The following is a 144179-nucleotide window of genomic DNA, read 5'->3' on the forward strand; positions in this document are numbered from 1 at the left end:
GAGGAAGGAGGGAAAGAGAAGGCTAGAGTGACATTAGTTCCCCTGGCTCTCTCTCCAGTGTGACTTGGCTGTGTGTGGTGTGGTTGTCAGTGTTCAGCTGTCCTGCTCTCCTCCCATGTGAGATGTCTTTCTCCCGAGGGAGCGGCAGACAACAGAACAGCTGACCAGTGTGCTCTCCTTCCGCCCATCTCTCTCTCTACGTATGTCTCACTCACTTCCTAGCATTTGTTCTCCTTGATCTTTTTGGCCTGTCCGTCTTTCCTCTTATTGCCGTCTCTGTTGATCTCCCTCCCTCTCTCTTTTTGTCCGCCATGAAAGTGTCTAAGAGTCTTATGTGTTTTTCCATTTTACTCGCCACATGCACCTGCGTATTGACAGGCCAAAGGGCTTGGCAGCAAACTCATTATTCTCTTTATAGCAAGAAGGTATTAGCAGAGACGGAACGCATTACATGACAGTTATTTATATCAGCTGATGCTAACTCGCTATCAATGTCATTGAAGGCAGTGCAAAATGCTATCTCATTGAGAAGCTGTCCAAACCACAGCAAGGCAAAAGGATGATGTGGGTAAGGCCTCTCACAGGTGGAAGGCAAACCACCACGTAACAAAACACTAGCAATGTATTAGAACACAGCTGCGTGACATTTCTACATTTCGTTCCCTAACAAGACTTTTCCATTTGTGTTTTGTTTTCCATCTTCAAACGGGAAACAATGTCAGTTCCTCCTTCGAACACAAATGATTGGTTGAGTTGTATCCAGGGTGAATTCAATTATTTCATGGCTCCCCACGACAGACTGTGTGTGGGAGACCCAAATGTGCTGCTGGTGATCCGTCCAGGGAAAGACAGAGCTCTAGTCAGACCCAGACCACAGATTGTGCATGTATTTCCATTCATTAGAGAGTGAAAGGGGAATATGTCGTGTTGACGAGGGTGGCGTGTTCGGAGGCGAATGTAGTGGTGGAATGTCCCACACTTTCCCCCTTTCTGGTTGTCTGTCTGCCTGTCTGCCTGTCTGCTTCCTTCTCTGCCTGCCGATCTCCATCTGCCTGCCTGTCTCTCTCCCTGTTGTTACACTTACTACCTGTCTCTCTGCCTTCCTGAATGTCTGCCCTTTCTCCCTATCTTGCCGTCTCTTTGGCTGTCTCTCCTCCTGCCTGCCTCTCTTCCTGCCTGCCTTTCTCTCTCCCTGACTGCCCGTCTGCCCTCAGCAATGTGTCCTCTCCCTCATCTGTGTGTGTGTGGGTGGTGGTGACCAGCCTGCAACCTGTTAGTGCATTCTGTCCCTCTTAGCTAAAGCCCTCAGGCATGTGAGGCTCTGGTGAGAGGTAGATCAGCAACGACCTCCTCCTAGAGTGTGACATCATCAGAGGGTATGCGGACGCTGTCATCCATTAGTCAACAAATGGTCTTAAACCCACACACTGACTTGTTGAAACTTTTGTGTTCAATTTTTGAAGATTTCGTATTGGAAACAAACTACACTTCTGGGTCTCTCGCTTTAGGACACGAAATTGCTTACTGTTACATACTAATATATTGCTTACTTATTGTAACACACCATCAAGAGTAAATCCAATAAGCATTTCTCCATGTCAAAATAAGTGGATGATTTACTAGGATAATTTCTTCTCTGTAGTGTTAGCTTGTGAGAGGAGCTAGCTATGTGCAGGACCTATCTTTAGATTAGAGCTAGAAGAGTGAGTTGGAGACGGTTCAGCTGGTTGCCATGGATACATTTTATATCTGCCTGAGGCTCCCAGAGCTGTAGTTAGTGTGAACGATGTGTGGATGTGGTGTTGAGTATTGCACTCTGTGAACAAGAGTTTATATGTAAAATTGCTCAACTGGTATAACAAGATTATTGGTGAAGGCAGATCAGTTAGCAGTGAACAGTTTGTGTTAACACTGACTGTAGGTGTAGTTGTGGGTAGCGTGTCCAACATTTACTGGTCGATTCAAAAACATTTTACCCTTACAGAAAACCCACATCATTTCACGTGTGAAATTACCAGAAGTTTTGCACATGTAAAATTGTATTTCACATGCAAAATTTCACGTGAAATCATGTGAAACCATGTGGTTTTCAAACACTTACATTTACATTTACATTTAAGTCATTTAGCAGACGCTCTTATTCACATGATGATATTTTATATGAAGTTTCACATGTGGATTTTCACTTGTGATCACATAACCTTTCACATCAGCCCCACCTACATATACAGATTGCCTCAACTAGCCTGTACACTGACTCGGTACCGATTTAATTTGATTTGACATGTGAAATCATGTGAAACCATGTGGCTTTGGAACACTTCAAATGTGATGATATCAAGAGTATATTTTTCACATGAGATTTCACAGGTGATGCCCTGCAAACAAAAAGCAGTCATCAGGATGTCCTTGAAACATAACACAGTTTTCAACTTACATATTTGGTTACATTGAGTATGTTCATTTTTACAGCATTTATTATTCAATATGTGAAGAGGTTAAAATGGGATGTGAACTCTCAACCTCTTGGTTGACAGCATTCCAATCTTCCTGCTACACCACCATTTCTGTGTCAATAACTGATTTCACATGCATTCCTACACTTTGGACTTCAAAGTCATTCTCGGATAAAACATGAATATATTCTCCACCATTTGACAATTATACAGAAAACGCTCAAATTGCTGAAATAAGTCAATTAAATCAATGACGAGAGAATAGTCAGATTAGTCAGATTAACTGATAACTAAAATAGCAGTGCAGATGTCACTCTTTTGCTAAGTGCAGAGATGTATTATAGGTAATGAATGTGGAGAGAACTTCTGAGAATGCTATTGACTTTGTGATGCAGCAGGAAGATCAGCTTGTCCCAAATCCAGAGGTTGTGAGGTGAAATCCCACGGGGAGTTATATTGTACATGTTCAGCACTAAGGTATCATGTCAAATTGGTTAAAGATTTGTACACTTTTTAGAAAAGCTAAACAGCATATCACTTACCTTAAAATATTGTGGGGAATATTGTATAATGGTGCCGGAGGGGATGGCTGCCGTTTTATGTGTGCCTGTGTTATTGTGCTATTTTGTTTGTTTTTTCGCGTTGTCTGTAACTTATTTTGAACTTATTTTGAACATAATGTTAATGCTACCGTCTCTTAATACCGAAATTAACTTCTGGACATCAGAACAGCGATTACTCACCTCAAACTGGACTAAGATTTTTTTCTTTAATGAGTCCACCGCAAAGGATATACTGCTTTCTCAAGGAACCGACCCAAACCCCGTAATTTGCGTGAAGAAAAGATGGAGAAAGACGAGGGGCGTGGGTGTGTGTCTAATAATATACTCATCTACGTATATTATTCATAGCCGTCTATTTACCACCACAAACCAATGCTGGCAGTAAGTTCGCACTCAACTAGCTGTAGAAGACCATAAGCAAACAAGAAAATGCTCATCCAGAAGTGGCGCTCCTAGTGGCCGGGGACTTTCATGCAGGCAAACTTAAATCTGTTTTACCTAATTTCTAGATGCAACCAAAGGAAAAAACAACTCTAGACCATATTTACTCCACACACAGAGACACATATAAAGCTCTCCCTCACCCTCCATTTGGCAAATCTGGCCATAATTATATCCTCATGATTCCTGCTGACAAGCAAAAACTAAAGCAGGAAGTAGTGTGACTCGCTCAATATTGAAGTGTTCAGATGACGCGCATACTACGATACAGGACTGTTTTGCTAGCACAGACTGGAATATGGTTCCCGGGATTCATCCAATGGCATTGAGGAGTATACCACCTCAGTCATTGGCTTCATCAATAAGTGTGTCGACGACGTCGTCCCTACTGTGACAATACGTACATATACGTACAATACGTACATATCCCAACCAGAAGCCATGGATTACAGGCAACATCCGCAAACTAAAGAATAGAGCTGCCGCTTTCAAGAAGCAGGACACTAATCTGGAAGCTGACAAGAAATCCTGCGACACCCCCTCAGACGAACCATCAAACAGGCAAAGTGTCAAAACAGGATTAAGACTGAATCGTACTACACCGGCTCTGACACTCGTCAAATGTAGCAGGGCTTGAAAACTATTACGGACTACAAAGGGAAACCCAGCTGCAAGCTACCCAGTGACGCGAGCATACCAGATGAACTAAATGCCTTTTATGCACACTTTGAGGAAGCAACACTGAAGCATGCATGAGAGCACCAGCTGTTCCGGATGACTGTGTGATAATGGTCTCGGTAGCCGATGTGAGCAAGACCTTTAAACAGGTCAACATTCACAAGGCCGCGGGGCCAGACGGCTTGCCAGGACGTGTGCTCCAAGCATGCACGGGCCAACTGGCAAGTGTCTTCACTGACATTTTCAAACTCTCCCTGACCGAGTCTGTAATACCCACATGTTTCAAGCAGACCACCATAGTCCCTGTGTCCAAGGAAGAGAAGGTAACTTGGCTAAATGATTACCTCCCCATAGCACTCACGTCGGTAGCCAGGAAGTGCTTTGAAAGGCTGGTCATGTCTCACATCAACAGCATCATCCCGGATACCGTAGACCCACTCCAATTTGCATACCGCCCCAACAGATCCACTGCCCTTTTCCACCTGGTCAAAAGGAACACCTATGTGAGAATGCTGTTAATTGACTACATCTCAGCGTTCAACACAATAGTGCCCACAAAGCTAATCACTATGCTAAGGACCCTGTGACTAAACACCTCCATCTGAAACTGGATCCTGGACTTCTTGACGGGCCGCCCCCAGGTGGTAAGGGGAGTCAACAACACGTCTGCCACGCTGATCCTCAACACTGCGGCCTCTCAGGGGTGTGTGCTTAGTCCCCTCCTGTACACCCTGTTCACCTTACGACTGCATGGCCCAACATAACTCCAATACCATCATTAAGTTTGCTGACGACACAACAGTGTTAGGCCTGATCACCCACAACAATGAGACAGCCTATAGGGAGGACGTCAGAGACCTGGCAGTGTGGTGCCAGGACAACAACCTCTCCCTCAATGTGAGCAAGACAAAGTAGCTGATCATGGACTACCGGAAAAGGTGGGCCGAACAGGCCCACATTAACATCGACGGGGCTGTAGTGGAGCGGGTCGAGAGTTTCAAGTTCCTTTGTGTCCACATCACCAACGAACTATCATGGTCCAAACACACCAAGTCAGTTGTGAAGAGGGCACGAAAACACATTTTCCCCCTCAGGAGACTGAAAAGATTTGGCATGGGTCCCCAGATCCTCAAAAGGTTCTACAGTGGTACCATCGAGAGCATCCTGACCGGTTACATCACCGCCTGGTATGGCAACTGCTCGGCATCTGACCGTAAGGCGCGACAGAGGGTAGTATGTACGGCCCCCCTCCATTCGTTTTTTACACTGCTGCTACTCGCTGTTTATTATCTATGCATAGTCACTTCACCTCCACCTCTATGTACAAATGAACTTGAATAACCTGTACCCCTGCACATTGACTCGGTACCGGTACCCCCTGTATGTAGCCTCTTCATTGTAATTTTATTGTGTTACTTTTTTATTATGTTTTACTTTTGTTTATTTGGTAAATAGTTTCTTAACTCTCTTGAACTGCACTGTTGGTTAAGGGCTTGTAAGCATTTCACGGTAAGGTCCTACACCTGTTGTATTCGGCGCATGTGACAAATAAAGTTTGATATGAAAACCCCATACCATTTCATTACTCCCCTTCCAAAAAACTTGTGAATGTTTTCACATGTTGAGCTGACATGTTTACATGTGAAAACAAAAGAGAAACATGTGAGGTTAATTGTTCACATGTGAAACCATTAAACACCACATTTTCACATGTGAGGAGAATAACATGTTTTCATTGTAGTTTCACATGTAGAAAACTTCACATGTGAAAATAAAATTTTCACTTTCACATGTGAAAAACTTTTACGTGTAAATGTACCTCTCACATATGAAATTGCATTTTCACAACTGAAGAACATTCACATTTGATAATAGAATTTTCAGTTTTCAAATGTTGTCACGTGTCATCTCATGGTATCCCATGTTGAAATGTTGCATCCCCATCTTGTCACATTTATTTCACATGAGATCATGTTTTCACATATAGCTTCATGTTAACACGTTGCATTCACATGTCACATGTTATCACATTAACTTCACATAAGATCATGTGATCACGTGATATTTATTTGTTTTTCCTTAAGGAGAATTTTTTATTTTTTAAATATTTTGCTGTCATTGCTGTAACTGAGTTGAGCTGGTTACACTGACCCCTCTCTCAATTTTATTACAGTTTGTATGTTCTGTTACACTACCATGAGTCTGGTATTTATGTCATTGTAGGAGTGTTACTGATGGAACACCATGTTGTATTGGTCCCCTACTACACTAATGGTAGTCTGGTCAGTGGCCACACTCAGACAGGACTCCTAACAACACAGCAGAGCAGAGTCTTTTGTAGCTCATTTTGGAGTGGAGTAATTTACTAATTGTGTGTCAGCACTGATGTCTGTGGATGTCCATCAGGGGCAGGAACAGCTGATCACACTAACATAGGGACAGAGGGGTGAGGGACAGACTCACACTGACAGAGGGAAGAGGATTAACATGTACCATTTATCATTGTGTTGCAGTAGTGTTTTTGAGATTGTATACAGTGTCTGTCTGTCTGTCTGTCCTGTCTGTCTGTGTGTGTGTGCGCGTGCATGCGTGTACATGTGTGTATGGAATTGAGCCATTGTTTTGGCATTGGTATGCTGGCAGGCGCATGGTTGAGCAGCTCCACTGTGGCAGGCTCATATGCAGCTGAGGGGGCTGAGAGAGAGAGAGAGAGAGAGAGAGAGAGAGAGAGAGAGAGAGAGAGAGAGAGACAGAGAGCTAGCGCTAGCAGCGGCATTCCACTAGTCAGAGCTAACCCTATCTCAACCCCCAGCCTACCTGCTATCTTCTCACAGACACAGTGATGCAGGATTCCAACACGCTGTGCTGAGAGTGAGCTCCTTCTGCTTCTGACACACCACACAACACATCACACAACTCTCTTCTCAGCCAAACACAACCGGTGAGTTTCTACCTTTTCTGTGTTTGTTTTTCTGTGCTTATTGGGCTGTTCATTTCTGGCTTTTTGCTTGTTTCTAGTAGAAGTAGTAGCAGCATGTTTGCTGTGAGTGGACTTTTGGGATGGCTCATACTGTTAGCATCATAGGATTGTAACTGGTTGTATCCTGATTCTGTTCTTCAGTTTGGTTGAAATATAAAGACAACACAGCCTAACTGTTTCTCTGGTTCGTGAGGTGGCTAGCTAACTGCACTGTTGTTGTTCCTGGTATAAAAAGATCATGCCAAGGGGTCTTTTGATTGAGTAATCTTTTAATCTGTGTAATCCTGGACATTTGTGCTCCGCTGTCCGATTCTCCCCATGGGGGGTCTGTCAGTCTAATTTAAGGGGTCTGGCCATTATTAAGCAAAAACACTTTCCTTTCTAGACACAATCTGAAAGCCCGAAGAGTCACCCTCTAACTAACTAACTGGACCAGATGTAACTAACATAGTTCCTCTCCACTTTAGTAGTTTAGTAGTTTCTCTATCCATTTACTACTGGATGGGAGTGTCTTTACGTTTTAGTTAATGCTTTGTGGATATTGTCCTTGACATGTACACAGACACAAATACACTAACACCCACACACACGCAAATGTGGCAACCAAACACAAATCACCTCCTTACTCTGTACACCCACATACTGAATCTCATCACCTTAGAGAGATTCTGTAGTTGAGTGAAGAAAATTACTTCATAGAAACACTATTACATGGATTTTGGTACTGTTCTCATAGCCCAAAGAGCTATGAGGCTGTCATTGTATATAAGAATGTGTTCTTAACTGACTTGCCTAGTCTGCAGCCAGTGGTAAATGTGGTAAATGTATCTTCATACTAGTTAACACAACATGTTGAAGCTGTAATATGCAACTTTTTGGGCAACCTGACCAAATTCACATAGAAATGTGAGTTATAGATATGTCATTCTCGTTGAACGCAAGTCTAAGAAGCGGTAGATCTGTTCTATGTGTGCTATTTTTATGTTCCCCATTCTTGAGTTCAGTTTTTGAGTCTTTTACTTTCGGTTTGGTACACCAGCTTCAAACAGCTGAAAATACAATATATTTGGCTTATGGAAAATATATTTCACAGCAGTTTAGATGGCACAGTGATTCTCTACACAATGCCTGCTGATTTGGTCACATCAACTGAAACTATTCTAATTTTAGCAAGCAGAAAATGGCAGAGCGATTTCTGCATATTGCACCTTTAAGTACAGTACATTCTTAGAAAAAATGGTTCCAAAAGGGTTCTTCAGCTGTCCCTATAGGATCATATTTTTTGGTTCCAGGTAAAACCCTTTTGGGTTCCATGTAGAACCATCTATGGAAAGGCTTCTACATGGAACCCAAAGGGGTTCTACCTGGAACCAAAAACAGTTCCTCAAAGGGTTATCCTATGGTGACAACCGAAAAATCCTTTAAGATTCTAGATAACACCGTTTTTCTAAGAGTGTACAGTACGCTACTGTATATGGGTCAGTGGATCGCCAGTGGATCATGTAAATATATCTACTGTATGTCCAGTTTCCATGCTAGAGGCAGATGCTAGAGGAGCTAGATTGGGAACCCTAACCCTTAATCCAGTGATCAGATTAGGGATGAGAGATTACAAGGTGTGTCTCTCTGGACTGTGACAGTGGCCAGTTTGAGATAGCTGGGGCTCAGGTTATTGTGGCTAGAACACATCATTAAATAGAACACGCCTATGTCTCTTCTAACATTTATTCCAATTGAATGTATTATTGACCAACATGGTTGACATGATCTGCACATTCTAGAGCTTTGCAGGTCTATGACATCAACCTCTCTAGTGGATTATAGGACCTCTATGAGTCAACTGGCCTCTCACCATGCAGACCCATCTCATTCGAGAATGTCAGTATGTAACTATGGTTATACATCATTATAGAGGCATATAACTATGATTATAGATTATTATAGCGGCAGATAACTTGACATATTCGAATGATCCCATGCTACACTGGACAAACAGTATGCTCACAATTGGGGTAAAACTCTAATTTAAAGGAACTTATTGTTTAACATTTGACTAGCTGTCTGCTTTGGTTACAGGTTTTCAATGTGATCATATACTGCATAGCTATTGTACAAACAATTAACCATTGTGATATGATTTATAACAATATTTGGAAACTGAGTGGTACCACATTGCCAATATTACTGTATATTAGCCAATTGTATTACATCAGATGTCTCCCTCCCTGTGGTTTCAGTATCTGATTGGCTGAGTAGTGGCCAAGGGGTTAGAGGTTAAAGATCAGTGTGTACATGAGTGACATGTCGCTGGTGCTTTGTCTAGATCCTCTGTGCTCTTAGCAGCTACGTGACCTGCTGGAAACCTTCACCTCAAACAAGCCGCAACATACATATGCTGACATACACACACTCACACACACTGCGACTTGCTGGTAACAGTACAGCTGTGAGAGAGGTCTCTATTTTGAGCCTGGCTGGATCAGGGTAGAGAGGAGCACGCTATAGTGCCAACAGGTGGGGCGACGCTAACCGCCTCGACCTTCTGTAGCCTCCCTCTCTGTCCACGCTAGCTGTCTTGTCTCAGCTCCTGTAGGCTGCGGCTTCAGGTTATGAGGACAATAATGAAGCATGTGTGTGTTTGTGTGTGTCTCCCCAATTGGTAATGTGCGTGTGCACGTGTGTGTGTAGGTGGGTTGGATGAGTGTGTAGGTGGGAGATGGAGGGATGGGCCAGTGTGTGTATTTGCCAAAGGATGTCCATCTCCAGGTTGTGTGTGTGTATGCTGGAGACATGTCTCTATTTCAGCATACTGTATGTACAGTGCAGTGTATGTGAGGTTACAGCTGTGACTAACACTTGCACTCCTCTTCAGTCCCATATCGCCACCCACTCCTGCCTTCTCTCCATTTCCCAGTGTGTCTAATTCGCTGATTATATAAATAAGATCCATAGACATTGTGTATGGCAGGTTTTACATAAATATCCTATAATTCAATAGAATTATTCAACATAATTGTGATTCTAGTTCATTCTATAGGCTTGCATTTCAACTGCTCCCATTACAGGCCTGAGTAGCATCGTCACATACAGATATAGCATTCTATAGAGCACATCTCTGACAGGTCACATGGTCAGGAAGAATTCAATGGCCTAATACCTATATGTGTCAACGCCTGATACCCACTTACACTGTGGGATATGTTTAGTCTGGACTGGTTTTCAGGACATCGATCTGAAAGCTAGTTAGGCTGTTACCGATCTGGTAGCCTAATGGTAACCTAATTACCAATCTAATATCCTACCCAGGCTAGGGCTGCAGATTAGCGGAAAGAACCGTCACTGGATACTGGGGCCCAGAGTTGATCCTGGTCCGGTCACGTGGTCAGGGAAAACAAGTCATGATGGACTCAATCGAACACTGGTCCAGATATGAGTTGTATACTATAGAACAGGCAAATAGACCTGGGACACCAGGTGGGTGCAATTAATGATCAGGCAGAACACCATACTCCAGACCTCCAAGCATGGATGAAATACCTGCTATAGAGAAGAAACTGTTCCTGATATATGTTGGAAGTTATTAGGCTACAGAGGGGTCGGCGTCAGAACGTCTGTGTCTGATGTTGCTGCAATTAAGTGTGGAGCATGGCAATAATTACGTTGAGAATACACACACTTTCACACACGTGCATGTGCGCGGACCAAACACTCTCACACACACACACACTCGCACATACATGTAGGCACACTGGGCAGTACGTGCTGCATTGTTCATGTGTGTATAGAATGCATATGAAGTCTGCAGCCTTGTGGTATCATGGTGTATTATATTTCATAGACATAGTGACAAGGCCCAGATAAAGGTGGACACGGTGACATTTGAGTAATCCAGGTGCTAACTGAAATGTTAACTTCGCTGCCACACAAATACATTTCCTTGGTCATTTGACATGAGACTCCTTACTTCACCTCATATTTTGGGGATTTCAATCCATATCTGGCATATGTAGATAAAATTCCCTATAATTGTAGATGCTGACATTCACAAAATGCTTCAAAATAGTGAATTTAACTCCTAGAGAAAATACATTTAAGCAATAGTGCATCGAAAAAAGGGTCAGCTTAATAGCAATCTGTAATGAACACAAGGGGAGACAGAGAGCTGGTTTCAATCGCAGGGCGCAGCAGGTGTTTATTGCAAAGGAGGAGGCATGTAGCTGGGTCCAGGGGCAGGCAGAAGGTCATACACAGGGGGTCCAAAAAGGCAACAGTACTGGCAGGGAAAAGGCTAGTAAAGTAGTCTGCGAGATCAGGTAGACCATTCACAGGAAAACCCAGCACTCTGAAAGACGTGTGTGTGATAATGACATACAGGTGTGTGAACAAGTGATTGGAATTCAGGTGATTGGGATCTGGAGAGTGAGCTGCGTTCAGGGGATCTAGGTGTTTGAGGGTGTGAGTTGGAAGCAGACATTACAGTACCCCCCCCCCTCCTCCACTCTTAACAGCCTAGGAAGCTGAGCAAGTGGGCCTCCCCCAGGGGCGTGGAGCTGGGAGGTCAGGACAGTTACTTTGGAAAGCCAGGATCATGGCTGGGTCGAGGATGTCCTGGACGGGGACCCAGGACCGTTCTTTGGGTCCGTACCTCTTCCAATCCACCAGGTAGTGGATGTCACCCAGGCACTTGGAGTCAAGGAGGGCTCGGAAGGAATAAGCCGATGCACTGCCGGCGTCAAACGGAGGGGGTGCGCCACAGGAGGATGGAGAGCGTTGTACCTCACAAGCTTGAGAAGGGACACATAGGATAAGGAGATCCGATAATGGCGGGGCAACTGGAGACGGTAAGTGGCAGGATTGATGCGGTGTGATATTTTGAAGGGACCAATGAACTGGGGACTGAACTTTTTGCAGGGGTCACCAAGCCGGATGTCCCGGGTAGAGAGCCACACCCGTTGCCCAGGGTGGAAGAGTGGAGTAGGTCAGCGACACCGGTCAGTGAACCGCTTCGGGGAAAGGGAAGTGTGATGGAGGTGCCGATTTGCAGTCTCCCAAACCTGCTCACTCTGTCGAAACCACTCATCGATGGCAGGCACAGTTCTGGGCTCTGTCTCCCATGGGAACACGGGGGGTTGGTATCCGAGGACACTGAAAAGAAGTGAGATGGAGTGAGGAATGCACAAGGGAGTTCTGTGCGTATTCAGCCCAGGTTAGATAGCAACTCCGCTAGTGTGGTTGGTGGGTGCAGTGTTGGCGAAGGTACTTCTCTATTTCCTGATTCAGGCTTTCAGTCTGCCCATTGGTTTGGGGATGGTATCCCGAGGATAGGCTGATGGGGACCCCCAGTCGGTCGCAGAAGGCTTGCCACACCCTGGAGACGAACTGGGGTCCCAGATCCGAAGCGATGTCTTCCGGGATCCCTTACAGACGAAACACCTGTTGGAACATGGACTCAGCCATTTCCATGGGATTAGGTAGATGTGGAAGGGGGATGAGTCGGCACATCTTCCATTACAACTAAAATAGTCATGAAGCCTGAAGAGTCCGGCAGATCTGTGAGGAAATCCATGGCAATGTGGGACCATGGTCGGTGTGGTGTAGGTAAAGGCTCTAGCTTACCGCTAGGTAGTTGGCGAGGGCTCTTTGCCCAAGCACAGACAGGACAGGAAAGAATGTCATCTCAGACGTCGGCTGTTAGGGACTCCGTGGTTCGGGTGATTCCCGGGATGGCCAGAGCGAGTTATGGCACCACTGCATTAGTTGGGGTCTGACGGACGCAGGTCTTGCCTGCAGGGGTGTCGGGAGGTGCTGGGTCATGGTGTAGGGCCTCTTGGACAGCTGCTTGGATTTCCCACTGTATGGGTCCCACGACACAAGCAGGATGGGCTCGGGAGCTGGGTTGAGGAAGGGGCGTCAAATAGACGGGATAAGGAATCAGCCTTCACATTTTTCTCGCAGGGCAGGTAGATGCTGGTGAAGTTGAATCGGGTGAAGAGTACCCAGCGAGCCTGTCTGGGGTAGAGCTCTTAACATTTCTTAACCTCTAGCGACGAGCAGTCCAGTATCCGGGAGCGTAATCATAGCCTCAAGCTCATTACCATAACGCAACGTTTCCTATTCATGAAAATCGCAAATGAAATGAAATAAATATATTCAAACACAAGCTTAGCCTTTTGTTAACAACACTGTCATCTCAGATTTTCAAAATATGCTTTTCAACCAAAGCTACACAAGCATTTGTGTAAGAGTATTGATAGCCTAGCATAGCATTAAGCCTAGCATTCAGCGGGCAACATTTTCACAAAAACAAGAAAAGCATTCAAATAAAATCATTTACCTTTGAAGAACTTCGGATGTTTTCAATGACGTGACTTAGTTAGATAGCAAATGTTCATTTTTTCCAAAAATATTATTTGTGTAGACGAAATAGCTCCGTTTTGTTCATCACGTTTGGCTAAGAAAAAGACCGGAAAATGCAGTCACTTACAACGGCAAACTTTTAGCTCCATAATATCGACAGAAACATGGCAAACGTTGTTTAGAATCAATCCTCAATGTGTTTTTCACATATCTATTCGATAATCTATCAGTGGTGGCAGTTGGCTTCTCATCAGAAGCAAATGGAAAAATACTGCATCTGGAGATTACGCAATAATTGCGACGGAGGACACCAAGCGACGACCTGGTAGATGTAGTCTCTTATGGTCAATCTTTCAATGATATGCCTACAAATACGTCACAATGCTGTCGACACCTTGGGGAAGCGACAGAAAGCCTAAGCTCATTCGTGGCCCATTCACAGCCATATAAGGAGTCATTGGCATGAGGCGGTTTCAAAAAATGCGGCACTTCCTGATTGGATTTTTATCTGGGTTTTTTCTGTAACATCAGTTTTGTGGCACTCACAGACAATATCTTTGCAGTTTTGGAAACGTCAGAGTGTTTTCTTTCCAAAGCTGTCAATTATATGCATAGTCGAGCATCTTTTCGTGACAAAATATCTTGTTTAAAACGGGAACGTTTTTCATCCAAAACATAAAATAGCACCCCCTATATCAAAGAAGTTAAGTACTCCAAATTGCGGTAGACGGTAAGAACAAGGAATGGGTGACGAGCTCCCTCTAACCAGTGACGCCACTCTTCAATAGCCAGCTTAATGGCGAGGAGCTCTCAGTTCCCAACATCATAGTTCCTCTCATCGGGTGACAGTTTCTTGGAAAAGAAGCCACGTGGGTGTAATTTGGGAGGTGTCCCGACCCGCTGAGAGAGAACCGCTCCCACGCCGACCTTGGATGCATTCACCTCCAGAACAAAAGGAAGGGTAGGATTTGGCTGCCTAAGTGTGGGTGCAGAGGTGAAGAGGCATTTCACGGTCTCAAATGCATTAAGGGTGGTATCAGTCCATTGGAGAGTATGGGTTTTTTGACTGGTGAGAGCTGAGAGGAGCGGTTGTGCTGCTGCAGTTTCGGATGAACTGGCGGTAGAAGTTGGAGAATCCTAGCAAACATTGTAGTTCCTTTACGGTGGTAGGTTTGGGCCAGTTAAGCACGGCCGTGACTTTGCCTTTGTCCATGTTGACCCCTCCTGGTGTCAGCACAAACCCTAGGAAGGTTACCGTAGTAACATGAAAGGCGCTCTTCTCAGCCTTGACATAAAGATGGTGGTCCTGTAGCCGTTGGAGGACCTGTTGCACATGGACATGTCTTCGCAAGGGAGTGAGTGAGATCAAGATATCAATGTACATGATGAAGAACTGGTTGATCATGTCCTGGAAAACTTCATTCATGAAGACTGGAAGACTACGGGAGCATTGCTGAGACTGTAGGGTATAACCAGGTATTCACGGTGACCCCTAGCAGTGATGAACGCAGTCTTCCACTCATACCCACTTTGGATACGGAGCAGGTTGTAAGTACTACGTAGGTCCAGTTTGGAGTAGATGGTAGCCTGTCCTACTTGTTAGTGCAGCCGGAATCAGAGGAAGAGGGAAGTGATTCTTGATGTTAAGGCAATTGAGGGGTTGGCAATATAAGCAGGGATGGAGACTACCATGCTTTTTTTTTAACAAAAAAATAAACTGGATGCAGCTGGAGACGTGGATGGACGGATGAATTTTCTGGCGAGAGCCTCTCCTATATAGGTGTCTATAGCCTCATTCTCTGGGATGGACAAGGGGTAGGTCCGACCCTTAGGGGGCGATGCCCCAGGAAGGAGGTCGATCGCGCTGTCCCCCGGGTGATGGACGCCTTTTTCTTGCTGAAGACACTCAGGAACTGGGCATATACAGGTGGGATGTGGGATGGAATGGCAGACCCCGATCCTTCTATAGAGGTGACTTGACAGGGTAGACTGAAGCAGTTCTTAAAACAAGCGGGAACCATGACAGGAGTTCCCCTTGCCACCAGGAGATGGCAGGGTCGTGAAGGCTAAGCCAGGGGTGACCAAGGATGAGGGGTTCTTTAGGTGAAGACAACACCATTAACTTAATGACCTCTGAGTGAAGGAGGCCAATCTGAAGGGTGGTACTTTCGGTCATGCGATTCACAAGATCAGTTTCCGAGAGGTTGTCCATCCAGCGCATTAATCCTAAAGGGAGGATTAACAGGGATTAGCTTGACCCTTAACTGTTGTGCCAATTGTTCATCAATTCAATTTCCTGCAGCCCCAGAGTCCACTAATCCCTCCACAAACTGAGTGACCCCATTAGCAGAAAGAAGAGCCGGGATCCCAAACTGCCTTCAGGTAATGTTCAAAAACGTAGAGATGCTTACCCGGGCAGAAGTGGAGCAGTCGTGGTCACCCCTTCGTGGAGGACAAATTGGACAGCCATTGAGTAGGTGGTTACTCTTGCCACAATAGAGGCACAGGTTTTTACGTAACCTCCGGCGTCTCTAGGCAGGCGTGAGAGGGGCACGGCCGAGTTGCATGGGTTCGGGGCTATTGGACCGTGGTGGATGAGAGAAAGGCATGGAAGACTCAGGCCATGGGCAACTGTATAGGTCTGCGGTCCACCAGTAGGTTTGCCAATGGATGTGGACATCCGGATGTATTGGTTTAGATCCATTAAATCTCACCTGCAGGCCAGTTCAGTCTATAACTCCCAATTAAGACCCCTCTGGTAGACTGTAAAGAGAGTTGTTTCACTATATCCACTGCGGGCAGCCATGGTATGGAGGGCATACTCAGTGGTGGAGCGGCAGCCCTGTCGCAGCTCACTTAACATGCCTCCGGTGTGATGACCTGAAACTGAATGGTCGAACACCTCCTTGAAGAGGGCGTGGAAACGTGATTCAGAGGACAGATCAGAACTTTGAGCGGCCCACAGGGCTGTGACCCAATCCAGAGCTTTGCCTGTACGTAGGAAGATGACGAAGTCCACCCTGTCTTTGTCAGAGGTGAAGTCAGCAGGGTGACGGTCTATGTACAGGTTTTTCTGCATGAGAAATCCTTGATATTTCCCTGGGGAGGTGTTGTATTTATTAGGCATGGATATGGGGGAGATGAACGAGAGGAAGCTGTGGCACCTGATATGGGTGAAACAGGAATGGACTGGCGAAGGATGTTGCAGAGTTCATCGATTCCTTCCTCCTGTCGGGCCAGACGCAGCTGCAGCGCCGCTGAATCCATCTGTCGTATTTGGTGAGGTATTCTGTAATGAACACGAGGAGAGACAGAGAGCTGGTTTCAAACACAGGGTGTAGAAGGTTATACACAAGGGGTCCAAAAGGGCAACAGTACCGGCAGGGAAAAGGCTAGTAACGTAGTCCGGAAGATCAGGCAATAGGTAGATCATTCACAGGAAAACCGGCGCTCTGAAAGACATGTGTCACAAATCAAACAATAGCTCACAGTGATGGGGTGCAAAGAACTGAACTAAATAGTGTGTGATAATGACATACAGGTGTGTGAACAGGTGATTAGAATTCAGGTGGATGGGATCCGGAGCATGAGCTGCGTTCAGGGAATCTAGGTGTTTGAGAGTGTGAGCTGGAAAGTGAGCTGCATTCAGTGGATCTATGTGTTTGAGAGTGTGAGCTGGAAAGTGAGCTGCATTCAGTGGATCTATGTGTTTGAGGGTGTGAATTGGAAGCAGACGTTACACAATCAGACACTTTTGGAAAGCTGGATACTGTAGATAGATGATAGACGGACGGACGGACGGACGGACAGACAGACAGATAGAGTGCCTTCAGAAAGTATTCAGACCCCTTGACTTTTTCCACATATTGTTAAATTACAGCCTTATTCTAAATAAATAAATAAAAATGATCCCTCAGCAATCTACACACAATACCCCATAATGACAAAGTGAAAACAGGTTTTTCTAAATTTTGGCAAATGTATTAAAAATACAAAACAGAAATACCTTATTTACATAAGTATTGAGACCCTTGCTATGAGTCTCAAAATTGAGCTCAGGTGCATCCTGTTTAAATTGATAATCCTTGAGTTGGCAGTGCATGTTAGAGCAAAAGCCAAGCCGTGGGGTTGTCCGTAGAGCTCCGAGACAGGATTGTGTCAAGGAACAGATCAGAAGAAGTGTACCAAAACATTTCTGCAGAATTAAAGGTCTCCAAGGACACAGTGGCCTCCATCATTCTTAAATAGAAGAAGTTTGGAACCACCAAGACTTCCTAGAGCTGGCTGCCCGGCCAAACTGAGCAATCAGGGGAGAAGGGCCTTGTTCAGAGAGGTGACCAATAACCCGATGGTCACTCTGACAGAGCTCCAGAGTTCCTCTGTGGAGATGGGAGAACCTTCCAGAAGGACAACCATCTCTGCAGCACTCCACCAATCAGGCCTTTATGGTAGAGTGGCCAGACGGAAGCCTCTGTTAAAAGACCATTACATCCAAAAGGCACCTAAAGACTCTCAGACCATCAGAACCAAGATTCTCTGGTCTGATGAAACCAAGATTGAACACTTTGTTCTGATTGCCAAGCGTCACATCTGAAGAAAACCTGGCACCATCCCTACGGTGAAGCATGGTGGTGGCAGCATCATGCTGTGGGGATGTTTTTCAGCGGCAGGGACTGGGAGACTAGTCAGGATCGAAGCAAAGATGAACGGAGCAAAGTACAGAGAGATCCATGATGAAAACCTGCTCCAGAGCACTCAGGACCTCTGACTGGGGCGAAGGTTCATCTTCCAACAGAACAAAGACAATATGCACACAGCAAAGACAATGCAGGAGTGGCTTTGGGACAAGTCTCTGAATGTCCTTGAGTGGCCCAGCCAGAGCCCAGATTTGAACCCGATCGAACATCTCTAGAGAGACCTGAAAATAACTGTGCAGCAACGCTCCCAATCTAACCTGTCAGAGCTTGAAAGGATCTGCAGAGAAGAATGGGAGAAACTCCCCAAATACAGGTGTGCCAAGCTTGTAGCGTCATACTCAAGAAGACTCGAGGCTGTAATCGCTGCCAAAGGTGCTTCAGCAAAGTACTGAGTAAAGGGTCTGAATACTTATGTAAATGTGATATTTTAGTTTTTACTTTCTGTAAATTAGCCACATTTTTTTAAAAGTGGTTTTGTCAGTATGGGATATTGTGTGTAGACTGAAGAGGATTTTTTTTCTTATCCATTTAGGATAAGGCTGTAACGTTAAAAAATAATTACAAAATGCGCTGTAGATAGATAGGATAGATAGAATAGAATAGAATAGAATAGATAGATAGATAGATAGATAGATAGATAGATAGATAGATAGATAGATAGATAGATAGATAGATAGATAGATAGATAGATAGATGGTTTTAAATGAATGGAGCCCTGCCATAGACATGTGGGAGAGGAAATCTGTCCTTCGGCCTGTGAGAATATCTGGCCAGATACTTGGCCATCTAGCCATCTGTCTTCAGACAGAGATAGAAATTAAGCCAAGGCCTCCACACACCTTATAAATCACACATCATATTTTCCCGGTTTCAACACGACTCTCAGCACCCGTCATTCCTATCTTAAGTTTCTGTGGTTTCAGAGGGAGCTTGCTACTAATGTGCCTTTTGAATACTGGGACACTATTTGCAGTTCCTCTGTATACATGAGACTAAACCAGTCCAGTTCAGCTCTAATTTCTGCACAGTTTATTATGACAGTCATATTGAACATTGTCTATTGTTACCAAATGATGCAACAGTAGGTATAATACAACAATAACTATATGTGCTCTCCTTTTCTTATACAGTAGTAATGGCTGGAAATAAAATAGCTATGTTTGGCCTGTGAGAAAGTCACTCAGTGTTGATTCTATTTAAATCTCTTCAAGGACACTAAACGATTGTTTTAACATCCCTTCCCTTTGGGGGATGTCAATTAATGTATTTCTAGTATATTTTATTATTCTGTCCTTGTTTGTTTGGAACTCAATGTCATTGGAGGCTGCTGCCCTGCCTTTCCATGGGGCATATTGTCAGGCAGCCATGCTATCTGATCCTGGCTGGGTCCATCGCTCAGGGATGTTATTTGAATGCCCCCTAACCTTGGAGTCCTGCCCTGACCTGCTTGCGGAAAGATATATCCTCCCTCCTGATGTGTTTATTTGAAGAGGGGACAGAGTGAGCTGACTCCGCACAATTAGTAACAGATCAACCTTAAATCACATGTGATGAACCCAGAGCTGAGCTGACTCACGATAGACAGCATGCAGGTAGAGCTCACAGCTCACTTTATCTTGAGGGGGATACTTTAGCAATAAGGTAGGAGGGGCTGTAGTACATGACGCAAAGAGATGTGCCTGGAAACAGCTGCTCAATATGACACTTTAGCAGTTTATCTCTTTAAACACCCTATGGGCCGGTTTCCCAGACACAGATTAAGCCTAGTCCTTAGGACTAAACCCAGAGGTGCCGTATTGCTTTTATAAAACGGTTATCAAATATGACTCAAGTTTTTCCTGGTCAGGTGACATGGTGAAGAAAAACTCTGGGATCTTGCTATAGTTGATCATACAATGATGTCACGTCTCGGCACAACATACTTACATTACAAGTTATTATCATCAATCGAACTTCAATTCAGATTGAAGTGTCACATGGACTAAAGCTATATTTTCCCCCTTTCGTTTACTAGATAACAGCACATCAGCCTTGGGGTCAAGTTAAAATCCTCATAGGTCATAGTACAACCTGTCAGTTCCTCTCTCTGTTTGCATGGTGGGTGCCATGTCCTCTTAATCTGCAGTTATTTACCGTGATCACATCACGGTGCATGTAATAAATCTAGTAACGCTATGTCAGATTCCATACACAGCCCAGAGAGGCAAGTGTGTCTGCCTAACTGCCTGCCCCATCCCTTTATAAACCAACCCCTCGCCTGGATAACTCTGCCATGTGACGTGTCACAGAGACATGCCTGTTATCCCAGTTGGCCTTGGTTTGGGCTTAGCCCTCGAACCCTTCCTGGTGACACACACCCTCCTTCACAGGCTGCCTCACACATACTCCCTCCCTTCCTCCCCAGACCCAGGCCCAAGCAGATACACTCCTGTCACATGCTTCCAGGCCAACTCTGTCCTGTTCTCTCCAGCCTGCTGTCACCATCACATCACTGCCTCCTGTCTCTGTCACAGACCCTGCCAGGCCAAGCCTACTAGCTCTCTCTGTCTTTCTCTTTGTTTATGCCCCCCCCTCTCTCTTTATGCCCCCCATCCCCCTCTCTCTCAACAATACATACACACAGACACATGCACACACATGCGCTCTCACAAATTATATTTCTCTCACACTCTCATATACACTTCCGGGTAACGCTCTCGCTCCTCTCTGTGTTTCAGGGTCAGTATGGAGGAGGCCGACCTGTTGAAGGAGCGGCTCCAGGCCATAACGGTAAAGCTACAAAACAATACATCTTTATTGTTCCATTACACAGAGACAACAGACATTTGATCCTTTTTTTTGCTATTCACGTGAAAGAAAGCGTGGTGTTTCTGAAAGCTACACATTTAAATAGGCCAGAGGCATTTATGAAGCTATTTGTGTTGTGATGATTCTGCAAATGAGAATGGACGGCAACGGTATCCAGTAGCTGTGAAAGAGAGCTAGGAAATCATCAGGATATCTTGTTTTAGAAATGAAGGTCAAACACTTTAGTGTCAGGAAGTGAGAGTGAGCTCATCACTTCAGTTCAGTATGTAGTCTAAGAGATCTATAGACCTGATCTCTTTCCTCGTCTGATTTTCCTGTCTGGCTGTCTTCACGCTTCCCTGATTTCAGTAAACTTGCTTCGCTCTAGCTGTGCATCCACAGAGCTAGCTGTCAATGGACTAGACTTCATCTGGGATATCCATTCTCCCTGGGGCTTAGTAATACAAGGATCAAACATGGGACTATTAATAGACAACAATATGTCTGACCACCACACTTTACATGACAGATATGTCTATGCAGTTATAACTTTTCCACAAAAATGAAGACAGACAGGCATTATTTCTCTTTGGTAATGCTAACAACCATTAGAAAATAAGCATTACATCTTCTGATCTAATGTATCAAGTATTGTGTGGTTCTACACACAAAAAAAATGGTGGGTTAAAAACAACCCAATTTGGGTTCTTTGGTAACACAGCGTTGGATGAATATTGGACAGAACACAAGGTGGGTTATTTTGACCGAGCTAGTTGGAGTTCCTGAATAACCCAATATGTTGGGTTTTGGGGATGAACTAAACATTGGTTAATTTAACCATCAGTTGGGTATTTTTTTGTTTCATGCTTGGTTTACATAGCAGCTGGGTCTATTTTAATGTAATCAGGTTATTTTCAGGAGACCTGGCTTATTAGGGGTGTTGTTATGGCTGTGTAAGGGAGGCGAAGTCAGGTGCAGGAGAGCAGAGTAGAGTAAACAGGCGCACTTTTACTCCGTTCAACAATAGGCACAAAACATTACGCAAGTGCCCAAAAACACGGAACATAAACTATAAAAGTATTGCGCGTGAACATACACCATTAACAATGAACAATTACACACAAAGACATGATGGGGAACAGAGGACTAAATACATGTAGATTGATTGGGGAATGAAAACCAGGTGTGTATGGAACAAGACAAAACAAATGGACACATGAAAAATGGAGCGGCGATGGCTAGAAAGCCGGTGACGTCGATCGCCGAACGCCGCCCGAACAAGGAGAGCAGCCGACTTCGGTGGAAGTCGTGACAGGTGTGGAGTTCAGATAGATCTTATTGGTCACCCGTGAGAGTAAATTCCATTCCTGTTTGTCATGTTAAGTTTACATACTGCAAATTACATGTGTTTTTGGGGGTATTTTGCACAATCTCCTAGAATATGAATATTATTGTGATAAGGTGGTATCCATCCCAACAATGGGATTTGCATAGGCTTTTAGGGAACTAATACACTTCTGTAAGCTTCATTGAAGCTACAAAAATGTCAATGTTCACCCTTAACATGTGAAAACTATACAACAGAACAGATGAACAGGAATGACATTTCACGGGTGGCTAAGCATAACTCTCTGAAAGCCACGCTCCTACTAAGCTACACCGCCAGTCTTCTGATCTCAATAAACCAGCGCCAATAACCCAGCATCAACAACCCAACCCTGCTCTTTTTAAAGAATAGATCGCAACGAAGTGACCCAAAGCCTGTACCCAGCAGTTGGGTCAACCTAATAATCCAACCATACAGGGTAGGCCTATACGCATAGGGCCAATTTCCTGGACAGAGCAATTGAAATAGTGTTTAAGTGCAGGACTAGGCTTAATCTGTGTCTTGGAAACCAACCCAAAGTGTATTTATAGAGAGAAACTGCTAAACTGTTATATTGAGCAGATGAACACTGTGGACAGGTTGTATCTGACTTGCTATGATGTCACAGGCACCTCCCTGCTTGATTGGACACAGTGGGGAGCTGGGGCATTCCTATTGGTTGGAATAGCCATGACTAGCTGTAGATTAATTTCAATCTATGAAACGACAAAAACATGTGGAATCTCTCCATTGACAAAGCCATGCTTGAATGTCTTCAAAGGAGAAAAGAAGAGTCCAGGACGACATCGCAAAAAAAAGGAGACAAATTGAGGAGGAAAAATTAAAACTCCAATGTTTGAAGGTACGTTTTAGTACAAACTATAATTTACAGTGCACTCGGAAAGTATTCAGACCCCTTGACTTTTTCCACATTTTGTTAAGTTACAGCCTTATTCTAAATTTTCCACATCAATATACACACAATACCCCATAATGACAAAGTGAAAACAGGTTTTTAGAAATTTTGGCAAATGTATTAAAAACAATAAACATAAATACCTTATTTACATAAGTATTCAGGCCCTTTGCTATGAGACTCACAATTGAGTTCAGGTGCATCCTGTTTCCATTGATAATCATTGAGATGTTTCTAGAAACTGGATTGGAGTCCACCTGTGGTAAATTCAATTGATTGGACATGATTTGGAAAGGCACACACCTGTCTATATAAGGTTCCACAGTTGACAGTGCATGTCAGAGCAAAAACCAAGCCATGAGGTCAAAGGAATTGTCTGTAGAGCTCCAAGACAGGATTGTGTCGAGGCACAGATCTGAAGAATGGTCCCAAAAATGTTTTGCAGCATTGAAGGTCCCCAAGAACGTAATGGCCTCCATCATTCTTAAATGGAAAAAGTTTGGAACCACCAAGACTCTTCCTAGAGGTAGCTGCCCAGCCAAACTGAACAATCAGGGGAGGAGGGCCTTTTCAGGGAGGTGACCAAGAACCCGATGGTCACTCTGACAGAGCTCCAGAGTTCCTCTGTGGAGATGGGAGAACCTTCCAGAAGGACAACCAACCACTCCACCAATCAGTCCTTTATGGTAGAGTAGCCAGACAGAAGCCACACCTCAGTAAAAGGCATATGACAGCCCGCTTAGAGTTTGCCAACAGACACCCAAATGACTCTCAGACCATGAAGATTCTCTGGCCTGAATGAACTCTTTGGCCTGAAGGCCAAGTGCCACGTCTGGAGGAATCCTGGCACCATCCCTACGGTGAAGCATGGTGGTGGCAGCATCATGCTGTGGGGATGTTTTTCAGCGGCCTGGACTGGCCGACTAGTCAGGATCGATGGAAAGATGAAAGGAGCAAAGTACAGAGAGATACTTGATGAAAACCTGCTCCAGAGCACTCAGGACCTCAGACTGGGGTGAAGGTTCATCTTCCAACAGGACAATGACCCTAAGCACACAGGCATTTCTGGAGAGACCTGAAAGACCTGTGGAGCAACATTCCCCATCCAACCTGACAGAGCTTGAGAGTATTTGCAGAGAAGAATGGGAGAAACTCCCCAATACAAGTGTGCCAAACTTGTAGCGTCATACCCAAGAGGACTTGAGGCTGCAATCACTGCCAAAGGCGCTTCAACAAAGTACTCAGTAAAGGGTCTGAATACTTACGTAAAAATGATATTTAATAAAAATTTTATACATTTGCAAAAATGTCTAAAAACCTGTTTTTGCATTGTCGTTATGGTGTATTTTGTTTAGATTGATGAGATCTTTAAAAAAAATCCATTTTAGAACAAGGCTGTAATGTAATGTGGAAAAGGACAAGGGTTCTGAACACTTTCCGAATGCACTGTACATTGTTAAAAACCTAGTGCATGTGCATTTTATCTGAAGTCAAAAAGGATGGAATGGAATTTAAATACCTACGAAGTCATTGGGGACACACACAACAGTTGTTGAGTTACAACACTATAGTTCATGGTGTAACATAGTCTATTGATGGTTTCCCCAAATAGAAAAAAGCCCTTCGAGAGCAATGGCTGATGGATGGGCTAAGCCCTCAGAGTGAGGAGGACCAGGAGGCCACCAAACTACAGGCCCAGGGCGACCAGGAGCAAACCCTATTACTGCAGAGTAACATTGACAGGTACATCTTAGAATGGGATGAATGGTGAGGTGTGTGTGTGTGTGTGTGTGTGTGTGTGTGTGTGTGTGTGTGTGTGTGTGTGTGTGTGTGTGTGTGTGTGTGTGTGTGTGTGTGTGTGTGTGTGTGTGTGTGTGTGTGTGTGTGTGTGTGTGTGTGTTAGTGCTGTGATTAACCAAAATGTCTTACTTTTTTTCAGTAATTAAATAACTAATTGACTGACATCGGTTTAATTACTTGAGAGAAATTCCATAGAGAGAAATCATGTCAAGCACGTGAAACATTGCATCAAGAATGATCTGTGGCACGCTGTAAGGGTGTTTTTAATAGGGAAATATTCAACCTATTAATACGTGATAAAACCTCTTAGCGAGTTTTAACCAATAAGTTAGGTAACAATCTGATTCCTTAAAGTAGTGGAAGACTATAGCACACTCTAGGAAAAAAGGGTTCTTCGGCTGTCACCATAGGAAACCCTTTTCGGTTCCAGGTAGAACCCTTTTCGGTTCCAGGTAGAACCCTTTTTGGTTCCAGGTAGAACATTTTTTGGTTCCAGGTAGAAGTCTTTTGGGTTCCATGTAAAACCGTCTGCAATCAAAAGGGGTTATTCAAAGGGTTCTTCTATGGGGACAGCCAAAGAACCTTTATAGGTTATAGATAGCACCTTTTTTTCTAAGAGTGTACAGGAGCCACGTGTACCATTTGTGTGCCTTCCAAAATGTTCTTTAGGTGATTGAATGTGGTATAAGTGAGACGTTGTATGATGTCTTTATATTCAAAAGCATGTCATCTAGATGTTGAGTTGATCAACCTATATACCATGACATCTCATGATTTTCTCTGTTTAACCATAAACTGGTCATGCTTCTGGCAATCCCCAATAGCACATTGTGCATATAATCTGGGATAGGTCCCACTATTATGTCAAAATGTTCAAGCTGAGAAAAAATACTGGGGCCTTAAATTTCTTTCCCAGACTATGTTGCTAAATCTATAAATAAATTACTCTAAGACTGATTTCTGAGTTGACAGTTTTCCTCAAAAGGATATGCCCTCTTCCCTTTGCTATTACAGTACCTTTATGGAGACAGAAAGAGCAGCCAAATTCCCCATTAAACTGTTTAAAGTTTTGAAGAAGAGGTCTGGCAGCTGTGTAACTGACTAAAATTAAAGGAAAGATTTTGTTAGTCACAATTTCACCTTCAGGATTTTTCCATTTGACACCTTGATCTTGCAAAGTAATACATTCAGCTACAAAATCTTTCAAGCACGTGTTCATGTGTGGCTTTTGGGGCCCAAACCATAAACCGCAGAGAAGGACGTGTTTGTTCTCAGATGTACAGGAAGCTCATTAACAGTACGAAGATGTGGTCAAATGCTAAAAAAGACGAGGATTTAAAAATTGGAACTCACAACTGAAGGAACAGATTATCGGGAGAATTTAGAGGCGACAGTTCCTTGTACATCATCCCATCATATATATATACACATATATATTATCTATAGAAGATTGGTTCTCTTTAACTATCAAATCTATGCTTTAGATCGTTTACAATCTCAGGTTCCTGCAACATATTCTTTATTTGCTCTTCCAAAGGCAAATATATTTTCTTTAGATACCGTCTTTGTCTTTCCGGTTTTTTGATTGCCGTCTCACAGCTCCTGCAATGCACCTTCACATCAGAGTGTTCCACCAAGACAACAATTCTCACACGTAGTGAATTTCCATGTACTGTTTCATGTCATCAAAACACTTGTAAAATAAATTTGAGACACTAACAGAATTACTCCCACCCACAAGATGATGATGACCTCTTGGCAATCATTGGTCAAACTATACTTAAATTTTACAGACAGAAGCAGAAGTTCATTTAGTTCTTAAGTCTGTTTGGGCTCCGTGTCTGTCTCAGCCATCTGGGACTAGATCATCTTCTGAGTTGTATTGAAGACCATCTGCCTCAGAACAAAGATCGGGATGAGGACGAAGGCCATCCACATGGGTCGGTCCAGCACAGCCCGATTGATGTCCAACCAAATTGTTTTGTCCAGCGCTGAGAAGCAGTACTTGAATTTAAATAACATAAAACATGTTTTGCATTGAAATGTCTTGAACTGTCCACACGAACACTTTTGACCAGCCAGAGGATAAAACCTATCATGTGCTACAATATATTTAGTACCCTCTCTCTGATCATATAGTAACAGTGTTTAGAAAGTTCATGTTGGTTCTCTTGTGGATTCCTATAGCAACAGTGTTCGGGAAGATGTTGTTTCAGGTACCTGTGCATTTCTACAGTAACAGTGTTAGTGCTGTTGAAAACATACGGTGGTGTGCCAGTCCAAATAAAACACACGCCCCTGTCCTAAATGACTACTGGTCTGTCGAATTGATTTCACATTATGAAAAATAACTCACTAGCTAACCTAAACTCAGTTGGTAGATTCTCTGTTCTCTCTTCCCTAACCCTGTCTCTCCTAAGTATGTAGATGATGTATTTCTGTCATCATAACTATGTTACTGTTCATCCATTATGACATCCATGTAACACAGGGAGGGGCATAACAATTATGTTCTCTGAAAAATGTTGTTTCATCTCCCATTCATACCATTGCATATTTTGTTTACTTGATGTGACTGATTTAAACGTACTTCTTTCATTGTGGCCATCTTCCTTCATTGTGATGTCAGAATAGTGTCCCCTAAGAGAGAGTCATTTAATATAATATTGAACTGAGCCATTATAATATCAGATATAGCTAACGTTACTTACAACCATAATTGTCACCAACAATAATTACTAATTCCACAAAATTTGTAGGCCACCATAACTTATCTGCCAAGCTGTAGCCTTAAATATAAGCCTAATTGCAATGAGCTATTTACCACTTAAAATATAGATCGCTAAATATCTTGGTATTAAATCCTACCAGCATCTATAAGGGGACAAGGCGAGACTCAGATGCAGACACGGGAGGCAGCTGGTTTGAGTCTTGATATTTATTAAACAAGCCTAAAGGGATAGGCAAGAGAATGGTCGTAGACAGGCAAAATTGTCAAAACCAGTTCAGAGTCCAGGAGGTACAAAGTGGCAGGCAGGCTCAAGGTCAGGCAGGCAAGCCCAAGGTCAGGCAGGCAGGTACAGAGTCCAGAAAACAAGCAAGGGTCAAAAACCGGGAGGACTAGGAGTACGGGAAACCGGGAGGACTAGGAGTACAGGAAAAGCACTGAAAAGCATACATGACAAACTGGCACAGAGAGACAGGAAACACAGGGATATATACACCGGGGATAATAAGTGACACCTGGAGGGTGTGGAGACAATCAGAAGACAGGTGAAACAGATCAGGGTGTGACAAGAATCAACAGTTTAGTGTGGTTGAACAGCTTCCCGCACACAAAATGTACGCCATGGGAGAGGAATGTACACAACACAGCGACAAGAGGGATAGAGACAGTTTGTGAGGTAGCTTTTGATAGTTGTAGCAGTCTATAAAATGCCTTATCTACTTTGAAGAACTACTAAAATAGTGATTTTGTCAGAAAGCTCTGCAGCATGGGCAGCTGCAACCCAATGATCATGGGCTAACCTTTTCGCTAGCCAAGAGGAACTTGGCTCGTTGGGGAGCACAGAGAAAGCTAGATGGTTGTCTTGCTGCTACTGCCTCAGAAGAGATGAGATGCGAAGAAATGAAATAATAAAGTACTTATATGAAAAATAAGTAATATACACAACAAAACTATTTTATTTAAGTAATGTGAATAAATGATGGGAAGTAAGTGCTAAGGAGTGATGGTAGTCACAACATCATGGGTCCTTTTAATTTCTTTGTTCTGTGTTGGTAAGCGACAATGGAGTGTTTTCAATGTTTTGGCAATCGAATGTTCTAAATATTTGGCTTTGGAATTTCAATTAAAAAGCTACAAAAATAATTCCAAGGTTATATTTCAGAATGCATTTAATGTAAAAAAATAAATAATAATAATCGAAAACAGTGATTTTTTTTTTTTAAACCGAACCGAAACTGAACTGACCTCAAAAAGCACAAATCACTCGGCGCTTGTGCGTTCGTCCATGTTTGCTTGTGTGTGGCTGAGTGCAGTGCACACATTCACGCGTTAGTGAGTCAAGAGCATACGTTTTTAAGTCAAAGGGCAACACATGAGATTTTCAAACGCTTTCACTTTCTAGCCTGAGCTACTATGAGTGGGAAACGATTGGAAGGATTATACAGAGATGGCGCTCCTTAACCCACTGCTTAACCCCTGTGAGAGGCTTTGTGTGTCAGCCAACGGTCGTACAGACAGTCTTCCCACCCCAACCATTGTTACGTAACAACCTGTCTACTGTTCTTATAGCCCTGCCTGCTTAAACCAACCCCCTTAGAGAGGATTACTCCCTCAGAGTCAATGCAGATATATTTAAGCAATAAGGCCCGAGGGGGTGTTGTATATGGCCAATATACCACGGCTAAGGGCTGTTCTTAATCACAATGCAATGTGGAGTGCCTGCAACACAGCCCTTATCTGTGGTACATTGGCCATATTTCACAAAGCCCCGAGGTGCCTTATTGCTATTAGAAACGTGTTACCAATGTAATTAGAGCATTAAAAATACATGTTTGGTCATACCCATGGTATACTGTCTGATATACCATGGCTTTCAGCCAATCAGCACTCAAACCACCCAGTCTATAATAAGTACTTTAAGAGAGTAATAGTACCATTATGCAATAACAATACTAACTTCTTGAGAGTATAGAGTGTTACTCTCTAGTGTTATAGTGTTAGTGTATATAGCTTTTAGTATAGCTCTCAGAGTATAGCTGTAAGTGATAATATGTTCTATCAGAGAGAGGCACTGTTATATTTTCTGATGGTAGAACATTAATAGAGAGACAAGTGAACTGGAGGGACCCGTCTGTTGTCTGTCCTGCCATCCTGCCTGCCAGCAGTGATGTGATGAGATGGGCTCTGTTCACTGACAGTATCAGAGTTGTGTGATAAAGCTATGTCCTAAATGGCACTCTATTCCCACCCTTTGTGTCCCGGTCAAGAGTAATGCACTATTCAAAAGTAGTGCACTATATAGGGAATAGGGTGGCATTTGGGATGCAGGCAAAAGCACCAAACCAATCTAGAGAGAAATCCTCCTCATCACCTGGACAAAACAACCTATCAAGGATCCGGATGAGGGTTCAGAAATAGACTTTGACCCCTGACCAAAACAACCACATTTAGAAAAACACATAAACAGCCTATCAATTTTCCCCTTAATGAGAGTATGATTGAATGTAAAATATTTAAATATTGGATGCAAGTAAAATAGTCATGTTTTTCTATTTGATATGAGCCAAATACAGTACATATTCAGGGGTGTTTTGATTGACATCCAAGCCGCATACTGATAAACACAAATTCAATCAAGCAATCTATCTCCATCAAAGAACAAGCATAGTCATTGCATATGCTAATTTACATGCTAAACTATAAGTGACCGACTACCAATGATTATGGTTGCAATGGATAAGGTCATTTCCATGCAAATGTCCATTTGTTTTTCCGATTTCCATATGAATACCACTGCTTGCTGAGTGATTACTGTCTGTTCGGACTGATTGCGGCTGCTAAGCTGCTCTATGTTTTGCAACCACTTTACAGAATGGAGACGGAAATAGAGGCTCTGGAAACACAGGAGCTGCAGATTTCAGCCAACGAGGAAGTGATTCTGAAGAGACTGAAGGAGGTGGAAAGGACTGCAGAGGACATCATCAAGGTATTGCTCGTCTAATACTAACATTAGACCATTACTTTGTGCTTATAATGTGGGACTTGTATTTATATCCATTATTCTGGTTCTTTGGGAGAACAACAAGGGTTCCTGGGTATTAAGCCTAATGCTTGAACCTTGAGTTTGCAGTGTATTTGGATGATCATTCTCACCGGCAGCCTTACACTAACAGCAATGGGGTGATGGATAATGTCTAATAATCTGTGTCTATGTTCTTTATATCTATGGGGCATGGCTTCATTCCAATGAAATGGAGGATCTTAATTGAATATGCAGGTAGTGATTTGTGTTAAAGTGGTTGTTTTCTTCCACCAAGAGGTTACTGTGAAATGACTGTGTGGGTGTGCGGCGGTTAGCAAAGGTCTGCTTTCAGAGGAAAAGGTGATGCGAAATGGAAGGCAATTATATTGATGGAGGGCAGAAGGTGCCACTGTTCTAGTTGCATGTTTTCTGATTCCTTGGATATGGTGTCTAATCACTAAGCGGAAACAAACCTCGAGACGTTTGGAAATCATCACTAATTACTAACATCCTTCCTTTTTCACCTGGCTTGTTGTGATTTTCACATCATCATTTCAGTCGGTTTTGATTGTGAACACCTGTATCTCCACACAGGAGTTAAATGCCGAGTACCAGGCAGGTAAATACGTCTTCCTAATATTATATTCCTATATTTATTCCATGTTAACATCTTCTGGTGGACCTGTTGGCATATGTGAACTGACTGGGATGTTATCTTTACAGACCCGATACAATACATTTACGCACCGATTCCAAATATGCCAGATTTCCAGATGCAAAGGTCCATCACACCTACCAGTAGACCACTGAGGAAAATACCAAATCCACAGGAAGGACTTGATGGCGAAGAACCAAAGCAGGGTATATAAACAATATACAGTATTCTGTATGCGATATCTGGCCCATGTTATTTAGAGTGAATATTTGTGTACACACAATGAGTGGCCATCTGCACTCTTTTATAGTGCTTAACACAACATTGCGTCATGTCCAAGGCCCGTAGGTCTCAGCAAGCAGGATAATGGAATGAATAGAGACCTGCGCATTGTCGAAAACAGAAAAAGCTAGGATGATATCTGGAATTATTAAGCACTTCACCTGTACATCACAGAGTATTTTTATGTGATATGGGCCTTTATATGATCGTTCTCTGTCGGTGACTCATTTGGATTCCTAGAACATGGACTCAGCTTGAATCAGGCCTTGACACCTGCTGTTCCAATTAGGCCATTTCAAAGCCTGTAATTTAATGTTTTTAGCATGGCGGAAATTGGATAAAAAGCTTTTTTCATTTGATTATTGATTGAACACATAACTACATGAAAACAGTTTACAGACAGGAGTTATAACCTACTGTACATATTTGTGGTACATTCAAAATACATTCAGGATGTTATATGAATCATAAACATTGTGTTCTAGTTGTTGTCCATCCCATGTCCTCTCTCTCTCTCCGTAGCTATGTTCGCCATGGAGATCAGTGTAGAGAAGGACATAAGAACAGGAGAGAGCCAAGTCGTGTCCATGACCACCCTAACCCCTGAAGAGTTCCAACAGAAGGGTGTGAAGGTCTACGATGATGGGAAGAAGTCTGTCTATGCCCTACGCTCGGAGGGACAGGTGACCCAGAATGGGGTGGGGGTGGGCGAACTGAGTAACGTTGAGGTGGAGGCGCTCCTGCGCCAGGCTGGGGATGCAAAGGTCCCCACCGAGGTCCAGTACCACAGGCCCGTCTACGCTGCTCCTTACACCAGCAGGCCTTCAACCCCTGCATGGAAGCCTGAGCAGGGACACGTCAGCCCCAGTCCTGGTGAGCCCAATGGCCATCGGACGTCCATTACAACCCGCCATCCTCAAGCCAGCCCTTTCCAGATGCTTCCAGAAGCTCTGCCCAGAGATGGAGCCCAGAGCAGGGAAGAAGTAGCCAGCTCTGCCCCCTCTCACATTCCAAACATCCACGCCGACAAGCATCTAGTGCAGCCTCAATCACCCCCCCATCAAGGTTTCAAAACTGGCCAGAGCCTCACCAATGGTAGCAGTGGAAAAGGCCCACACCCAGATAAAAACAGACCAGCTATCATCGCAGTCCTGAGTTCAGGAGAAAGCCGCACTCCCATACCGCTGATAGAGAATACTGTGACAGATTGGGACAGGCAGTCACCAATCTACCCCAACTGTCATCAGTCTCCATTCTACCCCAGCAGTCGACAGTCACCATTTTACACCAGTGACAGTGGTGAGTCCTCCTTCAACATTATGAACACCTTGCCACCTGATCTGGACTCTGAACCAGTGACAATGATCTTCATGGGCTACCAGAACGCAGCAGAGGAGGAAGATGAGGAGAATATCCAGGCCGAGCTGGTCGTCATCGGAAACGGCGATGATGATGAAGAAGATGACAACAACATACCCTCATACCACCCCGAGGGATACCGAAGCAAGATCTTCCAACCCACAGCTATATGCAACAACACAGACTATTCTGCAGATTTCACAAACTCTGAGAGTCTGCTACACCGACCCACGTTCACCCACAAACCTGGCAAGCGCAGTTCTGACCCAGACCAACAGCCCCTGGCCATGGAAGTGCCCATGAGCGCAGGTATCAAGACGGGCAAAAATAATTGCTGCTGCTTAGGGGGCTGGGGCTCTTCAATCCCTCTCATCAAATGCTAACCTAGCCTCTCATCTACTCTAACAGCCTAACACTCTCTCTATGATCTTGTGAGTCGTTGAGATCACACGCGAACCCTGTGGCATCTGCGCCAACCTACCCACAGCCCAAGCATGTACAGCATTCTCTAACCCGTGGTCCCTACGTTCACCCTCTTTTGTCTTCCTTTAACAAGATAATAAGGCACAGTTTTAGAGCGGTTACCACACCTGGCATTACTTTATGTGGCCTTATTTGAACTATAGTCAGCTTTGACAACTGAATGAAAGCTTTTAACTGTTTTGAATGGAAACAATATCGGAGAGATGTTGTCATGTAAATCAGTGTATTACTAACTTGTTTTTTTGAGACTTTAGCTCCATCCAGTGGCCGTACTGCTGAACACATCAACATTTGCTTGGTCATGTTCTGGGTACAGGTGTACTGAATGCCAAAGATGATGCTGCTGCTTGTAAAGAAAGGCATTACATTTCTCGAATGAGATGTTTATTTTATTTTATATAAGATTAAGTGCTTGGTCATTTCTAATGTATGTGTGTGCTATCTAACTTAACTGTTCAGCATGATGTCTACTTTTGAATCTAAAGGAATTAAAACTAAATTTGTCATACTATCCACTGGTTGCAGTTCTCTCTTTGTCAATTCAGACTACAATTTCACAGCATGGCTAAACTGCTGACTAACTGACTTATACCGCCAATCCTACAATACTCTTTCAATATAATGATTTACCTGACATCAAAGGGCGATCATTTATACATCACCATTTCGTAATGTTTAGTGTTTTTCCTCCTCCCTGAAACTCACTGTCCATTGTTGTGTTGCTTTGGTACAGATGTTGAACTGTGTTCCATGTTCAAGGTAATGCTCTGTCTACGCTGTTTTCTTTTGGGTCTCTATTGGCAAGCATGTCGTTGGGTATTTCTTCCTAATCCATCTGAAAAGCCCAGACTTACGCTGAGGAACATGAAGTGGCATTTGCTTGAGAAATACTTACATAAGCGTTTTCTTACCATTATATAAGCTATAATTTCGATGGGAAAAATCCCTTCCACCCTAAAAAAATTTTTTTCCTAAAGAAGAAATCTTAGAGACAGCAAGACAATGCACAAGTATTACATATGGATTTTCACACAGGTTGTTCTTCTTATACCATGGAAACCTTCAGGAGAACATTTTATATTACTGGGTTTGTGGGATGATTGACTTTAATTTAGGTGAAAATCAAGATTCAGTCAAAAAATATTGAACTTAAACATTTTCCATTTTTCTTATCCACAGCTTTGAAAATGAGAATGGCAAAGCTAGGGGGGGAAAGTGTAACCGGCAAAGCATTGATACCCGTCCCTGACGCTACTATTCTGTGAAGAATAAGGAACAGAAAAGAGTGGTCCTATGAAACAGACCTTTTCTACACACTATTTTGCTCATCAGATACAGGACGTCTTCTAAGAGACAGACCACTGACAAGACAGATGATCAGAATTGTTTTTATATTATCATGGAAGTGCCAAGATGGTCTATGAATGTGTGATATTGAAAATGTCTGTATGTCAATCATGCATTTATGGTATGCCTGTGTTAAATGAATTAGGTGTAGTATTCAATCAGCAACAATATTTATTCAAAGACATTTGCTGATCATTTCTAAAATGGCTGTGAAGGTGTTTTAACGCCAAAGTGACCGACCTTTTTCTGCTGTCAGTGCTTTTACAAAATCTACAATGAGGAATTCATTCCTGAATTATTAACGTCATTGGTAATATTGCATACTAAATTGGAAAATAAAAATGTGTTATCTGAATAACCAAAGAAAATGAATAAGAAAGACTTTTATCAACATGTTATTTCTATGGTTGAGAGTTTGTACATTGATTGACCATACATTCAGTGAAGGGATTGTTATCAATTGAAATAGTCAAAAAAGCATATCTGAACTCGAAATACACGCAATCATCAGTTCAAGTTACAGCACACTGGGCAAACCTCAGGAAAGAAAACCCGAGAAGGTTAGAAAGATTAGAACTTGAACAGTAAGTTCCTGGTTTTGACTAAATGCGTCACAGGGTTAATCATCGTACAAAACATCAGCATTCTCAACGTTACTCACAGCAGAGAAGTCTTGGGTACGCTCTTTATGAATATGCGACAGTGTGTGTGTGTGTGTGTGCAAGGGAAAAGGAGAGAGAGAGACCATCTCTTTGCACCATCCACACTGCTCTGCTATTGGTTGCTTCCTCTCTACACACATTCATAATCAGAGTTCTAGTCTCTGAGGCTACAGAGAGACAGAGCGCCAGCTTAACACTGCTAGCCAAAACCAGTCTACAATCACCTGCTGGACTGGCATAAGGTAGGACCGCAGCAACAATAACACAGACCCGAAGAGTTTTTCCTTTGTACGGAGTACTGACAGGGACTAGAAATACCAGCTGGTTTTATAGACCAGAACTGTTATTGCATGATGTAACTTGTATCGGTTTGCTGCAATTGTCTCTTGTAAAAGTCTAAAAGGATTATGATGGTGAAAGGGCATCATATAGATAGTGGATTAGAAGTGGGTGTTGAATTGGAGTGTGCTACAGTGTGTGAATGTGTGATGGTGCGTTAGATTAGGTATAGATCCGCTGAGGTTGGTCAAAGACGGTATATTTGTTGTAATACAGAAAAACAACACAGCCACAGGTACAACGGAAATATATTATTACATTCTGAACTAAATCAAGGTGTTCTGACAATACATTTGGATTATATTCAAATGCTCATATTTTATATTTATATTTCACTTTGGACTGTATTAGCCAAAAACTAAATCCTTGCTGAATGTATTGATGTATTCAGGTCATTTGAGAGGTTTTGGGGGTTAAATTTAAGTGTGTAGAAAGAGATTGCAAATGTTTTCATTTGATCTTTTACTAAAACTTCTTCGATCATAAAAACTCTGAATGGAAAGATCCTCCTTTCTATTAATTTATTTTCTGTATTTGCAAATAATTATTTGGTGGATGCTTATAATTGTCCTATTTCACACATGTACAAGTGTTTATTAATACTTGTGTAAATTGGAAATGTGATTTTTGCATATACCAACTCTCCCTGTGTCACGGCCAGGGTCTGCAATTATCAACGGCGACCCTGGAGCAATTAGGGTTAAGTGCCTTACTTAAGGGCACATCGACAGATTATTCATTTTATCAGCTCAGGAATAAAAACAACCAACCTTTCGGTTACTGGCCCAAAGCTCTAACTGCTACAGGTACATCAACAATATCAAAATGAAGGAATTTGTTTGTCAATTTCATAAAAGTCACATGCACACAAGTGCACTGCAAATGACAAAGGTAAAAGAATAAGAACTCATCTCTCTGTGTTTTACTGAAAGCAGCAGCAGGTGTCCTTGCGTGTACGGCATGCATTTCATTACACATGCATTACATTGTGCTGTCTGGGAGTCAGGTAGAGATAAGAGTTTTAGGTACTTGACTATGCAGATAGCGAGTTGCTGAAGAGGCCTCCATCATCACCACTCCATCTAGTCGTTCCAGCCCGGGGAGATAGCCAGGTGCGCACACGCACACACACGCACACACACACACACACACACACACACACACACACACACACACACACACACACACACACACACACACACACACACACACACACACACACACACACACACACACACACACACACACACCCTCTCTAACCTCCTACTATAGAGTCTGTGACTCTTACAGCTCTATCAAGTCCCGTTGATAAATTAAAATGATAATGACATCACCCTCACTAGCTAGCAGTGCATAGCAACAAAAGCTCCAAATGTAGTTCCATCCAATTAGAACGTCACTACTATTGACATTTGTAATGGTGAACAAGCTAGCAGTGTAGAGTGTTTTCAAAAGTGCAGGAACACACCACATGTATTAGTTACACAATCTCCGGCAAAAAATCACTATACCACATTTTTCCGTCAAATTAAAATGTCACTACTATTGACGTTTGTAATCATGAGAATTTGACCTATCAACACCAGAGGACAGACTTCCTGTTCTTATTGTCAATGTTGGGTGTTTCAATATGTTAACCTCGGACGAGATTAACATGTAAACCTTGCAGGGCTCAAGGTTTCTTAGAAATATTCTATCACACTAGTTTCCTTCAAGTCATCCTCAATGATTTCCATACACTAGATGACTCATAGGGGGGCACTGTGTTGAAGCCCCGTCATTGTACAACTATTTTGGAAGCTAAATGCATTTATTAATGTCTACATTCGTTTTTGCCACATCTATTCTATTACACACATTAATGCATACTTTTAAATTATATTATATGAGTTCAACCTGAAAACTAAATGTTACTGTCCCCACTAAAACAACAAAATACCTAAATACACTTACAATTTTGACTTTAAACATTTAATCAAAATACTGTAGAATTCCAGTGACAATATATCCGACCGGTCAGTTCAAAGCCTCTTAATGGCCAATACATAGCATGAGCAATTCAGGGTTTATATACATCATTGGTCATACTCCATGTTTCCAACCCACCCACGTACACCATGTCTCTTTTCACCGAGCCTGTTCTGTTCCTGAACTTCACAGCTACTGTTCCTTTTGTATAGAGAACAGCCTTGAAACTAATAAGCAGAGTGTACAACAGCTTTCTTGCCAAGCATCCTGCCTCCTGCAGGCACTTACGAATGACGCACATGCAAGCGACTTCAGAATTCAACGTGGCATTTAGTTGATGTGTAATTTGGATGATGCTTCGCAAGCTGGGGACACACAACAACAACAACAACAACAAAAACACATCACAAATGTCACATGCAGCTTTCAATCTCATTCCCTGCAGAAAATATCTCCATGATGCCACCATTCAGTCTAAAATCAATCCCATCATGACCTTGGTCACCTATTGAGTGGCTTGCTAAAAGTCCATGGATTTACACAGGGGCACTCAATGGCCACTCAGTGACTGGGAGTGCACTAGGACACCACCATAACATGTAGCCACATCCGTGATTAGGAAGTAGCCTGAGGAACAACCATCTCCAGCATCAACTTCATCACAATGGCATTTCTGCCAATAGAGTGCCCCTCTAGTTCTTTCAACATGGGTACCATTCACTGATCAACACCTCTGATCCGTTATCAATAAGGCTGGGCATTTCTCCCACCGCACCACACACAGTCACTCAGAGTCCATGTTGGGTGTTTGTTGTGAAGAGTGTATTTTGATTTGTCTGGACCAGTAAGAACAAGATGATCTCCTTCTGGCTCATCTGTTGGAAGCTTCTGGTAGGTACCATGTGCATTTGATTATATTTCTACGGCTATGATGTTCTGTTCCGTTCTAACACATCAGTTCTGTCTCTCATTCTGTGTGCTTGATGCTAATCTCACGTTGACGCTGCATTTTTTATTGCATACAGATACTTAGGACAAGACAGCTCATGCCTGAGCGCCTGTGAGACTGTGGTGGAAGTTTGTGCACTCAAACTGTGTGCTAAGTGGTATGACTACTGGGGGTTGCCATGGTGCTCAGCACTTCTGTCTTATTTTTGATTGGACTTAATGGCTTGTTGTGTTTGGCTTGATGATGTGTCTATTTCCGACCTTGGATAGAAGGAAACTTTGTTTTATCCATCTTTGTCCCGTTGTATTGTCGCAGAGGAATGTTTGTGTGGCATTTGTGTGGGATTAGATGGTTCGAAATGATGACGGTGACAGGAAGAAAAGAGAGGAAGGTTAGTGGTGCTGTCAACCAGCGGAAATACCTTAAGCCCTGTATCACCTCTGTTGTTTGTAGCTACACAATACGGACTGCATTGAACTAGCTATCTGGTTCTGATGAAGCAGGGATAGAGAAATATCTGGGAGATGTTGCCGAGCTGACAATGGAGGTAGGATATCATATTGTTGTGCCTTGCCAAATTATTCCACCTAAGAAATATTTTGAATGACTAAACTATTATCTCAACACATTCACAGGGAGAAGAAATATAAAGTTATAAATATGTTATGCTATTTCACAAAATATGATTTGATTTGTCTGACACATTGTCAAAACATCCAAACAAAACAATCCTGACAATAACAGCTAATAACAGTCACAATTAAAATCTTGTTTCACAGAGTTTTTTTGTAGCAACAGCTCGATAACAACACAAAGGAATTTGCCTACAGTGACAGTTGTAAAGAAAGTCATAGGATAGATGAGGATTATGGTCTCATTATGAATGACTGTTGGCAGTCCTTGCTGTTTGGAGCTGTTAAATACTCCGAGCTTTGGTGTGAAAGAAGCCACAGCTCAGTGCTTGATGTGAGCCTTTCTCTGGAGTTGGGCTTGGCAAAGACCCAGGTTGAACATTTAGGTGGCAGTTTCCCGGATAATCTCCATTGAATGTGCTTTTCAGTCCAGGATTACGCTTAATCTTTGTCTGGGAAACAGCCTCACGATGTACAACACATTTTACACAATGGATAGGATACAAGAGATGCTTTTGATTAGCTTGTCCGGTCATAGATGCAGAACCGTGGGTGGAATGATGGAGTTAAGATGAGAAGGAAAACACTGTTTCCCTGATCAAATCAAAGCAAGACACCTGACTTGCGTGGCGTCATGGAGACGCTGTATATTCCACTGAAACAGTCAGTTTTGGTGTTGGCATCTAATCAATCCCTGTGTGGTGTGTGAAGAGTAGGTGATAATGAATCACCATCCGTAGAAAAAAAAAGTCTAAACGATACACAGTAAAGTGTGGATAGCATAAATCACAAATGTGACATGTAAATAGTGTTTGAGAAAATAGTTTTATTTTCACAGTAATTTCAGAGCACAGAACAAATGTCAAATTCACCACGAACAGTTCCAACTATGACATTTTTAAGAATCATTACATTTCTAAAAGCAAATGAATTCATTTCCTCAGGTTAATTGACTGGAAATGCATGTGTTGTGTGTTCTGCTCAGCCTGTCACGGTTTTTCTATCTAAGTTTTTCCCTCGTTATGACACCAATCAGCAGTCAGTTTCCTGTCTCTCCCATGGTGGTGGTGCTGAGCGGCGACATGGGGACACCACTACCCCTGGGCATGCTGGGGGTCTGCGGGCGTAACACACACAGAACAGAAGTAGTGTATAATAACACACACACACACACACACACACACACACACACACACACACACACACACACACACACACACACACACACACACACACAGCGTGGGTGATAGTCAATTCTGCAGTCTTATGTAAGCCGGAGCCAGAGCCATCTAATTCAGCTGGTACGACTGGTGTTCTTGTTCAGCCTCACTGTGGATTAACCCAATTTGTCAATTCACTGCAATAGTAAACAAACAACTTTGATGAGTCCACCCCTCTGCAATTACATGTGATCCTCTCTGTTTTGTTTTCAATGTGTTTGGTACAAATTGTAATAGATGGGAAAAGACAAAGATAGGATTTGCTTGGATTGGTTTCTTATGTGTTCCACAGGATTCAGATAGACTCTGTATAATGTTTTTTTGCCATTTTATTAACATATTTCTGAGTGAATACCAAACCCTTTTTACCTAGATCTAGAATCAAGCAAAACCTCTTCACAAATGATCTGCTGTCTGTTCTGTGTAATATACAGGTCACTGTAATAAGGTCTATTGTTTGGCTGAGCTGTGTAGAAAAGGCTTTACCTATCACTTGGGAAATAAGGGGACAATATAACAGAGACATTTCAACTAAGTAAGAAGGGGGAAAGAAGGAGAGGAAGAACAAACCAATCTAAAGCCTAGAGAAAGGCTAGAGAGGGAAAAGAGAAAATGATTTTCATATACAAAGTGCCAAACTCAGCGATACTGCACTCAGTGAGGGAATAACATGTAACACTGTAACAATTCCCAATCTCCCTTACTGACGGGTGAATACCTTTTAATTTCTTTCAGAGAGCTACCGCTGTGGCAAGTGTGACGGATGGTAAAGAACTGAACGAAGGTTGCAGTAACCCTCAGAATCACAATCCAAACGAACCCAGATCCTTCTCGAAGGCGGTAACCATGGAGACCAGTGAACAAACGGAGATGACCAGCGTAATTGCCTATGAAAAGGAACTCTCGCTCACTGACTCAACTGAAAACAAAAAGGGCTTAGGAGGAACAGAAGAGGAACAAGTCTGTTTAGAGGCTGACTCACTAGAATCCATAGGGAAGAAAGCGTTGCTAGAAATTCTAGCAGATTTACCGGGTAGTATGATCGATGAGCTTGACGGCTTAGGAAACGGGCTCTGCACAGGTAACCCATTTCGAAAGGAGGCTTTGTCTAGCCATGAAGAACTCAACCGAAACGAATCCATCACTTCGTCTGTCTCTGACACACCGTCAAGTGTTGACAGTGTGTATGAGAACGAAGCTCATCGTAAGAGACAGGACACCCAAGAACTAGAACAGCCTGAAGATACTGTGTCCACCCCAGAGGATGATGAAGATGGTGAGGATAAAGACACAAAAGAGATTGAATATGGCCCATTAGAAAACTACATCAGTGATGTCCCAGAGGAGTCTTTACTAGAACAGTACATCAGAGAGGAGGTTCTGTCGGATGTCTCCAACGAGTCCTGTCATGGTCTGGACCCAGACGAGGTGGATGAATGCCTGCGTGTTGAGATAGCAGAGGCCTCTTCAGACGATGAGAGTGAAGATGGAGCAAATAAATGGAGGGCGATATTTTCCTCCTCGATCAACCATGAGGACGATGATGACTATCTGGATAGCCTCCAACTGAGTGCACAGGATCTCTTCGTCCAAAAGGTTGAAGTGGAAAACGTTGACAACCATGACGATAACGAGGAGGAAGTTCAAGTGAAGATACCAAAGGAAGAGGAACTGGAAGTGTTGGAGCAACCAGATTACCTCACTGGTATTGCACAGGAAGTGACATATAACCCTGCAGCACTGCTCCAAAGCCTGTCCAAAATCTCTGAAGACGAAGAGGGAAATGGCAATGGTTCAAGGCACAATACATCTTGCAAGGCAGATCCCAACAAGAAGCTTCCAAAGGACTTCTGCGTTATCCAGGAGACCAAGAGTGAGAACGTCAGCACAGAGCATGTGGACTTCCAGCTGGCCCGAAAACAGTGGAGGGAAATGGAAGAGCAGACCAAGAACTTGGTGCTGTCACCCACCACAAAGCAGTGTGGGCCCCTCATGGGCAGCCACAGCTTCATGTACACTCCAGTCAGGAACATTGACAGGCCCAAGACGAGAGATACGAGCCTAGAGAATTTGGCTATGGGTGGAGCTGAGTATCCCCACACCCAGTTTAGCCCCTGCTCAGAGGACTCAGGCCTGGGCGATTCCAGCTACAGGTCCCCTTATGAAGAATTCCCAGAGACCTCCATTGAGAGGGAGATCCGCCTGGCCATGGAGAGAGAAGACAGCTTTAAGCGGGACAGGGGTTTCTCCAATGGGACGAAACCTACAGAATGTGCTCAGACAAATGCCAAGCCAGTCATCTTGCTCCCAGCGAAGCTATGTCAGGAGGTTGACGAAAAGAGGAAGACGTTTGAGAGTATGGAGGACGGCAGCTGCAACATACCCAGATCCAAAACTACTCCATCATTCATTATTACGTCTTCGCCGGCAAAGGGGCCACTTAAACACGATCTGCCTGCCAACAGCATCATTATACTAGAACCGGAAGGAAGTCCAAGACATGGCGCCAGAGACACCTCCAGAGTTAACGAGTGGCACTCGGATGAAACCTCCAATGCCAACTTCATCATCCTAGAGACATCCAACCTGATCATCAGGAGCGCCTCAGAGTTCTGCCTGAACACGGCCTGTGAGCAGCAAGGCCAGGAATACTCCTCAACGTTCCTCAACAACCCCTTCTTCAAGCTGCGCTCCAGGAGCCAGCTGTCATTGGTGGACGAGGAGATCAAGATGGTGAAACAGCGCGAAGAGGAGCTGAAGAAAGAAAGAGCAAACATCTATCCGAAAGGGATGTACAACAACACAGGCCTAGTGGCCGAGAATCTCATGGACAGCTTGTCGTTTGAAGGTAAGTTTATACAAAGTTTGTCTCATATATTTGGTCAGGAAGAACTTCTGACCCTACTCTTAAACTAAGCCGGAACATATTGTGCTTTTGTCTATGAATATCAACCAATTGAAAACATTGTGTCTTGACCATATTTCAGCTGATGCGCCACTGAAATGTAAGTCTTCGCCATCATCACCAATGAAAACTGCATACAAGATGGATCGCTCAGCCCTATCCTGTGATCACAGAGTAAGTGAACCAAAATGCTGTTGTGTTATCATACAATTACCGTAGTCGAGTGTCAATATCGCATTTGATGTAAAGCATAAATATAATTGAAAGAAAGCCACAGGAGCTCAAATCAGGTGATTGTCTCAGTTTCCTGAGGTGTATGGAGCCGGAGGAAGGCGTAAGAGCGCCTTGGCGCTGCGCTGGGAGGCTGGGGAGTTTGCCGAGTGAAGAACAGAGTACAACCCGCAGTCACTGGTGAAAATATTGCCTGTCCACTTTCAGCTGAGTTAATAGACTTAATGCAGTGCTGCAAACATGTTTGTTTCATGTTGCGACATTTAACCACACTTGCTGCTTCTGTAATGTTATCGATTCTCTGGTCCAAGTGCCAGGAAATAGTATTGTGTGTTCGCCCGCCAAGATGCCTGAATGTAAATGAATGTAATGTTTAGTCCACAGAAGCTAACATTTTATGAAATTTTAATGTGAGCAAATCTGAAAACATATTTTGGTGTATGGTCTTGCTAAAAGGAAAGAAGCTTATATTTATTGTACTTTCGTACTGTGTTTTCCAGAAATATTGGTGTGGGCATATAACATACTGTATGATACAATACTATAACATGTAACTTGTATCAAAAAATACATTCAATCAGTTGCTGAAATCTGAGATATGTTGAACGGACATTATACATCATGTGAAATCATGTTTGATTGAAATACATGTTTAACATTCCCTTAAAAGCTGGAATCCTTAATGGTGAAACCACCACATCCTTTTGCGATACTTTAAAAACAATAACGGCGATGGGCCGCCAGTGGCGCCGTTTCCCTTATTACGGATTCCATGTTTAAAATAAAATACTCTTTCCAGAATCAAAAAGGAAAAAAAAGAAAGCTTATTAAAAAAAAAAAAAAAAATTTTTTTCTATATTGTGCATTTCCCTACAAATGTCACATGTTTACAATTTTCAAAGGAGGAAAATGTTTCTGCTTTTAAATAATTATTGAGGCAGAGTATTAAACAAGCTCCATTTTTTGAGAATTGCCATTTAACGCTGATAATAGAGTTCATGAAACAAAAAATAATTGACATTGTTTCATTAAGTATGTTGATATGCTTACTTGTTACTGTTTTGCTTATACAAAAATTACCAGTATTGCTTGCTAGCATTTTAAATTGTGTATGGAAATTACCTAAAATAAGAGAGAGGCCACTTTATTACATTATTTTTCAGGTGATTTTCCTTGTATTCTTACTGCAAGTGTTCAATAAATTAGTGCAACAATAAATACCACGTATGAATACATTTGTTCAAAAGTCTTTATTTTAATGACAGGGGGGAATGATTTATAGAGTATCTTAAGATGATGTAACATATTTATTCAAATAAGCAGACAGATTTAGTTCTTAAATACAAATGTTGTTCATCCATTTACCATTTTTTAAGGACACGTTTTAATATGTTCAGTGGAATCTTAAAAAGGAAATGGCAGTAGTGTGTAAAAAAGAGCAACATGGCTTAATTAAGTAATACATAATCTATACTATTATTGTCTACAATGACCCCTAACAAGGAGTATGTGATTCCCAGTCACACATTTCTTATTGTGTTTAGGAGAACAGACAAAAATCCAACATTTCCCACGAGGAACACAGCCAAAACAATCTTTTTGAATCGAGATACCTGAAAGAAATTGGAGTAAAAATAAAATCAGTGTGGACAAACTTATTATAAAAGAACACTTCTCAAAAATATATCCAAAACATACATAGTTCATACATTTATTTCAAGCTTACCTTTCTCTGTCTCTCACTATCCGAGTGAGTACCCAGAATCTTTTCTTCGTCCTCAGCAAGAGTCCTCCCTGTACAGAGGTTAGAGATTTACCACAAAGTTCCAGTATTCAGAATACAGAGATATTTGGCTTTCTGTGTGACTACTACATCCCTGAAAATAACAATTTAATATATATTTAAACCTTATATACACATTACTGTAAGAGAAATACATATTACTGTAATCAAGGAAGACATCTCAACAAGTGAAAAATGATTTTACATACTCATATCTGTCGTTATGAAGACTAGTGGTTTTTTTTGGTTGACATTTAAACCTGCTTAGCATTCCTGCCCACGCACCAAACAATTTGTTTTCAATTCTCTTCTATGCTTAATGGAATCAGACTGTGTAATTGATTTGTTCCCTCCAAGCAAAACAACATTGATTATTAAACAGTCAAATAATTACATTGTTATAAGGTCTAATTCAGCGGTTCCAGAACCAGGGACATATTAAAAGTTAACAATTGTTGGAAAGAATAGGAAGTGGGAAAGGAAAGAACAGCATGGAGAAGGTTGTCATTGTCAATAATAATTCATTCTTAAAAAGATTTACCTGAATAAATCAAAACAAACCAACCTGTTACGATGACTACTTTACTGTGGAACTCAAGTAGCAGGTCTACCAGGACTCCCCAGACAACGCAACCTGCCAGGACACCAGTGGACCAGGGGCCAGGGAGAAGCAAGGCCTGCTGCTGAATACCCAGGAAGATGGCCACAACTACAACAGGAGAAATACTGGGGTTAGGATTGACAGGGTAGAGGTTGTTGCAATCACTAGGTTTGGATACACCATTGTTGCTGTTGCAGTCATTGTACTAAACATTGCTTTTATTGTTGGCATCATTATCCGTATATCAAGATAATAATCGTCTTCATCATCATGTCAACATTGTTAAGATTAAGATGAATCTCTAACCTGCAAGTACCCGTGCAATAGTGCCTGTTCCCAAATGCATCCAGTTGAATATGTACCTTCTGTGGAAAGACCGTAAAATACAGCACAGTTGATTCCTGGATCCTGCTACACAATATAGATAGCTAACATGTTTGACGGATCTCAGAAACGGATCACTGTAGGGGGATTTAGGTTGTACCGTGAGGAGTCTGTGGCGGGTCTGAGGAGGGCCATGATAGGCTGGATAAAAGATAGAGCCATGACAGTACAGCCCAGGTAAGGGTGGGAGCCGGCATGCTGATGGAGACAGCGCAGAGCAACAGTATTACAGTACAGAATTAGACACAGTAGAGGTGAACAACACTATAGGTATCTGAGCAAACACTAGAACAACACTACAGGAACCTCTGAACAACAGTGGAAGATAAGAGAGGATCAACTCGATGGATCCAGGGTACAGAAGTCCCTGTAAATAACAGGAATTGACTTGGCACACAAGATACAGTCAACCTCAAAATAAAGTAAATATCTTGGAATTTTTGGCGGTTATACTAAATTGGTCTTCCCAGCTGACTCTGTAGCACTTAAAGGGAAGGGTGACCTCTAAATGGTCACTGGGGGGAATAGCACCAAAATGAAAATATATATTTTGGCAGGACGCAAAGTGGACAACTGTTTGAAAAAGCCTTCCTTAAAAAGATAAACAGGTGCAGATAATTTCAACCATCGATCAATGTCACTCCAACAAATTATTGTTCTCCCATACATGCTTACGCTGAAGTAATGCTAGTTATTCAGCTTTGGAAGCCAGTGATAATTGGTTACTTGGCTAAACTACAGCACTCAACATTCTCGCTCTTGTCCTTCTCTGTCCAGCAGGGCCAGAATGACTAAGGCAGACAGACAGCTTGGTGGAGGAGGCAGCATGAGAGAAAAGGGAGAACATGACACACAGTTGAGTGGTGATGATTCAGTTCTAAGACAGACATTCAAATAAATTTGATTCTAAGACACACACACACACACAGGCACTCAAGCAGCTAAATTATAATGACACAATATATGGCCAGCCAGCCAGAAGTACAGACAGACAGATGGAGTGACTGACTGTCAGATGTGTAGCATGTGGTGATGACCGGGGGAGGTATTCCAGTCTTACCCTGCTCCAACCGCCTCGGTAGATGAAGGGTAGTGAGAATCCCACACAGGTAAGGAGCACGGTCAGGGTCATCAAGGCTCGGTGCACCTATAGAGACATTCACAAAATCCTACATCATCACCATGGTGAAAATAGGGTTGAAATAACACTCGTTTTCAGGAGGAAATTCAGAAAGATGGTGGTTTGAGGATTATCCATCACTAACTCATCTCTGATAACAAGCCTTAGAATTAACCAAATATATTAATCAAGACAAAACACTTTAAACAAACCGTCTTTACCTGAAACCATAGACTGCGTCCAAATAGTCTTGTTTCTGGCCAGTCGTGTTTGAAGTAGCGTGCAATGATGACCCCTGTGGTCACTGTCGTCATCCAGGCCACAAGCATAAACACACCTGGGGATACACACTTAGTTCTCTGTGTTTGTATGAGCCAGACATATACTAAAACAAGTGTATGGAACTTGTGTGTTATATGAAGTAATGAAATGTGTGTCTTTGTTGCAACACTTCCTATTCAAACAAGGCAGGTCATAAAAGGCTCATCTTTCTGTAAACTACAGGCTTACCATGGAACTTAATGAGCAGGGGAGACCTGGAGCCAGCTAGATTCTCAGGGGGACCTGTGATGACTGTCTGATGAGTGGATATCAGAGGCTGCCGGTCATGTCTATAGATCACACCTTAAGATGGATGGATGAAGATAATGTCTATGTCTGGGACCAACACCAGTTAAGCACTGTGGTAAATAGATGTTGGAACTATTTACCAATGTTTTATTATTGGCACGTGAGTCACACATATGGCAGGTATGACTACTGTACTAGATAATCACAGCTTAAACCAGAAATCTCACGTACAAAACAGCAGTGGGCTCGTTCAAAACACTTGGCACAGCCTAGCCCACACCTGAGTCAACAATGAGAGGTTGAGGTCAGGAATGTTTAATCTAGCCACAAGTTCAGTACCAGCATCTACAATATATCTGGCACAATAGGAATAATCAATAATATGTATGAGACTATAGTATAACACCAAAGGTTGGTAAACTAATAGGAAAAGCATTACATAAAGACACATGGTCATACCATCTTCAGCCCTCCCGTGGGCTATGAACAAGAAGTAGCTCTGGTCCAGGCTGAACCTGCTCTCAATCTGACGGGGGAGGAGTATGTCTCTACGGAAACGACACTGAATGACCCCATCTGCCAGCTGCCAAGCTGTGTCTGAAAGAACATTCTGGAGAGAACAAAAAAGGTCATAGGTCAAAGATCAGTGAGGTACTATAGAGGTCAATCTATGAAACAACCATCTAAAACAAACATTCAACACACAAATAACACAAAGAAAAATTATTATTATTTCATATTTTTATCAGAACTTTGCAAAACATAAATTGTGTATACCTCAGAGGCCAATTCAGGGTGAGCTCGGCCAGAGACATATGCAGCATTGATGTCCACACTGTCCCCATCTCTCACACACAGGTATACATCATCATTCCCCTACACATAAATACAAAACTCAAATGAGTTACAATTATATTGTAAGGCTTCATAAAACAAATCTCACTGTGCATATGCCATATTGAAATGCCACAGATAGTAGCCCAACATTTGGCATATCATTTAAGTCCACACAAGCTCCAAGTGGTTATAGAATACTTCTTTGGTAGTCTTTCTGGGGTCATACCAACCATCCATTTGTCCAGCGACAAGGCGAAGGACAGGTATCCATCAGCTGGTCCACTGAGCTCAAACAGCACAGTCCGCTCCTCTGGAGTGAAGGAGAGGAAAAAGCACAGGGGGTCTCTGCCTGGGTCGCATCCCACAGGGTCACGCAGACAGGACTTACTCCTACCACAACCCTCTGAGCTGAACTGAGGAAGAGAGGGAGAGGGTTAAATTCTCCATCACCACCACCACACATAATCATCATCCACAGCCTGTCGGTCAGCGTACACATTATGCTGATTCATCCTCAGTCTCTTCTCTCTATACTTAGAGACAATCCTGGTGGTGAGTGACTCACAGGTCTGGTCAGCGCAGACAGAGTTGTGGTCACAGCAGCAGTAGTGGTGGTGGGGGTAGGGTTTGGTGGTGGAACCCCAGTCGCCCCATTCAGAGACACCACCGGCCCTGGGATCTGCACCCAGTAGACTTTATACTTCTGCACCACTGTGGCCCTGAAAGAACAATAGAATGATATTATTAAGTCATTTAGCAGAAGATTGTTTTTATCCACAGCAACTTACATAGCTGTCAGCATTGACTCAGTACAGCATCAACAACACCTTAGCAATAGAATGGAAGAATATCACATTTAGTGATTGGCATAATGAGAATAAAGGAGATAATTACGCACATAAATTGGACACCGGATGGGGGGTTTTTTGGAGCCTCCCACACGGCCTGTATCTCTGTCTTCTTGGATTTGCTGGTGTGGCTTACTGCAGATCCCTTCAAAATGACAGGGTTGCTTATCATACAATACACTTCTCTTACACAGTACTAACTCCATTGGAGGTGTGTGGCTGAGACAAGTAGCATCTTGTCTGTTTTACTAATGATATGGCTGGTGAAGGTTGTTGAGGACGGCATGATATTCAAACGCAACCGAATAGTAATTCCAGACAGCCAGAGCTTTACAATACTTAGCTTGTGTTTCCAGCAATCATGTAGTATATAATTGAGGTCGGGTAACATCATCTCTACCTGTGTGTGGCCACAATGTAGGAGCTGTGACTCAGAAGGGTTGAGGAGGCTGAATGATCCAACAGCCGGACCGTCCGGGTTCCCAGCATCCCTCGCTTCAATCAGGAAACCTTTGAAGGAGATGCTCCCAGATGTGGGAACAACCCGTAAGGTCACTGTTAATAGAAAGTAAAAAACTCAAGCCATTTTCATTTTTCCATTGTCCCAACCCCCCCGAGACACACAAATACACACACCCACAAAGAGGTTGGAGGAATGGGTAAGACACAGTGCAGCACCCCCGGGGGCAGTTTTGGGGTTCATTTACTTGCTCAACGGCACACTGGCAGGAGATTGTTTCTAAAATACTAAACTTTTTCAGTTAAATATGCTCTTTGAAATATTCCAGGGATTATGGATGAGAATGAGCTATTTTGCTAACTCGGACACATTTACACCGATGTGAACACCAATGTTGATATTGAACAGCAATATCCCTATATAAAACCAGAAACAAATATATAGTAGGCTACCTGTGATATGGTCACCAGGACTGAATGTGGGTTTGTCCAGGGTGATGTTATAAGGGGCAGGTTTAGAGCTGGAGTCATGGCCATGCTGTGGTGTCATATCTCCGCACGCAGGAGACACTTTTCCATTGGCGAAGCCAGAGGCAGTCTTTATTAAACACACAGCCACCACCACTAACAGGAGATGTGGACCCGGCATCTGGAAAGACAAGACAATACAGAGGTTATAATGAAGGTTATGAAGATGGAGTTTGTATGAGAGTTCAGGGTTATACAACATACTGTAACTGACTAATGGCATTTTTGGTCATGGGTAGACCTATGCTTATTCTGGTTCTCAGCTAGCTTGCAATTTTAAAAACATTTAAAAAAAAAAAAAAAAATTCTCCAAAAGACAAAATTATTCTTAGGCTACTCAATAGCTTACACATAGGCCTACAGTATGGCGCCAGAGCGGATGGAAAACCATATTAACTTTATTTGAAGGCACTTCATAAAGAAAGAGTGGGAAGAGGAAAATGTTAGTTGACTTCCGATTTACAGTTGTGTGAGGATGTGGCCTATCGCCATCCTTGCACAGTGTGGGCATTCCGTTAGGCCTAATTGGGCTAATGTCTCATTTACATTTACATTTAAGTCATTTAGCAGACGCTCTTATCCAGAGCGACTTACAAATTGGTGCATTCACCTTATGACCTCCAGTGGAACAGTAGTGCATCTAAATCTTTTCAGGGGGAGGGGGGGTGAGAGGGATTACTTTATCCTATCCTAGGTATTCCTTAAAGAGGTGGGGTTTCAGGTGTCTCCGGAAGGTGGTGATTGACTCCGCTGTCCTGGCGTCGTGAGGGAGTTTGTTCCACCATTGGGGGGCCAGAGCAGCGAACAGTTTTGACTGGGCTGAGCGGGAACTGTACTTCCTCAGTGGTAGGGAGGCGAGCAGGCCAGAGGTGGATGAACGCAGTGCCCTTGTTTGGGTGTAGGGCCTGATCAGAGCCTGGAGGTACTGAGGTGCCGTTCCCCTCACAGCTCCGTAGGCAAGCACCATGGTCTTGTAGCGGATGCGAGCTTCAACTGGAAGCCAGTGGAGGGAGCGGAGGAGCGGGGTGACGTGAGAGAACTTGGGAAGGTTGAACACCAGACGGGCTGCGGCGTTCTGGATGAGTTGTAGGGGTTTAATGGCACAGGCAGGGAGCCCAGCCAACAGCGAGTTGCAGTAATCCAGACGGGAGATGACAAGTGCCTGGATTAGGACCTGCGCCGCTTCCTGTGTGAGGCAGGGTCGTACTCTGCGGATGTTGTAGAGCATGAACCTACAGGAACGGGCCACCGCCTTGATGTTAGTCGAGAACGACAGGGTGTTGTCCAGGATCACGTCTCCCCTTATACTCATGCTATTGCACCGATTTGATTGTCTACATGTTACTTAATCTAAGCCCAAATGTTACCTATTATGCTGGAGGATTACCCCAGTATTTATAACATCACAATAGCCATTGTGGTTGGAGATATGCAAGGAGTCTTTCACCTTCACCTTCCTTTGTTTGGTCCACGCTCACAGTCATATCAATAATTACACTAGCATTTGATTTAAGGTCAGCCAATTATGCCTTTTGCAGTCATTAAAAGCCAAGGAATTTCTAACTGTATAAATTCAAATCGATTGCTCATTGTGAAAAATGTTTGGTGTGTCCAATAGAGAGCAATAGTAATGGCGTCTTTTTGCAGGCACTAGCTCTGCCATGGTTCGTTTTAGTGATGCACTAATGACATTTTTTGGCCGATACCGATATTTTCCTTTCCAAAAAAAAAACAATACCGATATTTAACATTTTAATGGCCTTTTAAGCATTCTAGTACAGTTAAATAGTTACACACACACGGACGCAGCGGTCTAAGGCACTGCATCTCAGTGCAAGAGGCGTCACTACAGTCCCTGGTTCGAATCCAGGCTGTATCACATCCGGCCGTGATCGGGAGTCCCATAGGACGGCCCACAATTGGCCCAGCGTCATCTGGGGTAGACCGGCATTGTAAATAGGAATTTGTTCTTAACTGACTTGCCTAGTTAAATAAAAAATATCACACACACACAGAGACCAAAAATATATTTTCTTGGCATTTACGTATATCCCCATTACCAGTAAAATATCATCAAAACCTATATTTCTTTCATTTACTTGCTGTGCTGTTTCATTGTTCATTTGTTCAGTCATTTCATTCTCACCCAGGATTTCTCATTCTATGGAACGCCGTTTGTGTCTTTGCGTGTCAAATAACATTTCACGTGTCAATTAAGCTTGTTGACCAATCAGGACCTGAATATGACTGCATGTCACATTTTAACATTTTAATTTAACGCGTTCATACTTTTAGGTAGTTGTTACACATTGATTACACTGCATATGTCATAACGATTCATCGATACGTATGCTATGATGCTGGTAAAGTTGTCTCGCGCACCCATAGTGCTGGTCAATAAAAAAAACCTTGCTAGTGCATGGATGCAAACAATGTTCTTCCCCAAAAACATAGCAAAACAACAAATCTGTTTTAGTAGCTATAGTTTGCTAACTATATAGCTAGGTGTAATCATCTAAAATAACCAGAATTTATAAGACAGTTCTTATTTGATTAATGGTGGTCGGACCGATCTATGTGAAGCTAGCCACAATAAGGATTAGCCACAATAGTGGACTTTGCGGTTAGCCTTCAAAATAAAAGTATGTCATCAACGGTAATGCAAATTAATACAAATAATAATCGAATAGATCATGCTAAACAAGGTCGGAATGTTGTTAGATAAAATCAACAAAAGACAATTTGTTAATTTGACAAAAATCTGTTGAAATCACACTGGATGTATTATACTTTAGAATTGCATTGGGGGCATACTTATTTCACTGTACAGCCTTACCTATGGATTGTGTATCAATGACATGGGGTATCAGTCTACTCAGTGACACCCAGAGAACATTAGTGTCGTAGCTCTTATTGCGGGACTCTGAAACAACTGAATTAAGCCACATTTTTTGTCAACCTGTGTATTGTCAACCTATGTGTACAGATGATGGTGCCGGAGGGTAGGGTTGCGGTCTTATTGGCTCTCAACCAATCCTGCTATTTTGTTAGTTTTTTCACGTTGTTCGTAACTTGTTTTGTACATAATGTTGCTACTACCGTCTCTTATGACTGAAAAGAGCTTCTGGACATCAGAACTGGGATTATTCACCTCAAAATTGGACGAGGAGTTCTTCTTCAAGGAGTCGGACACGAGGGATACACTGCAGACACCCGACCAGGCTCAAACCCCGTGATTCGCTGGAGAAGGAAACTGAGATTGAGGCAAAAGATCAGGGTGCCTTGTGAGGATCAGGCGACGAGTGACTTAATCTGCCCTTGCCTTCCGTTCTGCTAGTGAATGTTCAATCGCTGGAAAATAAATATGGCGAACTGAAAGCACGTATATCCTTCAAAATGGGACATTAAAAAATTGTAATATCTTGTGTTTCACCGAGTCGTGGCTGAAAGACGACATTAGCATACAACTGGCAAATTATACACTCTATCTGCTAGACAGAACAGCAGCCTCTGGTAAGACATGGGGCAGGGGCCTATGCATTTGCGTAAACAACTGCTGGTGCACGATATCTAAGGAAGTCTCAAGGTTTTGCTTGCCTGAGGTAGAGTATCTCATGATAAGCTGTAGACCACACTAACTACCTAGAGACTTTATCTGTATTTTTCGTAGCTGTCTACATTCCACCACAGAGCGAGATTGGAACTAAAAACTGCACTAAATGAGGTATATTCCGCCATAAGCAAACAGGAAAACGCTCATCCAGGGGCGGCGCTCCTAGTGGCCGGTGACTTTAATGCAGGGAAACTTAAATCAGTTTAACCAAATTACTATCAGCATGTTAAATGTGCAACCTGAATGAAAATATTCTAGACCAACTTTACTCCACACACAGACGCGTACAAAGCTCTCCCTCGCCCTCCATTTGGCACATCTGACCATAACTCTGTCCTCCTGATTCCTGCTTACAAGCAAAAATGTAAGCAGAAAGCACCAGTGACTCAGTCTATAAAAACAGTGGTCAGATGAAGCAGATGCTAAACTACAGGACTGTTTTGCTAGCACAGACTGAAATATGTTCTGGGATTCTTCCGATGGCATTGAGGAGTACACCACATCAGTCACTGGCTTTATCAATAAGTGCATTGAGGACGTCGTCCCCACAGTGACCGTACGTACAGACCCCAACCAGAAGCCATGGATTACAGGCAAAATTCACACAAAGCGAAATGGTAGAGCTGCCGCTTTCAAGGACCTTATAAGAAATCCCGCTATGCCCTCCGACGAACCATCAAAACAGGCAAAGCATCAATACAGGACTAAGATCGAATCCTACTACACAGGCTCCGATGCTCGTCAGATGTGTCAGGGCTGGCAAACTATTACACACTACAAAAGTGAAGCACAGCCGAGAGTTGCCCAGTGACACAAGCCTACCAGATGAGCTAAATAACTTCTATGCTCGGTTTGAGGCAAGTTACACTGAAGCATGCATAAGAGCATCAGCTTTTCCGGATGACTATGTGATCACGCTCTCCGCAGCCAATATGAGTAAGACCTTTAAACAGGCCAATATTCAAAGCCACTGGCCCAGACGGATTACCAGAACATTTAATCCGAGTATACGCTGACCAACTGTCAAGTGTCTTCACTGACATTTTCAATCTCTCCCTGTCGGAGTCTGTAATACCAACATGTTTCAAGCAGACCACCATAGTCCCTGTCCCCAAGAATACTAAGGTAACCTGCGCAAATGACTACCGACCCGTAAGCACTCACGTCTGTAGCCATGAAATGCTTTGAAAGGCTGGTCATGGCTCACAACACCATTATCCCAGAAACCCTACTAGAACCACTCCAATTTGCAAAATGCACCAACACATCCACAGATAATGCAATCTCTATTGCACTCCACACTGCCCTTTCCCACCTGAACAAAAGGAACACCTATGTGAGAATGCTATTCATTGACTACAGCTCAGCGTTCAACACCATATCGTCCTCAAAGCGCATCACTAAGCTTAGGACCCTGGGACTAAACTCCTCCCTCTGCAACTGGATCCTAGACTTCCTGACCTGCCACCCCCAGGTTGTAAGGGTAGGTAAAAACACATCCGCCACACTGATCCTCAACATGAGGGCCCCTCAGGGGTGCTTACTCAGTCCCCTCCTGTACACCCTGTTCACTCATGACTGCATGGCCAGGCTCAACTCCAACACCATCATTAAGTTTGCTGATGACAACAGTGGAATAAAGAGATGATTGTGGAATACAGGAAAAGGAGGACCGAGCACACACCCATTCTCATCGATGGGGATGTAGTGGAGCAGGTTGAGAGCTGCTCCACCAAGTTCCTTGGTGTCCACATCACCAACAAACTCTTCCCACTATCATCCAAGCACACCAAGACAGTCGTGAAGTGGGAACGACAAAACCTATTCCCCCTCAGGAGACTGAAAAGATTTGGCAATGGTTCTCAGATCCCCAAAAATGTTTTACAGCTGCACCATCGAGAGCATCCTGACGGGTTGCATCACTGGTATGGCAAATGCTCGGCCTCTGACCGCAAGGCACCACAGAGGGTAGTGCGTATTGACGAAAATCCCCAAATCCAAATGTGAAAGTTGATACAGTCATCCCCAAGATGACTCAAAGCTGTAATCACCGCCAAAAGGTCCTTCTACAAAGTACCGACTCAGCGGTGCGAATACTTATTTAAATGACATATTTCTGCATTTCATTTTCTATATATGTGCAAAAAATTCAATACTTTTCCCAACATTTCTAAAAACATGTTTTCACTTTATCATTATTGCGTAGATGGGTAAAAAAATAAAATAAAATTGAATTCAGGCTGTAACAAAGTACAAAATAAAGAAAAACAATTACGGGTCAACATCTAAATATTGCTCCCAGCGTTGATCAAAGCTCAGAATGCTCATATTTTTGATCTGACTGAGTTCTAATCGCACCTGCCTCTTTGCAAAAGAGTGGAATCATGAACAGTGGTTTGTTTGTTATGTTCGCCTGCGTCCCCTGATTTGCCTTTTTAGCAGCACATTCACCACTCTTTTAAACGACTAACTACGCACTCTCGCGGCACAGGTCGAGGGAAACGCGGAACGAACTACCCAAGATCACAGTCGGCTCAATAGGCAAATAGTCTAGAAGCGACTATGTTTTGCAAGATGCCAGACAAAAGGCAATTTTAAAACCGTCCCACGACTCCTAATGTGTCTACAGACATCCCAAACAAACAAAAAATGACTCTCGGAGAATGAGTGCACAAGTAGTAAATAGTCACTTATAGATATTTCAGTCAGGTGGGTATCTGACGAGAGACCTCTATTACAGTAATGTTGAAGGGCTCTGGCTAGTATTACTTAGCCAGCTAGAAGGATGAATTAAGAAGCAAACTTTACAGAGAGTATGCTACTGAGACAGACGGTGATGTGGAGCTCAGTGGAGAGGCTGAGGCAGGCTGCGATGCATGCAGGAGGAAGCAGATATAGCCCTTGGTTCACCCCAGACTTGACTGCCCTTGACCAGCACAAAAACATCCTGTGGCGTTCTGCATTAGCATCGAATAGCCCCCGCGATATGCAACTTTTCAGGGAAGTCAGGAACCAATATACTCAGTCTGTTAGGAAAGCTAAGGCTAGCTTTTTCAAACCGAAATGTGCATCCTGTACTACCCTCTGGAGAGCCTTACGGTTATGGGCGGAGCAGTTGTCATACCAGGAGGTGATAAGCCCGACTGGATGCTCTCGATTGTGCATCTGTAAAAGTTTGTTTTAGGTGACAAGCCAAATTTCTTCAGACTCCTGAGGTTGAAGAGGCGTTGTTGCGCCTTCTTCACCATGCTGTCTGAGTGGGTGGACCATTTCAGTTTGTCCGTGATGTGTACGCCGAGGAACTACTGTCCCGTCGATGTGGATAGGGTGGTGCTCCCTCTGCTGTTTCCTGAAGTCTACGATCATCTCCTTTGTTTTGTTGACGTTGAGTGTGAAGTTATTTTCCTGACACCACACTCCGAGGGCCCTGACATCCTCCCTGTAGGCTGTCTCATCATTGTTGGTAATCAAGCCTACCACTGTAGTGTCGGCTGCAAACTCGATGATTGAGTTCCAGGTGTGCATGGCCACGCAGTTATGGGTGAACATCACATCTGCTAACCATGTGTATGACCAATAACATTTGCTTTGATTATTATTATTTTTTGATTCAACCTCTCTTTCGTATCGTCTGAGATCTCCAAAGATTGGAAAGCTGCCATGGTCATCCCCCTCTTCAAAGGGGGAGATACGCTAGACCCAAACTGTTATAGACCTACAGTATATCCATCCTGCCCTGCCTTTCTAAAATGTTCGAAAGCCAAGTTAACAAAACAGATCACCGACCACTTCGAACCCCACCGTACCTTCTCCACTATGCAATCTGGTTTCCGAGCTGGTCATGGGTGCACCTCAGCCACGCTCAAGGTCCTAAACGATATCATAACCGCCATCGATAAAAGACAGTACTGTGCAGCAGTCTTCATCGACCTGGCCAAGGCTTCCGATTCTGTCAATCACCACATTCTTATTGGCAGACTCAAAAGCCTTCGCTTCTCAAATGACTGCTTCGCCAACTACTTCTCAGCTAGAGATCAGTGTGTCAAATCGGAGGGCCTGTTGTCCGGACCTCTGGCAGTCTCTATGGGGGTGCCACAGGGTTCAATTCTCGGGCCGGCTCTTTTCTCTGTGTATATCAATGATGTCGCTCTTGCTGCTGGTAATTCTCCGATCCACCTCTACGCAGACGACACCATTCTGTATACATCTGGCCATTCTTTGGACATTGTGTTAACATACCTCAATGCCATACAACACTCTTTCCGAGGCCTCCAACTGCTCTCAAATGCAAGTAAAAAACTAAATGCATGCTCTTCAACCGATTGCTGCCTGCACCCTCCCGACTAGCATCACTACTCTGGACGGTTCTGACTTGTAGACAACGACAAATACCTAGGTGTCTGGTTAGACTGTAAACTCTCCTTCCAGACTCACATTAAGCATCTCCAATCCAAAATTAAATCTAGAATCGACATCCTATTTCTCAACAAAACCTCCTTCACTCATGCTGCCAAACATACCCTCGTAAAACTGACTATCCTACCGATCCTTGACTTCAGTAATGTAATTTACAAAATAGCCTCCAACACTCTACTCAGCTAATTGGATGTAGTCTATAACAGTGCCATCCGCTTTGTCACCAAAGCCCCATATACTACTGCGACAATTATGCTCGATGGCTGGCCCTCACTACATATTCGTCGCCAAACCAACGGCGCCAGTTCATCTAAGTCTAGGCTAGGTAAAGCCCCGCATTATCTCAGCTCACTGGTCGCCATAGCAACACCCACCCATAGCATGCGCTCCAGCAGGTATATTTCACTGGTCATCCCCAAAGCCAAACACTTCCTTTGGCCGCATTTCCTTCCAGTTCTCTGCTGCCAATGACTGGAACGAATTGCAAAAATCACTGAAGCCTTCTATCTCCCTCTCTAACTTTAAGCACCAGCTGTCAGAGCAGACACAGCTAGTCTGTGAATAGCACACCCAACTACCTCATCCTCATATTGTTACTTATCCTCTTGCTCTTTTGCACCCCAGTATCTCTACTTGCACATCGACAACTCCAGTGTTAATGCTAAATTGTAATTATTTCACCTCCATGGCCTTACCTCCCTACTCTTCTACATTTGCACACACTGTACATATATTTTTCTATTGTGTTATTGACTGTACATTTGTTTATGTGTAACTCTGTTTTTGTCGCACTGCTTTGCTTTATCTTGGCCAGGTCGCAGTTGTAAATGAGAACTTGTTCTCAACTGGCCTACCTGGTTAAATAAACGGTGAAATAAATATTATTTTTTTTAAAGCAGAGAGAGACAGAGGAAGCAAGCACAGAGAGCGAGGTTGGTACAGTGGTTCCCAAACTTGGGGTCTGGGCCCCATTTGTGGTCCCCTGAGAAATTCTGCACTAATCTCATCAAACATGATAGGAACATAAAAAAAGATATGTTTCAGTATGAACATCTTCCCTATAGGACGACATTAAAATGCAATCAAAATGCAAACAATAGAGTCCTAAAAATGTTGTGCTTTGTTTCGTCGCTGATGCTACATGTCAGTGTGAATCATTTATCATATTTCCCCCCTTTCAAGGGTATAACATTACAATTGTATAGATGGGCTTTGTGATTTTTTGTAAATCGACTGAAGTGAATGAATCTTGAGCAGCCAATGTGATAATGGCTGGGGTGATTTCTTGTGTTTGCTGTTCTCCAAATAGCATTGAAACATGTTATTTTGTTGTTGTATAGCAATGCAGTAAATTAACTTCAAACAAATATTTTTTAAAGTTATTCCTTCCGAATCTCACTAAAACTCAAACCCTAGTTATGGCCCTCGCACCAAACCAGTGTCTACATATCGGAAAAAAAGAGCATTTCTATGAGAAGAAAGATCCTATTAAATGCTTCTCTGCGTCATCGCAGGGTAGAATTAAGAGCAAAAAGTGTTTTCAAAACCTGCAATGAGTTTCTAGAAAGAGGGTTCTGGCTTCGCATGATGTAGAACTTTTTTTCTTTTTACACAAAACATAGAAATTGTGCAGTTTTCAAATATGTAGACATTTGTTTTGTGATGGAAATAACCATTAAGGTTGAAAAGTGATGGAATTGCCCTTTAAATTATCTTTTGATATTTTTTTCATTAGTCTACTATTGAGACAGTTACAAAATGTTTTGCAATTCAGCAGTCAAGTTTTCAAGATATAGGACATTCAAGAAGCAAAGGGAAATTTACCTCATCAGTCTGTTACAGATAAAGAAAAACTGAGCTGGTTGTCACAGATAACAACAAGGAGTATTCTCATGACTTGCCCAAGAATGTTCTCTCGAGGAGCCTACTCTTACTCCTTAAGGTCCAATGACCGTATATGTTAGTTTCAGAGGTAGACTGGCTCTGGCACCCAAAAACTCTTTCTAAACTCGAATTGATTCTCAATTGCAATATGGTTCTAGAAACATAAAGCCCTTTACTTTCATATTACATCAAAATAATTTCACAAATGCAAAATATACACTGTTCTAACAGGCTTTATCACAGTTGCAGCCGACAGTATTTATCCATTTACAATATGCTTCTGGTGACCTTCATTACGGTGCGAATACCTTCAGAAAGTATTCTCACCCCTTGACTTTTTCCACATTTTGTTGTGTTACAGCCTGAATTGAAAATAGATTCAAATTAGATTTTGTCATTGCTGGCCTACACACAATACCCCATAATGTCAAAGTGGAACTATGTTTTTAGAAATGTGTATAAATGAATGCAAAATGACGAGCTGAAATGTCTTGAGTCAATAAATATTCAAACCCATTGTTATGGCAAGCATAAATAAGTTCAGGAGTAAAAATGTCACATAATAAATTGCATGGACTCACTCTGTGTGAAATAATAGTGCTTAACATGATGTTTGAATGACTACCTCATCTCTGTACCCCACAAAGAAAAGCATAAATGGAATATCCATTTGAGAATGTTGAAGTCATTATTTACACTTTGGATGGTGTATCAATACACCTAGTCAAATCAAATAAAATGTTATTTGTCACATGCCCCAAATAAAAACAGGTGTAAACCTTACTGTGAAATGCTTAATTACAAACCCTTAACCAAAGATAGAGTTTTAGAAAACATTTACTAAATAAACTAAAGTAAAAATGTTATTAAAAGTAACAAAATAACAATAACGAGGCTATATACAGGAGGTACCGGTACCGAGTCAATATGTGGTAGTACAGGTTAGTTCAGGTAATTTGTAGGTAGGGGTAAAGTGACTATGCATAGATAATAACAGTGAGTAGCAGCAGTGTAAAAACAAAGGGGGGGGGGACTTTATGAATTGTTCAGCAGTCTTATGGCCTGGGGGTAGAAGCTGATAATGAGCCTTTTGGACCTAGACATGGCACTCCAGTACCGACTGTCGTGCGGTAGCAGAGAGAACAGTCTATGACTTGGGTGACTGGAGTCTGACAATTTTTTGGGCCTTCCTCTGACACTGCCTAGTATACAGGTCCTGGATGGCAGGAACCTTGGCCCCAGTGAAGTGCTGGGTGCAATGCACTACCCTCTGTAGTGCCTTACGGATGGATGCCGAGCAGTTGCCATACCAGGCGGATGCTCTCGATGGTGCAGCTGTAGAACTTTGAGGATCTGGGGACCCATGCAAAATCTTTTCAGTTTCCTTAGGGGGAAAAGCTGTTGTCATGCCCTCTTCACGACTGTCTTGGTGTGTTTGGACCGCAATAGTTTGTTGGTGATGTGGACACCAAGGAACTTGAATCTCTCAACCCGCTTCACTATAGCCCCATCGATGTTAATGGGAGCCTTTTCCTGTATTCCACGATCAGCTCCTTTGTCTTGCTCACATTGAGGGAGAGGTTGTTGTCCTGGCACCACACTACCAAGTCTCTGACCTCCCTATAGGCTGTTGGAGTTGTGCCTGGCCATGCAGTCGTCAGTGAACAGGGAGTACCGGAGGGGACTAAGCACACACCCCTGAGGGGTCCGTGTTGAGGATCAGCAGAGCAGATGTGTTGATGCCTACCCTTACCACCTGGGGGCAGTCCGTCAGGAGGTCCAGGATCCAGTTGCAGAGAGAGGTGTTTAGTCCCAGGGTCCTTAGCTTAGTGCTGAGCTTTGTGGGCACTATTCGTGTTCCTTTTGTCCACGTGGGAAAGGGCAGTGTAGAGTGTGATTGAGATTACGTAATCTGTGGATCATTTGGGGCAGTAAACGAATTAGAGTGGGTCTACTATCACTACAAAGTGTATCACTACAGAAATACAGGCGTCCTTCCTAACGCAGTTGCCCGGGAGAAGAAGGAAACCGCTCAGGGATTTCACCATGAGGCCAATGGTGACTTTAAAACAGTTACAGAGTTTAATGGCTGTGGTAGGAGAAAACTGAGGATGGATCAATAACATTGTAGTTACTCCACAATACTAAATGAATAGACAGAGTGAAAAGGAGGAAGCCTGTACATAATAAAAATATTCCAAAACAAGCATCCTGTTTGCAACAAGGCACTAAAAAACGACTGCAAAAAATGTTGCAAACAATTACATTTTTTTTTCTTGAATAAAAAGGTTTATGTCTGGGGCAAATCCAATACAAAACATTACTGAGAACAACTCTCCATATTATCAAGCGTAGTGGTGGCTGCATCCTGTTATGGGTATGCTTGTAATCGTTAAGGACTGCAGAGGCAAAATCCCAAAGAAAAAGCTGGTTCAGTCTGCTTTCCACAAGACACAGATGAATTCACCTTCAGCAGGACAATAACATAAAAACACAAGGCCAAATCTGAACTGGAGTTTCTTACCAAGAAGACAGCGAATGTGGACAAGTTATAGTTTTGAAATAAATCTGAGTGAAAATCTATGGCAAGAACTGAAAATGGTTGTCTAGCTTGACAAACAACCAATTTGACAGAGTTTGTAGAATTGTTTAAAGAATGATGGGCAAATGGTGCACAAGCCAGGTGTGGAAAGCTCTTAAGACACTTACTCTGAAAAACAGCTGTAATCACTGCCAAAGGTGATTCTGACATGAATTGATTCCCCTTAGTACTTATGCAATCAAGATAAATAAAACACTAGTTATATATATATATATATATACACACACTTCAATTTTTTTTTTACAAATGTTACAATTTTATTCCACTTTTACATGATTATTACATCAATAATAAACCCACTTTGTAAAACAACAAAATGTGGAAAAGTAATGGGGTGTGAATACTTTCTGAAGGCACTGTAGCTAATTAGCACAGGTGTTCGCGTGTCTTCCGGTTGTTTGTCTTCCGTAAATGGCCATGTGGGAACACTAACCCTAAATAAGGTGTGTAGTAATTTAACCTTTTTTTATGTATTATTATTTTTCGATGATATGAACGCAAGCGATCTCTTTTATTGTTCAGAACAAGCATCGGAGCTCTTAACAAAACTTCCCGCGCAAGATACTATACTGTGCGTTAAAGGTAGTTAAGCGTCTAGCTTACCATTTAACTTTTTATTATTATTTTAAGACAAAACCCCCAAAAATACTGCTCACACTCACAACAGTAATATCTTATGGTGTTGTCTTAAGACGGTGGGAAGAGAAATGTTAATCGACTTCCCATCTACAGTTAGTTGGTTCTATCAGTCTGCTGTAGATAAAGAATAACTGAACTGTGGTTGTTACAAAAACGAGTAGTCTCATGACCAACTGTAGTGGCTGCTTGAAACACGAGTTTACTGTTTTTATAGTTATAGCCTACAGGTCCCAGTAGGGTACATGTAACAATGTATTCAAACATATAAATATACATTGTTAGACAAATACATAATGCGTAGAGCAGTAGCCTACAATATGTAGGAATGGGACCGATTTTGCCTTAGTTAATGAACCTTCTTTTTTTTTTACATCTATACATTTAACTCACTGCCAATGATAGGCCTAATTCTAACAAAGCTACATTTGGCATTGAATATTTCTTCAGAAAATCTCATTCTTTAACATAATTGTTGATCAGTGAATCCATTGTATTCTAAATATGCTCGTCACTGACAGCTCAAACAATATTGGCAAATAAGACCAAAGCAATGATTCCTTTAGGTAAAATCTGAATGTGGAGGATGGGTCATAATAACCGACTGTGCTTACCTGCACACACACACCACTGTCAAAACAAATATTTTCTTCTTGAGTGTGTTCTGTAAACTAAAGAAACCAAAACAATTCGCAATGCTCTCTTATATACGATTTCGTGTGAAGAACGGTAGGCTATATTACCCATTGCAGGACAGTAAGAATGTTTATCTATTTCACTCTTTAAAATAAAAAAAAAATTGAAAAATTGAGCATACCTTACCTTGTCTCACTCAACTCTTGAAACCAAATTCAAGTCCGTCGGCAAATAGCCAACGAAAAGGGGGGCTGTCCTTACTCAGTGAGTGTTGATTGGTTGAGGAGATGTAAAGGCAAAGAGTATCTATTATATTGACAAGAGAGCCGAGTGACCGCTTGTGATCAATGAATGACGGCAAGCGAGATCAGGTAGGACCATTCTAGCCAATGAGAGGGCAGATAACCATATGAACAACAGGCACAACCTAAGTAAGACTGTGTCTCTTACCAGTTCATTCTGGTTTTGTATTCTGATCATGAAGTATAGTAGTCTGTCTGGCTAACTTGTGCTCGCACGTCAGCTTCGCTGAGCAGTGCAGAGCTGTTGGGAAGGAAGTTGTTAAGGAAGTGAGTTTGTGTTTATACAGGACCGCCCGCCCGCCCTCACCTACCGTTAACCAATCATGTCAATATGGCGCCCCCCGCATTGTTACAACATTTGAGAGACGCATAGCTATGAAGTAAAGAGCTCAATTTGGCCTGGCGTGCCTCGATGCTCCGCGATTGCGTCACACCATCCATACGGCGTATCCGACCACATGTCATATGAAGTTTTTAAATTTGTAATTAAATAATTAATATATTTTCTAAATTGTAATTATTTTATTTTTTTATTTTTATTACCAATGTAGAAAAATCTGTATACATACAATAAGTACATAAATAGACAATGATAACATATGATTGGAGGTACAACAAATGACAGATTATACAAAGACCTTAAAAGAAACACACATATTGATTGTTTTAACAACTTTCATATTAGATGAATATACACTGCTCAAAAAAATAAAGGGAACACTTAAACAACACAATGTAACTCCAAGTCAATCACACTTCTGTGAAATCAAACTGTCCACTTAGGAAGCAACACTGATTGACAATAAATTTCACATCCTGTTGTGCAAATGTAATAGACAACAGGTGGAAATTATAGGCAATTAGCAAGACACCCCCAATAAAGGAGTGGTTCTGCAGGTGATAACCACAGACCACTTCTCAGTTCCTATGCTTCCTGGCTGATGTTTTGGTCACTTTTGAATGCTGGCGGTGCTTTCACTCTAGTGGTAGCATGAGACGGAGTCTACAACCCACACAAGTGGCTCAGGTAGTGCAGCTCAACCAGGATGGCAAGCAGCAATTTCAGCAAATTGCAAATCATTGTTGGCTGACTGCAGCAGCAGTAGTACGGGTTCAACGAGCCAAACCCAATATAGTTGGTTACGAATGTTTGATCTTGAACAGAACTTACAACATAAATCAACATGTCTCAATCAAAATTGTACAGAAAAGAGTTGGACTCTGTACCTGAACAAATGTCAAATCATATTTTTTGCCGAGATGGCCAGTCAATTTGAGTATTTTTTAATTTAATTTAATTTTTTATTATTTTTATTAACAACAAATCAATACATAAAGCACATGAGGGAACACAAGCATACATAGATTACAAACAATGGAAAATTGAGCTAGGGGGTACAATATCACATTACAATTACACAAGGACCTTAAGGGACATGCATATACTTACAATTCTAATAGCTTTTTTGTTAGTAGAGCATTTAACCGTCTTAAAATACAGTTCAATTTCTTTTTGTAGGGTACGAAAATGTGTTTTTCTGTTTGTAAATTTACATTTGTGTATATGAAATTTGGCCAAAAGAATAATGAAATGAATTACATAAAAATGTTTCAGCTTATTTCTATTGTATGTAAAGAATCCAAACAGTACATCTCTCCACAACAGTGTAAAATCTTCATAAATGTGTTCAATTATAAACCTACTGATGTCTTGCCACAGTTTTCTTACATGCATACAATGCCAAAAAAGATGCAACACTGTTTCTGAGTGGTCATTACAATAGGAGCAATTTGAGTTGATGTTTTCCTTAAACTTCTTCATATAGTGGTTGGCAGGATAATATTTATGAATCATTTTTAAGGAAACTTCCTTAATTTTGTTAACAAGTAGGTATGTGTGTGGCAACATCCAAACTTTTTCCCAACAGATATTATCAATAAATCTATTCCAATAAGGCATGACATAAGGTATAGATACAATATCCTGCTGAAGCAAGGATCGTATCGCTCTGTTGTTGAATGGACCAAAAGAGAAACAAATCTTTCCTACTGATGAGTCAACAGGGTCAATAGAAGGTAGGCTCTGAGGGTCAGGTCTTGACACGTTCCTGAATAACATAGCAACACCTGAGGGAATGGCATCTAAAACAATTGCAAAATCTTTAGGTGTTACAGGGACCTTGTAAAGTGATAAGAATTCTTTATAACTGAGTAAAAGACCCTCTGCATTTACCAGTTGGCTCACCAATAGGATATTATTTCGGAACCAATATAAGGTATATATGAGGTATTTTTATACAATATATCCCGATTATTCCATATATAATATCTGTGTGGAGAAAAATTGTGTTTATAAATTAAGGACCATGACAAGAGAACCTGCCGATGAAAAGCAGAAAGTTTCACTGGAACTTTGTCAATATTATAATTGCAAAACAACATGAAGTTAAGGCCACCAAAAGTAGAGAAGACATGATGAGGAATAAAATTCCAGATAGAAGTGGGTCTTCTTAGGAATTGTTTTATCCAATTGATCTTAAAAATATTATTTAAAGTAGTAAAGTCCAGAAAATCCAGTCCACCATTCTCATAAGTGCTCATTACAACAGTTTTCCTAATGTAATGGGTACGGTTTCTCCAAAGAAAGTTGAAAAGCATCTGGTCTATCTCCTTGCTTATTTTACTGTCAAGATATAAAGATAGAGCACCATATGTTAGTCTAGAGATACCTTCAGCCTTGGTTATCAGGACTCTACCTTTTAAAGATAAGTCCCTCTGTAGCCATTGATTTAGTTTCTTCTGGGTTTTTTTAATAAGAGGGTTAAAATTTAGTAAGCCTCTAGACTTCTGATCCTTTGTAATGGTTATGCCTAAATGTGTAAGTTCTTCTTTTACTGGAATACCATAATATGAAAGTGTCACACAATCTTTGACAGCTATGAGTTCACATTTATTAATGTTAAGATATAGAGCAGACGCGTTGGAAAAGGATTGTATCACATTGATCGATATGGGAATTTGGTTAGCGTCATTCAGAAAAAGTGTAGTATCGTCTGCCAGCTGGCTTATAATAATTTCTTTACCAGCTATGGAAATACCTTGTACAGGAATATTATTTAAAGAATTTGAAAGAAGTTGGGTGATTAATAAAAACAAGTACGGAGAGATAGGACAACCTTGCCTAATTCCTCTCTTTAACTCAAATCTAGGTGAGGTGCCATGTTTCAATTTGATAGAGCTGTTACCATTTGCATAGAGAGTCTTAATAGCCTTACAGAAAAATTCCCCAAAGCAAAGTCTCTCAAGGGAGTGGAAGAGGAACTGATGCTCTACTGTGTCAAATGCTTCATAAAAATCTAAAAACTAATATGAAGCTATCCCCAGTTATTAGGTCTGAGTAGTCAAGTATGTCTAATACTAGTCTGACATTGTTAGAAATATGTCTGTTCCTCATGAAGCCAGACTGTGTTTCATCAATGATTGCATCCAGGACTTCTTTAATTATTTTTGCAAGTAGTAAGGCTAATATCTTATAGTCATTATTAAGAAGACAAATTGGACGCCAGTTATCGATGAGCAGCACTTATTTTTTAGGCTTAGGTATCAGTGTTATTAACCCCTGACTCATTGTAGGAGGGAGAACATTGTTTTTAATACTCTCTAAAAAGATGTAATTCCATCAACACCTGGTGATTTATTGTTCTTTAGATGTTTGATAGACTCTATAATCTCTTCAACTTTGATGGGTTAATCACACTGTTTAGATTCTTTATCACTGATAGAGTGAACATTATTCAGTGAGTTAAAAAACATGGATTCCTGACAGTACGTAGAGCTATACAATTTTCTGTAAAAATTGCTACAGTATTTAGCAATTAATTTTTGGTCATCTGTAATAACGCCATCAATGTTTAACTTATGGATAGTGTTATTTTTAGAGTGAGATTTCTCAAGTCTAAAGAAATAGGATGAATTCTGTCCTCCCTCCTCAATCCATTTTTTCCTAGATCTAATAAAGGCTCCTTCTGCTTTTAATTGATATATACTGTATTATCCAGTTTATTTTGTAACTCAATTAGTTTCATCTTCTCCTCCCCCAAGAGGTCGGCTGGGGACCTCTGAGAAAGGGAAGTTATCTTAATGATCACCTTTTCCTCCTCAGCTCTTATTTTCTAAGGTATTTGGACATCTCAAATTTAAAGAGCTCCCAGTTCTTGCAACAAGATTTTTCTTCACAAGCCCTTTCCCAAAAGTGTGAGAGCAGATCTTTAACCTCAAATTTAACTATATCATTATTTAATAATGAGCTATTTAGCTTCCAGTAGGATGCTCTACCAAGGTTCGTATCAGGGGTCAATATGTTGATATCAATGTAGTCAATTTGAGTAACGTTAATGTGTATTCTACGTAATGACACCGTTTTACGTTATCACGCAATGACATCACAACGTCATTTAGCAACAAATCAACCTGCCCTGAAAATGAGTTGGCAACACTGGCAGTGAGCACACGGAAAAACAAGATGATTCACCTCTAGCAAAGAAACATGTTACTATTATGTTGCAACTATTGTAACGTGTAAAATCGTTCATAGTTACAATGTGTCGTTTCTTCTACCAGGGCTGAAGATATAAATAGAAATCTATATTTCAATACAGCCAAACAGTTTTGGTGTTGTTTTTAGTAAGATATTAACTATTATTTAACTTACTTTTGATGAATGTGGTCCCCAGGAAGAATTTCTCCGCCTTCTTGAACAGCTAATGGGGATCTGAATAAAAATCATGTGTGAACAGCAATAAAAGCGACATGTATAGGCCTATGCTGTTCCTTACGTTTAGAGAGACATTTTTTAATTTTTATTTATTTATTTAAAAAAAATTGTTTTATTAACAACAAATCAATACATAAAGCACATGAGGGAACACAAGCATACTTAGATTACAAACAATGGACAATCGAGCTAGGGGGTACAATATCACATTACAATTACACAAGGACCTTAAGGGACATGCATATACTTACAATTCTAACAGCTTTTTTGTTAGTAGAGCATTTAACCGTCTTAAAATACAGTTCAATTTCTTTTTGTATTTAGAGAGACATTTATGAATAGGCTACAGTGGCCAGTTACGTACATATGAAACCCATGGACACACATACATTCACGTAGGCTAGCCTAATGTATTTACGTTGTGCTGCAGGATAGCGTGTTCTTTCACACGGTGGCGTTATCTCTCATGACTTCGGTCTCTCCCCCTATTGAAGTGAGTGTCATGTAGGAATCTGGGGGCACCGCTTCCTGCTTGAAAAGGACACCCTAAAAAAGGAACGTCAAAATGGTTCGAAGCAGACAGACCAGAGTACTGTTCCTGAATGACATGGAGCGACTAGAGAGGACTCTGTTCCGACTAGAGCAAGGTATGTAGGCAATGGCCATTCAAATCCTGGGCAACTTCACATTTGCACTTGCGAATAATACAAACAAAAACTACTGGGTATAATTTGTGGAACGTTCCAACAGGAATCTGTTCCAAAAACGTCGTAAAGTACAAGGATGCCCACAAACAACGCATACAAAGTAGCATGACCAATTCACCTCGCTAACTAACCACGTAGTTTATTCTTAACGTTTTAATTCACGTGGTGAGTGAGTATCTTATTCTGCCGCTATACAACTTTGTATGCGTTGTTTGTTGGCAACCTTGTTATTTACGAAGTTTTTGGAACAGACTCAGTCATGCGAATTATAGGCTATTTAAAGTTTGTCATTATTAGACAATTGTTTTTTTGTATGGTGCTATCTTGCTTTTATTTTACCCCCAGGATGGATATTATTCCTGCTGTTGAAAATATAGACATTGAAATGCACATTTAGTTAATGGGGGAGTGGTAGGCTAGGCATGGGCTGAACATTGCTATGCATTTGACACTTGAGTGAAGTAGCCTATCTTGAAATATTCTAGTGAAAAGTTTGCAGCTATAAATAGCATGGTAAAAGGCCTTGTGTTCTCTGTGGCTTAGCTGTACTGTTTCTACTGTTTGGCAAGATCAATTGCTTGGGCGGGCATCACTTCAGACATTGGATTTGTTTTTAAACTGAGTTTTAATGCACATTTGATTGGCAGGACACCATAACAGCTGCCTATGTGTTTTCCAAGTTGACATTTTACCATTAGGACATTATTAGTTCCAGTCATTGTCCAGGGTGAACCTTTCTGATTTCACTGTAGACTCCAGCAGTGCTTTTAGCACATATCCTGCTTGTGTATTACTTGTTATTATATAATGACATACTATTATTATTCTACCATCAGGCTTTGAGCTCCAGTTCCGGTTGGGGCCCACTCTGCAGGGGAGGCATGTGCAGGTCCACACTAACTACCCTGCGGAGGGAGAGAAGTTTGACCGGCTTAAGTTCTGGCCTCTGAACTGGATAAACCCAACAGGGAGAGAGGATGACTCGGACAAGTACTGCAAACTGGACCTGCAGGTGGCAGGGTCCTACCAGTATTACTTTTGTGCTGGGTAAGAAAGCACTGTTTCTTGTTCAGAAGGAGTGTACACACATCTAGTTATTTGCAGGGTACAAGATAGATTCCCGTTCACTGTTCTGTGTGCAGTACTTTCACATTGAATCAAAATGTACTAGATATGTGGGGTTGTTGGTAAGCCAGCACTGTTTATCCACTGTTCTTTTTGATTTCTGACATCTAATCATGATGTGTTCGATTGAAAACAAGACATGAGTCACAATGTAAACTGGTGAATCACAGTTAAATCCCTGTCTGTGACACCAGTCTCCGAGAGTGTCTCAGGGGGAGTGAGATATGCAAAAAACATATTTCCATTTCACGCCTCACACTTGTACAGGTTACCCACTTGCACATGCAGTGAAACAGGACTATATAAGCACCCTATAACCCTAATAATAATTCTAATAATAAATATTATTATTTAACAAACCTACAGGTGATTTTGGGGCTCAACCTCAATAGTCAACCCTTTTATCTCATACACGTTATGCTGTTGATTGATCTCGTTGCCTGTTGTATTGCCTGATCTGGTCTGTGATTCCTAGGACTGAAGAGAAGACTGGTAGTGGCTACATAGTGGTGGACCCAGTGCTGCGTGTGGGTGCTGATAACCATGTCCTACCCCTGGACTGTATTGCCATTCAGACATACCTGGCCAAGTGCCTGGGGCCTCTGGACGAATGGCAGGACAGGCTCAGGGTTGCCAAGGAGACCGGTGAGGGGCAGAATGGGATACCATAGTCAGCTGGCCAACAATCAGAAGCATGGCTATTGTCTTCGTCAGTATAAATGGGTTTTTCTCCTGCTCGGGTTACGTGGTCAGGAAAAATTCCCGTCCTCCTCATAAGTGTCACACTGTCACATATTTAATTTGGTTTAAATTGCTGAAGTAAATAATTATTTTTGAAAGCACAGCAATTGTTTTTGCTTGTTCTTAATCATGTGTCTGCAGTTCAAAAGTACAGATACTAACAAATACAGAGTTCATCTTTATTGGTTCATCGTATAGATTGTGCTGTACAAAGAGTTGTGGTTTGGGGGATAATCACACAGTGGTTGAGATCTGTTTGGTTATACTGGTGGGCATTGACCCATTCTAATATCTGCGAAAAATATTTGCAGTGTTTGTTTCTTAATATCTGTCTGTCCAGACACGCATTGGGTTCATTGCAAAACATGTAACGTACCTATAGCATAATTGTTACTGTGGGTTCATAGATTAACATTTCTCATTCATAATATATTTTTATCTAAACTCTCTCTCTCTCTCTCTCCCTAGGTTATAACATGATCCACTTCACCCCGCTGCAGAAGTTAGGGATGTCTCGCTCCTGCTATTCTCTGGCCGACCAACTGGAGCTCAACCCAGAGTTTTCTACTGAAGGGAAGAACTACACCTGGAAGGATGTGGGCAACCTGGTGGAGAAACTGAAGAAAGAGTGGAACATGGTCTGCATCACTGACGTGGTCTACAACCATACAGGTATTGTTTTAGTATATAGTGCACCACTATAGTCCCTGGTCAAAAGTAATGAACTATTAAAGGAATAGGGCATCATTTGGTGCACTCTACACATGAGCATCGGCTCACACTGTCTCGACACAGTAGGATGAATGCATTCCATTTTGTGAATGGTGGTGTGGTAGGCTACGTAACATACCGCTTGGATATGTAAATACCTATCCATGCTGCCATTTATAGAGACAGGGGATCTCATCTCTAAGCTCTTCAGAAGATAGTGTTTCATGAAGAGTTATGGCTGACCTTCTGGGTACTATTCCCAAGCCACAGGGAAGGCTTGCAGGACTGACTGATAGTAAAATATGGGTTAGCAAAGTCTCTTCTCAGATAACCTGGGTTTGATATAATATATAACTTTGCAGAGGTGATATGTAGTAGCTCCCTTTTTAAAATGGCCTTAATACTCTTCATAATCTTCAGGACAGCAAGTGGCTTTAGTGTCCAGAATTTTCAGATCTTTGAAAATGACATACTTCACAAGTTTAGAATCCAACACAAAACATAAATATTTGCTTGTAAATCTTTCAATCTTTCATCTTTCATAGTCATGGTGTGAACCCATCATAAAATGCAATGGGGTAAATATCAAGAGCCTGACTGAAAATTTCCCATGTTTCTTACCCCTTATCCCTTTCAAATATACCAAATACAGTGTGTTATTTTTTGTGGGTGTTTTACCCCCTTTTTTTCTCCTCAATTTCGATCTTGTCTCATCGCTGCAACTCTCCAGCGGGTTCAGGAAGCGAAGGTCAAGTCATGCGTCCTTGGAAACATGACCCGCCAAACCGCGGTTCTTAACACCCGCCTGCTTAACCCGGAAGCCAGCCGCACCAATGTGTTCGGAGGAAACGCCTTTCAACTGACGACTGAGGTCAGCCTGCAGGTGCCTGGCCTGCCACAAGAGCGCGATGAGCCTAGTAAAGCCCACCCAGAAAAACCCTCCCCTAACCCGGACAACGCTGGGACAATTGTGCGCCTCCCTATGGGACTCCCGATCACGGCTGGTTGTGATACAACCCGGGATCGAACCCGGGTCTGTAGTGACTCCTCTAGCACTGCGATGCAGTGCCTTAGACCGCTGCGCCACTCAGGAGGCCCAATAACAGGGTGTTTTTATACAGCAAAACAAACAATGTTACCCAAGATTCCAGCTTAAAAGGAAATGCATGTATATTTATCAAAATTGTATCATGAATATATTGCAGGGTCATGGTGACTCAGGCCCTTCTAGTAGTTTAAAGGCTATGACAGAGAAACTGGTGCCAGGTTGTAGTGGACTTTGGCAACCACTCAAGTATGGTCAGCAGGACTACTGCCAATGCATTAGCCAGTATGCGAGGAGAGATTTGCATCCTTTACATCATGTGTTAATGGACAGAGGAAGATGGTATGTGAACAGCAGGTTATCCTATATCCTTACTAGAAGTACACAATGAAAATACTGATTTAATAAACATGTTTGACTTCTTGTCACCAAACATACATTTGATCAATTCAATGGTAACAACCATTGTGATAACACTAACAGTACAAATTAATAGAACAATCATGTGTTGGATGTCCATAGCAACGGTGAAAGTTGAAGCACTTAGTCATAAATTGAAACAATCATGTCACAGAGAGCGCACAGTCAAACAACCACATTTATTACAATCCACTATTAGGCAAAAATGTCATCAGAAGCTCAGCTTCACACATTGTGCTGCAGACATGGGGGAGCCATGGTTATCTTTCCACCCCTATCATAAGCACCAATAACTAATGAAGGTGTGAACATGGTGTGGCAGTGTGGCAACATTTTAAACACCCCTCACTCAGTTGCCTTTGAAGACACAGGATGCATCCCAAATGGCATCATATTCCCTATTCCGTGCACTACTTTCTGGTCAAAAGTAGTGTACTATATAGGAGATGGGGTGCCATTTGGGACACAGACAGTGTCATGGAGTGATTGGCTGGTTCATTGCAAAGGGGAATACTTCAATCTGACCTTCAATGTGAAGAGGCTAAATGCTGACCGAGGAAACTGAGACCATGATGCAAGAGCCACAGCTGCCTCTGCAATGTTTGTCCTATGTAAAGGGCAATGGTGTTAGGGTGCACTGCACAACTCCTACCCCTTTAGTGTTTTTAAGTTTATTGATCTCTTAAGTACGACCCGCAAATGACCATTCAAGCAATGTTGAATGTGTTCCAAATATGTCTTATTCCATGACATTGGAGAGAATTCCCTACTGGGGTTAGATCCATTCTTCCTCTGTCATTTTTAACAACTGTTACCTTCTTTCCCTCCTAGCTGTGAGTAAGTGGTTGTGGCTGCACCTACTGGGCACACACTGGTTGAATCAACGTTGTTTCTGCGTCATTTCAATGAAGTGACGTCTGTGCCCAGTGTGTATGGCTACAACCTAGTAACAGTTAGTAACAGCCCCTCTCTCTCCTTAGCTGCTAACAGTAGGTGGTTATGTCTACACCCTGAGTGTGGCTATAATCTGGTGAACTCGCCTCACCTGAAGCCAGCCTGGGTGCTGGACAGGGCTCTGTGGCACCTCACCTGTGACATCGCAGACGGGAAGTACAGTGGCCATGGTGTTCCTGCTCACATCGAGAATGAACACCAACTCCACGTGAGTTGGTTGGGTTACCCTTCTGTTTTGTACTGTATTGAAATAGGAAAATTGTCAATCCAATTAATGAAGAGATATTTTGAGTAACCCTACTTTCAACCCAAGTGTCCCTCTTAGGACAAAGTTGGATTGATTGATTGCCTCCTCTTGTAGATGCTGCGAGGTGTCCTCTGGGATGAGATCTACCCCAGGACCAAGCTGTGGGAGTTCTACCAGGTGAACGTGGAGAAGGCTGTGGAACAGTTCAGGAAGCTGCTTCAGGCAGGTAAGGGCTACCAACCACTCAGGACTTGTATTTCAGTGTCATTACATTGAATTATGTTGAATGGGATGAATGGTGAATGATGTTTTTAATATCACTTGAGCCACCCCAGGAAATCATTTGAAACAAGTTATTTGTGTTCCAGATATTGTGCTTCCACTGTTGAAGTAGCAATCAGCTCGCACTAAACATCTGGTGCACTAATCTTCTTCAGTATTTTTGTGTTTGATGTTTTCTACCCAGGAGGCAAAGCAGTGAGATTAGAGAATGAGGATAAGAAGCGTCTGAGGATCCTCCCGGACCCCCATTGTCGACGCTTCGGTAACACCGTGGACATGACCTCAGCCTTGGAGACCTTCATACCCAATGGGTGGGTTCGCTTTAGGATACACCATTACAGAGAGCACAGAGGGCTAACATGAATAATATGCATGTCAATCTCTCCTGGTCCAAAGTGGAGGAGCGATTAACTTCACTACTACTTGTATTTGTGAGAGGTATTGACATGTTGAATGCACCAAGCTGTCTGTTTGAACCACTGGCACACAGCTCGGACAACCATGCATACCCCACAAGACATGCCACCAGAGGTCTCTTCACAGTCCCCAAGTCCAGAACAGACTATGGGAGGCTCACAGTACTACATAGAGCCATGACTACATGGAACTCTATTCCACATCAAGTAACTCATGCAAGCAGTAAAATTTGATTTCGGGAACAGCAACTGTGAAGCAACACAAACATAGACACATGTATACGAACACACAATACTATACGCACATGTACACATGGATTTTGTGTAGTAGATTTATAGTAGTAGAGTAAAGGCCCGAGTTCACACACTTAATGTTGTGAAATCTTTTATGAATGTACTATAATGTATAACTGTACCACTGGAAGACTAGCTGATGCCTTGGCAGGAACTAATGGGGATCTATAATAAATTCAGCAGCAGACCTGCTCATAGAGTCACTGCTATGCCGATCACCTTTCTTGTAGCGTATTCTACCTTCTATAAGACAATTACTTTGCTTGTTAACCCATCTTTGCATCCGCTAAGACACTTTGCAAGGGTGTTTTAAACCCATTTGAGATAAACAGGAATTCTTTGAAGCAATGATCCAGATTTATCTTAAGATGGGATTTGCTTTGTCACCACTGTTGGGTCTACAAATGCTTCTGTGCCACTCATATAGTTACATATTGCTACACCCGGCATAACATCTGCTAAATATGTGGATGTGACCAATAAAATTCGATTTTGATTTCCAGCAATGAGCCCTCATCCATCCAGGAGTGTTGTAACTGGTTGAGGAACAGACTGGAGGAGCTGAATGTGGAGCGCTATAAGGAGATGCACTACCATGAGGAACAGGCCACCAACTGCATTGTTGGAAATGTAGTGTACGAACGCCTTGCAGACCACGGGCCTAAGTTGGGACCTATTACCAGGAACCATCCAGTGGTGTGTGGATATTTCACCTTCCCGTTTGAGGACAACTTGACCTTTGACCAGGAAATGCAGCTGATGAGCCAGACAGACAAAGCGTGTCACTTCCTGGCCCACAACGGCTGGGTGATGTCAGACGACCCCCTGAGGAACTTTGCAGAGCCAGGTCAGCTGATAGTTCTGTTCTAACTATTTCTACAGACCGGTCGAGTTAAACAGATAGAACATGCTCAGTATTCACATACTTCTCTTTGAAAAGTTTGTAAGGACCTTGGGTATTTACTGACCACTTGACATGAAAACATGTAGTGCCCGAGTGGCGCAGCGGTCTAAGGCCACCAGCGGTCTAAGGCCGTCTCTATCTCAGTCATAGAGACGTCACTACAATCACCCTGGTTCGAATCCAGGCTGAATCACGATGGGTCGTGACTGGGAGTCCCATAGGGCGGCGCACAATTGGCCCAGCGTCGTCCAGGTTTGGCTGGTGTAGGCCGTCATTGTAAATAAGAATTTGTTCTTAACTGACTTGCCTACTTAAATAAATGTGAAATAAAAACATTTGATTTATGGTACATTAGGATTGTTATATCCATCCTATGCCAGAAGATGATAATGTACTTTTCCTTGAGAAATGTGACTATTTTCTAATATAAGGTTTAGATATCATTTGATTTCAACCCAACTAGTGTGATGGTGTGCAACTCCCCTGTGTCCTCCCTGTCTCTAGGCTCTAATGTGTACCTGAGGAGGGAGCTGATCTGCTGGGGAGACAGTGTGAAGCTGCGTTACGGTGAGAAACCAGCGGACTGTCCCTACCTGTGGGCCCACATGAAGAAGTATACAGAGATCACAGCCCAACACTTTGCGGGCGTGCGCTTGGACAACTGTCACTCCACTCCTCTACATGTGGCCGAGGTACAGTATGCTGATCTGACTGTAGATGCGCCATTCATAGCTACATATCCTGGTGAATATTTTCAGTGATACACTTAGGGTGCGTTCGTAAATTCACTTTGGCTATCTCATCTGAGAGTGCGAGAGCGCAGAATAACTGATGAATTTACGAACACGCAACACCCTCTGAATATGACCGGTGTCAGTAAACGTTGGCAATTTCTTTTTTTACATTGTTTACATCTGTGAGCTTGTGTGGCCTACCACTTCGCGGCTGAGCCGTTGTTGCTCCTAGATTTTCCACTTAACAATAACAGCACTTACAGTTGACCGGGGTAGCTCTAGCAGGGCTGAAATTTGACGAACTGACTCGTTGGAAAGGTGGCATCCTATGACGGTGCCACATTGGAAGTCATAATAAGTCATAGTACGCTGAGCACGTGATAACTATAAAGCCCCACTCCACATTTAATTCTAAATGTCTACTGCTTACTTGATCAAATTTTTCAACTAGGCTATAAAAATAATGTTGCATTCTATCTGTGCTGGCTTTTGCTGGCTACCTGAGACCTTAAACAAATAGGTAGGAGGACATTCAGCCTACATTAATAAATAGCTGACAATCAGCCTAAATGGGTAATGGAAGCACTATAACTTTTGTGGTTTTTATTTCGACACTTGGGTTTTGCAAAAAACAAAAAAAATAGTTACGTCGTTATGTCCAGCTGTTTTTACTGATGCAAGATAGTTAAATGGAAATGCACCCTAGCAGGAAATTGTTGCATCTATACTAAACAAAAATATCAATGCAACATGTAAAGTGTTGGTCCCATGTTTCATGAGCTTTTGCCGAAGAATAGAATGTTCCTTTCTCTAACATAAGCCGCCTCCAACGTCGTTTTAGAGAATTTAGCAGTACATCCAACCGGCCTCACAACCGCAGACAACGTGTAACCACGCCAGCCCAGGACCTCCACATCTGTCTTCTTCGCCTGCTTGATTGTCTGAGACCAGCCCTTTTGTGGGGAAAAACACTCCCAGGCCCATGGCTGCACCCCTACCCAGTCATGTGAAATCCATAGATTAGGGTCTAATAAATGTATTTAAATTGACTGATTTCCTTAGATGAACTGTGAAATTGTTGCATATTGCCTTTTATATTTTTGTTCAGAATATTTTCTAACTTTCTAAATTCATGGAAACATACAGTAGCTACTATTCTTGGGCTCCCGAGTGGCGCAGTGGTCTAAGGCACTGCATCTCAGTGCAAGAGGCATCACTACAGTCCCTGGTTCGATTCTAGGCCCACAATTGGCCCAGTGTCGTCCGTCATTGTAAATCCTAATTTGTTCTTAACTGACATGCCTAGTTAAATAAAGGTTTAAAAAAAAGATCTTATTTTTATTGCTCGGCGAAAAACTTTCTGAAGATATTTCAAAGTTTTCTAGATTCAAAATTGGGTTCCCCTAGTCTCAGAATGTGTGATTCTATTGGCTGTTCCTGCCCTTGTGCATTCAGAAAGTATTCAGACCCCTTGACTTTTTCCACATCTTGTTACGTTACAGCCTTATTCTAATATGGATTCAATTTAATTTCTTCATCAGTCTACACACAATATCCCATAAGGACAAAGTGAAAAACAGTTGTTTTTGTGTGTGTGTATATATATATATATATAAAAAACGGCAATACTTTATTTACATAGGTATTCAGAATGTTAAAATAGCTAGTGTCAAATAAATATGTACGTAGTATTCAACAAAACAATTGAACCCACGTAGCCCTTAATGTTATTATGTAGGGAATTATGACACTTCATCATGCATATTAAGGCTTTATGAATGCTACATGTCACCACTCTAAGTGAAGTTTTACCTTGTGCTCTGTAGGCGATGCTGGCAACAGCCAGGGGGGTCAGACCTAACCTCTATGTGATAGCTGAACTCTTTACGGGCAGCGAGCTGATTGACAATGTGTTTGTAAACCGCCTGGGGATTACCAGTCTGGTCAGAGGTACTGCTTCTGCCTTATCGTACTGTCGGACTGTGGGAACTGGACTGATGCATTCTGACTGAGCATGATGCTAAATGTTGGTTCTTTCTTTCCTTCTCTTTCTTTCTTTCGATAATCTTATTCTCTTCTTCTGCCACGGGCTTACTTTGAATCTGACATTTTCATCATACTTATCCTGATCAAATTCTCCTTCATTAATGTATATCTTTACTACCTTTCCCAACACCACTCTCTCCTCCTTTCCCACTATTAACATTTTGTTGCATGGTAATTGACACTTTGCATGGCCCCCCCACCCCGTGTGAGATGTTTTCATATTTTCCCTCTTTCTTGCCTAGCCTGTCCCCCTTCACATCTCTCCTCCTCTCTTGTCTCATATCTAATCTCACTTTCTAAATCCCCTCCTTTCCTCTGTTCCTCCTATCTTTTCTCATCTCTGTCTGATTTCCCCCCCCCCCACACACATGCCTTTCTTGCATTGCATGCCCTGGCTTTGTCCTGTGGTGTGGGTGGCTGTGCTGTGTGTAGTACATGCTGGAGAGAGCTCGCGAGCTGAAGCCTGACCTGTATGTGGTGGCTGAGCTGTTCACGGGCAGCGAGGAGCTGGACAATGTCTTTGTCACTAGGCTGGCCATTACCTCCCTCATCAGAGGTAAGAGCCTGGGTAATGCACAAATGGCACTTAATCTATAGCCTGTCTGCCAGTCTATTTGTGCAGTCTCGCCAACTCCTTGACAATGAGCAATGGAGTTGACGATCACAAACAGATCTGAGACCAGTCTACACATCTGATAGAAATAGAAAAATACATGTTTGCTGTTTTCTGTTTTGCTTCAACATGTGGCATGGATATGTGTTAGTGAAGTTGGCTATTGGCTTTGTTCATGGTATGAAATACCTTTTTTATCAAATATTGATACACGGGAAACTGAATAAATCTGCAATTGATCGCCTCTTGGCTAAAAAAGGACCGTTGGTGGTAATATTTGAAGTTAACTGAATTCATTCACTATTTAAATCAGCCTGGGTTATTTGTTTTCTTATAAATGACTGCAATGACCATATTGGCTATAACCATTTGCCTGTTCTACAATAACAATATAATCTGTCTCTGTCTTCCTCAGAGGCTATGAGTGCAGGGGACAGTCATGAGGAGGGCAGGCTGGTCTACAGGTTTGGTGGAGAGCCTGTGGGCTCTTTCGTCCAGCCCAGCCTCAGACCTCTGGTGCCCTCTATCGCCCATGCCATGTTCCTGGATGTTACTCATGACAACGAGTGCCCTGTCCAGGTAGTTTGCAGTATGTAGCTGGGGTTACCCATGACAAGTCCCCTATTCAGGTAGTGTATGTTGTTACCCATGACAATGAGTGTCCTAATTAGGTAGTATACAATATGTCACTGGAATTTGTCAACATCCCTATTTATACCGAATTAAAATATAAACACAACATGTAAAGGGTTTGTTTCAGGAACTGACATTAAAGATCCACATTTTTTTCCATAAGCACAAAAAGCTTATTTCTCTCAGATTTTGGGCACAAATTTGTTTACATCTCTGTTAGTTAGAATTTCTCCTTTGCCAAGATAATCCATCCACCTGACAGGTGTGGCATATCAAGAAGCTGAATAAACATGATCATTACACAGGTGCACCTTGTGCTGGGGACAAAAGGCCGCTCTAAAATGTGCAGTTTCATTACACAACACAATGTCACAGATGTCTCAAGTTTTGAGGAATTGGCATGCTGAATGCAGGAATGTCCACCAGAGATGTTGCCAGATAATTGAATGTTGAGTAAAGTCTTTGCAGATGAGCAGGGACCCTGAGCATTTTTTGTTTGGTGTTTTTGAGAGTCAATAGAAAGGCCTCTTTAGTGTCCTAAGTCTTCAGAACTGTGACCTTAATTGCCTACCGTCTGTAAGCTGTTAGTGTCTTAACGACCGCTCCACAGGTGCATGTTCATTAATTGTTTATGGCTCATTGAAGATCTGAAGTTATTTGGATTTTTACTAATTATCTTTGAAAGACAGGGTCCTGAAAATGGGACGTTTCTTTTTTTGCTGAGTTTGTAGTAGTGTTATTGTTGATCGATGTTGTGACTGTTTGTTGGTGTTATTTATTTACTATTCCTCTTCTGTGTTGTAGATTCGCTCTGTGTACGACTCCCTCCCGAGCTCTGCTATCGTCTCCATGGCCAGTTGTGCTACAGGCAGTACTAGAGGATATGATGAGCTGGTCCCTCACCAGGTATGAAAAAGGGCCATGATTATCAAAAGTGTGTGTCTTTGTGAGCGTGTTGTAAAGTGAGTTCACTTCAAAGACAAAACTGTAAGCTAAAATCTCTTCTATATTTATCTTGTCTATATTGAAACTGCTGACAATGTATGAAACGGACAGTGTTTAGTTCTACGTTTGATTCCAACTTCCTGTGTGTTCTTTGTGCAGATCTCTGTTGTGAAGGAGGAGCGCTTCTATCCAAAGTGGAACTCTGAGGCCAAGCCCTCCTCTGCAGGGGAGGTGAACTCCCAGAGTGGTATCATCGCTGGGAAACTGGCCCTCAACAAGCTGCACCAAGAACTGGCCTCTAAGGGCTTCTCGCAGGTTAGATGGACTTCTAAGATCCACTCTGAGACATGCACTGGGCACATAGCCATGGGTACGGATGGGCAGCTATAAAGCATGCTCAATACAGAATCTCTATGGAAAGTGCTTTCTAGTCCAGGACCAGGCTTATTGAAAATGGCCATCCAGAAACTGGACATGGGGAACTAAACTGAATTGCTCAGCAAGGGACTTAACCTGAGAGAAGCGGAAACACTTTTGAGGGAATATTGAATTGTAGAGTTGCAGAGTAAGTGCTTCTACTGAAGAACACAACAAAGAAGTGTGCGTGTGTGTGTGTGTTTGTTTTGCAGGTATATGTGGACCAGGTGGATGAGGATATAGTGGCAGTAACCAGACATTGCCCCAGCACACACCAGTCTGTGGTAGCTGTGTGTCACACTGCCTTCAGGAACCCCAAGACCTATCAATATAGACAGGAGGTTCCCCCCATGTGCATCCCAGGTACAGTACCCCAGTTTCCCTCAATCCTACTCCTGGAGAGCCACAGCCAAAATAACAAAAGCCAGAACTACTGTGGCTCTCCAGGAGCCAGATTGAGTATCACCGCAGTAGGCTATCTATCACTAATCATCTTGATATCACTTCCTTTAGTAGTTTCCATGAAAACCCAGATCAGGTCAGTGTCGACTGTGTTCTCCTGCAGGTAAAATAGAGGAGGTGGTACTGGAGGCCAGGACCGTGGAGAGGATAACTGGGTCGTACCAGAAAGACCGGAAGAGCATCAACGGTCTCCCTGACCACACATTAGAGATCAGAGAACACATCCAGGTAACACGAGAACAGCACCATGGAATTACTACTTTACACCCTGGTTTAGAATACTAGTTGCAAGCTTATCCCTCTAGTCTATCATTCCTTTCTATTGAAAGAAGTGGGCCAGGATTTGCTCAGGTCGCAGAGTTGGCCATGTTTGTTTTCTTGTTGAATGGTTATGGTAGTCTCATACACACTTGGTAAATTACAGAGTGTAGTGTAGCACAAAACAGGTTTTGTTCTTGGGTCTCTTCATTCCAACCACCTGTATATGAATTCGACTTAATTTGAAAGACACTGATGGTGTAAACACTTTCTACTCCAACTGTCTTGCAGCTACATGACAGCAAGATTGTGAAACAGGATGATGTCATGTGTAAGGGCCGCAGTGAATTTGTCCAGGAGATTGAATTCGAACACCTCAGCCCTGGTAGTGTGATAGTGTTCAGGTAAGAATACACTGTCCTATTGAGGTCATTTCACGTGCTGTATATATCAAGTGTCTAGGAGTAGGAGTCTCCCCCGTGTCCATACCATATGCATTTATGATCGGAAAAACCAAAACTGATCCTAAATCAGCACTCCTACTCTTGAGTCATGCCTTACGAGTCTGTAACCCGTGGTCTTTGTCCCCAGGGTGAGTCTGGACCCCAGGTCCCAGGAGCTGGTGGGGGTTCTGAGGAGACACCTGGTCCAGTTCAGTGACCATTACAAGACGGGCAGTATGCCTGACAACAACGCCCCAGCCATACTCACTACTCCTCTGGCAGCGTACGTATACTCTAGATAATTCTTTCACTTGGTAAATTGATGGTTACTTTTGTAAGGAATCTCAGCCCATAACTCTGCTAATATCTGACCCATTAATTGCAACATAAGACATGTTAACTAATTAAGCAACTGCTGTAAGACTTTTTCATAGGCTGTCTTCCACTGGTAAATGTTAATCCAGCCTACTGTTAATCTTCCTACCTGTCTGCTCCCTCCCAGTATTATGTCCAAGGTGACCCTGGCGGACATGAACGTGTTGCTGTTCCGTTGTGACGCTGAAGAGCAGGAGGACGGTGGAGGCTGCTACAACATCCCTTCCTGGATGAGTCTCAAGTACGGAGGCCTGCAAGGTACAAAACAAGGGGCTTTCTGGAAAATCATGACTCCTACTGCATGCATATTGCAGTGTTCACCGTTTTGTGCCGGGAACCGTAAAACTATGATCTTTCATTTACCAGTCAGGACCGCCAAGCTACCCTTCCTCCTTTTAGGGACTAATTACATTGAAATGGATATGTATGATGAGTTTGTTTGTCAGATGGAGTAACCTCTTTTGACACTCACAGGTCTGATGTCGGTGATGGGGGACATTCGTCCCAAAAACGACCTGGGACACCCCTTCTGTGACAACTTGAGACGGGGAGATTGGATGATCGACTACGTCAGCAACCGGCTGGTCATCAAGGGAGGAGCACTGGGCGAGGTAAAACATGACAAACCTCACCATGGTGGCATCCCAAATAGCACTCTGTTCCCTATGTAGTGCACCTCTCAAAAGTAGTGCACTAGTGCATAGGGAGTAGGCTGCTATTTGGCACCCAGATCTGGTCAAGATGATGTCTATTCCTTTGGGTCCACTCAAATGTTTTTGAGAGCCATGGTGATTCTTCAATTGGAACTTTACAGATCCTTACCAAGCCTTACCACTCATACACTCAGCATCATTGTTGTATTGCATTGATTATGTCTATTTAGCCTGCTAACTGGCCATAGACACACACAGTTTTGCTGTTTTAATTAATATGTCTCTTGATGTCCCTTCAGGTAGGCAAGTGGTTCCAGGCCATGTTTACCTATCTGAAGTGCATCCCTCGCTACCTGGTGCCATGCTACTTCGACTCCATCATTGTTGGGGCTTATACCACCGCCTTGGATATTGTGTTCAATAAAATGTCAAAGTAGGTTGAATAAAAACCAGCTATTCCTATTCATAAATGAAATCGAAACATCTGAATTTGTAGTACTTAAAAATAAAATTGTACAAAAATAATTCTGTTCTGAATGAAAGGTGAAACTTGAAATCATTCCTCAAACTTCTAAATTCAGCTTGTCATCTCTGTGTGTTTGTCCTCTGGTTCTCTAAGCTTCATCCAGACCGGTTCCACCCTGGTGAAGCAGTTAGCTCTGGGCTCAGTACAGATGTGTGGAGTGGGCCTGCACCCCGCCCTTCCCCCCCTGGCACCCACGCTGCTTGACGTGCCCTACCGTCTCAATGGGGTTACCAACGAGAAAGAGCAGTGCTGTGTGTCACTGGCTGCAGGTAAGGCATTTCATTCAATACAACTCTATTCTGGGCAATCCCTACTGGGGACCAGCCAATCAGTCTATATACTTACAGATACATCCACACACTTTAGCTCTCTCTCTCTCTCTCTGTCTCTCTCTGTCTCTGTGTTACCGGTTGGCTAATGGTTGTCTGTCTGATGTTACAGGTCTTCCTCATTTTGCGGCTGGGATGGTGCGTTGCTGGGGCCGGGACACTTTCATGGCACTGCGAGGTCTGATGCTGGTGACAGGAAGACACCTGGAGGCCAGGTACGTGTCACATTCTCCAGTAGAACATTGGAGTCCTATCTGATGAATGGGTATATATTTCAATTTTTTTTTTTTTTTAAAGTAACAAACTCCAGTACAACTGTGGTCTTGGATGCTGCCAAACAATTGAATGGATTTCACACCAGTGTTTTGTTTGCCCTTCATCAGAGTTCATCAGAATCCTTTAATTTCTGTCACTGTTTTCCATAGAAACATAATCTTGGCGTTCGCTGGCACCCTGAGGTATGGCCTGATCCCCAACCTGCTGGGACAGGGGACTGGCGCCCGCTATAACTGCCGTGACGCAGTATGGTGGTGGCTGCAGTGCATCCAGGACTACTGCAACATGGTGCCTGACGGAGTCAACATCCTCATGTGCCCTGTGTCAAGGATGTATCCCACCAATGTGTCCCAGCCACAGCCCGCTGGAGCCTGGGTGGGTTCACACAAACACACGCACACACACACACACACACACTCTACAGCCCGCCAGTGCATGAGTAAGGGGCATGGTGGTCTCGCTTCGTCACCGCAAGACTTTAAGTCTGGCTCATGAGACTAGGGCATGTCTGGGGTCAAACGGCTTGGTTATAGCAGCCTATTGATATGACATACTCTGTAGATCTGACGATGCAGTCCAAAAACATGTGCTTATTGTTAGAAGTTCAAACAAGCACTTTTAGACAGGACCGTTAGTCATTTAGTCATTCCTTAATGTCTGCCCATATTAAATTGTATCTGTGATGTTAACTCTGCAGATCCAGCCCCTGTATGATGTCATTCATGAGGCGATGACGTGTCATATGCAGGGGACGGAGTTCAGGGAGAGGAACGCTGGACCACAGATAGATCGCAACATGACCGATGAAGGCAAGATAAACACGTGCACACACATTACACACACATGCAAATCTAGAGGCGTGGTTGATGAGCTATTTACGTGTTTTATCATACCGATTTTTGTCTTTCCCTACCAGGGTTTAATGTTGAGGCCAAGGTGAATGAAGACACTGGGTTTGTCTATGGAGGAAATCGCTTCAACTGCGGGACATGGATGGACAAGATGGGAGAGAGTGACAAGGCTCATAACAAAGGAATCCCAGCTACACCTAGGTACTGTTTTCCTCTCCTTTGGTAAAGAGTTGCTTGTCTTCACTCAGTCTAGGACAAGCCTACATATCCATAGTAATCTATTGTAGTATGTGCAGTGCTTGTTCTTTTCCCCTTGAGTTAAGTGTTTTCACAAGGGTGTGCATGTTTGTGCCTGCGTGTCTTCCAGGGATGGCTCTGCAGTGGAGATAGTGGGTCTCTGTAAGTCCACAGTGCGCTGGTTAGTGGACCTTCATACGCACGGCTTCTTCCCTTACGCAACCCTCACCATCCTTAGTGATGGTACGTTCTGGAATAAACCCAAATCTTCATGTTTTTCCCAGCTTTCTCACATCCTCAAATGTTACAATATTAGACCATTATGACAATTGGGATACTACTACATAGTAATTTCAGATGTTGAAATTTGTATTTTAAACAATAACCTCACTAAAATTGTAAAATTGCTTGGGGGGGTTTTCTCCATAGTGAAGCTAGACATATCTGTTCTCTTCTAGGTCGTAACATCTCTGTGCCCTATGAAGAGTGGAACAGAAAGATCCAGGCGAACTTTGAGATTATGTTTTACGTGTCTCACAACCTTCAGGACCCCAATGAGAAACACCCAGACCTGGTGCACAAGAGAGGCATCTACAAGGACAGCTATGGGGCCTCCAGTCCCTGGTGTGACTACCAGCTCAGGCCCAACTTTGCTATCACCATGGTGGTGGTAAGCACGGCTCATTTTAACTGCCTCATTAGCCTTGTAACTAATGTCCTATCGTCCTGTCCAAGGAATGGACAACATCAAACTGCCTCATGCTAAAGAAACGGGAAGATAGGCCCCTACTATATGGGCCGATCTGGCACTGATGAGGCTTACCTACTTACCTCATCGGTGTTGAAAAGACTAGGCTAGTCAGTGCTCTGGGTAACCCTAACCCTCTCAATGTGGGTGTACTGAGTTTACCAATGTATTTGTGCTGAACATTATTTGAGTCTTGCAAACCCAATTTACAAAGATGTATCACTTTTACAAGTTGTCGTCTTAGGTCAAGTATCTCACCTCTGTGTGTACCTTCTCTCTCTGTGTTCTCCAGGCTCCAGAGCTGTTCACAGTGGAAAGGGCCTGGGAGGCACTAGAGATGGCAGAGAATAAGCTGCTCGGCCCCCTGGGAATGAAGACCTTAGATCCAGAGTGAGTGGGATGCTTCATCCATACCCCCATTTACAGTAACACATTCACTCTGTTGCTTTATTTAGACAGCTCGGAACTGCAGAGAGGGTAGAGGACAGATCAAGAGGATCAACAGTTACGAAATTGGTGGCGTATCAGGAATTCGCTACAAAGTAGTCTGGAGACCTACTAGACTAGACCAATGGTGTATACAAACCCTGGATTTCTGATGCTATGTATTGGCCAATGAGAGTCTTTGAAGCCACCGCATTGTTACTCCTCACAAGAAAGCAGTCCTCCGTAGGAAAGAATGCTATTCTATAGTATCCCAATTAATTATTTAATGGACAAATTGACAGGTATTTAGGAATATATTTATTGTAGTGGGGACATGCAGTAACGGGAGTACTCTCAAAAAATACACCTTTTAAGGTAAATGTTTTTATGTTCAGTTCACATAATATAATTTAAAAGTATTTATTAAGGTGTCTGTAATATATTTAGCAAAAATGAATGTAGACATTAGTAAATGAATTTTTATAGCTTCTCAAATATTTTTTTACAATGGTGGAAGATTAGAAAAATGGGTGTGCAGGGCTTCAAAACAGCGCCCCCTGTCCGTCGTGTAGGGTTTACACACATTAGACTAGACCAGGTTTTCCCAAACTCTGTGTAGTGTTAGGGCAAAAACCATAACTTACACGTCTTGTGGTCCCGAGGACTGAGTTTGGGAAAAGCTGGACTAGACCCAGTTCTGGCACCACAGTCATTCTTTATCTCATTCCTGTCCTCCTTGTCCCACAGTTAACATTTTCTCTCTTTCTTTCGCCTCATAAAGTGACATGAAGTACTGTGGTGTCTACGATAATACTCTGGATAGTGAGAATTTCAATGTTGCTAAGGGCTTCAACTACCATCAAGGACCTGTAAGTACATTTATTGCAGCCCACATAAACATTAGTCAGTAGACAGGAACTTAATGGTGATTGTATGGTACCAAACTAGGGTTCGTGTTCCCATGTGGGGTCACCTGATTTGAAAATTAGGTCGCCAGAGAAACTTGGTTCATAGAACCGCGGTTACGTGAGTAACCTCTAACATCTGCTAAATGCTGTTGTGGCAAACAGAATGGTTTCTGTTTTCTTCCAACAAATTTAGCTCTAACATTTGAACGGTTGGTGGTGTCATGACCACAATCCTGAAAGCTTAGACTCTCATGAATATGGACGTTCTGTATTCCTCCACGATCCTCAGAAGCCACGCAGGACTCGTTAGAAGAGTGGACAGGACCAGGCACCAAATCAAACTGGGCAAAAAAGAACATTGAAAGCAATGATGACAGGGATTGACATTAAGGTCTGAAAGGCACTTGCCCATCATGCAATACAAGAGTATTTTGGGGTTTCCAAAAAAATTATGATCACTTGCCTGAAAATGAAAATTAGACATGGGCGCCATGACCAGTGGAAGCAAAAATAGCCCCATAGCATCAAATATCCACCATATTTTACAGTATATATTCTGCATATGCTTCTGTTTTTCAACACCAAACCCACCACTGTGTGGCCAAAGAGCTCTATTTTCATGTCATCTGACCATAGCACCGGTTCCAATCCAAGTGCCAATGCCGTTTATCAAACTCCAGGCGGCGCTATGGTGACATGACATGAAGGAAAAAAAGCTCTTTGGATACACGCACACGACTTGTGTGTTTGGCGTCTCAAAAAGGAAGCATATACAGAAAAGTACCTCAAACCTACAGTAAAATATGGTGGTGCATCATTGATGTTATGGGGCTATTTTGCTTCCACTTGTCCACTTCCCTTGTTAAAGTCAACAGCATCCTGAGGGTGCTGGAGTATTAAACTAGTTTTTCTTTAGATTTTGTTTTACTACTTGTTAAAGAAAATCTCTTTCTCTGAGCAATTGTATTAGTATGACATAATATAAGGGGGAACCAAGGAGATCAGTACTGGAATTATTTGTATTTTGGTTGTTGTCAGTAAAATAATTCTCACTGCATGCTGACTGCCATGAATTCCATAAATTATCTGTCGATGTGGAGGAACCACAAAGATCAGTTTTAGGCTACTAGAATGATTTATTAATACAAAAAACTCAATCACCTGCAGAATGGTGCAACCTCAGAGCAGGCTTAATTTGTGACTGCTCAGTTCACTTGCTTCGGGCAATGGGTCAACCCTTAATGTCAATACCTGGATGTTCTTTTCTACACAAAGTCATCAGGTCGACACTGGAAAGTGATGTTTTCAACTAAAATTATGGAAGCGGGGTACAGAAGAAATTTTTCCCAATTGAAACCAGTTCAGCCAAGCATGAATTCAAGCGATAATGACACAAAGTAAAAAATAAAAAGGTTTTGTATTGTAACTGGATTATAGCTCCTGTCTAAATGTTGTGAATTATATATATTATTATATATATCTACCAGTCTGGTTTAATGAGTGTTAGCATGCTAATAGCACACCATGTACACAAAAATGTATATTTTTAAGGGTTATGCAGTAGGTTGATAACGATATCACCAGAGTATGTTGTATCAGACATTTCAAATAAAATGTAAAACTAATGAGAAAACAGTCATGGTATTTCATTTTAAGAGAATTAACTAGATTTAGCAAGGCAATGTTGGGGCTAATTTGAATGGGCTCCAACAGCAGATTTAGGGGATCTCAGTACCACCCACGTGACTGCAGTGAAACATCACTTTGTGGGGGCTCCTAAACAACTATTGCCTGATGATCTTTTGAATTTCCCAATAGGTTTCTGAAGCATTTTAGCCACTTCAAGCCGTACTTCCTTCAGATTAAGATTCTTTCAACGTAATCTGACTGATTTGTAATACTGTCAAGGCCCCAAATAAAAAAGTTACATTGGCTGCTGATTGCATCACTGTTTTTGCATGGTGGGGTCGCGCTTTAAAAAAAATATATATATATTTTTATATATCACTAATATTTTTATATAAAAAAATGTTTTTACATTTCACCTTTTTTATTTAACTAGGCAAGTCCGTTAACAAATTCTTATTTACAATGATGGCCTACACCGGCCAAACCCGGACAGCGCTGGGCAAATTATGCACCACCCTATGGGACTCCCAATCCCGGCCGGTTGTGATACAGCCTGGATGGGGCCACGGGCCAATAAAGTTTGGGAGCCCCTGCACTATGGTAACCGTAAATGTGTGTTTCCCTCTCTTAGGAGTGGCTCTGGCCAGTCGGCTATTTCCTACGGGCCAAACTGTACTTTGCCAAGAAGATGGGGCCAGAGATATACGACAAGACTGTGTACCTGGTGAAGAATGTCCTCTCTAGGCATAACATCCACTTCGAGAGGTAAGACACAAGCACAAAGACTTATTAGGTGACTTCAAATGCTATAATGTTCTCAATTGTTTTAACAACAATTCAGGTGAAAGGTACCCTCTTGAGGATAGTGAGACGCTAGCGTCTCAAGTGGCCAATTGCCTGGGGAAATGCAGAGTGCCAGATTCAAATAAAATTCTATAACATTCAAACTTTCATTAAATCACACATGCAAGATACTCAATTAAAGCTACACTCGTTGTGATTCCAGCCAACATGTCATATTTTTAAAATGCTTTTCGGCGAAAGCATGAGAAGCTATTATCTGATAGCATGCACCCATCAACCAGTAGTAAACAAAAGAACTAGCGTAGCAGGCGCTACACAAAACGCTGAAATAAAATATAAAACATTCATTACCTTAGACGAGCTTCTTTGTTGGCACTCCAATATGTCCCATAAACATCACAATTGGTCCTTTTTTTCGATTAATTCCGTCCATGTATACCCAAAATGTCCATTTATAAAGCAAGTTTGATCCGGAAAACAACAGCTTGCCAAAACACAACGTCACTGCAAAACATTTCAAAAGTTGCCTATAAACTTTGCCAAAATATTTCAAACTACTTTTGTAATACAACTTTAGGTATTTTTAAGCGTTAATAATCGATCAAATTGTAGACGGGGCAATCTGTATTCAATAGAGCAAGTAAACAAACCATGCACCTTTTTTCATCTTGCGTAACTCTCAACAGTGTAACGTTGTTCCAGGATGTGCTTCTTCTTCATTGCACCAATGATTAACTTCAACCCAATTCCAAAGACTGGTGACATCCTGTGGAAGACATAGGAACTGTAAAATGGTCGCTATCAAATATCCCTTGGCAAAGACAACTGAGGGAACGGTCAGAGGCAAAAAAAAAAAAATAAATTCTGAACAGTTTTTCCTCTGGGTTTTGCCTGCTACATAAGTTCTGTTATAGTCAGACCTGATTGAAACGATTTTAGAAACTTCAGAGTGTTTTCTATCCACACCTACTAATCATAAACATATAATATATTCCTGGCATGAGTAGAAGGAAGTTGAAATTGTGCACGCTATTTATCCAAAAGTGAAAAGGCTGCCCCCTATCCTTAAGAAGGTGTACATTACTTTTTTTTATTGTTTCACTCAATTGATATGATTGATTATAATTGTCACATAATCAATATTGTCTTTTATCACCCACCAGATCATCTTGGAAGGGTCTACCTGAGCTGACTAATGAGAATGGCCAGTACTGTCCCTTCAGCTGTGAGACTCAGGCCTGGTCTATCGCCACCATACTGGAGGTGCTGCATGATCTGTAGATGGAGAATATCTTATTTTCTTTTGCAGTTTTCAAAAATATTTCCTTTATGCAATATTTTCGTGAAGCCCTTTTAACCATTATCACATACCATAGCTAGAACCATGTGGCTATCTCTACAAAACTGCCTTAAACAACATAAACCCCTAAACCTCTTTGTTACATGTTGATATCGATGTCAATGTATGCTTTCATAAATGTGGCTTGCATGTTCATTGTAGTCAATACATATTTAATTGCTTTAAAATCGGTTAGACTATTCAGTACATTCAGAAGTACTTTTTTCTTAATTCTGCATTCTCATCGCTGCAGGGATGAATTGTCCCTTCTTCCCATTCTAAATGCTTTCTCATACTATATATATATTATTTTGTCCTTGTGACTGATGAGACGTTAAACTGTGAATCAGAAATATGAATCAGATCCACCACAAGAATATGCTTCACATGCTACACCACCATAATAAAATAAATATTTTATAAAATCACATTTTTGTTCCAATCCAAACTTGTGTGGATAACACCAGTAGAAATAAATCATGAAGTAATCCTCTCTTGCTGTTTTGTGCATTGTCATGATTCACCCCCTCTTTTCTGCAAAGTCATGGTTCACTTATCCCCTATTACTGGAAGACCTCACCCCCTACGGATTCTTACTGTACATACTGGAAGTGGCATTGCCCAACGTACTGACATTTTTACCAATTAGCTGTGTAGAAACAAAGGAGATTCAACCAACAGTACAGTTTCAGTGCCACTCACATCCTGTCATGTTCAATTATCCTGTCAATATTAATCATTACAAAAAGGAAAACACTCTTGTGTAATTCCAGTCATCGTCCTTGGTACCTTTGTCATAGATTGGTTGTAGATTGTTTTCAGTCATTTCATTGAAATTATTATAATGTTCTACTGAAACTAGATGTCTGTTCAACGTCTAGTTTTGATTTACATTTGGTTGAGTTGTCAACTTCCATGTATTCAATGTGAAATCAAAGAAATATCACCCTGCCATTGGATTTTGGTTATTTATTTAAGAAATTACGTGAAACAACATTGATTCAAACAGTTCTTGCCATACAAAGTTCCATCTTCTGTGGACACAGTTCGTCTTTCTAAAGCCTCGGCTCCAGGCTTCGTTCACGTTGTCTTTTATTGTCGCTTAATGGGAAGGGTGGGTGTTTCAGCACATACAGTGAATTCAGAAAGTATTCAGACTCCTTTTTTCCACATTCTGTTACAGCCTTATTCTAAAATTGATTGAATTGTTTATTTTCCTCATCAATCTACACACAATACCCCATGATGACAAGCAAAAACTGAAATCAAATTTACATAAGTATTCAGACCATTTACTCAGTACTTTGTTGAAGCACCTTGTGCAGCGATTACAGCCTAGAGTCTTCTTGGGTAGGATGCTACATGCTTGGCACACCTGTTTTGGGGGATTTTCTCCCATTCCTCTCTGTAGGTCCTAGCAAGCACTGTCGGGTTGGATGGGGAGCATCGCTGCACAGCTATTTTCAGGTCTCTCCAGAGATGTTCGATCAGTTTCAAGTCCGGGCTCTGGCTGGGCCACTCAAGGACATTCAGAGACTTGCCCCAAAGACACTCCTGCATTGTCTTGGCTGTGTGCTTAGGGTCATTGTCCTGTTGAAGGTGAACCTTCGCCCCAGTCTGAGGTCCTGAGTGCTCTGGAGCAGGTTTTCATCAAGGATCTCTCTATATTTTGCTCCATTCATCTTTGCCTCGAACCTGACTAGTCTCCCAGTCCCTGCCGCTGAAAAACATCCCCACAGCATGATCCTGCCACCACCATGCTTCACCCTAGGAATGGTGCCAGGTTTCCTCCAGATGTGACGCTTGGCATTGTCAGTCCAATGAAGTTCAATCTTGGTTTCATCAGACCAGAGAATCTTGTTTCTCATGGTCTGAGCGTGTTTAGGTGCCTTTTGGCAAACTCGAAGCGGGCTGTCATCTGCCTTTTTACTGAGGAGGGGCTTCCGTCTGGCCACTCTACCATAAGGGCCTGATTGTGGGAGTGCTGCAGAGATAGTTGTCCTTCTGGAACGTTCTCCCGTTTCCACAGAGGAACTCTAGAGCTCTGTCAGAGTGACTGAGTTCTTGGTCACCTCCCTGACCAAGGCCCTTCTCCCCCGATTGCTCAGTTTGGCCAGGCAGCCAGCTCTAGGAAGAGTCTTGGTGCTTCCAAACTGTACTTGGGGGCCTTCAATACTGCAGAAATGTTTTGGTACCCTTCCCCAGATCTGTGCTTCGACACAATCTTGTCTCTGCACTCTACAGACAATTTCTTCGACCTCGTGGCTTGGTTTTTGCTCAGACATGCACTGTCAACTGTGGGACCTTATATAGATATGAGTGTACGTTTCCAATCAATTTAATTTACAACAGGTGGACTCCAAGTTGTTGTAGAAACATCTCAAGGATGATCAATGGAAACAGGATGCACCTGAGCTCAATTTGAGTCTTACAGCAAAGGGTCAGAATACGTACATTTGGTATTGCCGTTTTTATTTTTAATACTTATGCACACATTTCTAAAAGTCTGTTTTTGCCTTGTCATGGGGTATTGTGTGTAGATTTGAGGTAATGTTTGTATTTAAACAATTTTAGGATAAGGCTGTAGCATAACAAAATGTGGAAAAGTCAAGGGGTCTGAATACTTTCTGACGGCACTGTATGTCCTAGGGAGAATCTCAATTGCATACTCCTCACGCCCTCTCCTCACCTCCTCAAAACCCATTGGATGAGAACGCAAGAGGTCCCTCCCCTCATGGATTTTGAGAAAGATGCAATCAGAGGGGACACAAGAAGTAGGCAATTTAGATTCTCCCCAGTCTTGTTCACCAGACACTTCCTTTTTAATTGTGTCCAGGACCGCATCCAAGTAAGTCTGCAGCGCAGAGTGAGGAGTAGCCTTCCACCTAGTGAAATAACATCACTTACCAATGTTAACATAGGCCTGCTATTGGAAGTTGGTATAAAGTGAATAATAACGTTATTTCAACTATTTATTCTCAATGCCCTTTAGTGTTATGTTATGAGCTGATAGTAGATACATTTAAATGTAAGCTTTAACAAAACTGTATATAAATATGTAACATGTCCATCTAAAAAAAGTATTTAAAATTCTTTTGACTGTATTCTTATAATAAAGTCCTTCTGAAGCTCTTTAAGTTGGGATGATGTCATGTAGGCTAGCTTTGAAGGAGAGGCTCCTTCACTAGAGACATCATTGGACTCATTTTTAAATGTGTATGAAAGTTATTAATTTAGAGCAAGTATATTTTGTATTCATTCATCAACATTCAAATCCTTCCATAAACAGTGCTTACTACACTGCTAAAAAAAAGGGAACACTAAAATAACACATCCTACATCTGAATGAAATATTCTTAAATACTTTTTCTTTACATAGTTGAATGTGCTGACAAAATCTCACACAAATGATCAATGGAAATCAAATTGATCAACCCATGGAGGTCTGGATTTGGAGTCACACTCAAAATTAAAGTGGAAAACCACACAACAGGCTGATCCAACTTTGATGTAATGTCCTTAAAACAAGTCAAAATGAGGCTCAGTAGTGTGTATGGCCTCCACGTGCCTGTATGACCTCCCTACAACGCCTGGGCATGCTCCTGATAAGGTGGCGGATGGTCTCCTGAGGGATCTCCTCCCAGACCTGGACTAAAGCATCCGCCAACTCCTGGACAGTCTGTGGTGCAACGTGGTGTTGGTGGATGGAGCGAGACATGATGTCCCAGATGTGCTCAATTGGATTCAGCTCTGGGGAACGGGCGGGCCAGTCCATAGCATCAATGCCTTCCTCTTACAGGAACTGCTGACACACTCCAGCCACATGAGGTCTAGCATTTTCTTGCATTAGGAGGAACTCGGGGCCAACTGCACCAGCATATGGTCTCACAAGGGGTCTGAGGATCTCATCTCAGTACCTAATGGCAGTCAGGCTACCTCTGGCGAGCACATGGAGGGCTGTGCGGCCCCATGAAATGCCACCCCACACCATGACTGACCCACCGCCAAACCGGTCATGCTGGAGGATGTTGCAGGCAGCAGAACGTTCTCCACGGCGTCTCCAGACTCTGTCACATGTGCTCAGTGGGAACCATGCTTTCATCGGTGAAGAGCACAGGGCGAATTTGCCAATCTTGGTGTTCTCTGGCAAATGCCAAACGTCCTGCACGGTGTTGGGCTGTAAGCACAACCCCCACCTGTGGACGTCGGGCCCTCATACCACCCTCATGGAGTCTGTTTCTGACCGTTTGAGCAGACACATGCACATTTGTGGCCTGCTGGAGGTCATTTTGCAGGCCTCTGGCAGTGCTCCTCCTTGCACAAAGGTGGAGGTAGCGGTCCTGCTGCTGGGTTGTTGCCCTCCTATGGCCTCCTCCACGTCTCCTGATGTACTGGCCTGTTTCCTGGTAGCGCCTCCATGCTCTGGACACTACGCTGACAGACACAGCAAACCTTCTTGCCACAGCTCGCATTGATGGTCCATCCTGGATGAGCTGCACTACCTGAGCCACTTGTGTGGGTTGTAGACTCCGTCTCATGCTACCACTAGAGTGAAAGCACCGCCAGCATTCAAAAGTGACCAAAACATAATCCAGGAAGCATAGGAACTGAGAAGTGGTCTGTGGTCACCACCTGCAGAACCACTTCTTTATTGGGGGTGTCTTGCTAATTGCCTATAATTTTCACCTGTTGTCTATTCCATTTGCACAACAGCATGTGAAAATAATTGTCAATCAGTGTTGCTTCCTAAGTGGACAGTTTGATTTCACAGAAGTATGATTGACTTGGAGTTACATTGTGTTGTTTAAGTGTTCCCTTTATTTTTTTGAGCAGTGTATAAGACAGTTAAATTAAAATAAATGTCCAGTAAAAATGTCACTGTTAAAATGTTGTATATAAGTTATACCCAAATAAAGTTGTTGACTTGTCCTATTGTTGTATTTGTGGCAAAAGCATACATTAGAGAAAAAACACTTATAAAACCACACCTCAATCCAAACAGTTTTAAAACTGCTTGCTATTTCCTCAAAGAACATGTCATATTGGCTGAGCTGGCAAATCAGCGGTCCACTCACATCTATATTTTTAATGATGGTATAATTCCATGCCATTCTGTTGTTGGGGTACGCCTACACCATTCCAACACAGAAAAGCGGCGTTTTAACATAATTACCATTTTCTGGAAGAAAAACTATTTCACTCATATTGTAATTAATTATAGGTAATATATTTCATAGAAATCGGGAAAAAAATGGACAGTTACTTTAAGTATTTAAATTGTATTCATTTTTATTGGCTTAATTTTGCATGGTAGGTAACACTTCAGGTGTGCCTGATTATTTAATTGCTCAAGCCAGATAGAGCAACAATGGTGTTTTCAGATTGTTCTATATCAGGGCTCTCCAACCTTCTTCCTGGAGAGCTACCATGCAGTACGTTTTTGCTCCAACCCTAATCTACGGCACCTGATTCTAATAATGACCTGGTTGATCAGATGAATCAGGTTATTTACAACTGGGGTTGGAGTGAACACCTACAGAAGGGTAACTTTCCAGGGACACGGTTGGAGACTCCCTGTGTAGTGTGTCTGTCTGAAAGGCAAGCTTTTGTTTTATCACCTAATACCAATCTATTTTGCGCAATTAAGTATTTCTATTAAGTTGCATCCTCAGTTTGCTTGTATTACATAATTAATGTCCTTTACCCAGATGTATAGTAGCAACTGTTGTCTTCTATAAGATGTAGTGTTTATGTAGAAAATAAATAGTAATGAAACGAACTGTTCTGAGCCAGAACTAGCTGTATTTTTGTGTTGTAAAAACACTTTGGTCTCACAGGGTTAAGTGCTTAAGGCAACGGCCGTACTTGTCACACTAGTATCCAGAAGGGAGGTAGTCTCTCTGTCTTAACGTTAACCTCACACAAGGCACTAAACTAGAAATTCTGCCCTCACCCAAACTCTCTAACTTGTCGACTCTGGTACGCCACGCTCTCCATCAGTAGCCTGTTTTTAATTATTTTTCTGTTTAATTTAATCTAGATGGATCGATACATATTGATTATTGCGTGTGTTCTGCGGGTCGTGCGGTGCTACAGCTCCGGAGAGGTGACTGAGGCGTGTGACGAAATGGCACCGCAACACTTCGTAACCGCACAGCAGAGCCCTGCGCCATTCTCTGTCACCGCTGACCGGTCCAGCTTCAAGGAGGGCGATGAAATCACAGGTGAGAAGTCATGTCATATTTTTCATGCAGTGATCTTGAACACTCACCACTATAGTTTTTATTAATGTTATGGTTTGGCTGTTGCGGGGTTTCTTTTAAAAGTAGAGATGGACTGAATCTCTGTCTCCATTTTCTATGGTGATGCAACTGGTGTTTTAAATCAACTACACACTGTGTTAACAGTCCGGCTCCTGGCAGATTCCACTCCATTCATTGGGTTTATGTTACAAGCCAGAGCAGTTAATGGAAGCAGTCCTCTGGGAGTCTTCACTGTAACAGGTGGAGAGGCCCAGCTCCTCACCTGCAACGGACATCCTGTGAGTCTTTTCCCATAGAGATTGTGTAATTTAATTATGTCTTCCCACATGGCCTATAGCCTGTTTTGCTGTTATGAGAGCTACAGTATTACATAACATTGAAAGGGTTGTTTTTTTTTAAACATCTTATAGCCCTAAATGTATTTGAGATGTAAAACACTCTATTTACAAAGTGATCAAATATCCTGTTCCCACATGGCTCTTCCTGCTACCCCAAACCCACTAGCCTACATTATGTAGTTTGCTCATGAATTATGTTTTGGGCCATTTGACCCCAGGAAGGCAATTTTTTTGGGGGGGTGGGGCATCTGATTGGCCTGGAAATTTTCACATGGGAACTTAATTTGGGAGGATGTGTTTATTACAATCTTTTGGGGGGAAAATCATTATGCTTTCTGTAAGACCCTTACATCGGTGAACCATACATGATGCAGCTATCTTGGTGTCATTATACTCCTAATAGTGATCTAAATATGGATTAGGTCAAGATTCAAATCTTTTTTCATATTGAATAAATTAACTTAAAATAATCTGAATCTCAAGTACCCTTTTAATATATAAATAATTAGATTTTTTAAAATGTTATTCTCTTCAAATTGCTCAAATTTCCAGTGGGCTCTTTCTTTTGAAGATACCAGTTTTAGAGATATAAATTGACATTGGTTGTTAACCACAGCCCTCCTTTAAGATCGCACATTCAGCAAATCACTAGCAGAGGGAGTTCTCTTTTAACCAGTGCTTCCATTAACTGTTGATGGTGCTCATAATTTAGAGGTTGCACCACAAGTCTGAGGTGTGTGTGGAGACCAGGTTAAATTCTGAGACCTAGTAGTAGCAGGGACCTTTAAACAATTTTTATTATTTAATTTAAAAAATAACTCGAGGCTTACTGAATTCCAGTAAGCCTAAAACTGAGCTCTTGTTCATCCACGTTGGTGAAAGATGGACAAAGAATGGGAGCCGGGCAAGTTGAACCTGCTGTGGTTGTCCCATGGAAAGTGTGCTCTCTGTTTTCTTTAGACATGCATCTTTTGGTATATATATTTAATGTTAAATAAATTCATGTTAATGTATTAATGTAAAAAAATGACACCATGTCTATGTAATGTACGATTCATAGGGTCTTACAGGCATGTATAGGTCTAAAATGGCCACTTTCATCATGGTTTGAGACAAATGTAAAAATAATATAAAACATCCTTTCTAGAAAGTCTTCTGGTAATTCTCACATAGAAAGTCTGCAATACCAGACATTTTTAGGCTTTCCTGGTGTGGAATCACCCTGCTGCGTCGGAATAAAGCCTAACTAAATGTTCATGGATCATTTTGTTCCTGTTCCCAGAAGTCTGCAGTTTCTCACACATCAGCATCAGCTAAATTATCCATCCAGGGAACATGGAGGGCCCCCACATCATATGGCTTTAACTCTATCCAATTCAGGTGATTCATCCATCCTGTAGCTCCTGAACCAGAATGTTCAAGTCTTATACCCTCAGATCAATGACTGGAGAACCACCATTGAACATGATTTTTAGTGTAATACTGAGTCTGGGAAAACAGCCCTTGATGCTATTACATTAACTATTTGTTCTGCCAGTGCATCCTTTGTAATAGATTTCTCCACCTTCTGGGTTGGCGTGACAAGTTATCCAGTCACGTTCAGTGGCACTGCTGCAACACCAGCTAACAGCACATCCATACCCATCACCTCGACCACCTCCGCCTCATCTACAGCAGTATTTCCATCGCAATCCTCAGTACGTATGGTGTTGGATAATAGTATTTGAAACATCTGTCTTAATGTATCACAAGTAACTGACTCTCTGACAATATTGCCATATTAGATTTTCAAACGTATATATTTCTAAGCACTTTACATCAGTTGTCCCAAGTGCTTTACAGTAAGATTGATTTTGTTTGCAACAGTTGTCCATCTCGAGTGCTGGATGTGGCAGCAGTAAGGTCTGTTTCAGGCAACCTCTGAACTGTGACCCTGGGGTCAGCCCAGACTGTTACTTCCTATCTGCTATGACCTCTACCAGGGATACAGCCATCCATTTGGAAATGACCGGCCCTTCAGATGGCTACATCGCCATCGGCTTCTCAGATGACCAGATGATGGTAACGCTCACTGCCTTCAACCTGCCCTCATCTAGCCTGGTACTCCTAATGGTCAAACGTGTTTGGCATGACAATGCCTATTAGGAGTTGGCAAGACTGGGCTAGCAGATCTGTAACCAGGCTATCCCTTAAACAATTTTCAAACTAAACTTGTTCCTTCATTTATATAAAAGTAACTGGACTGAATGTCACTACAATTTGAATGAGCAAATTCAACAGATGTGACTGTTCCTCTCATCTTCCCATAAGGGAAATGATGATATCTTTATTTGTGGCCGGGACAGTAACGGGATCATCCAATTGCAACATGCCTATTCAACAGGAAGAAGGCGGCCGGACATAGTTCCTCTGGTATTGTACTACTCTCACGCTCGCTTGTTATTATGACATGAATAGCGTAGGTGTTTACACAAAGCTTAATAGGGTTGGGGTCCATTCCAATGATTGGGACTGAAATTTCAGTTTACTTCCTGACTTGACTGAATCTAAATGGAATTGACCACAACCCTGATGCTTAATAAATCCTAAAACAATCGGTATTGATGCAAATGTTTCTTTGTCATTTTGTAGGGAAATGTTTCTGATGTTAAATCCTCAATGAAGGATGATATCATTAGCTGTTCCTTCACGACTAGGAACCCCATCTCAATTCCGCGATCGGTACGGTCCAGTTCCCCCTACTACCTCATGTTTGCTCACGGACCAACCAGTAATGGTAGAGTATGAGACCAAATCTTACACTAAGGTAGCACCAGTAATGGTAGTGTATGAGGGAAGAGGACATGGTTGTATCCCTCTTCCATTTGATTTTCAGATTACTATAACTGAGATTTGTTATCTAACAAGGAATATGAACTAGTTGGTTCGAACAATGAGTGCTGATTGGCTGAAAGCCGTGGTATATCAGGCTGTATACCACTGGTATGACTTTCACTTCTAATTACATTGGTAACCAGTTTATAATAGCAATAAGGTGCTTTGCGAATATGTCCAATATACAAAGGCTAAGGGCTATCCAAGCCTTGTCGTGCAGAAGACCAGCCTTTAGCCCTGGTACAGTACATTCGGAAAGTATTCAGACCCCTTCCATCACATTTTGTAACGTTACAGCCTAATTCTAAAATGTATATAATTATTTTTCCTTATCAATCTACACACTAACCCATAATAACAGAGCGAAAACAGGTTTTTAGAAATGTTAGCAAATGTATTAAGTAAAAAACATAAGTATTCAGACCCTTTGCTATGAGACTTGAAATTGAGCTCCGGTGCATCCTGTTTCTATTGCTCATCCTTGATGTTTTTGCAACTTGATTGGAGGCCACTTGTGGTAAATTCCGTTGATTGGACATGATTTAGAAAGCAACACACCTGTCTATATAAGGTCCCACAGTTGACAGTGCATGTTGGTGCAAAACCCAAACCATGAGTTCGAAGGAATTGTCCGTCGAGCTCCTAGACAGGATTGTGTCGAGACACAGATCTGGGGAAGGGTACTAAAACATGTCTGCAGCACTGAAGGTCCCCAAGAACAAAGTGGTTGCCATCATTCTGAAATGGAAGAAGTTTGGAACCACCAAGATTCTTCCTAGAGCTGGCCGCCCGGCCAAAACTGAGCAATCGGGGGAGAAGGGCCTTGGTCAGGGAGGTGACCAAGGTACCTATGGTCACTCTGACAGAGCTCTAGAGTTCCTCTGTAGAGATGGGAGAACCTTCCAGAAGGACAACCATCTCTGCAGCACTCCACCAATCAGGCCTTTATTATGGTAGCGTGACCAGACGGAAGCCACTCTTCAGTAAAAGGCAGATAACAGACCACTTGGAGTTTGCCAAAACGCACCTAAAAGACTCAGGCCATGAGAAACAAGATTCTCTAGTGTGATGAAACCAAGATGGAACTCTTTGGACTGAATGCCAAGTGTCACATTGGGGGGGGGGGGACAAATTAATACATTTTAGAGTAAGGCTGGAACCTGAGTCAAGGTGTCTGAATACTTTCCCGAAGGCACATGTACCACAACCCCCTAAGGCCTTATTGCTTAATCATAATATTTTGGGCGTGGTACCGATGACGTCAAGCCAACATGCGACACACATGAATGCTGAACTAAGGTTATCCTATTTCTCTTTTTGGTTGACTTTTACAGGGGAAATTGGGCATCATACAAGCACCTTCCTCAGTGACACTAAGATGGATATTTCAAGACCTCAGGGCATCACCAATGCAATCCAGCCTCCTATTATCAAAGCACATGGTAATGTTACTGTTGTCCTATTGAGCAGACTTTGCATGTATAACCTCAAACGTTATTGTAATATACTGATTATAACTACAGATACTAGTGTATTGATGACTGGTTATCCTGTTGCGCTTCAGGTGCCCTGATGTTGATAGCATGGATGACCACAGGTAGTCTAGGAATGATCACAGCCAGGTATCTCAAAGATGTGGCCAATGGGGAGGAAAGTTTGCACGATGTTTGGTTTCTGGTGAGTTTCTGTTACACTAACATATTGGGTACAGTATAACGGCGTTCGATTGTAATCTCCCGCCTTAGATTGAAATGTCTCGACCCCACTACTATCGAATTGGTACCTTTTACTATAGCATGATTGGCTAAGTGTGTCAAGCGGGCTGTCATGTGTGTTTGCGAGGCCGAGATCCTGGAACTCCCAGTCGCAGATATCTGAAGCTATATTAAGCCAGCACATTGACATCTATCGCATTGGCACATCTAGATAACGTTTTCTTTGCCTATGGGTCAGCATGTGGGCCCTAGGCATGTGAGGTGTGTCGTAGTTATGAGAATACATCTATAATCAAACACTTTGTTTTTATGGCGAGGCACCACACCCTGGTGGGGGGCAGGATAGGATAAAGGAGGCAATTAAGACATGGATTGTGTGCCATTCAGGAGGTGAATGGGTAAGGCAAGTGCCTTTGAACAGGGTATGGTAGTAGATGGCAGGTGCATCGGTGTGTCAAGAACTGCTACACTGCTGGGTTTTTCACGCTCAACAGTTTCCCGTGTGTATCAAGAATGAGCCACCATCCAGACAACTATGGGAAGCATTGTAGTCAACATGGGCCAGCATCCCTGTGGAACACTCAACACTTTGTAAGAGTCCATGCCCCGATGAACTGGGGCCGTTTTGAGACAAAAAGCACAACTCCATATTAGGAAGGTGTACCTAATGTTTGGTATACTTGGTGTAACTTAATCTTTCAATGCAAAATACTAAACACATGTACGTGAAGTGCATTTAAAAAAAATTAAAATGTTATCTAGAATTTAAAAAATTGCCACATCAGTATATTCTCAACGTGTACAAAGATGATCTAATATAACCACACTTTGAATGACTAGATGAGAAATTAGTTGAACAGTCCAACTTTCGGGAAAATGGCAATTAAAGACAACTCTGCCGAATTTAGCCAATCGATCACGTGCGTGTGTGTATGTTATATATATATATATAACCGTCACAACAAAGTTACTACGTAGATATTAGTTTGTAACGTTCTCTATGTAATGGGCTTTTAGATTGTGATTTAATGTAGTGAGCTTTGAAATTATAGATGTCAATTTGAATGTGGTTCAAATTCATAACATTGACAGTATGATAAAACAGAAAAAGAGTTTGCATCAAGTTTGATTTTGTTTTCTAATATTAAAGGACCAATGCAAAATGTAATTTCACCCTGTCCCGCCTTGCCTTAATTTGGCTTGTTGGAAGACTATTTGCATCACGGGAGGATGGTACATTTCTCATTGGAGTTGATAAAGTTTAATAACTCCTGGTCTAGATTGTATTAGGTGGAAAATTCTTAGTACTAAATAATGATGCCACATTATGTCCTCTTGGCTTTTATGTTCGTCAGGTACACGTGTTGCTTATGACACTAACTGTTGCTGCCACCATTATTGCCTTCATTTTGACCTTCTCACATGTTAGAAGGCTGGAGTGGGGTATGTAATCAAACCTCTTTATTGCGCCTATACATTTATTATTAAAACAAACGTCAGTCTTAATAGCCAATTTCTTCTGAATGAAGTTGACTAATGCTGGCTAGCCTACAGTTTTCTTACTCAAACAAACCTACTTCATTATGGAAGGCTCAGATAATTTAAATGGTTACCAGACACTTTATGAGGCCATTGTGTTCATAGGGAGCCCATCCTGTGTTGGGCTGGGTCGTGGTGATTCTGGCCTTCTTCCAGCCGATCGTTGCCATGTTCCGATGTGGACCTCACCATCGCTGGTAAGGGATCTATAATCATACCTCCTGTATGGGCGTTTGCGTATGTGTAATTGTCTATAAACTATGTGCCATATTTTATCAATGTGTTTTTCACAGGCGATTCCTCTTTAATTGGTCGCATGCTTTAAATGCAGTGGCGATAAAAGTTTTAGCTGGTAAGTAATTGTGATCAATATATTTTTATTTGCGTAGTACAAAGTGTTTATTTTCTCAGTCAGTATTTGTCAGATGTTTGTTGCTCTATGGACATGTTAGTAATTGTGTTCACATTTTCTTCCAGTGGTGGCCATATTCACTGGGTTGTCGTTGATTGACAGCTCTGAGGATAAGTGGCTTCTGAAGGTGATGGGTGGTTTTGTTGGCTGGGAGGCAACACTGTACATCCTGCTAGATGTTCACATGCGCTGCAAGTGCAGTGGTGAGCGAAAACAAATATAAATTTTCATTTTGTTAAATTCCGTTTAATGCTATCCACAATACTAGGTTGCTCAATAAAAAATATGACTCTTGGCCTTTGTCTAAAGCTCTGATAGACGATAGGCGACGCATAAGCTTGAATATACAAACTAATACCAGCAACAGCAGTGTACAGGTTTCACTTTTCTTTAAAAATACTACAAACTATAAATTTTCTTTTTTCTAGATAACGAAGAGGGTGCTTCTAAATCGGTAAGCTGAATCACATTTTCAATATACTTACTGTATTAGTGATTTGCTAAGTGATACATTCTTAACTATTCTGTTAAGGTGTGATTTTACTTTTCATTTCTCCCCACAGGCATGCAAGGCTTTGTTACTACTGGTCCTGTTTTTCCTAGGAAATATGGCATTTTTGGTAGCACTACTTGTTGGAATTGCCATGTCATGAAGAGCTGCTGAGCAATGGACAGATTCCTATAATATAGCTCACTTTGACTGTATATTTGAGAATTTTATAACGTTATGCTCTGAGAATCATACCGAAAATGGTTGTGATACCTTGTTTACACTGGATGATAAAACTGTATTTTAAATTGACTTCAACCATAATGTTTAAATTACATTACATGTATATCATTATTAATACTGTCAGTGACTTATAATAAAGTAATTGTTCAAAATGTGTAATAAACAATTGTGCAAACTATGCATTTCCTATTTATCTTCACCAAAGTTACTGGTTAGGCAACGTCCCTCCAACAAGGTGGATGGCAGTATTGAGTCCAAAGATTCATTGTGGTGGATGTCTTGCTAGCACCAACGATGAAGTCGAACAAAAGCAAACGGATTCGAATACTTTTTCGTTCGAAGCCATTTTGTCAAGGATACGAGGCGTGCGCTGAGGTTGCTTTTGTTCTTTTTATTTGAGCTACTTTGTTAAATAATACTCGTATAAATAGGCACGGCATTACATCGCCGAGATATTTCATCTCCACAAAGTTATCGTCCTAATATCGCATGTCCTCTATTCAGAACCTCCAATCTTTTGGTAAGTTAAAGCGCAAATTCTAGCCAGCTAGAAAGGCTGACGTTACTTGCTACTGTCAATTAACGTTAGCAAATGTACATTTAGACCATTCTTGACTTCATGGTACACTTTAGACACGGCTGTTTTGAAAAACAGCTTAATGAAATACGATGGCCCGGTTAAATTATTGTTAGCTAGTTGTATAGTTAAAAGCTGGCGCTAACGTTGGCTGGCCAACTTCCCATGGCAACTGCTGAACTGTTAGCTGCGGTCTGTCATTAACTTACGCGTAAACGTTGGTTAGGGATGTTATCCATGTTTAAGCTTCTATCGTGTTGGGTGTCTAAACGGGGCAAGACGACCAGTCACCTAGTGAACGTTGAATCCAAGCTAGCTAACCATCTAATAGATTACAGTAGCCAGGACGAGAGAAAGTGGTATTTCTAGGTTAAAAAACATTTTTTTAGAGCTATTAACAGTGCATATTTGATATGACACCCGTCACCAAATTTAGCCTTGCATGAGTAGCTAAATAAACGCGTAGGATCTCCCCCCTTCGCTTTTCAGATCCCTTTGCTGATGCAACCAAGGGTGACGATTTACTCCCGGCAGGGACAGAAGATAAAATCCACATAAGGATACAACAACGAAACGGACGCAAGACCCTAACCACTGTTCAAGGGATCGCGGCCGATTACGACAAGAAGAAGCTTGTGAAGGCCTTCAAGAAGGTGATGATGCGGTCTAGACGTATTCAAGTTGTATTTTTTTATGTACAACAATCTTAACTTGCAAGCCCTAGCCTAGTGAAATATTCAACATTAAAGTCTAAGAAAACAAACGAGGAAGCTATATACACTGTCAGTACCAAATGTGCAGAATACTGGAGTATTGAGGTATGTGTAGGCAGGGATTAGCTTGAGGACTTTTTGTTTACATCCATTTGTAATGACAAGCAACACAAAGTGCATGATGCTGAACCGCTTTGGCCTATGGCTATTACCCTTTGCAGAGTGGAAAATCTATTTGCAGCATCAATAGGTCCGTTTTATTCCATAAGCCACCAGTTATCACTGGGGAATTTACTGGGGTCCCCCCCCCACACACACACACACACGAGGATGTAGCTAGCTAGTGCTTGAAAGGGGCTTTGGGCTTGTCCTGCACTGAATGCTAATGGGAAGGTTACTTGGCCACATGCCCCTCTCAACCTCTCCTTGTGTCTTCTATTATTTAACTGGTCATGTTTTCAGATGTCTCTAATTGGAATGTGTTACAAAACAAATACCCAAGACCTTGTGTGTTTACTATTTCAACTTTTCATGCCAATGTCAGCTAATTTACACAAAGCTAATCATGTGATTTACTGGGGTTGTCTCTGCCTGACAGAAATTTGCCTGCAATGGTACTGTGATTGAACACCCTGAGTACGGTGAGGTCATCCAGCTGCAGGGAGACCAGAGAAAAAACATCTGCCAGTTCCTCATGGAGGTAAGCTTCTTTCAGATGTGTGGTTGTTTTACCTACACTTGTTGAATGCACTGATTGTAAGTCTCTCTGGATAAGTAAATGCCTCCAAGTAATCAGATGTTAGATACTTTGCTGCATTTCACACAACTTGGTCACACACATACTCTATAGTACTTAAGCATAGTCTAAAATGAATACTTAACAGAAAACCAATAGAAAAACCAAACTGTAGTGGAGCATTATCAAAGTTGTGACAATGTTTTGATTCTGAGGTAGAACTTCACCTAGAAAGAATCTGGTAAAAAAAAAAACAGGGTTGTCAGTGGTGCAGAAACTTAATGCTGGAATCCTTAAAGGGGTAATTCACCCAAATGATAAAATCATTCATTGGTTTTCTTACCCTGTAAGCAGTCTACGGACAAGGTATGACAGCAATCCAAGATTTGGTTTATTTTCCCTGGCACTGTTTCCACCTGCTAAAGTCATAGGACCGATATTACAATTTTTTGTGTATCACTGTCCAAATCATCTGGAAGTATCGAAAAATCAATTTGTGAAGCTCGGTCATGTATAGATGTTTTTACCATGATGTTTGAAAAATGCTAATATTGGCTTTTTTCCCCACATACTCTTGGCTCTGTAGTCACATCGACTGTAACCTACTGGCTGTTGTTTGTATTGTTAGTGTGTCCTGTGGTCTTACTGTTACTGTGTAGCCTAATTTGTCTACCCCCCACAGATCGGCATTGTCAGGGAGGAGCAGTTGAAGGTCCACGGATTTTAAAGTAATGCTGTTGCTTCAAGACCAGGACCTCATCAGCTTTTAGACTTTTCTGTTATGTATTGACCAATAAAGTTCAGCCGCATGTCTGATGTAAAACTCTGAGGCAATAAAAACACAATGTCACATTTTTTAAAGCGCATAACACAATCTCGCCTCTTATTCACACCTTATCCTCCATCTCTGATCTGATTATAGAAACATGTACAATTGTTGAAAATGTAAATGAACTCCCAATGTCCTGTATGTATGCAACATTACCTTCAGCACACCCAAGCATGCAGTGTTTGCCCATTGTGGCCTGTAACAGATGGGTATTGGGTCTGACAGGAGTCCAGTGTTGGACTGTAACCTGGCCGATGTTTTTCTTAACATCACTGCCCAGTGAAACATCTGCATGTAAAATGGTGCTGTCAGGAAGCGGTCTTATCAGAGGTACAAAATTCCACTGAGCCACTTCCTGTCATCTATGCAATATCCTAGATTATCAGACCTTCTGCACAGCTGTAGAGTAATGGATGGATACTCTTGGTCATGTTATTAGTCAGTCAGAGCTTGATGTGTTGTCTGCTTTTTCTGGATACCCTGGTTAAACCAGATTAAACGCTGCAGCGTTAACCAGCCTATATTGGGGAGTCTGCAGCAGAACAGAAGGGCCCTAGCTGCACTATTAATTTCTACAAATCCCACACGTAGCTAGAGCCACAGGGTAATCAGATTCTGTGTTCGGTGTACGAACAAGCAAAGGAAAAGTGAGTGACTCAATCGATGCCTCCCTGATGTCTCTTCCATGGACAAACCTAACAAGTGCATTGCGTTCATATTTGGCCAAAAAATTTAATCCGTTTAAACTGTATTTATGATATTAGGGAGATCATTGTGTTTTTTTGCCTCAAAGAAAATACTTATCTAAACTATCACTCTCCCAAGATGGAGAACTATGCACAGGTGATCATCTGAATAGGGACCAAGTTGTATGGATTTGGTGATGGGAAGTTAGTGGTAGTGATTGGCGTTTCAGGTCTTTTCAGTGAGCCTGCTTATTTGGCTCTGTTCATCTAAAAGAGCATTTCAATTGGCTCCCAAATGGCTCTTTGTTCAGTAGCGCTTAAAACTACCTCAAACTGATAAAATGGCTAATCTACAAAGTTGCATAATGTGTGTGGACCTGTTAATGTCTCCTCACTGTTTCTCCTGCAGTGAGGAATTACAATCTTCAGAGAATGTTTATATAATTTATGTGCAGATAATTGTCTGGAACACTAAAAGCAGTAGCAACAGTATGCCAAATGAATGGCTTTTTCACAAATGTGATTCACCAAAAAGCCGGTCGTTTACGAACGACCCATCACTTGTTACTTGGTAGTTGTTGAAGACAAATCACTAGCATACTTTGATACTATTGGAATTGGTCATAGCTTGGAACCAAACTGAAATGTTATGTTTGCCTTTTGTTTTACTTCACAACAGAATGTGAGCAGTTTATTTTGGGTTACCAGGCTACCTTTTTTGTGGGGGGGGGGGGGATTTTTGATGTCTGACGTTCAGGATTAAAATCCCAGGGCATTTGATCACTTTTCTCATCTTAATCTCTAGTGCCTAATCTCAATTCCGTCAGTGATATCACATTATGATGTTAGTTAGCTTGATGCCAAAGACTCCGGTGAGCTATAGCCAGGCTATGCTGCTTGCAATTTATGGAGAAAGTATGGTCAAGTGTAATTACCGATTGAACGGTCTATCAATTATGCCCTCTTTTTCTTGTCAAACTATAAATGTAACATCTTGGCAACCTATTCCCTAATTATGGAATAGGGCTGTTAGAATGTGTCATTTTGTTACTACAAACTACAAAGCAATATAATGTGTTTTATTATAGTCTAATTATGGATCTCAGAGATTTGTTGCTAAATGTTTTTTGTTGTAAAAATGCAGTAAGTGCAGTTTGTTTTATGAATATTTGATATGGAAAACCATGCCCTATATATGTAACAAATCCTTCCTTCCTTGCATTTGATATGGAAAACCATGCCCTATATATGTAACAAATCCTCCCTTCCTTGCATTTGATATGGAAAACCATGCCCTATATATGTAACAAATCCTTCCTTCCTTGCATTTGATATGGAAAACCATGCCCTATATATGTAACAAATCCTTCCTTCCTTGCATGACAAAATACTCTGTATTTCCCTTTTATTCATTTAATTTATCATATCAATGACCCTGAACAGTTTTTAATAGCATATTCTCTATATTAACCTTAATACTATAATACAATCAGGTTACAATCTATGTTTGAGTTGCATTATCCCTATTTCCTCTCATATCTACAATTGACCGTGTGACTTGTTATGAGCATACTGTATATGACCCAATGATAATATCTTCTAATGACAAATGTAATTGCACAATACATTGTTTGAATTTGCCATGTTTGTTTGTCAGCACAGTAGTAACCCAACATGAGTCCTAGGTCAAAGCTCTGTGCTGGAAAACCTTGATAGTGCCTGGGTGAAATTGTCCCTTCTGTTTCTCATGTGAATTTCCTTTATTTTTCGGCTTCGGACCAGCGTAACTTCTCACTTAAAATATAGATGTTGTGTTTCATTTTGGTTCACCTCTGGCTCTGTCATACTGTGCATTGGCCTCCATTCTGGAGCTCTAGCCTTTAATCGGGTTACTTCTGGTCTCATCCACAGCCAGTCTCCTGACCGTCCTACAGGGTCAAAACATGCCCATAATCCTCTTAAACAGGCTAGAGGAGGCGTGTGTGGGGGGGCTGTGGTAGGGAATGAATGCTGCCTGCCAGCCAGACCATAAGAGGAAGAGATTCAGGCTGCCCGTGGACAACAACCGCTAACTGTGATGCTGGCTAGACTTCACTCTAGTGCACCTATGAGATGTTGTTTTGTGCAAATTTGAAGCGGAGGCTTACTTTAAATACAGAAAATTCTAAAGGACATTTGTCCACTCCTTTGAAATTTACTACAAGAGAGTATTTATTTTTCCACAAACGCCATCTCATTAACAGACAAGCATAGTTTAGGTTCCTCTCTATACTTTACAACAGGGGTTTTATGTCTACTTTCTGATAACAGAGACACTGGCTCAATGACATATATACCGAGGAACATCCAGAAAGTATATACTTTAACTATTTTTTTAGGGGTACTCTATCAGAAGACACTCCCCATCAGTAGCTATTTTGGAATTCCATTGTCTCTTAACCACCACCAGCTGTGGTGTCTGTCGACTTGTTGTGCCTGCCAGACAGTTAAGTCAGGGTGAGATTCACTCCTTTCAGTCTGTCTGTGAGTCGTCTCTCTCGTCAGACTCGGGGCATCCTGCACAGTGCCTGTGAGAAGAGACTAGTCAGTGAGCTAATAATCGTCATCAGTTGAGTTGTGAGAACGCAGCAGCAGGAACAGACGGTGGAGGGAGTGTTGCCTCGGAGCCTCAGGCAACCCACCGTCCTCCCTGTGACACTCTATTAATTCACCCTAGAAGACGACAGAGAAATGGGCAAAGTTAATGATGGATGTCTTATAGTCCTCACCAGGCACTTGTTCTCTCTCTCTCTCTCTTCCATACGTACTATTAATGACAACAACATTTATGTCAGAATGCAAGATGCCTCAATTGAATTTTGCCTTTTTATTGTAAGCGATTGAATTAAACTTGCATTTAACAGCAATTAAAATTGAGATTGTGTTGAGATATTTCAGACAAAAAGGTGCTGAATGCTAATGCATATGCATATATGCATTTGGTAGAGGTGTCAACCACATGTAAAACAACACAATTATTGGGTACTAGATTTGGCAGTCAATAGCATCTAGTGTTTTGTCAGATATTTGCTAGAGGCAAATGCAGATGTTTTTTGTTTTTTTACTTGATTGATTTGAACACCCTCCTAATATCACATTCCTTGCCTCCTGAACATTTCACGCATTTCAGTCCATTTCATTGCAGATGCATAAGCCTACACATGATCGGGGTTATCAACAAAAAGTATAATTAATCAAAAGCATGTGCACTGAAAAAGATCAAACCTACGATGATTTGTTTGTGTATTACTACCTCAAAATGTTGTGCCAGACTCTAGAGAGAAAAAAAACATTTTCAACTCCTGCTGTTAGATGTCCTGTAAATCAGTTTCTCAGGCTAAGTCGTCATGCTCATGCCAACTGTATGTATAGGCTGTGACCACCAGAGGGAGTAAGGGAAAGTTTATGTCACTTCTTACCTTAGCCTGGATTGGTCCTTTAGTAAGTTGGCATTGTTAACATTACTCTTCATCAACAGATGCCAGAGAGACAGAAGTGAGAAAACAAAAGAAAACAGCCCATACGTCTCTATTTCCTCTTTATTTCATTCCTCTCCTTTCATCCAATATTTCTTTATGTGTTTGGTTATTGCACATCTGTGCATTTATTTTGTAGCCCCTGGGGTTATTCTCTAAAATCTTAAGCCTATACCATCTGTCTGTTCAAGCAATTAGTCTGTGATGCTGTTTATCAGAAGCGTCATCAAATGTGTGTTGCAAATGAGTCCTGTAGCTATTCCACATTATCATCTTTGTAGTAATCCATTTTATTTCACAGACAGACAGTAAAACCACTTAAGCCTAGTGGGCCTTTGATAAAGTTAATATTACCTCAATCCTGCTCCCTTGAGGAGACTACCGGCTCTAGACATCAATATTGTACTTAATAATTTATGCAATCACCAGACTCAGGTGCATCTGTAATTGATGCTCCTCACATCTGGAGTGTGGCTGTGTAACCCTGTGATCATAACAGCTGTTCAGGTAACCAACAGAATGCTATCAGGCTGACAAACACTCAGTGTGGATGTGTCAGCTAGTGTTATGTGCTATGTTCTATTGTTTGGACATTATGATGTTTGTTCTATTGTTTGCATGGAGTTTTGCTAAACTATAACCTAAGCCATCCATCATTCAGTATTCAGTAAGCCTATTCACTAGTTTGAAGGTAGTGAGATTGTTGACAACTTGGCTAAATCCAATGACGTCAGCCTATAGATGCAAATTCACTGTATGTGCAACATCAAATGAACACCAAAGCTATATTACGTGGCTATATGTACAAGCTAAGAATGTAGCTCCTAGACCTGTTACTGTGCATGTTCTGTGCCAGGCTGGCTGATTTAAAGTTTACATTTACATTTAAGTCATTTAGCAGACGCTCTTATCCAGAGCGACTTACAAACACCAGTTTATCATTATTTATGGGTATAACGTGCAATGTTGAGAAAGAGAACTCTCAGCAGAACACATCTGGCGCAAATAAATCTCATGGTATTACTGGATACGTGCTGGTTCAGGTTCAGTACCAGTGGTTTGCATTTGGCTCTGAGTCAAACAACTCCTGTCTAGTTGAATTTATTTACTTGTCATGTCTCTTGCTCCCACCAGATGGCGATGTTTAATTGATAAGCATTAGCATCATCTCACACATTTTTATTTGTAGGAGACAACTTCCTCTAAAGCATTTTCACCTGTTTATGGATGGTGTTGCCTTTTATCATATACGTTTATAGCTTATATTTCCATATGTACCACAAATGAATGATTGAACAAATAAATTACTTTTTTTTTACATCATTGATTAAACAGTATTCCCCAAGTGTGTGTGTGTGTGTGTTACAGCACAGAATGGATAATGTGTGTGCGCGCCCACTTGAGGAGCTGTGCCAAGACACATAAAGTGATAGTCAGTAGAGACACAGTGGTAGTGACACTACTGAGGGAGCCAATGCAGGCAAGCAGCCTCTGCAGCTAATAGCACTAAAGATCCCCAATTAAAAGTGGAGACAGGGGACTAGGTGTTTTCATTGGCCCGTGAACACTGCTGCGGTCGCTGCCAGAGAATGGTTGGGTTCGGTTATGTTGCAATATGTTCCTCTGAGCATTCCATTTAAGAGATGAGAAGTAAAGTAGGCCTGTGAAGAATATTTTGTGTGTATGTACATTAGGCAAACTGACCTATCGCTCTCTCTCTCTCGACAGACAATGTAGGCTGCCTGAATCTGAAATTAGGAAGAAGAAACACCGTTTGGCATTATTACCTTAGTCCACTTGTTGTGGCAGCTGTGAGGTGTGGTTTTCAGATGTCCCTCCAACGGTGGGAGTTACACAACGTTCAAACACGCGGTATTTTCTCAAACACCTGTCACTGCGGTAGCGGCGCTCAGCGGGGGTCGTTCTACTTCGTGAGCTTTCTTCCTCACACTTCTTGAGTAAGGTCTATATGCTGACAGGAAGCCCACAACAACAACAAAAACAACCGTTCAAGTTTTGTTTGAGGATAGTCTTACACAAACTATGTTGAGTCATAATAAACTTCATGTAGGTAAGCCTTAGCCTATCAGAGATTCAGCACCACTGACCGTGGACAGCTGCCACCTAAGGCGAAGTCATTCCCCACTGGGAGAATCCCTAAAAATGTACACAACAAAGCCTAACCAAAAGAACAAGAAGCCTGGAAGAAGAAGGCTCCCCACGAATAGCTTTATTGATATATTGTGAACACCAACTTGTAACTAATACATTACAGCTCAACAAAATACCTCTCTATTTTGTTATTGAACTCCCAACTACACTTAATGTCTTATACAGAAAAAACTCATGAAATGTAGAGAACTAAAACATCTCTGATAAGAAGGGGTTTGGGTGGTCAATGGGTTTGTACTTTAGTGGTAAACGTTTCACCCAATGTATTTAAGCTCTGTTCTGCTCTGCCATCTTTACTGTCATCCAGTCAGCCCCTTCCCTTGGAGCAGTCCAAAAATATTTCAGTTGCTAAAAACAGATTCCATCCCTCCTTTATCGTTCTATCGCTCACCCTCTTTTTTTTGGTCTTACACTTCCCCCTCTGTCTTTTTTGGCCCTGTCAAACTTTTAAAAAGTGGACCAAAGTGATTTTAAATAGCATGGTGCATGACTAATGACAGAAACATGTTCGAATCATTGCAGGAGAAGTCCTTGGAAGACAAATGAATTTTCAGCAGAATAATTAACTTAATTAACAAATTTGCATGCATATTCATCAAGCTATTGAAGTCTCTCCAGCCTGGCTTGATGAACACTGCCGTAATAACCATCTAATTTACATTCTGCCATCCGACGCCATTTGTAGACGAAGATGAGACCAAAAAAAAAGTGACGTACTCACACATACTGCACACTTCTCTTAATGGATCATCCACAGCCTCAGACTGATGTATAGATGTTGTAGATATGTATGTCACACATGCTATAGATTCACTAGTGAAATCTATCTTGATGTATAGTGTAATGGGAGATTCATCCACAGAATGTCTCTGCTACTATCTGGGCCCGCTGTGTGGTGCCTGGTCCTGGGGTGCGGGACAGGAGGCTGTAGCTCCCCTAGTCCCCCTGCCTCAGCTGCTCTCCTGGGTATAATGTTGGCAACGGTCCCTGACTCATGGTTCTCCAGGGCCTCCAGACTGCGGCGGGTAGAGGCTGGCATTCCCCCCCGCCGTCTCTGCAGGGCAATCTTAAAAGGTAGCAAGGTGTGACGGCACAGACTGGCAGCTTGGCACGTGTGGTGCCCGAGGATACCAGACAGCATTCCTGCAATCAAGCAGCTCCATGGCTGCACCGCCCCCCACACGTGTGTGTGTGTGTGTGTGTGTGTGTGTGTGTGTGTGTGTGTGTGTGTGTGTGTGTGTGCGTGCGTGCGTGCGTGCGTGCGTGCGTGCGTGCGTGCGTGCGTGCGTGCGTGCGTGCATGTATGTATGTATGTATGTATGTATGGGTGTGTGTGTGTGGGTGTGTGTGTGTGTATTTATGACTGTATACAAATGACTGTGACACCTTCAATGACGTCTACATATGTATTGACATACTGAAGGCCTTTTCTGTCTTTTTGTATTGCCTAATGGTCACACAATACTATATAACTGTGTATGTGCATGTGAGTGCTTTTGTTTTTGAGCTTGATGTTTGTAATCAAGCACAATACCACACCATAACCATATCTATATGTCTGCTCCTCTCTGACACCCTTAGGCCACCACACACACACACACCCAGAACCCCTCTTTTTTACTATGATTTCAAAACAAAAACTTGAAGTTTTTGAGGTTGGCACATTTCCAGGCGATGCGGGAGAGCAAAATGGCATCGGTAGAAAAACTCTCAAAAGCCTCTCAGAAGTTTAGGCCATCATCCCGTTTAGGCTATCCTCCAGAGCTGTGCCACACGGTGCCTGTTTGATGGTGGCACAGACAGGAAAGTTCTGAAGAAAGTCCCAAACCCACTGAGGGAATTTGATTACCTCTATTTATTATCCTCCTTCCTCTGAGTGAGTGATGGAGCCGCTAACCATCTGTCCTCTGTTTCATTTGCATCGTCAACACCTGCCTGCATGTTTATCGCTCACACTTTTTTTATTCATCCTTTTTTTTTTTTGTAATTTATTTTCTCTTTAAAAAGACCACTTTAATGGAATCAACAACAACAAAAAATGGGTTGAGAGGAGAATGGATTTGTTGCCGGGAGTGATGGGTGGTGTGTGTTTGTTTCATTCCACAATAATACGACACTGTGTCTTTGGACATGAGGAAATAATTGGAGGAAATGACTTTAAGTTTGTGCCAAAATTAACACAAAAAAAACTTTCTCTGACATTGGAGTTAAAGATAAACCTGATATAAACCACATATACACATAGTGAACAAGGAAATCACCCATGGTGCTTTAATTACATTCTGGCATTGTTACCATTGTTGTATAAGAATGATTAGCAATGGCCCAAACATGTAACTGTCTGTCGTACACAGTACATTTCATAATTATAACAGAATTCCTTGACATTACATTTTTTTTTTGAATTGTAAATGTTTCTACAGAAGTCCATCCTTTGTTTCCTACGTGAAGGAACCTCAATCCTCTGTCGATTGGTGAACAGTTCACATTCTGTAGACTATGGACTTTAAGATCATTATTGGTGAACATGTTTAGCCTATTGCAGTCTTTGTGCTCCTGTCTTTCCCAGATGGGTGGTGTCTGGGCCTGCAGAGGCTGTCGGAGGCTCTGCCTCTGTGTGTGTGTGTGTGTCTGCCTCTAGCGCCTCTGTCTGTGCCTCCACTGGTGATACATTGACTAGCATGACATTTTGTTGGACCACGACCAAACGACAACCCTATTATTCTTCCTCCCCCCCACCCTCCACTCCTCCACCCATCATGTACAGACTGCGGACCCCTCCACCCTCCCCCTCTTTGTTTCCTCAGGCCTTCCCTACACACACACACACACACACGCACGCACGCATGCACACACATGCGCAAACACACACCTCCTCCCCCTCCCTTATGCCTCCATGGTGGGGCAGACAAGGCAGCAGCAGTGAGGCATGTACACCAGTGGAATCCTGGGATAGTAGTGGGTCCCCCAGGAGGGCATGGTATAGTGAAGGAGGGAGATGGCACCATGCCAGAAGGAGAGTACCATGGTCCATCGCAGGCTAGCATCCCCTATAGATGACTATATATAGTCAGGGTAGTTGTGTTTGTGCACTGTATGTTGCATTGGAGGAGGAATATGTTTAGACCCAATGTGGTGTTGGGAGTGGTGTTTTTTTTTTTTTTTCACAGGTTGGCTCTTGCAATTAGATGCTTATGAAAAACAAGATATAAAAATTCAGCGCTATATCTTACAAGGTACCACCACCCCCTTCACAACCACCCACACATGTGCACATGCAGAAATGTGCAACATATGTGCAGGCAACAACTCCTGCAAATCAGCCAACACTGTGTGAGAAGAGAGAGAATAGGGAGAACACAACCTGGTGACTATTTGTTCCTTGACAATAAGCAAAGCTCAAATCAAGTAGTTAGTTTACAACTGAGATGGATAATGCTGCTTCCTATCAGTATAATTTGAACAACAACACATATAGTATTGTTCAGTTGATCTGTAGCAGGTCTCTAGAAATGCCAAAAGCTACTGTTCTATATCTAGGAACAACCAAAAGGTTCTGTATAGCCTTCAAATTTGTTCTATTTTGGGTATCACACATATTCAACCCCTTTGCATTTCAATAAATTGTATTATGTTACAAAGTGGGATACAAACATCTGCAAATAATACCCTGTACTTCTTAAAAATTAAAGAAAAAAGCTAATATACTTTGAATAGATAAGTATCCACATGCTAGAAAAAACTTTGGCAACAATTACAGCTGTGAGTCTTTTTGAGATAGTCCAAGGGCAAAAATGTGGTGTAGACATTTGGGAGGGGGGACGAAGAGTAGACGTGGGGCCCGGGGGTCCTCCCCCAGACATTTTTTCCTGCAATTCTACACAGTTTGACATGACTCATTATGCCTCTCTTGAGGGATATTTGGTGGGGTATATGGAGGTATATGGAGGAAAACACAGTATAAGTGTAATGATAAGTAGAAGGCCCCCCAACCCCCCAAAATCTGTTTTTAGGTAAAAGGAAAGGAAATGAAAGGGGGATACCTAGTCAGTTGAATTCCAACATACAGTACCAGTAAAAAGTTTGGACATACCTACATTCAAGGGTTTTTCTTTAATTTGACAATTTTCTACATTGTACAATAATAGTGAAGACATCAAAACTATGAAATTAAACACATGGAATCATGTAGTAACCAATAGTATTCTTCAAAGTAGCCACCCTTTGCCTTGAGGACAGCTTTTCACACTCTTGGCATTCTCTCAACCAGCTTCACCTGGAATGCTTTTCCAACAGTCTTGAAGGAGTTCCCACATATGATGAGCACTTGTTGGATGCTTTTCCTTCACTCTGCGGTCCAACTCATCCCAAACCATCTCAATTGGGTTGAGCTCGGGTGATAGTGGAGGCCAGGTCATCTGATGCAGCACTCCATTCCTCTCATTCTTGGTTAAATAGCCCTTACACAGCCTTGAGGTGTGTTGTGTCATTGTCCTATTGAAAAACGAATGATAGTCCCACTAAGCGCAAACCAGATGGGATGGTATATCACTGCAGAATGCTGTGGTAGCCATGCTGGTTAAATGTGCCTTAAATTCTAAATAAATCACAGATAGTGTCACTAGCAAGGCATCCCCACACCATCACACCTCCTCCTCTATGCTTCACGGTGGGAACCACACATGCAGAGATTATCCGTTCACCTACTCTGCGTCTCACAAAGACACAGCGGTTGGAACCAAATATGTCAAATTTGGACTCATCAGACCAAAGGACAGATTTTTACCTGTCAAATGTCCATTGCTCATGTTTCTTGGCTCAAGCAAGTCTCTTATTATTATTGGTGTCCTTTAGTAGTGGTTTCTTTGCAGCAATTTGACCATGAAGGCCTGATTCATGCATTCTCCTCTGAACAGTTGATGTTGAACTCTGTGGCGCATTTATTTGGGCTGCAATTTCTGAAGCTGGTAACTCTAATGAACTTATCCTCTGCAGCAGAGGTAACTCTGGGTCTTGAAGAAACTTTCAAAGTTCTTGACATTTTCCGGATTGAATGACCTTCATGTCTTAAAGTAATGATGGTCTTTTCTCTCTGCTTATTTGAGTTGTTCTTACCATAATATGGATTTGGTCTTTTACCAAATAGGGCTTTCTTCTGTGTACCACCCCTACCTTGTCACAGCACAACTGATTGGCTCAAATGTATTAAGAAGAAAATATATTACATAAATTCACTTTTAACAAGGCACACCTGTTAATTGAAATGCATTCCTGGTGACTACCTCATGAAGCTGGTTGAGAGAATGCCAAGAGTAGGCAAAGCTGTCATCAAGGAATCTCAAATGTAAAATATATATTTCTTTAAAAATGTTTGGTTACTACGTGATTCCATATGTGTTATTTCATAGTTTTGACTATTATTCTACAATGTACAATAGTAAAAATAAAGAAAAACCCTTGATTGAGTAGGTGTGTCCAAAATGTTTGACTGGTGCTGTATTTGTTTTAGGAAAACAACTAACTTCCTGCATTTCAACACATTTTGCCATGTGGCTGAGAGAAACATTTGCAATTTTAAAATGCTATTCTGCAGATTTTGTAGTTTTAAAGCTAATTTCATGCAATTTTACACATTTTGCCATGTGGCAGAGAGAAAAACAAATGCTTTTTTATAGCTAATTTCATGCTATTCTTCATATTTTGCCATGAGGATGAGAGAAAATTGAGCAGTTTCAAATATAATTTCCTGCTGCTCTACACATTCCTCCTCACCAGCGTCATGATCAAAGTCTCATATGCAGTATATTGTTTGGTCATTGTACTGCCACAGAATTAATTGTGAGCAAGGCCTCAAAAAAGCTTTATATACCAGAGCCGCGAGAAAAGTTCTATATATTATTGAAACAATGTTGCAATTGTTTGTGAGAAGAATGTCAACAGGTGTGGTTCCAGTGGGGGAAAGATTATATTGGGGAAGGTTCCGTGGGGTTTGCCATGGAAGCCAAGAAGAGGAGTGAGGTGTGTGTGTGTGTGTGTGTGTGTGTGTGTGTGTGTGTGTGTGTGTGTACTCAAACACACATGCACGTGGGGGTCTGGGAGAGGAAGTGTGTCCATCTGATGAATGGGCATGTGCCTGAACTCAATTTTATACACTAATTGTTGTCTCACCCATTCATTTCTAATGACTGGCCATTTTTAAACGTCAACACCACAGGTGTACAAAGGTTAAATAAAACACCCACATTTTTATGAAAATGTATTTTGTGCGTTCAGATGCCCTGTGTGGACAAAGTCATGGAACCTTATGACAATCAGATTAAATTAACTACATTTTTCAGAAAGAAAACTTGTAAATCGGTCCAATTCGATCAGAACACAGCAGTAGGGTTAGGGTAACTGTCTTGTGAAAATATCACTTTTAAAAGTTCATATTCTGTAAACTCACACCCAAATAATGCTGTTGACTCATCCTATACTCATATTTGTGGCAAAGCATAAACTGGAGAATTTTTTAAAATAAAAACCTCAAACTTGTATCTCTAACAGGCCATTTAAAAAATGCTTGCTATTTCCTCATAGATGATGATGTCATCCTCCAGAGGAGGAGGATGTGCTGGCCAATCATTGGTCTCCTTACATTAATATTTTTAATGACTGGTATACGGTCACACCATTCTGTTGTTGGGGTACGCCAGTACCATTCCAACACAGAAAAGCAGCATTTTAACATACTTAATTGGCATTTTTTGGAAGGAAAACTATTTCACTCATATTGTAATCAATTAAAGGTCATATTTCATAGAAATCTGGAAACACTGGACAGTTACTTTAAAGGTCGACTTTGGGAAAAAATGATAAAATAACATATTTAAACTGTATAACTGATCAATGCACCATCATATCAGGTCATGTATTGCTTAAAAACAAAAACTAAATGGATGAATAAGATATTTGGCTACAGAAGTGCCATTTCTTACCAATCTCTACAGCTTCTGTCTACCAAAAAAATACTGTCAATTTGGCGTCAACACATACTGGAGCAGTTTGCTGGCTAGCTACAAGTGGCTAGATTAGCTAGTGGACTAGCTATGTCGACTGTGGTGCTCATAACCAGAATGACACTTTGATGAACCCCCAAAGGCACACCCCATTTCTGTTTGAAAATTAAGAAAGAGGTGTTGGACCGGTTATCATGCACAAAGTCGACCGTTAATGCACATTTTCTGCAACTCTACATATTTGGCCATTGCTTATGATGTTTTCATATGCTATCTGGGGGCCCCCAACCCACCAAAACAAATTAAAAATACATATATATATACAATGGGGAGAACAAGTATTTGATACACTGGCGATTTTGCAGGTTTTCCCACTTACAAAGCATGTAGAGGTCTGTCATTTCTATCATAGGCACACTTCAACTGTGAGAGACGGAATCTAAAACAAAAATCCAGAAAATCACATTGCATGATTTTTAAGTAATTCATTTGCATTTTATTGCATGACATAAGTATTTGATACATCAGAAAAGCAGAACTTATTATTTGGTACAGAAACCATTGTTTGCAATTACAGAGATCATACGTTTCCTGTAGTTCTTGACCAGGTTTGCACACACTGCAGCAGGGATTTTGGCCCACTCCTCCATACATACCTTCTCCAGATCCTTCAGGTTTCGGGGCTGTCGCTGAGCAATATGGACTTTCAGCTCCCTCCAAAGATTTTCTATTGGGTTCAGGTCTGGAGACTGGCTAGGCCACTCCAGGACCTTGAGATGCTTCTTACGGAGCCACTCCTTAGTTGCCCTGGTTGTGTGTTTCGGGTCGTTGTCATGCTGGAAGACCCAGCCATGACCCATCTTCAATGCTCTTACTGAGGGAAGGAGGTTGTTGGCCAAGATCTCGCGATACATGGCCCCATCCATCCTCCCCTCAATATGGTGCAGTCGTCCAAAAAACTCCCCAGTCTTTGCCGATTTCAAGCATACCCATACCATGATGCAGCCACCACCACGCTTGAAAGCATAAGGCTTTGCATTTAGGCCTAAAAGTGTGTTCCTTTGCCGTGTTTTTCTTGCAGTATTACTTTGGTGCCTTGTTGCAAACAGGATACATGTTTTGAAATATTTTGATTATGTATATTTGTATCCTTCTTTTCACTCTGTCATTTAGGTCATTATTGTGGAGTAACTTCAATGTTGTTGATTCATCCTCAGTTTTCTAACATCACAGCCATTGATCTCTGTAGCTGTTTTAAAATGACCAATGGCCTCATGGTAACATCCCTGAGCAGTTTCCTTCCTGTCCTACAGCTCAGTTCAGAAGGACGACTGTATCTTTGTTGTGTCTGGGTGGTTTAATACATCCTCCACAGCATTGTTATTAACTTGACCAAGCTTAAAGAGATACGCAATGTCTGATTTGTTAATGTTACTCATCTACCAATCACTGCCCTTCTTTATGAGGCGTTGAAAAGCTCCCGGGTCTTTGTATTTGAATCTGCTTGAAATGCAATACTTGACTGAGGGACCTTACAGATATTGTATCTATGGGGGACAGAGGAAGGGGTAGTCATTTAAATATCATGTAACTTATTATTTGAATTGTTAAGCCAACTTTTACTCCTGAACTAATTTAGGCTTGCCTAAACAAAGAGGGTGAAATACTTATGCAACAACAATATTTTAGCTATTTAATTAGTATTGATTGGTAAACGTTTGTAAAAAATAAATAAAAATAATGTTTTTAAAACTTTGACATTATAGAGTATTTTGTGTAGATGAATGACAAAACAAAATCATAATTAAATGATAGAACTCCAACTGCATATTTGGCCTTGTAGCTGAAACAGAACAGGGCTCTAGCATTGACAGTGATTTCTGATAACGGATGGATAAATCAAGGTTAAATGTGTTACACCAATGCAGATTTAGGCCAGCAACCTTTTGGACCATTTCAGTGAGCTAACCTAACCGCTGGACCATGCAGTGAGCTAACCTAACCGCTGGACCATGCAGTGAGCTAACCTAACCGCTGGACCATGCAGTGAGCTAACCTAACCGCTGGACCATGCAGTGAGCTAACCTAACCGCTGGACCATGCAGTGAGCTAACCTAACCGCTGGACCATGCAGTGAACTAACCGCTGGACCATGCAGTGAGCTAACCTAACCGCTGGACCATGCAGTGCAGTGAGCTAACCTAACCGCTGGACCATGCAGTGAGCTAACCTAACCGCTGGACCATGCAGTGAGCTAACCTAACCGCTGGACCATGCAGTGAGCTAACCTAACCGCTGGACCATGCAGTGAGCTAACCTAACCGCTGGACCATGCAGTGAGCTAACCTAACCGCTGGACCATGCAGTGAGCTAACCTAACCGCTGGACCATGCAGTGAGCTAACCTAACCGCTGGACCATGCAGTGAGCTAACCTAACCAATGGACCATGCAGTGACCTAACCTAACCGCTGGACCATGCAGTGAGCTAACCTAACCGCTGGACCATGCAGTGAGGTAACCTAACCGCTGGACCATGCAGTGAGCTAACCTAACCGCTGGACCATGCAGTGAGCTAACCTAACTGCTGGATCATGCAGTGAGCTAACCTAACCGCTGGACCATGCAGTGAGCTAACCTAACCGCTGGACCATGCAGTGACCACACTGTTCAGAAGTAGATGCATCTAGCAGCAGTCTACTCCTGTATTGCACTAGATGTGTCTTTGTGTGCTAAATTAGCGCAGAATGAAACTGATGACATTCTTCAGGGACTTTAGTTCATTAGCATTTTTGTGCTTAGCATTAGCAGATAGTATAAATGGCTTTAAGTGTCTGACAACCCCATTCCAAATGACTGTTAATGTGGCCCTGATTAGCCTGTGTCTAGTGCAGACAAACTTCATGCAATTTGTCCAGATAGGAAGAGTTCTTACATATTTAATCTCTGGTTCTCTAGTTCTACTAATGGTCCTGTAGATGGATGAGGTCAATGGTTGGGCTATATTCTCTCATTCCACTAGACTGAACTGTAACTAGTTTCAACTGTAACTTTTTGGCAGTTGAAAGGGATGTTGCACACAAAAGTGACACCCCCAGATACAGAAGTTCAGATAATATACTGAAGAAGTCTAAAGTTAGAATATTTGTTTTATACCAAAGGTGTTGTCGCTTTCTGTTTTCATACACCATGCCGAACATCCCAACATGTCATATAGATCATTCCATAACATTTCAGCCAATACAACAATTGTAGGTCTACCATACCGCATTATCGTATAATTCTGTTCCATTTTATGTGCAGACATTACTAGTTAGGCCTACCTCTCAGTAGTATTAGAACCTAAGAACCCCTGATTTAATTTCCCTGATGCCAAGACAAAATGTGAGAATGTGCCAAGTGTAGAAATAGGGGGGGTTCTTTTACGGACCAGGACCAGGAAGGGTGCCAAGCCGACACCAATCTAATATTTAAACGAGTTATTGGCTGCCGATGTGGTGCAACTTCTGTTAGGAGGATCACCTGCACCCACCACCTCTCCAAGGGCACACACACACACACACACTCACAAACGCACACATACACACACCACCTCTCGGAGGACCTGCTTTTCTGAAGGGCTTAGCTCCTTAAACCTTCTAATTAAAACAAGAAATCTCTTCGCCAAGACCCCCACTGCAACCCACCCAAAAAGATTATTAGGAATTTAATGGGGGACATTTTGCCTCGCACACCATCTGAGACCCTGGACTTGTGGCAAAATTGTGGGAACGGTGACAAAAAGAGGGAGAGAGAGAGAGAGAGAGAGAGAGAGAGAGAGAGAGAGAGAGAGAGAGAGAGAGAGAGAGAGAGAGATGGGAATAGAGTGAGAGAGAGTGTGTGTGAGGGGTGAGAGAAAGAGAGGGGGACATATCTGAGCCAAGTAGAAGTAGAGGTGGAGAGTGGGCCACCGTCATGGAGCCCCACACAGATAAATCAGCATCACAGGAGCACAACATGTTTCACTTGTAATTACGGGGACGGTATTATTAACAGGCTATTCATTCAGGAGGATGTTTCTCTATAGAGGTACTCAGGTGTCTGTTAACCCCCAACACACACACACACACACACACACACACACACACACACACACACACACACACACACACACACACACACACACACACACACACACACACACACACACACACACACACACACACACACACACACACACACACAGAGAGCTGTCCGTACTAAGGGCATTGATGAAAGGCTGGTATCGGTTAGCTGGCTTTAGGTCAATAAACCACTCTTCTACAGATCCTAGGTCAGCCCTAAAATGTGATAAGTGAAAACTGTCCCAGTTTCCATTGGCAAAGAATGAAAGTGAAGTGGATGTGGATATGGTAGGCTTTTCTCAGCCACATTTTACAGTTCATTCTTATAACACCTTTTATATAGCATAACACACATCAATCTTGAAGTTGTTAATACAGTAACTAAGTGACAAAAAGGCTTGGATAGATGTAGTACACATTGAGGTTTTTCTGCTCCTTTGTGGGCCTCTGTCAGGAGACAGTTTTGTCTCCTGAAATAGGAACATATGCTGTCTGCTAGGCTCTTTCTCTCTTCATCATGTGAAATATCACTACTCTGGGTTATATGACACTTACATATGCAGCCCAATAATTACAAGCTCATCAAAAGCACTTGTTAATTCACAGGTATCATTTTTGCACCAGTCTGTCAAAAGCTAGAGGTGTTCCTATTTCATTAGTACTAGATATTAGCAGGTAATGGCTGGTACTCTGTATTTCATTTGTATTAGATATTAGTAGGTAATGGCTAGTACTCTGTATTTCATTAGTACTAGATATTAGAAGGTATTGGCTGGTACTCTGTATTTCATTAGTACTAGATAATAGCAGGTAATGCCTCATATTCTGTATTTCATTTTACAGCCTTTGTAGCTAGTCTATATTAGTTCTTAATTGTTCTTCTTTGGAAAATGTTTGTTAATAAACTTAATTATCTTCAAATATGCATTGGTTTTCAATTGAAAGTTACAATATTTGACCCAGCGATAGGCCTACTACACATCTTGCCCCAGAGCAGAACTATCAGGGAATGCGCCATTCACAAGTAGGCTAAACTAAAATGTAGCGATCACGTTGTGACTGATTGGACATAGTTTTACTGTAGTTGTATAGATCTTTAAGGCAAGTGAATTCAATTAGCCTATCCATGATATCTGAGTGGATACTGAACATGTATTTTCAACAGAGCTCTTTGAAGGTAACCTGTCAAATCATGTTTTGTATTTGCATGGTCTCGTGCATCCGCGGACTAATTTCTCAGGATGACAATGCACATTCGCCCGGGGATTGGCGCGACCTATAGCCTACGACGCTTCCCAGCAAGCTTCTGATCTGCAGTCTGTCGCTATCTGGCTGAAGTCCACGCAGTTATAGCGCCCAACTTGGCGACATTTATGGCACAGGCTTACAATGGACGCATGCCCACCTCTCCCTCTCTCCCTCTCTTTCTCTCTTTCTCTCTCTCTCTCGCTCTATATGTAATGTTCAGAATCAAAATGATTCACCTTGCTGAATATAGGTTTCTCTTGTTTTGGTATGGTTGTTTTATTGCTGTTATTGGTCTGTTTAATTGTGTCGTATGCTTAATCTAGTTCTGATCACATACGCTGTGCAGTTTTATAGTTTATAGACACATTTAGATGTTGTCTTTCTCTAACTGAGTTATTAATTAAGTAGAGATACATGTTCTGCCCCCAAGAAATACAAACTATTTTCGGGTGAATAAAATGTATCAATTTCTGTGTGATTTTTGGACATAGGCTATTTGAGGTTGCCAGCCTATAATCGAAAGGTCAAATGGGTAGTGTGGACAGTATAATGAATTAATTCAATTACATTTGAAACTAAATATTGCTTCATAATATCATGATTACATTGATTGTGTGACTAACAATAAATTCAGGTAGGTTCGTTTCATAAGCTCTGAAATATAATATTATTACAAAAGCCATCAGTCATTCGTCTTCAATAATGTCTTTGAACGTCACATTATCACTGAAAAACCTTATGCATTGATTTCTACATTCGGCAAACACGGAAAACAATGGAGGCTCTTTAATTCCATTTTATTCAACGTTATGTTGTTTATAAAACAATCCCATTACCAGATACAAATTTGAAAGAAGGTGAAAAAAACAGAAGCGCACTATACCCCCACGAACACTTCATTGAATAATACAATAATTACATAATTGGTGTGTGCCAAATATACATTTCAAATTAAGGCAGCCTGTTCATATAAACGAAATTATTACGTGAGAATTTTCCATAAAGAGATGTTAATAATTTGCCTAACATTATTGTTATAAAAGTATTCAATTTCTAAAGAGCTAAAATAAGCTTTATGCCAATAGGCCAATATTTTTAAGATGAGAATTTAGGAAATAAAGTAGACTAAAATTCTCTCCATAGTTGCATATGAATAGACAAAATATTAACATGTAAACAATAGTCCTCGGTAACAAATCGAATGTGCCCACTATATACAAAAATGTGCATTGATTTGTTGCAAGAAATAAGAAAGATAGCGTGTTCAGTTCCAATATCAGAAATGTGTGTAGGCCTACATTGATTAATTTGTCACAAGGCATAGGCTATAACTTGAACAACGAGATAGGCTATAACCTGAATAACGAGATTCATTCCAATGTCATTTTCAGATGAATTTTAAACATGTTATAAATACAAAGGGTTATGTTCCCCCTTTCAAACATCTATTCAGTGACACGTGTATTTCATATTTTATAAATAGGATAACTGTACATTCTTCGATTCATATTTCACTTGATAATTAACACAACGTTTGACACTGTAGAAAACACACAATATGTGAACATTTATTTACATATGTCTACCATCCATAGACAAATGATATCTAGATAAATAAATCCAGATTAAATAACTTACAAATAAATACAAGCCTGGCTTGGAACAATTTATGCAACACTTGAGGCAATGAAAACGTATAGGAATTGTCTGAAGCGTCTTCTAATAGCTCATTTGTTCCAGTTGACTGGTGCCCTACTGACCTGCACGTTTAGTGGGTCATAATAGAGTTGTCTCAGACTGCATGGAGTTCTTTATTGCATACTGTAGTTCCCTTCGCCTTTTATTGCTGTCTTATTTAAGACGTTGCATCACTAGGCCGAACTCCACCATGTCACATTACCCTTTGGATTAATACAATTAGGAATAGAGCATATTCAGCATACGTATAGTTTGGTATACTACTTTAATGTGTAAGGGCATCAACAAATTATTTCCAAAAAGAATGTTCTTGCATAACAATTTGTGAATAAACATAGCCTATCCATGTGCGTCACTTCTCCTACTTCTCGACTCTTACAGGAGATGTAGTGGGCCTATTAACTGAACGCTATTTGACAATCTCCCAGACCTCTGTTTGTTTCCGTTGCCTGCATGGTGTGTTTTCCCTAAAATGATCCCACTACAAAACGTATTTACCCTCAGGACAATTAACATTCAATTACAATGAATAAGTGACTATACATCAGATGGCCCACACCACAACCAACCCTCTGGGCACAGACGTCAATTCAACTTCTAATCCACGTTGGTTCAACGTAATTTCGTTGAAATGACATGGAAACAACGTTGATTCAACCAGTGTGTGCCCAGTGGGAAGTGCCCAAAATGGGCCAAGTTGTCAATAATACATGTGTGGGTTCTGTATTTTAGCCTAATTAGGCTACTCCACTATAAGCTGGTCACATTTGACTTTTCTCTTATCAATTATGAAAGGGCGTGTTTAGTTCCTCCTGCATTGGGTAGAACTGGCTGCGGAGGTGGATGTCATAGGGGACATGGATATCCCGGATGTCAGAGGACCCCCGTGACATTGAGTTCTGACCGAGGGAGTTGCGACCCGCCACCGCCGCGCAGTACCGCATACCGTAATGACAGCTCTTTCCATAGTCCGCTGGCTCCTCGTGCTTTAGGGAGAATATCCCGTTAAAGTTGATTGGAGGGCTCAGAGCACCACTGTCGAATTGAGGGCTCGAACATTCTGGGGACGTGCTCTCGTAGAAGGACTCATAGGCACTGCAGTAGGAGCTAAATGGTCTGAAAGGTTTGGCGCTGTCCATGGTGCTGCTGCCGTGGCCTGAAGACGCTACAGCCTCGGTGGAACTGTGATAAGGCGCAGGGTACATAGCGTCGAATGGGGACCTACCAGTGAAAGATGTCTCTCCGTTGTGGTCCGTGATGACATTTCTGGCATTGAGCTGGAGACAGCCCGCCACTAAGTTGGTGGTTGGCTGAGACAGTCCCTTGCAGAGCGCCTGGACAAATGCCAATAGGTCGGGTCTCTTGCCGGTGCTGAGGATCTCCGACAGCGCCCAGATGTAGTTCTTGGCCAGTCGGAGAGTCTCAATCTTGGACAGCTTCTGCGTCTTGGAGTAGCAGGGCACGACTTTGCGCAGGCAGTCCAGCGCGTCGTTCAGCCCGTGCATCCTGCTCCGCTCGCGCGCGTTGGCCTCCTGGCGCCGAATTTTCACCCTGTCCACGCGCCCCTTGGTCATCTTCTTTTTACGTGGGCCTCTCCTCCTTCCTGGTAAACCGTCCACGTCCTCGTCTTCTTGGCCTAGCTCCTCTCTCTCGTCCTCATCCCTCTCCGACTCTAACTCATCCTCCGTGGTTTTGATGTGGGTCTGGGAGATGGTATCGGCTGCTTTTAGGAAAGGTTCTTGTTTACTGACCTTGATCTCGCGCACGCAGTCTAGAGGGAAGTTGGCCCCAAACTGGGTCCCGGTCCCTGGCCTCATTGCTGGCTCATCAAACGGTAAGGTCAACATCGTTCTTCAGCGTGACAGGGAAGATACGGCTGATTAGTCCGATGTTATCCGTGATTTTATCATTAGACATTTATTAACATTCTTAGCATTATATTTTACCCATGGCCTTATCTGGACAAATTGACATCCAACCGAATTGAATATTATAGGCTAAAATCATTCAATTTTCTTGAAATATATCTATAAAGGTCTATGTCATATAGATGGTATGCATCTGTATAACTTTAGTATACATCTTTACATGATTAGCCTATTACTGATAATAATCCAATGATAAGGACAGTAGCCTAGACACCATACCATTAATTAATTAATTAATTCATTCATTCATTCAACTGAGCATCCTTTTAAACCCCAATTATAAACTATCCTTTTGTTAGATACTTTGATTTCAATTCAATTTCCATCCCACAACATGACACCACTGCATTATTTTTTCCCCACACTCAGTCTACATGCATGTTATCCCTCACCTGGATCCTGTGTCAAACAGTGCACATCTTCTCAATAGCCTTCCAGGTAGCTTTACGCGCCAGCACCTTTTTGTTATCGCGATGGGAGATAGCACCAGAGTGGTCCTACTCTCCTTCTTCTCCTTGTCTTTTTTTCTCTCTCTCTGTCTGTCTGTCTCTCTCTCTCTCTCTCTCTCTCTCTCCCTCTCTCTCTCTCTCTCTCTCTCTCTCTCTCTCCCCCTCTCTCTCTCTCTCTTTGAGAAATGACACCGATGCCAACCGCCAGAGCTGGTACCCATGCCATCTGCTGATGACGTCACCTGGCAGCGTTGGCCACGTGGTGTGGTCTCGAGGGACTGTTGAATTTCTCCCTGATCATCTGGCATGCTTCTTGCTTCTGGGAAACATCGCAAAGCTTCCCTATAGCTTCTTTAGGAACGGGAGGAAACCAGTAGGGACCTCACACAACGAACAGATAATACAACAGATGCATGTAAATTCCAAAGAATAGATGTATTCAATGTGAATATCCATGTTCTGTCTCTGGGCATGGTAATGTGTGGATTACAAATGATAAAAGCAAGGCAATTACGGGGGAATTAAGGATGTAGTTTTAAGCAATTGTATTGAATTCAATGTTGATGACATGATATGTTGAAGGTACATAAAACATTACATGAAATGCATACAAGCCAGAAATACCGACTTCAGAAGTTGCTTAGGTTACACAAATGAGTGACAGCTAGAGTGACATGATTGATAGCTCCTGTCTTTTGGGTCATGTTGTCAAGGGCGTTTGCCAATTGGCTGAGTTTGCACCGATCAGGAGATTCCCAAGGCCTCTCCTAAATGTAGACTTTTTGGGAGAGGAGTGTCATAAAAATAATAACCTGCGATTAGCTAGCATTAATATGCACTAACACCGGTTATGGATGTGTTGCGTAATGCAGCTTCATAGCAATAGGCCCCCAGAGGCCAATCATACTAGTGTGCCTCATTCCATAGTTGCACACAACATCTTTCAATATGAACCGTTTATTGTTACCGTAGAGTAAACTCAATTGTCATACGATAACTGAGAATGGAGGGTTGATTGAGATCAAAGGTTTTTTGAGTTTAGTTTAGTTTATTAACTTTGACCGTTTAACAAAACAAAAACAAGCACACATAACACTTGAAAAAGCCATACATGAGTAAAATCATCGAGGATAATCCACAGTAACGTCTTGAATTTATTTCCACTGTGGTCCTCGAGACAAGTATTTACATTCACTAGTATTTACATTCTGGATTTAGGGGAAACATTAACATTTGAGTGGTGGCATCTCTGAATCTCTGGTTGGTGGTTGACTAGATGTTTCATGCTTGATTGGTATGTATCAGTCCATGCTTATGTATATGAGTCGACAATATGAATAGCATGTCTTTATTGAACCAGATGACCCAGCATTAACACTTTTGTTCCTTGTCTGGTGATTTGGGGTTAATCTGGGAGGTGGCTTGTATATCTGCTTGTATTCAAATACCAGTTAGGGGACTGGGCTGCCTCCATAGCTGCTTTAGTCCTATCAGATATGATGAACAAGCCACTCATTCGCTAATCTCTTGTGAAAGATGAAAACATTAAAATGATACATCTGTTGGTGGTCTGTGGAAAATGAGGTTTATGAGGACAGATTTCACTGGTGCCAATCAACTCAGAGACACCAAGGAAGCCACATGCTTCTACCTAATAACATTTTTATACTCGTTAAAGAGCATCGTAGATTCACTAGTATTTACATTCGGGATTTAGGGGAAAAAACTAACATTTGAGTGGGTGGCATCTCTGGTTGGTGGTTGACTAGATGTTTCATGCTTGATTGGTATGTATCAGCCCATGCTCATGTTTATGAGTCTGCACGCACACACACACACGCACACACAAGCACACACACACACACACACACACACACACACACACACACACACACACACACACACACACACACACACACACACACACACACACACACACACACACACACACACACACCTCCATCTCAGCCTGCCCACCTCGCCCCCCTCTATAGATGCCTCAGCTGGCGACAAGCTTTCCGGTCCAGTACACACACCAACATCTGATGAGTCAAACTTCCCATTTCAGACTAATCACTTGACTGCACTAATTGCAAATGCAAATATGCAAATTTATATTAATTAATTACTCTGTTAATTAGTTCTCTGGTCTTTTTGGGCCATAAATCATTGTGCAGGAGAAGGGAGAGAGACTAGACCCATCCCATTTCACATAAAACATTTAATACACACCCCAGCTCCGAAATAGTGCACGTGCTTACTTACATTTTTTTTAAAATTAAAAATATAAAAAGACGCTTGCTCACTACTGTTGTAAAGAAGAAGAATTAAATGAAGGGGTTGTGATTAAAAAACATTTTATAAAAAGGGAACATATCATCCTTTGTATTTATACCATGCTTGGTGTAGAATGTCATCCTGCGTTTTAATTATTACATATTTAAGACAGACAGGGTGCAAACAAAGAATGTCATTGAGATCTCTAATAGCATCAAAGGTATTCTTGGTGTCTCTCTTACTGACTGTCTGTTTTATGTTGATATCAATACTTTAAATATTTAAATGATCAATTGCAATAGAATACAAAAAGCTTGGATACCAAATGTAAAAGGCCCAGCCCTGGAAAAGTGAAGACTTTTCACACTTTCATTTCAGAGCTGTAGTTCGCTTAAAGAGTTTGTTTCTATATCCCCTGTGTGAAAATATTAATTTACTTCTGTCTCAGGTTGAAAACTTGGATAAAAAATAAACAGAAGTGTTGACATACAAAGGTACCCAGGTGTAAGACACATAGCCTGTTAATGGTATGGAAATATGGAGCTGTGAATAATTCATTAATGTTTTAGAAATCAGAATGCTAATTGGTTACCTTGGTGGGAAGCTCTGGTGCAATGGGAACTGTTTCAAAGAAATGTGTGTTTTGCTCTATTTGACCAACATTTTTAACATTGTAACCTAATAGTTTGCTGATTATTTGTTGTTAATCTTAATAGTAAGGGGTGGAATTGGTGAAGTACTACGATCATAATCTAACATTCTACTTTAGGCTTTTAAAGAATGAGCTAATTTCCTGTCTACTGAGGTATTTTCATAAATTCATACTCTATTTGACCCCATGTCATTTAGAGTGCAAACAACATTTGATGCATATTCTGGCCACAATATAACATTTATTTTTCATCATAACATTTCCGTGTTATGCCAGATATTAGGAGGGATTCAGAGGTTTGACTTCCAATAATTTATGAAAATGAAGTATTGTTCAGTTCCAGCAGGGTTGATGTGTCAAATTATTTTACATTTTGTTGTTGAATTCAGCCAACGATGTCACCAAGGGATTGAGACCGGGGAGGAGCAGAGGGTGAGTGGATGCCAGCTATGTTGATTTGAGTGTTGTTAATATCTTTGCCGTGCCAGAATTGGAGATCAGGCCAGGGTTTTCTTCACTCCAGCCCTTTGGCTGTTAGTTCACCTGAATTCCTGCAGGATGCATGTTGCATGTTGTGTGAACATCCCTGAGCCACCCTACATCTTACCTCTGGTGGTTATTGCTGTGGGGAGACTGGTTGGCAGAGACTGAGTCTGGGGACCCGGGGAGGGGGAGGGGGTTTGGCAAGGGATCTGGCTACCTCCATTGCCTCCTACAGTCTCCATACCACTTAACTCCCCTGCCTCCCCCTGTCTCCTCTTGCCTCCCCTGCCTCCCCTGTCTCCCTCTATTTCCTCCTGTCTCTCCCTGCCTCCAGTACCTTCCCCTTTTATAACTCTATAATGAAATTCTACACTTTTTGCCATGGGGCAGGGATGATTTTTTTTGCTGTTTTATAGCTAATTTCCTGAAATTCTACAAATGTTGCTATCTAGAGCCTTCCAGACTTCCAAGGGGGCCCCAACCCTGGAGTTCGGGGGGCCCAGGACACATGCGCTGCGTGCCTGTTCGGTAATCCGGTCCTGCCTACATGCAGCCCCCTGCCACTCCCTGTCTCCCCCTGCCACCCTTTCCATCTCCATCTACCCCAGTTTACCTCCCCTTGTCACCCTACCCACCTCCCCCTGTCTCCCCTGCCTCCTCCAGGTCTCTCTTGACTAAACTGGTAAAATGAAGTTTAAATAAATAATCTCCCCACCTGCCTGAGGCAGCTCTCTAGCCAATTGTTCCCTGCAGGCGATGCCCAGTCCAGATTAGGGAACCTTGCCTCCTCAGGCTCTGGCTCTGGCTCTGGAGCTTGGAAGGTTTGTTCTTAGTTAAGCTGCTTGACTATTCATGAAGACAGGACAGCTTCTGAATATGAGTCTATCACTGGCACAGGTATACCAGTGGACTTTCTCACAACAAATAAACAACAATAGATGGATAGACTTGGTTCTTGGTGCCAAGATTAGATAGACTAATACTTTATTGATCCCTAAAGGAAAATCAATATTCACAAGTGGAGGTATAGACAGGTTTATATTATTGTCTAACACAGCATCCTCAGAGGTGAGTCACATCACCTGCCATTATTATTCATAATATGAGGTGGGTGGTTGGTTGGTGGAAAGGGCATCACAATGAAGGTTGTTATTTTGTGGCGTGAAACTTGGACTTCTGCCCAGTTTCTCAGATGATGAAAATCACCTTCATGTGTCCCCGCTGGCAGGTGTAAACAAATGAACAAATTGCAACCTTTGAAATAGAAAGTGAATATAGTTTGAGACTAGTGATTACCTCTCCAACGGAGGTGTTGGCTTCCTCTGTGTAAGACATGTGCCAGGATTCAGGAATGACACTTCTTATTTCACAAATCTGTCACTCACCGTGCAACACCTTTGACATTTGGAATGTAATTTCTATTCATTTAATGAGTGTTAAGTACATGTTCTGTCACTGACAATTAGATACAAGTTTGATTGGAGGAGAAGAAGCATTTTAATTGTACTCAAAGTAAGCATAGATATTACCAGATATGGACTATTTCAGCACATTTAGTTTAATAAATCAAATAGAGCACTGACAGTGCTAGGTTGCTTGTACAGTTTCGGGTGGTATCAGGCCAAGTCCAATATTTACTGGATACTATAGTTAAAATACAGTAATATGACCTACATGTTGTTGTGGCATTTCAGTAATGTTAGAGGAAGGTTATGGCTTAGTTAGTGTGGCCCCAGCTGGTTGTGGGAATGTCATTTTTATCACGTGCCATCAAACCTCTGTTCCAAAGCCAATCTAATTGTCTAAACTGGAATGGAACGGCACCCTATTGTACAGTGAGGCACTAAGGCAAATATTGTTTTGGACGCTTTCCTGGAAATCCTTTACAAAAAAATCACATCAAGATCACATTAATACATGAATGGATGGATGGACATGATAGTTGATGGATATGGATGGAAATGCGTAGGCACATGCATACGAACCACTTCTGCCATTCCTATAACCCGAACAGGAACCATCTCGGTGGCATCTGCATGTGTTCTCCGATGGAAGTGTATAATATCGCTGAAACACTTTAACACTAATAGAACTCTTACATTCTAATAGGGGTTGCTAATGACCCGTGTGAAAACAGAGGAGCTTCGGCAGAGAAGAGAGAGATCAGATGCAAATGACACAGCTTGCTACGACGCTAATGGCCGTGGAGACGCTGTACTGAACGCACACATACTGTTCACTCACGTTGCTCTTTCTGTAAAGGAAGATTGGTGTGCCATGGGAAAAGGAAAATGGAGTTGGGTTGTTAAAATGTACACGTACATACGCGCAGAGATATGTACGTAGCTATGTACAGTACGTCATGAACACAAACAAAACGGTGAAACATGCTCAAACACATAACTCATAATAACACCAACACACCTTTCAACGTTACAGAAAGTTAATGCACATGTCAAATAAAAGCACAAATACCATCTGGTTGGTTTGTACTAATGAGTTGCTTGATTTAACTCATTTCACCTCTGTTGAATGGTACCAGTGCTGGGAGACTTGATGCTTGGAGTGGGGTTGGTTAGAGAGGCGTGCTGGTCTAGTTGGGTCTCTGGACCCTCAGGACATGGTTAAATGTCCTTGGTTTCAACAGACAGCTGTCCCTACTTAGACTCTAATTTCATATTCTCCTCCCTCCCCTCCTCTCCCTCCAGTCTGGTGGATAAGATGCATTCATAGACTGGAAACAAGGGCCTGGCACCACGTCCACTCCCCCGCCTTGTTGACTAAACTAATCTACCCAGCCACAGTGCTGCCACCGAGGGAACTCGGACCACTACTTGACTCTGTGATCTGGGATGGTTGTGGAGATTCATTTCCTGAGCCATTAAAGGATGGGCCGTGTGTTAGAGACTGGGGGAGAGAAATATGTACAGTGCATTCGTAAAATATTCAGACCCCTTGACTTTTTCCACATTTTGTTACATTACAGCCTTATTCTAAAATGGATTAAATGTTTTTTTTCCAACCACCAACCCAATCTACACACAATATCCCATAATGACAAAGCAAAACCAGGTTTCTATATATATTTTTTACAAATGTATTACAAATAAAATGAAAATATAACATTTACATGATTATTCAGACTGTTTGCTCAGTACTTTGTTGAAGCACCTTAGTCAGCGATTACAACCTTGATTCTTCTTGGGTATGATGCTATAAGTTTGGCACACCTGTATTTGGGGAGTTTCTCCCATTCTTCTCTGCAGATCCTCTCAAGCACTGTCAGGTTGGATGGAGAGCGTTGCTGCAGAGGGCTTTCCAGAGATGTTGATTGTGTTCAAGTCCGGGCTCTGGCTGGGCCACTCAAGGACATTCAGAGACTTGTCCCAAAGACACCCCTGCATTGTCTTGGCTGTGTGCTTAGGATCGTTGTCCTGTTGGAAGGTGAACCTTCGCCCCCAGACCGAGGTCCTGAGCTCTCTGGAGCAGGTTTTCATCAAGGATCTCTTTGTACTTTGCTCCGTTCATCTTTCCCTCAATCCTGACTAGTCTCCCAGTCTCTGAAAAACATCCCCACAGCATGATGCTGCCACCACCATGCTTCACCGTAGGGATGGTACCAGGTTTCCTCCAGACGTGACGTTTGGCAATCAGACAAAAGAGTTCAATCTTGGTTTCATCAGACCAGAGAATCTTGTTTCTCATGGTCTGAGAGTCTTTAGGTGCCTTTCGGCAAACAAGTGGGCTGTCATGTGACTTTTACTGAGGATTGGCTTCCGTCTGGCCACTCTACCAAAAAGCCCTGATTGGTAGAGTGTTGCAGAGATGGTTGTCCTTCTGGAAGGTTCTCCCATCTCCACAGAGGAACTCTGGAGCTCTGTCAGATTGTCCACCGGGTTCTTGGTCACCTCCCTGACCGATGCCCTTCTCCCCCAATTGCTCAGTTTGGCCGACAGGTCAGCTCTAGGAAGAGTCTTGGTGGTTCCAAACTTGGGGACCTTCAATGCTGCAGACATTTTTTGGTACCTTTCCCCAGTTCTGTGTCTCGACACAATCCTGTCTCACAGCTCTACAGACAATTTCTTCAACCTTATGGCTTGGATTTTGCTCTGACATGCACTGTCAACTATGGGACCTTATATAGACAGGTGTGTGCCTTTTCAAATCATGTCCAATCAAGTGAATTTGCCACAAGTTGACTACAATCAAGTTGTAGAAACATCTCAAGGATGATCAATGGAAACATGATGAACCTGAGCTCAATTTTGAATATCATAGCAAAGGGTCTGAATAATTATGTAAATAAGGTATTTTTTTAATTATATTTTTTATTAGCAAAAACGTCTAAAAACCTGCTTACACTTTGTCATTATGGGGTATTGTGTGTAGATTGGTGCGGGAAATAGTATATTTCTCCCATTTTAGAATAAGGCTGTAACTAAACAAAATATGGAAAAAGTCAAGTGTTCTGAACACTTTCTGAATGCACTATTTATCTCAGTGATGGTCTGTGCTGTTTAAGATGAGGGAGGACGATACATTTCTTTATGAGCATGGCCTTATTTCTATTACAGGATATTGGATGACTGTCATTCATATTCCATTCACCCAGCTCAATGTAACATTGATAGATTTAGGCTACTACATGATACTCACATTTTCCTATACTCATAAGGATGCTACAACCTAGCCTAAGAATGAACGTTTACAACGTAGGTGCACAGTTCAAGATCATTTTTTGTAACCAAGGTGACAGACAGTAACACATTCAATACCGTCTTGCACACTCTTGCCTGCATCTAGCTGATCTAGGGTGTAATCATTAGTCCAGCAGTTGCAAACGAGAGTTTCTATTGGACAAATTCAGGTGAGTTTATACCCATTTCGCTCCGTTTGCTTCCATTTAAGAAGATGAATCGACGGAACTAACACAACCCTGATCATACACAAACACATGTTCATTTTCATAGCAGCCACATACAAACAGCATGATCACTTTTCTCTATGTAATTCCTTCGCACATCTACCAGCTCTCCTCCTCTCTCACCTTTTCCCTTCGCCTGTGGTCTTCAGTGCACAACACATCAGCTGTCTATGACCAGCCCAAAAAAACTTTCTAAGCCAAACCTTCATATCATAACCACTAACCGCTACACACAGCCTACATTATTGTAACCATATTAATGTAACCATACAGTGTACAGTCAGCAAGCAGTTTAGCAGTTACACCAGCGGGCCCCTCTGGCAATAAATTAATAAAACCAAAAGCTTACCTTGACTTGGAAGAGTTCCAGTGTTGGATACCCACAGCCTGCTAGCTAACATAACATCCCTCTCTGTTCGAGTCGGGTGTTTGAGTAGGCTAAACTAGCAAGCTAGCTAAGTAAATGAAAGTGAAAAAAATACTACAAAATATAGATCTCTCTCCCTCTCTCTCTTGCTTCTTCCTTTTTGAAGAAATGTATTTGTTTAAGAACTGTTCAACTATTGTCTTTCTCTCTCTTTGAGTCAACTAATCACCACGTTTTATGCACTGCAGTGCTAGCTAGCTGTAGCTTATGCTTTCAGTACTAGATTCATTCTCTGATCCTTTGATTCTGTGGACAAATTGTCCTCTGGAAGTTGCCATAATTAATGTGTAAGTCTATGGAAGGGGGTGAGAACCATGAGCCTCCTAGGTTTTGTATTGAAATCAATGTATCCAGAGGAGGAAGGAAACTAACTGTGCTCCTCTAAAACTGCAAAACAGTGTGTTTTAATCAATATTTAGTGAGATTTGAATATATTTAATATAGTTTAATATAGCTTTTTTAATGTTTCACTATTTTAATTTTTATGAAATTCACTGAGGAGGATGGTCCTCCCCTTCCTCCTCTGAGGAGCCTCCACTGGTATAACTACACTACGCACCTGAAACAAGCAACAGCATAGTTTTAAAAGTTACAGGTTCATCTACTTGTGTCTACTTATCTACACATTGTCTCAAAATAAAAACACCATGAATTAAAGCTGACTGTATAATTTCAGAGTATCCCTTCATCGTTATCACAGATGCTTCCTGGCAAAATGCAAATATCGTCTCCATTAATCGCCTAATAAATGCTGCTCACTTTGTGAGTAAATACATGATGTAACACTAAGCAGCCAGTGAACTGCATGGGTTTGTTATTGTCGTGCCCATTGGAACGTTATCTCTCTCTCTCTCTTCTCTCTGTTCACAGCCGATCTGATATCTGATAGGCCCATCTGGTCAGCCTGCTCTTGGGCTGCTGCTGCGTTAGTCATGGCCTGGCCTGGCCGTGTCCACTTCTGCCCACTGCCCACCCTCCAGCCTGTCTCTCTGGGGTCTGTCCAGTGGGCAGTGTTCATGCCACCCACAGACAGGCTGCTGTGCCCACTGCCCGGCCTTTTCCAGTTGAGCTAGGCCTGAGCGGCCGGACGGATGGAGGGATGTACTGTGTGGCTGTGAAGGAACACCGTGAACCACCATGGAATATGGAATAACAGCAAGAAGTTGAACAACAATAAGTCACATATGGCCCTTCACTTTTAAAAGCATTCAGTGCCATAAGGCTAATGAATATGGATGGAAGAATGGTGTTGAAGGAGATTAACTCCCCTATGAGCTATAGAACGCCGTTTGGGTCTTTGCATGCAAAAAAAGATACAAGTCAAATACACTATTACATTTGCACAAGCAAGCCAGGTGTCACCACTACGATCAGTAGCACTGACAAAAAAAACAAGTCTGCAAACAAGCACACACACCGTCTGTGTGAGCATTTTAAATAAGAGCAAGATCAAACGAGCAGGATAAAAAATTGTGCAAATATCTATGTTATTAGATACAATAATATGTTATTAGAATCTTTGGGGTAGCTAGCTAGCTTTATCTTGCTACCGTCCTAGCTAGCACCAATGCAACCAGCCTGAAAACACTGACCAGCAGAAACTGCAGTCATTTTCAATATTCTCAGAAATGATTTAGGGATCCATGTGAGTAAGTATTAGCTAGGTAGCCACTTGTTGTACTCCTATTAAACTCAAACTTCAGTTTGTGAAAATAACTAGCTAGCCTGCTACGCAACCCTGTTGCCCAAAGTAACATTATAAGCATCCAGCTAGCTTCATCTGGCGAGTGAGTCTTGACTGGACCGGGTTATGTGTTGTGAAGCTAGCCACAATAAGGATTAACCACCATAGTGGAATTAGCGTTTGGCCTTCAAAATAAGCCTCTTTGAAAGTGATGCAAATGGTTACAATTGGTGGAATAATGCCATATTTAGACTAGATAATGGTCATCTCTACGGGATGGTCATCCCCCCGCAAGACAGTTGAGCTAACTTGCACTAATATGATTAGCATGAGGCGGTAAGTAACAAGAACATTTCCCAGGACAGAAAGCTTAAATTCTTGTTAATCTAACTGCACTGTCCAATTTACAGTAGCTATTACAGTGAAATAATACCATGCTATTGTTTGAGGAGAGTGCACAGTTATGAACTTGAAAATGTATTAATAAACCAATTAGGCTATTTGGGCAGACTTGATACAATATTTTGAACAGAAATGCAATGGTTCATTGGATCAGTCTAAAACGTTGCACATACACTACTGCCATCTAGTGGCCAAAATATACATTGTGCCTAAAATGGATTAATACATTGTGGCCTTTCTCTAGCATTTCAAAGATGATGGAACAAAAAACAAACGAAAAAAACATTTATTCTTTGTATTATCTTGTACCAGATCTAATGTGTTATATTCTCCTACATTCATTTTGCATTTCCACAAACGTTAAAGTGTTTCCTTTCAAATGGTATCAAGAATATGCATATCCTTGCTTCAGGTCCTGAGCTACAGGCAGTTCGATTTGGGTATGTAATTTTAGGCGAAAATGGGAAAAAAAGGGTCTGATCCTTAAGAGGT

The 144179-nt window shown here is 42.0% G+C and overlaps 5 protein-coding genes and 1 pseudogene across 13 annotated transcripts; 4 read left to right on the plus strand and 2 right to left on the minus strand.

The window, feature by feature from the left end:
• Window positions 1–6864: 6864 nt before the first annotated feature.
• palmdb (palmdelphin b) lies at window positions 6865–44667 on the plus strand. 3 transcript variants are annotated; one of them, XM_029626621.2, is made up of 8 exons: window positions 6865–7079; window positions 20890–20941; window positions 23107–23187; window positions 24854–24984; window positions 30641–30755; window positions 41423–43535; window positions 43675–43766; window positions 43896–44667. In XM_029626621.2, exons 2-8 carry the CDS (start codon window positions 20897–20899, stop codon window positions 43974–43976), a joined length of 2658 nt encoding a protein of 885 aa, XP_029482481.2. In that variant the 5' UTR covers window positions 6865–7079; window positions 20890–20896; the 3' UTR covers window positions 43977–44667. The 3 variants fall into 3 exon arrangements, with proteins under 3 accessions (XP_029482481.2, XP_029482483.2, XP_029482482.2); XM_029626623.2 differs by lacking the exons at window positions 6865–7079; window positions 20890–20941; window positions 23107–23187; window positions 24854–24984; window positions 30641–30755 and adding an exon at window positions 34847–35821; XM_029626622.2 differs by lacking the exons at window positions 6865–7079; window positions 20890–20941; window positions 23107–23187; window positions 24854–24984; window positions 30641–30755 and adding an exon at window positions 38533–38777.
• A 387-nt stretch (window positions 44668–45054) lies between these two features.
• Window positions 45055–70316, minus strand: frrs1b (ferric-chelate reductase 1b). Of its 5 annotated transcripts, none has more exons than XM_029626627.2 (17): window positions 70235–70316; window positions 69754–69813; window positions 50879–51074; window positions 50367–50521; window positions 50017–50111; window positions 49684–49837; window positions 49349–49531; window positions 49059–49157; window positions 48741–48891; window positions 48222–48335; window positions 47933–48048; window positions 47652–47738; window positions 46692–46789; window positions 46514–46572; window positions 46172–46315; window positions 45550–45617; window positions 45055–45436 (listed from the first exon to the last, which is right to left on the minus strand). In XM_029626627.2, the coding sequence occupies exons 3-17, from the start codon at window positions 51072–51074 to the stop codon at window positions 45344–45346; spliced, it is 1812 nt and encodes a 603-aa protein (XP_029482487.1). In that variant the 5' UTR covers window positions 69754–69813; window positions 70235–70316; the 3' UTR covers window positions 45055–45343. The 5 variants fall into 5 exon arrangements, with proteins under 5 accessions (XP_029482487.1, XP_029482486.1, XP_029482484.1 ...); XM_029626626.2 differs by lacking the exons at window positions 69754–69813; window positions 70235–70316 and adding exons at window positions 54105–54206; window positions 64927–65282; XM_029626624.2 differs by lacking the exons at window positions 69754–69813; window positions 70235–70316 and adding an exon at window positions 65191–65287.
• Window positions 70266–93807, plus strand: LOC115105065 (glycogen debranching enzyme-like). 3 transcript variants are annotated; one of them, XM_029626619.2, is made up of 31 exons: window positions 70266–70463; window positions 71360–71570; window positions 72124–72293; window positions 72858–73061; window positions 75546–75727; window positions 75881–75992; window positions 76233–76359; window positions 77262–77605; window positions 78167–78354; window positions 80223–80346; window positions 81471–81634; window positions 82493–82594; window positions 82793–82948; window positions 83263–83413; window positions 83616–83740; window positions 84062–84174; window positions 84362–84496; window positions 84716–84846; window positions 85063–85199; window positions 85541–85674; window positions 85861–86036; window positions 86209–86311; window positions 86522–86747; window positions 87070–87181; window positions 87289–87424; window positions 87591–87703; window positions 87919–88130; window positions 88501–88598; window positions 89416–89503; window positions 91803–91936; window positions 93139–93807. In XM_029626619.2, the coding sequence occupies exons 1-31, from the start codon at window positions 70382–70384 to the stop codon at window positions 93254–93256; spliced, it is 4608 nt and encodes a 1535-aa protein (XP_029482479.1). In that variant the 5' UTR covers window positions 70266–70381; the 3' UTR covers window positions 93257–93807. The 3 variants fall into 3 exon arrangements, with proteins under 3 accessions (XP_029482479.1, XP_029482478.1, XP_029482480.1); XM_029626618.2 differs by lacking the exon at window positions 80223–80346 and adding an exon at window positions 80875–80998; XM_029626620.2 differs by lacking the exons at window positions 80223–80346; window positions 88501–88598; window positions 89416–89503; window positions 91803–91936; window positions 93139–93807 and adding an exon at window positions 80875–80998 and having other exon boundaries at window positions 88008–88096.
• A 4995-nt stretch (window positions 93808–98802) lies between these two features.
• LOC115104590 (putative ferric-chelate reductase 1) lies at window positions 98803–107366 on the plus strand (annotated as a pseudogene).
• Window positions 107367–107509: 143 nt separating this feature from the next.
• eif1b (eukaryotic translation initiation factor 1B) lies at window positions 107510–110075 on the plus strand. The gene is made up of 4 exons (XM_029626629.2): window positions 107510–107708; window positions 108255–108418; window positions 109077–109178; window positions 109897–110075. Exons 1-4 carry the CDS (start codon window positions 107678–107680, stop codon window positions 109939–109941), a joined length of 342 nt encoding a protein of 113 aa, XP_029482489.1. The 5' UTR covers window positions 107510–107677; the 3' UTR covers window positions 109942–110075.
• Window positions 110076–131173: 21098 nt separating this feature from the next.
• Window positions 131174–132308, minus strand: neurod6a (neuronal differentiation 6a). The gene has a single exon (XM_065007732.1). The coding sequence runs from the start codon at window positions 132306–132308 to the stop codon at window positions 131244–131246; it is 1065 nt and encodes a 354-aa protein (XP_064863804.1). The 3' UTR covers window positions 131174–131243.
• Window positions 132309–144179: the final 11871 nt, after the last annotated feature.

The sequence above is a fragment of the Oncorhynchus nerka genome, linkage group LG22, assembly GCF_034236695.1.
Source record: "Oncorhynchus nerka isolate Pitt River linkage group LG22, Oner_Uvic_2.0, whole genome shotgun sequence".
NCBI lineage: Eukaryota > Metazoa > Chordata > Actinopteri > Salmoniformes > Salmonidae > Oncorhynchus > Oncorhynchus nerka.

Bases quoted from the DNA above. Each gene is read 5' to 3' on its own strand.
- palmdb (XM_029626621.2), top strand. From the start codon at position 20,897: ATGGAGGAGGCCGACCTGTTGAAGGAGCGGCTCCAGGCCATAACG. The intron at 23,188-24,853 runs GTACGTTTTAGT...TTCCCCAAATAG, and splicing joins TAAAACTCCAATGTTTGAAG to AAAAAAGCCCTTCGAGAGCA. The intron at 30,756-41,422 runs GTATTGCTCGTC...AATTTCTTTCAG, and splicing joins CTGCAGAGGACATCATCAAG to AGAGCTACCGCTGTGGCAAG.
- frrs1b (XM_029626624.2), bottom strand. From the start codon at position 65,220: ATGATCAGAATACAAAACCAGAATGAACTG. The intron at 50,522-50,878 runs GTAGCCTACTAT...TTCTATTAACAG, and splicing joins TCCTGGTGACCATATCACAG to TGACCTTACGGGTTGTTCCC. The intron at 47,739-47,932 runs GTAAAGACGGTT...ATGTCTCTATAG, and splicing joins GACGCAGTCTATGGTTTCAG to GTGCACCGAGCCTTGATGAC.
- LOC115105065 (XM_029626619.2), top strand. From the start codon at position 70,382: ATGGTTCGAAGCAGACAGACCAGAGTACTGTTCCTGAATGACATGGAG. The intron at 71,571-72,123 runs GTAAGAAAGCAC...TGTGATTCCTAG, and splicing joins CAGTATTACTTTTGTGCTGG to GACTGAAGAGAAGACTGGTA. The intron at 85,675-85,860 runs GTAGGTTGAATA...TGGTTCTCTAAG, and splicing joins GTGTTCAATAAAATGTCAAA to CTTCATCCAGACCGGTTCCA.
- eif1b (XM_029626629.2), top strand. From the start codon at position 107,678: ATGTCCTCTATTCAGAACCTCCAATCTTTTG. The intron at 107,709-108,254 runs GTAAGTTAAAGC...TTCGCTTTTCAG, and splicing joins TCAGAACCTCCAATCTTTTG to ATCCCTTTGCTGATGCAACC. The intron at 109,179-109,896 runs GTAAGCTTCTTT...TACCCCCCACAG, and splicing joins TCTGCCAGTTCCTCATGGAG to ATCGGCATTGTCAGGGAGGA.
- neurod6a (XM_065007732.1), bottom strand. From the start codon at position 132,308: ATGTTGACCTTACCGTTTGATGAGCCAGCAATGAGGCCAGGGACCGGG.